Source organism: Mya arenaria, chromosome 13, assembly GCF_026914265.1.
Source record: "Mya arenaria isolate MELC-2E11 chromosome 13, ASM2691426v1".
Taxonomy (NCBI): Eukaryota; Metazoa; Mollusca; class Bivalvia; order Myida; family Myidae; genus Mya; species Mya arenaria.
Window position 1 is genome coordinate 35,313,057 of NC_069134.1, and position 108,164 is coordinate 35,421,220.

The 108,164-nt window shown below is 35.9% G+C and overlaps 6 protein-coding genes across 8 annotated transcripts; 3 read left to right on the forward strand and 3 right to left on the reverse strand.

Moving 5' to 3' along the window:
* The first annotated feature begins 3,744 nt into the window (after positions 1–3,744).
* LOC128215219 (uncharacterized protein DKFZp434B061-like) lies at positions 3,745–24,599 on the forward strand. Its single transcript, XM_052921926.1, has 3 exons — positions 3,745–3,824; positions 22,621–23,563; positions 24,021–24,599. The coding sequence occupies exons 1-3, from the start codon at positions 3,745–3,747 to the stop codon at positions 24,597–24,599; spliced, it is 1,602 nt and encodes a 533-aa protein (XP_052777886.1).
* Positions 24,600–27,147: 2,548 nt separating this feature from the next.
* LOC128212954 (zinc metalloproteinase-disintegrin-like batroxstatin-1) lies at positions 27,148–45,067 on the forward strand. Its single transcript, XM_052918365.1, has 14 exons — positions 27,148–27,267; positions 27,907–28,121; positions 29,154–29,243; positions 29,589–29,721; positions 32,851–32,971; positions 33,467–33,542; positions 34,623–34,706; positions 35,279–35,460; positions 36,167–36,210; positions 37,468–37,579; positions 41,930–42,091; positions 43,096–43,249; positions 43,586–43,729; positions 44,842–45,067. The coding sequence occupies exons 1-14, from the start codon at positions 27,195–27,197 to the stop codon at positions 45,043–45,045; spliced, it is 1,794 nt and encodes a 597-aa protein (XP_052774325.1). The 5' UTR covers positions 27,148–27,194; the 3' UTR covers positions 45,046–45,067.
* A 4,526-nt stretch (positions 45,068–49,593) lies between these two features.
* LOC128214831 (probable dimethyladenosine transferase) lies at positions 49,594–79,153 on the reverse strand. The gene is made up of 12 exons (XM_052921505.1): positions 79,020–79,153; positions 76,566–76,639; positions 76,205–76,291; positions 73,943–74,004; positions 70,425–70,518; positions 68,124–68,173; positions 64,095–64,218; positions 63,419–63,511; positions 60,240–60,304; positions 59,679–59,742; positions 51,838–51,944; positions 49,594–51,074 (listed from the first exon to the last, which is right to left on the reverse strand). The coding sequence occupies exons 1-12, from the start codon at positions 79,075–79,077 to the stop codon at positions 51,032–51,034; spliced, it is 921 nt and encodes a 306-aa protein (XP_052777465.1). The 5' UTR covers positions 79,078–79,153; the 3' UTR covers positions 49,594–51,031.
* A 129-nt stretch (positions 79,154–79,282) lies between these two features.
* LOC128215575 (small integral membrane protein 7-like) lies at positions 79,283–85,600 on the forward strand. 2 transcript variants are annotated; one of them, XM_052922264.1, is made up of 5 exons: positions 79,283–79,434; positions 80,501–80,542; positions 81,151–81,203; positions 81,597–81,687; positions 83,888–84,053. In XM_052922264.1, exons 1-5 carry the CDS (start codon positions 79,409–79,411, stop codon positions 83,901–83,903), a joined length of 228 nt encoding a protein of 75 aa, XP_052778224.1. In that variant the 5' UTR covers positions 79,283–79,408; the 3' UTR covers positions 83,904–84,053. The 2 variants fall into 2 exon arrangements, with proteins under 2 accessions (XP_052778224.1, XP_052778223.1); XM_052922263.1 differs by lacking the exons at positions 79,283–79,434; positions 80,501–80,542; positions 81,151–81,203 and having other exon boundaries at positions 83,888–85,600.
* A 3,905-nt stretch (positions 85,601–89,505) lies between these two features.
* LOC128214162 (zinc finger Ran-binding domain-containing protein 2-like) lies at positions 89,506–104,894 on the reverse strand. Of its 2 annotated transcripts, XM_052920485.1 has the most exons (8): positions 104,810–104,894; positions 104,559–104,611; positions 101,791–101,896; positions 100,878–101,040; positions 100,142–100,306; positions 92,540–92,766; positions 91,714–91,791; positions 89,506–91,231 (listed from the first exon to the last, which is right to left on the reverse strand). In XM_052920485.1, the coding sequence occupies exons 1-8, from the start codon at positions 104,860–104,862 to the stop codon at positions 91,225–91,227; spliced, it is 852 nt and encodes a 283-aa protein (XP_052776445.1). In that variant the 5' UTR covers positions 104,863–104,894; the 3' UTR covers positions 89,506–91,224. The 2 variants fall into 2 exon arrangements, with proteins under 2 accessions (XP_052776445.1, XP_052776444.1); XM_052920484.1 differs by having other exon boundaries at positions 89,506–91,791.
* On the reverse strand, positions 97,470–99,615 carry LOC128214161 (uncharacterized). The gene is made up of 3 exons (XM_052920483.1): positions 99,308–99,615; positions 98,878–99,074; positions 97,470–98,659 (listed from the first exon to the last, which is right to left on the reverse strand). The coding sequence occupies exons 1-3, from the start codon at positions 99,443–99,445 to the stop codon at positions 97,606–97,608; spliced, it is 1,389 nt and encodes a 462-aa protein (XP_052776443.1). The 5' UTR covers positions 99,446–99,615; the 3' UTR covers positions 97,470–97,605.
* Positions 104,895–108,164: the final 3,270 nt, after the last annotated feature.

A 108,164-nucleotide genomic window follows, 5' to 3' on the forward strand; every position in this document is an offset into this window, starting at 1 on the left:
TGATCGGCGACCAGTAAATACAAAAACACAGAGAATAACTTTTTTTAATTTCCTGTTTTAAACATTAGGCTTATTCGTTTTATATGACGTTTTGGAAGTTTTACACGCATCAAAACGGCTATTGACGACAAATTTTAAGTAAAGTTGAATAAGAGTTGATATCATTAACAAATCTTCTTTTTTTTCATAACTAAAATTTATCCGTATACACTTCCCCATTGACAATTGTAAACATGTATCCCTATAGACGCGGTCTTCATGCCGCACCAGATGAAAAAGGTCAACGTGTGGGCAAAGTATCAATCGGATTTATACATCCAAAGTAGCAAAACACAAAACAAAACAAAACAATGGTGTTTTATTCTATATTAGGGTACATCATTTGTTTAACAATCTACATCAATGAGATAGTGAACAGTCCACATTTATATTTAAACATAGTGTATTCAGTCTTTTTTCACTTCAGGTATGTGGCTATCGTGCACCCAATGAGGTCCCGGTATTACTACACGTTCGGAAACATGCGGCGCATTATACCGCTGGTGTGGCTGCTGGCCACTCTGCTGTCTTCTTCGGCTTTCATCATTATGGTGAGTATAATGTAACCTGGGCAATTTAGTTTAGACTTTAACAGTTTAATTTGTTTTATAATAAGGTTAATATCAATTAAGTTTAGATGAAATAAAATCAGTGTAGTTTGTATCATTCTTTTTATTATATATATATAATATATAGTTTAGTTTATTTCAATATATGTTGTTGTTAATCAGTTTAATTTAGTTTAAGATATATATTAATTATTATTAGTTACCGTCGATGGTGTTTAGTTTATTTAGATTATGTTTTGTTTATATCATTGAAGTTTAGTTTATGTGAATTTAGTTTCGTTTATATGAATCAGGTTAAGTATATGTAGTGTATGATTGTGACAAACGCTTCATGCTTTTATTACGCTAGAGAGTGTACTTTGTGGAAAAGTAAAGCCTAAAAACATCCAGAAGGCCTAGACTCGGCTTATTTTATGTCATTCGGTCGAAGGTAAGGGTACAATAGTACATAGCCGGCAACTAATTTAAATTTACCAGGCGTGTCATTTTCGCATTCTACTGAGTGTTATGTAGACACCACTCAAGTACTTGTGCTATGTGAAGCTCAGACACACAATCCCTCGAGTGAGAACCCCATACTCTCTATAGCGGGCTGCGCCCAATCTACGTCTTGCAATTTAAGCGTATAGCATACAGAGCATTGTGTTCAAGATAAACCTAACTATTTTAATGTTTTCAAAGAGAAAAATCATCGAAACATGAATTAATAGAACGACCATTATCAAACGGGTTGTAACAAGAACTTCAGTGGCTAACGTTTACAGACTGATGTAAATATCACTGTGCAACCCTTGTCTATAATACCCTTAATGGAAAGGCCCCGAGGTAAATGTCTGAATTGCTAATCTTTGCAAATAATGAACGCTATTCTTTATGATCAACCTCAAAACAAGATTTAGTTTTGATACAAACACCGCCAACAAACATTTCATGGATTCTTTTTCGTAATACAGTATGAAGGTTTGGAATACTATTCCGGATGAAATACGAAATGCAAAAAAGTTAAACACATTTAAGCATAAATACAAAGGGCACCTCTTGAAATGTGCATATCATTAGTTTCAAAAAGGTATATCATCTTTAATCTTAAAGATTGAAATAACTGTTGTTTTATAAATTGTTGTGTTTGATTGAGTGTCTGTCGGCATGTACATGATGTATATTGAAATAACTTAAATTGTTATGTTAATTAAACATGATTTGTATAGAATAATTATATTCAAAACATCAATAGTTCTTGTATACGAATGTATGAGTGCGATGCAGATGTTTTATGATTTATGATTTTTCTTCATTGATGGCCACAATGTAATTATGATGTTGTTATGGTTGAACCTGTAATTATGTCATAATTTGTCTATACCTTCTCTAAATAAAGATATTATTATTATTATTAGTATTATTATCATTATTATTATTATTATTATTATTATTATACATTACCGAGACCAATCAACGTGTACGTATGTTGTATTATCGTAGTATAAAAATGAAAGTAACTTGGTCCAAGCCACATGATTGACTCAATATTCATGAAAAAGACTTGAACTTTTACTAATGGACACCGTTTGATGTTTAGAAAGTACTCGTTGTTGATACAATTATTGTCATTTGATTCCATTCTGTCGGAAAGTAGCAAATATTAGCCACCAATTACTTCCCCTTTATGAGTTCCGGCGTATGGCCAGAGCGCCCACGCATTACTAGAATGAACAAACAACGGAAATGAAGAAAAAGGTTGTTGTTGTTTTTCCTTTATAAAATGTATAATGAATAAATCAATAAGCGTTGAAGCAAAGTTGTCTTCTATGGTTGTCAACGCATATCGTTTTCAAGATATTTGATAAAACGTACGATTTGTTTTGCCCCCCCCCCCTTAATAACGAAAAATCAACCAAACAATGGGCCGAAATGTTATTAATTATGTTAAAGTAAACAACGTGATTAATGCCATCGTTGTTTACTTTTAAAGAATGTGCTCATAGATTTAAATAACACAAGTACAGCTAAAACACAGTTCAAGATATTAATAGGAACACTGCAGAGCATAAAGGTATCTGTGACACTTCCAGAGCGATAAAAAAATGAAAATTAACGACGGTGACGTGACAAAGGTTGTTTACTTTAAGAAGTGCTTAAAAATCAACTCAATAAAGAAGTGATTCCTAAAAGCATCTTACTTGAAGTTTTAAAGAATGATATACGAAGTGTTTGTTTTATCAATGCACGTCACGACATGTCAAAGTCCACATTTTCGCCCGAAAACTAAAGTGAACAAGTGAAAGGATTCTTCAAAGGCGAGAATTGAAATATAAGATCCAACATCTTTGTGACATATTCTCGGTGCTTTTTCAATTACTCGCCATTCGGCAACGTGAGACTTGCTTTTATCGCAACGTGAGACTTGCTTTTATCGCGGAAACTAATGTGTTTCTAAATGCTCGCAGAAATTATTATTACATTAGAAGGAGTGATTCATTAAAGTTATATTAATGTCAATGTTCGATTTAGTTTTAAGACTTAAGCCGTATGTCAAAGACCAGCGATTTGTAGTTATATAAGACATTATTCACAGTATTATAAAGTAAGAAGCAATGCGGGAAAAACAGTAGGTTACTTCTTTCTTTTTTTATCCACTCAAATTTTTATGTCTTATAAAACAGTGTATTCTGTATTCTAAGTTTTACCGTCAATTGTGCTTAAAACAAGTAAAATGAAATGTTTAATCATAATTCACAAATGAAATATAAGCAACACATTGTATTTACAGTCAAGCAAGGGTTTCTCTTCGTGGCATAATTTTCCTCTAGTCTTAGTTTGAATGGCTCGAATAAATACATATTTTACAAAAAAACAATACAGGGAAATAACTCAAAAAGTCATTAATAAATCATGTCACTGCCTTCTGACTACGGGTTTGAGTCTAGGTACTTTTGACATAGTGAATAAATAATATTCCCAATAATTAGTGTTGTTTTTTATTCTCAGTCAACAGATTTGTCCGTATTCTACAACAATCAATCCAGTGTGGACATGATATTCTGCTCGGACCATGGCGTTGCAGATGCGTACCGGTTGGCCTTTGCGTGCTATCAATTCTTGATCATTGATCATGTTCATGGCACCCACGATCATCATGGCTGTGTGCTACTCTCGCGTCATCCATGTTCTGTGGGTCAGCACTAAACAATTGGTCAGAATCACTCCTCCAGACAGGTGAGTTTGTCATATAAACATATCTCCGCAGTAATCTCCCTGACGAGCAAAGACAATTAATACATTCACTTCAAAAGATATAAGATTTTTATAATTATTTTACGCGTATTAAAGATAAGTTTGCTAACGTGATTTTAATAAAAGATGAAAACATCAATGGAACTTTTTGATTGACGTCACATGCTTTTGAGAATCACCACGAGATTAAAGCTGAGATAACGGCTAAAAAACTTTACTGAAGATTTCCTGTTAGCAAAAGGGCAAATTATCAAATCTAGAATTTGTTGATGATTGTTAAGGCCATCGTGGCAATTCTAAGTTGGAATGTTCGGCCACAAATATGTTTCGATTCCGTTTATTGTAATTGTCTGCTCTTGAAATGTTAATGTTATTTTGTTTTCCCCTTCATGTCAATCACATTAACATACTTCCGTCTAAATAGGAAAATTCGCTTTTTGCAACAACAAAGATTGACATCTTACTTGAAAACTGAGACACACTGGGACCTGACGAAGCACAAATTACAAATTTACATAATTAGCAAAACCAAACTTAATATTTGCTCGTCGGTGTTTATATAAAACTAATTGATAAGACACAATAAACCATTTCAAGACTCTGCAGATATTGCAATAATAGTGTTTATATAAACCAGGGAGATACAAAAATAATATCCTAACTTCTTGCCTGCATCTCGTAATGTTTTCTCAAATCGAATCGAAGGTACAATACTGGTTGTTTAAGATTAAAGTTTAGATCTATTATAAAAGACCAAACCTTAAAAGTTGTTAAAGATTTCGATGAATTTTTCAATGCCTTGTGATCCCATACTGTTTTTGTATCTTTTGAAAGGGTTTTGTATGCAGGAAAGAAAAATGTAAAAAAAATGCTAAAAATAAGTTACCTCAAAGATTGCAAAAAAAAATCATTTTACGTTCAAATTCAGTTGAAATTAAGAGCAAATTTACAATCTGTTATGACTTCATATATAATGAACGTTTGGTAATTATCCCAACGCCACTTGGTTGTGTGGTTATTTCACCTCAACTTGTGTGATAATGTAGCAATTATGTTGTTTGGTTTCGGCGTCTGTGGTGTCACACATCGATGTTAGCTCTTGAACTAAAGCATTTCTAATTGAATCTTTACGAAAAAATTATATGACCGAATTATCAATTTACGCTCTATAAGCAGTTATTTATCCAAACTGATTTCTATATAAATGGTCATAATGTCTCGATTCAATTTGATTTATAGCCAGGTCCAAATATCACAAAACAAATTAAGGTTTTGGTCACGTTCCTTTTCACTTAACAGCAGGGTATTCAAGTTTATTAATGTTTTGCTCTTTGAACGCGAATTATCTAACGTATTATTGTTGATGAACGTATTGCTTGATATTCTAAAAAAATAATACATTCTAGAGTAAACAAAATGCTTGAAAAATAAAACACAAAAATATCAAATTATTAAACATTTTTTTTTTGTTATATTGGGGCCTGACCACTCATAAGTGAATAGAAGCCCTTGAATTTTAAAAAAACAAGTGTCCAGTCAAATTGTATTCTCTCTAACTTGAGCATTTTTATCCTATCATTGGTATGACGGGTTCGGGACATAATATGTTGAAAGAGTAAATAAATAGCTACATTGCACTATCGATTATTGAGGTATGGTCATTGATTTGTACAAATGTGACCAAAGTCACATCGTACGCTCTCTTACTTGAGCTTTCTTCGTCAATCTTTAAAAAACTTGGTAAACAGCCAAACCGCACTATTTGTATAGTGTTTGACCTTTCAATTGTCAGAATAAGACCGACATGATATTTAACAATCTCCAACTGGAATGTTTTTTTTTTCAACTTTCCACTGAAAAAGTGGGTACCCCAAGCTGGCGAAATATTCAATTCTCATACGGCCGAAAAGTTGTGTATTTCGTTTGCCATACAGTTGCTTTAGCTTTTTATTTTTTACTTATACTCACAGGGCGTGTGACGCATTGCTTCTGACAAGGATTGAAACGTGTAGTCTTGGAATGAACAGCCCTGCTGTTCCCCGACTCCTAAAGCGAGCCATCACCAGCCATAAATCTAAAGTTCTAGCTAGCAGACGTCAGGTAGTATTTTTGTTTTAAAGTTTGTAATTGGGATTGATATTTGCAAGTTAAGGCTATGTCTTGAAAACAATCAATACAACATAAGATTAAAGTTTAGATCTATTATAAAAGACCAAACCTTAAAAGTTGTTAAAGATTTCGATGAATTTTTCAATGCCTTGTGATCCCATACTGTTTTTGTATCATTTGAAAGGGTTTTGTATGCAGGAAAGAAAAATGTAAAAAATGCTAAAAATAAGTTACCTCAAAGATTGCAAAAAAAGTCATTTTACGTTCAAATTCAGTTGAAATTAAGAGCAAATTTACAATCTGTTATGACTTCATATATAATGAACGTTTGGTAATTATCCCAACGCCACTTGGTTGTGTGGGCTTTGCAGGAATCACCTTGTCCCATCCGTCCTGGGACATCACTACAAGTCTATTTTTTGCCATAACTCCATATATTTTGGAGGCATTGATTTCGATCTTCATACACATATAAACCGTGATGGGGAGATGTTCTGTGAAAAGAAACATTATATTGTGAATGGTATTTTTTGAGTAATTACCCTTTGATTATTGTGATCCTTATATAAGTGTTTTCTTTCCATAACTCCATCTAGTTTAAGGTATTGACTTGAACTTTCAAACACATATTCACTGGGTTGAGGAGAAGTGCTGTACAAAATAAACATTATTGTGTGTATGGTATTATTCATTTATTGTCATTTGATCATTGTTATCCTAATTATACCCAATCCACTTGATAGTACGGGCTAAATAGGAATCACTTTGTCCCGTTCGTCCGTCGTTCTGTCTGTCCCTCCGTCTATTCTTTAACATTCGGGACATGTCTATTTTCCCAATAACTCTTTAAAACATTAATGTTTTTGAGATATTGACTTCAAACTTCATACACATATTGACTGTGTTAAGGAGGAGTGTTGTGCAAAAGAACCATCATTTTATGTATGGTATTTTAAGAGTTATTTCCCTTTATCTGTTTATACTCATTTATGTTACGTCTTTCCATAACGTTGTTTGTTTTTAAGGTAATGACTTCAACTGAATTAAAAACTGCGGTATAATTTTAAAAACTATCGAAAAGTTCATGCCTTATTTCACAGATATGTTTTTATTTTACTCCTTAATGATAAATAGTAGAACTTAGGAAGATTATTTTAATTGATGCCACCTCACCGACATACTGTTGCTGATTATCGTTGTGGCGTTCTTGCTTAGTTGGGGTCCAAAACTGACGCTAAGAATTATCCAGAAGCTTCAGTTAGAAATACTATTTTCGGAATCTGCTTATGCCATCAAGGTAAATTTATACTTTAGAGGATGCTGGTTGTTTTCAATGTAAGATCGTATTTTATTTCACTAGTGTCATAGAAAAACGAGTGGCAAAGCCATGAGTAAAAAAAATCTATAATCACGAGTGAAATAAATATAGTATTATGATCCTACACTGAAATCATGTATTGTTATGATTACCTTATGCTTCTTTACGGAGATGTATTGGTATTTAATTCATTGTTCTAAATACCCCCTTTTTTAATAACCTTGTGCTAAACAGCTACCCTTCGGACGCCTCTCACGCAAAGTTTTAATCGCCGACTCTTAGCAAATAGTTATCCAAGAATGTTTTTTTTTTATAGTTTTTTTTGTGTTTCAGTACAAACCTATAATAAACATTCATCACTACACGTAATATGTTAATGCATTTATGTTTTTTATAATGACAGTTTATCCACTTAAATTGACCAAATTACAGTGGTCGCCATTTACTGAGGTCGGAAGGGTAAACTAAACAATTGAACTTTCCAAGTTTTAGAGTTTGTTACATGATATTTAATCGGTTCATGCTATAGAGGATATTTGTTTATTTCAGTGTAAGATCGTATTTAATTTCACTCGTGATCATAAGAAAACTACATTTTCACTCGTGGCTTTGCCACTCGTGAAAATATGTTTTTCTATGACACTCAACAAATTTTCTGATTCTTTTATGCTTATTTTCGGAGTTTTATTTGTTTTTTATTTATTTCTGAATTACCCCCTTTTTTTGAAAAGGGTGCGCTTTACGCCGCTACCCGTGGGGCACCCCTCATGCATAATTATAGCTGTCAACTTTTCTACTTTCGGTTTGCTGAGAAATAGTTCTCTGCCATTCATTCTTATAGCTTAATATTCGCTCGTTTTTTATTGCAAAGCTTTATGAACAGTAAACAATTAGTGAACATATGTTCCAAAAATAATGAAAACACTTTTTTTTATTTTAAGATGGGCATGAATACATAACCAAATTACTACGCCGCTATTTAAAGAATGAACATTTGGAAGGTCAAATGTGTTAGCAAAACAAAAACTGTCAGAGACCAGTCTGTTTCGCTTTAAAAGGTTTGTTTTCCAGGTAAATGCCACGCTTGTTTGTTGACACATTTTGAGGTGTGGGTGGGGTAAAAAATATCGGATCTATCTGTAAATTGTTGTGTGAATTCTCCAGGAAGCTCATTTTACGTACTACAACGGTTAACAGTTCAAAATACATTTGAACGATGATATAAAATTTTATTTATGTTCGAACAGTTGTTTTTGTCTGTAATTTGTTTGGTATGAAAGCAAATGTTCTAATATTCAGCTTCAAAGATCAATAAAATGTTTGATAAACGGGATAACCGGTAATAAACGGTAAGTTGTTAATTTCCAATTATATATTTATTTAAATTTATAAAACATTTCTTTATTTTTTTTAACATTTTTTGACATAATTTACTGAAGTCCAGTGTTCTGTTTTGATCAAGGCAAGTACATGTAACAACAAAGGAATTTAAAAGTAGTTCTGAAAGTTGATATTTTCACTCCTTATTTTGCAGTGAAAATATCAAATTGATATTTTCACTGTTGTTATTTCACTGTTAAAACCCCATATTTCATCGTAAAGCATGAAAGAAATACGGATATTAAATCCCACTCTCTCATAATGATCAGTAATATTTGCTTGTAGACAGATCGTTTCCAAGATGAAGATGAAGATGAAGACAGCGCTTCGTCTGTAACATGACGATTGACGTGTGATATAAAAGATATTGAATTCTAAGGATAAAACGATGAGCGAGTATAATCGAAAGTCGATTACTTACGTCCAAAACGGCGATAATCGTTTATTTAAGGAATGAATTGTTGGGTTGTTGTCATTATCGGGGTATGAACGCAATAGGGTTGGTCTTAGTGTGTGGAGTCTGAAATCCACGCGTACTTTGACCAGCCCAATTGCGTTCATATCACCGATAATGACATCAACCCCGCAATTAATTCCTTATATTAACACCAATAGTTCATTATTTTATTCAAGAAACGTTAAAAAAAATACTTCATTTTATTTCGGATTACCTTTCAGTATCCTTTCTTACCCAATCTGTAAATAGGACGACCTGACTGTAACCGGAAACTTTTTTTTCAAATGACGTCACATAACGCGGGAAAAGATCAACCACTTGAAATCACTTTTAAACGTAAAATTGAAACACTTTGGCAACAAAACGTTTAAAATATTATAACTTAGCACTTTCTAAAATGTTGATTTATATTTTACGGGACCTGCTGACACAATACAAACAATTACAAGATCAATAGTTTTCATGTATATTGTTATGCGATGGATTGCGATCCGAAGATGTTGCGTTCATCGATTGATGGACGCAATTGCCGAAAGACATTTCATTTTAGGAATGGAAGTTGAGATGTAAATATATAAATATATATTCTATGGTCGCTACGTACAGCAAAGTGAAGGTAACCGTCGTATCGCGTTTAGACCTGTACTTATATTCTATTAAACGGAAAACGTTACTGACACATTGCCTGGTTTCTGAAAGGAAACATGTTCAGCTTTGGGAATCGACTTAAGTTTTAATTACTAATAACAGAATATTAATATTAATATCGATGCCCTCACTTCCAAATGTCGAAGCTACAAAATCAACCATGTTTTCAGAAGCAACGTTTTTAGCATTTAATCTACCTAACTTGATCACACATTATTCTACAAAATGCCGAAGTTACCATATTGTAGTTACAATTTCTGTCGGTTCGGCATTTCTGCTTCTCTGTGAGATGTCCAATCAATGCTCGACATTTTGATCACATGAGTCAACACCATTTTCTCATTGGACTATTACTCGGCAGTTACATGCGGCTCACTGTTATGATTTTAGTGATGTAAAAATCCCGAAACAAAACAAAATGCAGCTTCGGCAATTTGAAGTGAGGCCATCGATATGTTATACACAAACTAAGCATTCGTAATATTGAAATGATTTTGACTATCTGATAAGTATTGATTTGAAGTTGTAAACAAAAAACCATGTTTAATCCAAATATTGTCTGTTAAAGAGTGTGTTTACTTGCTATGTTAAAATGTCATAGTTTATCTTTGATTTCGATAAAAGTGTTTTCCTGTTAAGAGTCTTGAACTAGATTTTAACAGTACTTTTAATTAAAACAGTGTTGTTGTTTTCTCAGAAGTAAGTGATCACCTTATTGAAGACTTCATGGTTTATCAAATATAATTAACAATACATAACACAAAGGCCAAATAAATCATATCTCTTTAGCATAATGTTAATTCGTTTATGTTCAAATCAGTGTATCCTTGGATACATTATATAATTCATTCATTTGTTTGATGATCGAAAAGGCTCGTCCAATTATTTTCGATTATGACTTTCCTCCTATTTTCAATCCCTATCGAATAAATGCTTTAACATCGATTTATGTTCGAAAATTTGTTTTCGTGACATGTTTTGTACGGAAGCCAATGTTCGAGCATTCAGCTTAATAAAACATATAAAAACAGAGATTTCCTATCCCTTAAAATCGGTAATTTGTGTTTTATTCCAAAACATTCAAACATCTGGAATCTTTTGTTTAGATCATCAATGATTATTTGCTCATAATTTACAGGTTTAAAAGTGGCGTAGTCAGTATTGATCAGCGGGGAGTCATACTACAATTAATTTTAAAATTAGTTCTTAATGGGGCGATTTCAGGGTTTGTAATATGCCCTTTTTACGAGTCTTTTTATTACGAAATAAATTTTGGCAAATCATAAGGAATGTTAAACTAAGATACTGACGACAGGAACCCTTCAACAAATATATGCTCAATTATTGTCTTTGAAGTCTACGATTTGGAAAAGCGTTAATAACACGATTCAGCAATAGGCTGTAGCGTTATTGGTTAATTGACAGTATCACGTGATGTAACCAATGTTTTAAAAATAGGTTAAAATATACGTCAGCCTATGCATAAGTCCTTGTTGGCGAGTGGATATATAATCAGCTTTCTTTTTTCTTTCTTTTTTACTGTACCGGTGTGGGTTCGTTCCAAACTACAACCAGGTGTTTTTAAACTGTATTCTTCCTTCAATTTCGGTATCAAAGCGTAATCTAATTTTAATATATTAAGTGATTTCAGATGCATTACCGGGAAAACTCAATTTTTGGTGCCCAAACAAGGGCGGACGCCTTTTTGGTATTGGTATTTTCGCTGCTGTTTTTTGACTGATAAAACTCACTATTTTACCCAAAAGCATAAAAGTAATACGTTTCATCAATGATTAAAACCATTAACATGTTTAGCATGTTAGTCTTCAGGTATAGAAGTTCCATTTAAATACTCATTTAAAACTGATCCGTGCTTTTCGTCTGCTAAGGTTTTGGTATTTAATTATTTTAGAACATTTCACAGGATAATTATAAATATTCCACATGACCAACGGTTATTTTTATTATAATGTTTAAATATGTACTTTTACTCCCAGATAGGATTGACCACAATTGTTTTAATATTCCAAAAAGGATAAATAAATGTCGAAAAAATTATTCTAATGAAGGATACCGAGTTTAATTTGAAAGAAATGAGCATAAAACACGGTACTTCTACCTTATGAGAATATAGTAGACCGCAATAAATCTTAATGCATTTACCAATCATTTAATATGTTTGTGCTTTCTGCTATAAAGTACACGGTTGCAATCTTGTTATCAGTAATTAATATTTTCCATAAATGCATTATTTAGAAAGTAGTTAAACGTTTATCAGTCTAAATTGATGTTTGTTATACATGTGTATGTATTGGTTTGAATAAGAGTGTCACTTTAATATTTCTTTGTTAGCAAGAAAAACTATAATTTTAGTTTATGTCTTTCTCATATGTGTACAATATTATGCATGCACACATATCTGCACATAATAAAACAAAGTCCACAGCCACAAATTTTTTGGGTCCAAAAATATTGTTCTCTTGCACATACAATACCTGTAAGCCAGGAGTGGTCAACTCTGGATCTCTTTACTAAAGGCGCAGATCGGTTTATGAGCTGAACCTTGTCATATGTATGCTTTTCTTTGTAGTTTATTTAGCCACGAAGCAAGATTATTTTGAATGAACAATTCTACTAAATCATGTACACTTTGTTTAATTGCAGGTATTTGTTGACTGGTTGGCTTATATTCAGGCTTGCATCAATCCAATATTTTACTGCTTTATGTCGAGAAAGTTTCGACGAAGTATTCGAGTAATGTTTGGTCGATCCTCACGCAGGAGTCATCCAGAAAGCGCTAATGGTTACCAGACTGTTACGTCATCATCAAATTCACGCAACCAACAAAACCAAACCTACTTACATCTAGTGTTTCGTGAAGATTCGTGATAAAAGCGTGCACTAGAACAGGATAAATTTGTTTTACAGCAGAGAGCGAAAATGTGAAATGTTTTCTATATTCTGGACGTAATGCTCTATCTGAAAAACAATTCCTTTCCCAAAACACCTAGTAAGCAGTTAGAATAAAAGCGGAGTCAAAGTTTATTGAATTACTTAATTGTTCGACCAAGCCCATTTCATTTAACGAACAATGATTGTAGGAACTGATGTGTGCTCAACTTTCCATATAGTATCTTTAAAACAATATTGTTATTAAACTTCTATATATTGGAACCGACAATTTAAATCGTAAGGTGTTTGAAAAGATACGATATTCATTTTTCGACTGAGACATTCTATAACTATGTTTCATTTGATTATTTTTGGGAGTAGTTTCTTTCAAGAATATGATTTTATGGGTTTTCGTTTTAAAATTACTTATTATATTGAATAATTTAAACAATATCATCCTGATACTTCATCAATATGTTGCGTAGGTCACACTTATACATACAGGCATGGTAACCTGAAATAAACTAGTTGTGTCATTTATCTTTCATCAGTAGTGTTGAGACCAATAAGAAAAGTCGTATACTGATTTATATAATACATTCATTAAGAACTGTTTCAAACGATTTATCATACAGGAAAAGGCATCTGATTTCTTTTGAAATGTTAGAACACGCCATAAAGTGATTTTCATCAGCGTAAATTCACAGAACACAATATCATAATTATAACAGAAAATTGTGTTATGACGCAAGCCTCTCCCACACAAGCTGTTTTGCTATTTAAAGATGCACGCTTACTCCCATATAAGATTTACCACAATAAATGATAGTTTTAATATTCCAAAAAAGAAAATTAAATGTCGAAAACAATGCTTCAAATGAAGGATACCGAGTTTAATTTGAAAGAAATGAGCACAAAACACAGTATTTCTACATTATGAGACTTAGTAGACCACAATAATCTTTTAGCATTCACCAATCATTTAATATGTTTGCGTTTTCTGCTATTTAATACACGGCTACAATCTTGTTATCAGTAATTAATATTTTCCATATATATATTATTTAGTAAGTAGTAAAAGGTTTATACGTCAAAATTGATGTTTGTTATACATGTTTATGTATGGATTTTGAATAAGAGCGTCACTTTAAAGATTGCAGATAGCACGGGCGTAGATTTCTATTGACCGTGTAGGCCGCGGCCTACACATTTTCTAGAAAAATCGAAAATATAAACATGCCAAATCTGCAATAAAAACTGATGGTAAAGGGGGTGAGGGGCTAAAATATGAAATCCCAACAAATGCGCATTCATAAATCGGAAACCGGGTATATCAAATATATCGTTTTCCTTTGCTCTTAAATACATTTTCACACGACATTAGAGTTCCGTACATAATTTATCGAAAGTTGCAAACCTGTAATCTGCGCTTTGACGCCGTTCATTGAACATTTCCAATCGGATTTGTTAAAGTTTGCGGGCCCTTTATTATTTGTAATTGTAAACAGTCTGGTGCCAATTTGGCCGAACATAGTACTACGTATCCTGATTTTGCATGTCTCACTTTGACTTCAATAGATGAAGATACCAAACAACAACTGCTAGAAGGAACTTGACAAGCATGCCACCAGTACCAGTTTCCACCCCGGTTAGAAAATGTGTTCATAAATAAATGAATGATTATTTGAGATACACATTCAAGATTTGTATGACTATTCTAACATGTTAAGGTTGTCTCATCTATATATAATGTAATTTATTAAAATGATGTATCATTTTGTGGAACAACGTTAGATTTATAGCTTCATTGTTCAAGAAAATTTCGAAGCTCAATAAAATTGACTGGGCTAGCGTAATATCCATACATAATAAATATAAACCATTTCTTGAAAACTTTAATGCCTGTGATAATGAGTCTGTCGAGTGGATCAGTGATGGTTTCGCAGGCGGGAGACAGTGGTTCAAATTCCCATTTACAGCCGGAGTGTCGGATATGAAGATCATTTCAAAGTTCATAAAGCGACATGCCAATTAGACGCACCAACTGCGTCTGCTCGTGCCGAGTGCTATAAGCATATCCAGTCCGGAAAAAGTGAGTAGATCATCAAAACGCTCTCTGAAACTGCGAGGACGTCAGTTAACAAAATTCGGCATATCTTGTCCAGAATCATTGAACTCATTGTACTTTGTGAAAAGCAGAACAAACCATTGCATAGGTGTCTGGAAGAAAATAACAAGTGTTTTGCAATATTTCGGGCTTTTGCGCAAAATGATTGTTTGTCTGAACTTTTGCCAAGCGCTCAGTATAATGCTTAATAAACTTCTCCTGAAATCCAGAACGCTCTGATAAATATTTGTGCCAGTCAAATAAGAGAAAAACTGATTGCAGATTGTCGTATAAGTCCCTTCCTCGCCAAAATGGTTGATGAAGCAACCGACCAGTCTACCAAAGAGCAACTGTGTATGTGTGTAAGTTTCGTCGATGGGAGTTGCAACGTGAGAGAATAATTTCTGGGGTTCATTGAGTGCACTTCTATCAAAGGGGCTGCACTATGCGCAAATATAATGGATTTTTTACAGGAAGCCACCCATGATATATTGAAAATCAGATCTCAAGTGTTTCTACGATGCCGCCGTTATGTTTGGAATATATGGTGGGCTCCAGGCTCTCGTGCGTGAACGAACTTCGCCGCATGCAAATTATGTGTATTGCAAGTCGCACTGCTTTAATCTATGGTTGGTCCATAGTTCGAACATTCCGTGTGTCCGAACTATGATGGCAACAGCTCTGGAAATTGGATTAGTGTTCGATTATCCAGCGAAACGTCTAGCAGCGTTCAAAGACGAGCTTTCTAGAGAAGTCGCAACGAAAGAGGAAATGAACCGGTGCACTAAGCATCGCTCGTTATGTGAGACACGGTGGTCCAGTCCTGCGGACGCAATCAAAACGTTCCAAAATGCGTTTCCCGTAGTGGTCCACGCACTTTCCTAATGAAAATTGAGACGAGAAGACAGGCTAGTAATTAGCCGCTGTACTGCGCTTTGAATTCATGATCTCACTTGTAGTCGCGCAACACATATTGGGTACTATCGTGAAGCTGACAAATCTACTTCAGAAGGAAGACAATGTTCTACTACACGTTGTTGAAACAAACACGAAAAAAACGTCACTGTCGATTGGGCAATGACTGGAGGGCTGATCCTGATGTGAGGAATTGACTGTACATGTAAGCAACGGATATAAGATCAGCTTCGACATTCAACCATCAATGCCAAGAGGAGTTGGGCGACAGCAAAACAGAGAGAATTCTGCGGTGCAAACAGTCTGACTACTTATAACCTTGTACAATGGGTTAATTGATTATGTAGTAAAAAATATAGAAAGCCGTATCCTGAGAAATGAAGACAGATACAGTGCACAACATTTGTTGCCTTCAAAACTGGACATTCTGAAGGACGACATGCTGCCATCAATTTATGCCGCTTTTGCCCCTGATCACCGGGAAACATTTGACACATTTACAACTAAAATTGAACGATGGAAGGTCAGATGGAGCATTGCAGGCGCATTTCCATCAAGACTACAAGATACCTCAAGCAGACAAACAAGGACCTGTATCCATGCATATGTACAATATTCGAGGTACTTCTTACCATGCCGCAAACATCAGCTTCTGGTAAAAAGTTGTTTTGTAGAATGAAAAGAATAAAAAAAACTTCCTGCGAACGACAATGAAAGTCGACAGGTTGCCATCCTTTGCCCTTACACACAGCCACAAAATCACGAGCATAGATGTTGACCGCGTCATCATTTTGTATAATAGAAATCTTCATATCCACTTTAATTTGAGAAAATATACAAAATGCAATTACGTTTTTTCTACATTGTTTGTTTATATTTGTTTTACATATCTGTAATCGGCAATGAATAAAGCTTAAGCACAATTGTGTGGCGTCACCAGTCATCACCGTTTAACAAAGCCGCCAATGGCACGATACAAAAACGAGCTTTTTTGTTGCTAGGATAGCTTTATGCTGAATATAACCGCGTATGTTTCTGAACACATCGAAATGTTATAATTTATGGATAGTCTTGTTATAAAAATTCAATATTAACTATGTTGAAAATTAATGATAAAAATAATGAAATTGTGTCTTCTTTTAATATTCATATAAAACAAACTACTGAAACAAGTCTAGTAGTCAAAGCTTTAAACATAAACTCCGTTCAATGGCACAGGGTCAAAGACAAAAAACACAGAACAGTAAAACAACCATCCACAAACAAGAAACACCGAACAACAACACAAACATCCACAAACAAGAAACACAGAACAACAACACAAACATCCACAAACAAGAAACACGGAACAACAACACAAACATCCATAAACAAGAACACAGAACAACAACACAAACATCCACAAACAAGAAACACAGAACAACAATACAAACATCCACAACCAAGAAACACAGAACAACAGCACAAACATCCACAAACAAAAAACACAGAACAACAACACAAACATCCACAAACAAGAAACACAGAACATCAACATCCACAAACAAGAAACACAGAACAGCAACATAAACATTCATAAACAAGAATCACGGAACAAAGCACAACACTCCACAAAGAAAAACACAACATATAGAATACATAAAACAAGGGGTGTTTATCAAGGATTGTTAGGTACCGCCTTGGAACATCAGCAAAATGTAAATTTACTGGGGGGGGGTCAAAGGCAAAAAAAACACAGAACAGTAAAACAACCATCCACAAACAAGAAACACCGAACAACAACACAAACATCCACAAACAAGAAACACAGAACAACAACACAAACATCCACAAACAAGAAACACGGAACAACAACACAAACATCCATAAACAAGAACACAGAACAACAACACAAACATCCACAAACAAGAAACACAGAACAACAATACAAACATCCACAACCAAGAAACACAGAACAACAGCACAAACATCCACAAACAAAAAACACAGAACAACAACACAAACATCCACAAACAAGAAACACAGAACATCAACATCCACAAACAAGAAACACAGAACAGCAACATAAACATTCATAAACAAGAATCACGGAACAAAGCACAACACTCCACAAAGAAAAACACAACATATAGAATACATAAAACAAGGGGTGTTTATCAAGGATTGTTAGGTACCGCCTTGGAACATCAGCAAAATGTAAATTTACTGGGGGGGGGGGGGGGGGTAATGGTTTATGTGCACAACCTCACACTTATCCCAACAATTCCTAATAAATAAAAACGTAAATGGTAAATCTTATCAAAGTGTGCATAAACTTAAGGAAACAAATAAAAATAGGTTGACCCTAAGTACTTGATAAAGGATCCCAACTCTATCTACAGACGAAGGTATACAAACCTTCCATGTAGCCCGGCAGTGACCTGTGTTGTGAATGCGGTGGTTTCATCTTCGTGGCAAAAATAGCGGGGGATTGGGCCTTACCTACGGTCCCTGGTGTGCGGGGGCATTTGGCGAGGATTTCATCAGCAGTTCATCCCCGAAAGACGAGGAGTTTACCCGGGCTTGGCTGGACCGAAAGTCAAAGTCCCCGCTATTCCTTGGACCTAGAGGCCGTGTTTACAATCGACTGGTACAAACATGTTTGAAACGATAAAATTCCCACCCTTCAAAAATAAAAGGTGTGATCATGGAGTTTAATATTAAATCTAAAAACATCAGTGTACTTACTCTGGGGAATAAACAAAACAAATTATTAAAAATAAAATTACAATATATATGTTTGCTAAAATCCTCTTTTAAATGATATAATACACATAAGTCTATTAAAGCAAATATTAGAATATAATGACGTCATACGCTGAAACATTCAAAGTAAACAAAAAAGTCTGCAAACAACGGTTTTAAAGATAACGCAATTCTGCTCATGTTATATATTGAAATCAAAGGACTGAAAACTTACATGCCACCTAGCGGCGTGAAGTTTGCGGCTTGACTTGTAAATGCTGATTGTCGCTATAAAATATTGATTTGTGCATACAAAATACAACGTTAATTTGTCATTGTATTAAAATAAAACGCATCCAACAAATCTTAAAAGAAATCTGAAATAGAAAACGCTTCTAGGCCGCTAGACCCCAAGGCCGCAATTGATGAGCGGACACTGTATTTTTGATATCCAAAACAATGTTTAAATTAGTTGATGTTAATTTCGTTTATTACTTATGTTCAAACATCTCATAGTTGAATAAATTAACCTCTCCTGATCCATTTCACGAAATATACTTTGATAAGTTTCTATAAATCTCCAAAATGGATACTCATAAGAAATAAAATCTCGATTTACCTAAATGAAATGTGAATAATTTCAGTGTCAGATCGTATTTTATTTCACGAGTTTCATAGTATAACTTATTTTCACGAATGGCGAAAGCATGAGTGAAAAAGTAGTTTTTTTTCTATTTTAACGAGTATAGTGAATTTGCTCCCTTTTCTTTTTTGCCTTCGTATTTTCGAACCTTCGCGTCTTCACCTTCGCTTTGGTGCAATTGCACGTTCACTCCTTTCACAATTCGCCATTTGCGCATGCGGTTTACTACGGTGTTCTGTAAAGACCATCGTGTCTTCGCCCTTACGCGAAGGAGCGAAGGGACGACGGCGAAGACATAAAGTACAACAGTACGAAGGCCAGGAGCTAAGGGATTAAGAAGAAGACACCAAGGCGATAACGCAAAATTACGTCACGAAGGAGCGATGGTAGATTCGCTCCTTCGCCTTCGTACTTTTGCACTTTAGCGTATTCGCCTTCTTGTTGATGCAACGGCAACAACTCGGTCTTTAGGTGTACCAATTATGAGTACGATTTATTTTTCCTGTGCTCTCAGATCATATAAAGTCGCACCAATACGCGTTTTATGATTATACACGAATATAACTGTAAACATTTCCTAAATACCGATTCCCATTCGGGAGTGCAGTGACTTGTGTCTCTAAGTGATAGAGCCATTTTAACTGATTACGTAAAGTAGATAAAAAGAAGGTGCAGTGACTTGTGTCTCTAAGTGATAGAGCCATTTTAACTGATTACGTAAAGTAGATAAAAAGAAGGTTGGTTTATATTAAAATAAATTTGCTTAATTGTACACACAGCTGAAAGTTGATATGAATTACATTCGAGTCCGTTTCCTTGGCATGTTTTACAAGTATCAATTAGACGAGTCAACATTGTAACTTGCCATGATAGAATATCGATTAGTCATAAATGATGTGTGTTTTTTCAACAACAACTACATGTCGTCCTCTTAACATGAGAAGACGGGAATGGACAACACGTTGGTTGCACATGGTTAAACGTCTGTTTGACACAGGAACATGTCACTTTATTTTAGGCATTATAACAATACAGTAAGACATAATAACATGTCACTAAGGCAAAACTATATGTAGATTAGACATAATAGCATGCGAGTTACACAAATAACATGTCACTTAGACATAATTACATGTCGGTAAGACATAATATCATGCGAGTTACACAAAATGTAATTTAAACATAATAAAACTTCAGTTTGACAATATAACATGTCACGTAGACAGTATAAACGTCAGTTTTACATTATAACATGTCACTTATACAGTAAAGCATGCTAGTTAGGCAATATAAGTTGTCACTTAGACATAATAACACCACCAATAACAAAAAGAGACAAAATGTAATTAGAATATAATAATAATAATAATAATAATAATAATAATAATAATAATAATAATAACAATAATAATAATAAAAATAATAATAATAATAATAAAAATAATAATATATTTTTTTTTAATGTAAACTGAATTAAACATTGACACTATTTATGATTCTTTTTAAATTAATAACCTAGATTTTACTAGCGCCCTCGGTAATGCCAGTGTGTTGACCTTAGTGTTTTATACATGTATTTAAATCAGAGTTTGATCACCGTTATCAATTGATTTCGAGAGAAAATGTTAATACAAAGGAATTTTACCGATCTCTCTCTAACAACTGTTGTCAATTAACATTTTTTCTATGCATAAATTGTTTGTCTATAATGAAAATCAAAGCTCAGTTGAATGTAAGCCCGGTCGATATAATTGAACAAGCTTTCCCTATCCGAAGACCGCAAATATGTATTAAACTCTTTTCTTTAACAGCCTTATGTGTCGACCTAGAAATGAAGAAATAGAATTTAAAGTTAAAAGTTTCAACTGTATTTCATTAGTCGCAAAAAAACATCTATAGTTACAGTTATAAATGTTAATACTTTATGCAATAAAAATAGGATTTATTAAAATGTCTTAAGTAGAATAAACGTTCAATTTGAACTAAGACGGATGAAAAGTTTAATTCTCCGCATGATTTGCCTTACAAAAGTGATTTTTTTTGCATTCCAGTGCAGTTTTTTTCCACTGTCTGTACATGTTTTTCAAGTCTTTGATCCATATTCCACAAAAATCAGTATGAATTCGCGAGCAGGGGGTACATAGCCTACCGGTCTATATGTTTACGCATTTCAATTTCAGTCAAAGGAAATGGATATGTCCGATAAGAGTTCATTCTCTTCGTTGTAGCTTATGCATGGCGGTGATACCGTTACTAAGAAAGTTCTTTCTTTTAAGGGACTGTACACCAGATTGGCAACAACTTTTTTTCTGTAACGAACACCAGGACAATTATTTAATAGAATGAGTTACGCGTTAATATCATAATTGTAAAAAAGTACCAAAATGTAAAACGTCAGAGACCGGGTTCGAACCCGTGTGGCCAAAATTGCAGTCCAGCGTCGTATCCACTGAGCTACGACGGCTTACTCTAATCGGGTGACATAATTAAATTATACACCTAACTCGGTAATATCATGTGATAACACCGACTAGCCAATCACGCATAAAGAATGAATTCTACAAGACAGACATACCCAGTAATCTTTTTTAATGGAAAAATACGAAATAACTGCTAAACTTAAAATAAATTGTAAACTATGTGGTACTTCAGTTAGTAAGTTTCAATGCATTGTACACATTGATACCAAATTTATGACAGTTTTCGATAATTTTCTTTTTTTCTTGCAAATTGATTATCTGGTGCACAGTTGCTTTAAAACAAAGAATGCCTTGAATACCATTACATTATTTTTCCATTAACCCGAATAAACAAAAATATTGATAATCTATGCAATATGAACAGAACAGTGTCCATTGTTTATCGAAAATTGATAGGATATATCCGTGTGTGTGTGTGTGTGTGTACCACGTGATAAATTGCGTCATAAATGCAACGTCGGAGGGCAACATTTTGCTTCGAATATAGGATTTAAACAAAGATATCTTCACTATTTCAGCATGACACAGTCTGGAAGTTCATGATTTTGCTTATCTTAAAACAAAAACTGGCAAAATAAGGCCCTTTCCTGCATTTATGGACGATATCTACGGTTCAAGCCGCCCCGTATTTCGTCCACAATGAAGTAAATTATTCTATGGTACTGCGTGGTTATTAAACATGTTTGTTGCGTTTGTTTGTAGCTCTCGTTCAGTGTCTGTTAGGCTCTCAACAAGGTATTTCTTCACTTTTTGACTGCCAACTGGCTTTGGCCTGTAGTTTACATTTCCGCAAAAAAGACACCACTCAAAACAAACCTAAAAATGACACAACTCACAACCAACCTAGAAAAGACACCACTCACACCGACCGAACAAGGCAATACTAACAGCCAACCTTGAAATGACACCACTCACAACAAACATAAACAAGAAAACATTAACAACCAACATTACAAGACATTACTCTAAACCAACACAAACAAGACAAAACTCACATCCAAACTTGACAAGACAGCACTTACAACCGACATTAACAAGGTAACACTAACAACCACCAATTGCAAGACACCACTCACAACAACAATTAGAATACAACTCTCACTAGCAACTTAAACAAGGCAATACTCATATCCAAACGAAACAAGACAACAATCACAGCCATCCCAAACAAGACAACACACACAAACAACCCAAACAAGACACCACTCACAGCCAACCCAAACAAGAGAACACTCACAAACACCTCAAACAAGACAACATGCATAACCAATCTTTTCACGACAACACTCACAACCAACCCAAACAAGACACCACTCACAGCCATCCCAAACAAGACACCACTCACAGCCATCCCAAACAAGACACCACTCACAGCCATCCCAAACAAGACAACACTAACAACCAACCCAAACAAGACACCACTCACAGACATCCCAAACAAGACAACACTAACAACCAACCCAAACAAGACAACACTCACAGCCATCCCAAACAAGACACTACTCACAGCCATCCCAAACAAGACACCACTCACAGCCATCCCAAACAAGACACCACTCACAACCAACCCAAACAAGACACCACTCACAGCCATCCCAAACAAGACACCACTCACAACCAACCCAAACAAGACACCACTCACAGCCATCCCAAACAAGACACCACTCACAGCCATCCTAAACAAGACATCACTCACAACCAACCCAACCAAGACACCACTCACAGCAATCCCAAACAAGACACCACTCACAGCCATACCAAACAAGACACTACTCACAACCAACCCAAACAAGACACCACTCACAGCCATCCCAAACAAGACACCACTCACAGCCATCCTAAACAAGACACCACTCACAACCAACCCAAACAAGACACCACTTACAGCAATCCCAAACAAGACACCACTCACAGCCATACCAAACAAGACACTACTCACAACCAACCCAAACAAGACACCACTCACAGCCATCCCAAACAAGACACCACTCACAGCCATCCCAAACAAGACAACACTAACAACCAACCCAAACAAGACACCACTCACAGCCAACCTAAACAAGACACCACTATAACAGTCAACTAAAAAAGGACAACACATACAACAAATCTTTACACGACAACGCTCACAGCCGACCCAAACAAGACACCACTCACAGCCAACACAAGCAGGACAACACTCATAACCAATATTTTCACGACAACACTCACAACCAACCCAATCACTACAACACTTACAGCCAACCCAAACAGGTTGTCCGGTTAGCGCAGTGGTTAGCGCACTCGCTTCTCACCTAGGCGACCCGGGTTCGATTCCCGGCTTGGGCGCATGTGAGTTTGGTTTGTGGTCACCAAGCCGGACAAGTGGGTTTTCTCCGGGTTCTCCGGTTTCCCCCACAACACAAGACCACACTCTCGCGTAGTATCGTGCCAACGAGAGTGATTAATATAATGTTGTAATAACTTGTTTCACAATCGTTGTAAAATAAATATGTTTAAATTAAGACACCACTCACAACCAAGCCAAACAAGGCACCACTTACAGCTAACCCAAACAAGACATCACTCACAAACAAGACACCACTTACAGCTAACCCAAACAAGACAACACTCACAGCCAACCCAAACAAGACACCACTCACAACCAAGCCAAACAAGGCACCACTTACAGCTAACCCAAACAAGACAACACTCACAGCCAAGCCAAACAAGACATCACTCACAACCAAGCCAAACAAGGCACCACTTACAGCTAACCCAAACAAGACAACACTCACAGCCAACCCAAACAAGACACCACTCACAACCAAGCCAAACAAGGCACCACTTACAGCTAACCCAAACAAGACAACACTCACAGCCAAGCCAAACAAGACACCCCTCACAACCAACCCAAACAAGACAATACTCACAACCAATCTTTTCACGACAACACTCACAACCATCCCAGCAGGACACCACTCACAGCCGACCCAAACAAGACAAGACTCACAACCAATCTTTTCACGACAACACTCACAACCATCCCAGCAGGACACCACTCTCAGCCGACCCAAACAAGACAAGACTCACAACCAACCTTAACAGGACAACACTCACAACCAACCTTAACAAGACAACATCCACAACCAACCTTAACCTTAAGACAACACTCACAACCACCCTTTACAAGACAACACCCACAACCAACCTTAACAAGACAACACTTACAACCAACCTTAACAAGACAACACTCACAACCACCCTTTACAAGACAACACTCACAACCACCCTTTACAAGACAACACTCACAACCACCCTTTACAAGACAACACTCACAACCACCCTTTACAAGACAACACTCACAACCAACCTTTACAAGACAACACTCACAATAACCTTTACAAGACAACACTCACAACCACCCTTTACAAGACAACACTCGCAACCAACCTTAACAAGACAACTCTCATAACCAACCTTTACAAGGTAGCATTTACAACCAACCTTAACAACACAATACTTACAACCAACCTAAACAAGACAACACTCACAACAAACCTTAACAACATAACACTCGCAACCACCTTTACAAAACAACACTCAAAACCAAACTTAACAAGACTCCACTAACAACCAACCTAATCCAGACAACGCTTACCTGGCCCGATTTGCTGAGCTTTTTTGTTTGCTTATCTCAATATAGTGGTAATGTTATTACCATGGTGTCGTTTATGGCGTGTTGGCGACAAAAACCAATATAGATATACGAATGAAACTTGGTTCACATGACAGAGACAATAAATTATTGCATAGCATGGCCATAAACACTTGCGGACATAATCTCTGAGTTATGCCCATTATTCGAATGAAAAAACCAGCAACAGACGAACGTCGGCATTCGCTCTCCGACGCTCTTGATGGCCATTTCCGAGGTTTCTATGATAAAGCAACTCGTTTAACCTATGGGTGTATAACGTATATTTAGTAGAACATTTAAGTGTGCCATTCGAAAGCATCCAAGTTCTGACTCCATTCGCGCCGCTTCCCATTCTGAACGTATTTAATTTATAACAGCATAATATTACTAACTCTTGTTAGCACGATGCCATGTAAAAAGTGGGATATTGTACTGTGGGGCAAAACCGGGAACCTCTGGGGGACCCTTTTGTCGGATGAGAAGAAACAAAATCCACAATTTCATTGAAGATGTGTCATTTAATGTTTGAGAAGAATTTATACATAGGAAATAAATTGCTTGAATGGTAACAGTTGTTTAAGACAGCAGTAAAGTTTCTTTGTCGTTAACAATCAGTCGAGATATTGAGAAAAATGATATTCATAAATTACTGAAACATTGAATAAATTATATCCATGGTGACAGGCTGTTTCGAATGACAACAGTTGTTATACATGATTTGAAATAAAAATATATGTATGTAAATGATAAACAGAGATGTGATCGGATTTCATCAGACAATGCTGGTTTGATTTCCCTTTTTGCTGATCACTGATAGCTGATGATAACATTCATTTGTACGCCTGATACGGTCTTTGTTGCTTAAATTCAATACAACAGTTTGCTACGCCAACTGCCCACTAAAATGAAAGAAAAAATGGTTGAGTTTGTTCGTGTTGTAATGTTAACCACAGGCAGCAGTTACGTTGACAGGACCCACCCTATGGCCACCAACCTCTAAAAAAAAATTGGTAAAAAAAAAAAAATATATTAAAAAAAAATGATTGGAACATGATCATTTATCATAAAAACATAATTATCATACATTATGTACTACTTTAATACGATTTTACCAACAAAATAGACATTTTAGCCCAAACTTCTTGAAAGCCCTAGGTAGGCAATTCATAATCACCTAATGAAACTGCATGCAAACTGAAGCAAGATATAAAACAAATGGTTACATCTTACCCACTGGTATAAATAATTCCAGATTCGCAACCAGGTAGGCATCCTGATATCCGTATCCGAATTCAGGACAGTTAAGGTCGAAAACAAATTGTCATAATACTGACCTGTTAGCATTTTGGAATTATTTGTGCATGTGAGTAGGTTGCTACCGTTTGTTTAATTGCCTCCGACCGCTTTCATGCCCTGTCATCTGTTATATTTGGCGAAAAGAGCGATTTTTTGTTGAAAACACAGGTTCAGATGATGATTATAAATGACCTACCTAGGGCTTCTCGAAGTTTGGGCTTTAACTGTCAATTTCGTTGATGGTAATATATTGATGCTGTACATTTTCTAAAACTTTATTATATTCTAAGAAGAATGCAAGTTATTTGGAGAAAATTGGTAAAAAAATAAGTTAGTTGCATGCTTGACAAAAACACCACTGTCAGTTTTAGGGCCTTCACATGTCAACCTTCACTATAATAATAGTAAAATTTTAAAGTAATAATAGTAAAATTTTGAAGAAAAAAAATCATTGAATTTTTGGTTGATATTAAGTTTTTGTGATAAATATTTATGTTTTAATCATTTTTGTAATGAAGATCGATCGACTATAGGATATATTACACGTGTCATGGCATACGGTAAATTTGTTATCAAAAAATCAAAAAAGTAAATCAGGCGAAATTAGCATTTGAATAGATGGAACACGTTTTACCAGCTTGGCGGAGACTATTTAAACACCAGTTATCAAGTTAACGTATACGAGTTTTCAGAAACACTGTAATATGGCATTCATTTGTGTTATTGTTCTAGTAGTTTTAGTGTCGATCCCCGAGGGGTATGCAATGCCGAAGAAGGGTAAGTTTAACCTCTAACATAGTTCATTTTGCATATTAAAATTACTTTAATCATTTTATTTAAGACTTTGTATGTTGTTTCAATATTAAACGAAAATCGAATATTATTTGTTTGTTGCATACAATCTGGGACAAATAATACATACACGTATCTTACTCCCAGATAAAATCAACATAATGTTAATGGCTATATAATAAACCATTGGTAAAAAGAAATAAAAATATAATTTCCTCATAAAGTTTTTCACCGGGAGCGAGAGATGAACGCAAAACATACCTGTTTTCCTACCTTACTAAGAGTTATTCAGAACTATTGATGCAATTCCAATTCTAGAAATGTTGTTAAAAGATAAAACCCGTATGAACTACTCGTCCAGTATCATTTTGTGCGGTTAAATGTAACAATGGTTCGCATGAATGAGATTTTTCATTTGTCATTAGTATGTCATGAAAGGCTTATCAGTCCAACTGTTTTTCGATCGTTGTCTCCTTGCAATTTTAGAAAACGATGATGCGATAAATTTCAAGAACGAAACATCAAATATGTAATGCCTATGTATGTTATCGATGCAAGAATTATCAGAATCGAAATAGCCAGAAGCCGTATACGATCTATGATGTTATTATTGCCTTTGTGTAGGAAGAGGTCAAACGAAAAATTCTCACGTGGAATTCAACGGCCTTGAGCCTCATCTAGAAGGATCAAGTGTTGTTTTTCCTGCTAGTATGGAGTTATCCGTATCGGTGGAAGGACAGCCACCCATCAAAATGTCAGGGAAAAAAGTTGAATCACAGCGATCTGTAAAGGCTTTTACAATTGGCAGTGTCGAGACTTCTAAGACTTATGGACTTGGGGTAACGTTTGCGCTATCTTGCTTTCTCCTTTAGTTTAAACATATTTATTTTACAACGATTGTGAAACAAGTTGTTAAAGCATTATATGAATCACTGTCGTTGGCACGATTTTACGCGAGAGTGTGGTCTTATGTTGTGGGGGAACCCGGAGAAACCGGAGAAAATACACAAGCCGGACAAGTGGGTTTTCTCAGGGTTCTCTGGATTTTTCTGCTTTGTTATGAGCATACATGTTAATTAGAAAAACTCAAGACACAAGTGGTCGAAAGTTTAAACATAAACCCCGTTCAATGGAACATGACCAAAGCCAGATACACAGAATAGCAACACAAACATCCACAAACAAGAAACACGGAACAATCACACGAAACTCTACAAACAACACACAACTTATAGAATATATAAAACTACTGAGTAGGGATGTTTAGTTTAAAAACAGCTGCAGTTGTTCCTAAACGGAATATGCTAATTGTGTAATGAAGTTGTGATATTGTTTCTCCTGAAACACATTTCAACTTCCTTCATAATAGCCAAAACAACAATTCATTTCTCATTTCACAAAAGTAGTGTTCGGTGAGAAAATTTAAAAAGAATGCCTTACGTTTTATTGTTATGGTTTTTTTCTGCCAGTGTCGTCTTTTCGTTTGATCGCAGCTGCTGACACATAATTGCTAAACATATGGCAATTTTTCGAAGGCGTCAGTAAACAAAAATGTTCTTGGATACGTTTTGGGTAACGTGGGTTGGCGATGTAGTATCCATTGGGTTTTTTATTAAATATCATACAATTTACAAGGCAACAGAGCTTTGACATGGCATTGACGTTTTAAATATGTCGTCGTGTAATAAGGATCACGCTACAACGCTAGAATGAACATTTCGACATATTGCCATTCTTGTGCCAAGCGACAGAGCGAAAACACGATAAGTTTAACGAGCGATTTACGGAACATTTTTATCGTCGAATATACGTCTTTGTTTTTTTGTGATGTACAATGTACCATCGATAATTATGTTTTGTCTTCTAACTAGGAGAACAGCGCCGTCTACTTGAATGACAACGGTGACGCCTTCATGGTCTCCTCTAGTATGAATTCAGACGGGAGCGTCAAAAGCAGTGTGGTAAGACTTATAAAAATGTAAACTTTATTTAAAAAAAAAAATGTGCAGCATAGAAATATCGAAACATCCAAGTAAATGAATCGCATTCCATACTATTTGTTAAAATCTCCCATTTGCCCGTAATATAAGTTACGGGGTTGGTAGGTGACCTAATATGAGATCTACGGGGCAAAGTAAACCATATCGGGTGAGAGGACTCGTGCGTTATCATCTTTTAAAAATTGATCAAGATGAGTTAGTGTAACTAGGAGTGAAAACAAAACGTGTCCAAATTATATTGAATAAGGAAACATTTAGAACTTGTTTCGCTTCCATGTAAGTCAAACTCGACGCTTTAATTCACAGATGGGCAAAGCCACGAAGAATGGCAAATCACGCTGGGTGAACGGTGATAAAGCAAGAACTACGTCCTGGGAGCTCGGAGACGAAGAAGGAACCTTTGACGCGCTCCTTAATATCCCTTCAGCCGGAATGAGCGGTATGACATATTTACATCCATTTACATTAGCTTAACAATAATATACCTTCAAAACTAAAAGACGTGATATCGAAGGAATTTTTGACGTATGCAGTGAATACAAATTCCTGCGCGTCATGCATGAGTTACCATCATTGCATGCGCTTTTTTCGGTGAAATGTACAAAAATGCTCTTTTTTATGGAAGGAAAAAACGACCCTCGGACACACTGCATAGCAGGTTACTCGACGAACCTCGTTACCTGGCAACGCAGGTGCCCTCATGTCGGAATTTTCTATCCGGAACGGAAACACATGTCAGATATTATTAGACGCGGCCTGCGTATATTATAGGGATACATGTTTGCAATTGTCAATGGAGAAGTGTATACGGATAAATTTTAGATATGAAAAAAGAAGATTTGTTAATGATATCAACTCTTATTCAACTTTACTTAAAAATTGTCGTCAGTAACCGTTTTGATGCGTGTAAAACTTCCAAAACGTCATATAAAACGAATAAGCCTATTGTTTAAAACAAGAAATTAAAAAAAAGTTATTCTCTGCGTTTTTGTATTGACTGGTCGCCGGTCATACGAGTTCGTTATTTTAGAAATGTACTTTCTGTGAAAACGATTTATATACACGCTGTGGTAGTAAATAAACATGTGAGAATTTACGGGCATATTGTGAATAATAGTTTAAATTATGCATTTGATAACAAATATAAGTGCCTTAACACGATATTAATTAACTTTTTTAAATTTAAGTGATATAAAATGGAAGTACAAAGCTTGATTCACACGGTTTAAAACAAACATTTATGAATAAAAGTAGGCCGAAAAGGATCAGGCCGAAATGATATCTCGGCCGAATCGACCCGACACCAATGATTTTATCGGTGATAATGCAATGTACCAGTCTAAATAATTTACCCATGCCGAAGACGACCGAGTAACTACGATCCAGAAAGTTGATTAAACCGTCATAGTTCGGCTATGTCCGTGTTTTTTCGGAATGTTAACAATTGTATATATATTGTCACATGACTTTATTGAGCCAATTGGGTATCGATATTTTTCACGTGACACAACGATTCAGCATCCTCCTCCATCTTTTTGCGGGGAAAGAAAACGCGAAAACTCACTGTGGTAAGAGATGTTTTAAGACATTTTCACCAAGGGCAAACTTTGTTTTCTACATACATTGGCATGCAATGTACCGCTATGGCTCTGGTTGCATTATTGGCTTTTTTAGTTAGGAACACAACCACATGTCCTCATTAACGGCTGTCGATGTAGACTGTATACTGAATGAGGGAAATGTTTCATGAACATCAATAGATATATACTAATATTCAATAAAACCCATTCAGCCGCGTCTTTGATGCCTGACATCAACATTCGTCTTGTTATTCTTTGAATGTTAGTGATATATATTTCGTTTTATATACTAGATAAAGTTCACGTACGTTTTTATATCAGTGATTTTGACCACACAATTAAAAGTGATGGCGTTTAAATAGAACACCGCTTAAATCAGTTCTAGGCAGTGTTGCATTCATACACACTGTTATTTAACGGTCTAACTAGAATACAGAATACTGTTTTCATTGACTTTGAATGTGTATCATGCTTTAAAAGGATTTCTCGTCCAGAGTACAATCAAAATGTAAATAACTAAAAATACTGAGGCAGAGTCGGTTAGGCCGAATGTGGATGGCCATGATTTGTCACGCTTTTGCTTTGCCAAACATCTTAAACATTTACCTATGCGTTATAGCTGAATTAACCGAAATACACTATACATCTTTGAGTATAGTTTTTAAAGAATTTTATCAAAAATGGTAAAATACTTACAAAGTGTTCATACAAAACCCGATAATTATTGATAATTTCATTTTAGACGTTTTGTTTTGAACGTATTTAATTTATAACAGCAAAATATTACTAACTCTTGTTAGCACGATGCCATGTAAAAAGTGGGATATTGTACTGTGGGGCAAAACCGGGAACCTCTGGGGAACCCTTTTGTCGGATGAGAAGAAACAAAATCCACAATTTCATTGAAGATGTGTCATTTAATGTTTGAGAAGAATTTATACATAGGAAATAAATTGCTTGAATGGTAACAGCTGTTTAAGGCAGCAGTAAAGTTTCTTTGTCGTTAACAATCAGTCGAGATATTGAGAAAAATGATATTCATAAATTACTGAAACATTGAATAAATTATATCCATGGTGACAGGCTGTTTCGAATAACAACAGTTGTTATACATGATTTGAAATAAAAATATATGTATGTAAATGATAAACAGAGATGTGATCGGATTTCATCAGACAATGCTGGTTTAATTTCTGAATGTTAATTGTTTGGTGCGAAATGATAATTTTGCGCCCCTTCCTCGGAACCGAAATTTGAATAGTTTAAAATGTTGACAGAGGGTCTGAAATGGTGCATTTGATCGTATATTATTACGTTTTAGTCCGACATTGAAATTAAAAGTAAACTTTGACGAGTTAAGGGGGAGGGGGGTCTCAGGTGCGCCCCCCCACCCCGGATCCGCTAATTACATATGTCACCGCGTTAAGGAAAATGATTAATATTTTTGTATTAGTTTGTTGTTTAACCGTTTCAACCGTTAAGATTTGGTTATAGTAAAGAAATCAAACGAATTCATCCCAAAGAAGCGGTAACCACAGTTCTTTAATTGGTTATACATGTAATACAACTCGCTGGTGTATATTTCATCGCTTCCAACATGCTATTCAGGGCCAAGCATGTTTTGCACTGTATTTCGTTTTTTTGGCCACGTGACTAAATCGATACAAACAGTGACGTCATATATAATGATGTACACTCACCAGTGTGTCAACGATAAACTATAAGAAAAATACCTGATCAATTCAGTCGCCTCGGCTTCCTGTGACTAAATTCGTTTTTTTTCTTAGACGGCAACCTACATTTTCAGCCAATAAAGAGTCGTCATCAGAAATAAGTAACGAATCTTCACAAATAAGAAACGAAACATTTAAAAAAATTAGCGCTCCTGAATGGCTGACAATGTAGGAAAACACTAAGTGAGAATAAGCAAATGTTGTACTCTGATTGACTGATTAAAAGCGATGAATTGTGACTGTATTTAAACGTAGGTTCTGGAACTGGGACTCGTAAGCGTCGCTCCAACGGTGCTAGTGTTCCGACGTCAGACATCTACAACCTTACAGACGTACTGGAGTTAGCAATTGCCGTCGACGAGACATGGCTAGAATGGTGATAAGTGTTTACGCTTATGTTTCTGTCGACATATCACCACACAGATTCTGATTTTATCATATAGAAAGCCTACGGCCCTGACGGCAAAAACCGCCGAGCGGCTATGGTAGATGCTTTTCTCCCACCTCAGTTAAACAAAATTAAGTAAAAATGTATTTTTTGCTGGAACGCTTTTGTGCTTAGTGAAAATAATTGCGTATGGATATGCGATAATTCGTGGTTGTCATGGATACACGCGCAGTGATTCAGATTATCCCAACCCTCACGCAGGGTGTTTTGCGGAAACTCGGTCAACCTCGTTTCCGCAAAACACCCTACGCTCGGGTCGGAATGAACCTATCTTACACTCTCGGCCATGGAAGATACTTATAATCTTAGGTGGGAGAAAAGTTGTTCTAGTTGCGAGGTCCTCCTTTATGTTTGTACCACATTTTATATTAACAATACATTATTCAAGACAATGTATAATATGTGTTTTTCCAACTATTTCAGGTTTAGAACTATGAACAGCGTAGAGGACGATGCGATTGCGGAAGCTGTCAAATATATCACCCTTTTAATTGTTGAGGCAAGTTTCATATTCTGGTTTCGTAGTGTGTCTTGCTAAAGAAAGTTTTGGTAAACTGTGATTGTATTTGCTTTCGGAGTACCTCGGTCATTTTCAATCGAAAACAGCCTCGGATGAATATCATGCCTTAAACGGTTTACAATGACAAAGTTCTTTACATTAAACTACGTTGCATGTAGATCGCGTAGTAATTTAAATTTAGCATATAGACCAAAGGGCTTTACTCTTAAAAATCGTAATGATTATAAGTATTTTCCATGGTCGAGAGTGTAAGATAGGTTCATTCCGACCCGAGCGTAGGGTGTTTTGCGAAAACGAGGTTTACCGAGCGAGGGACGGGATGAACCTACATTACACGAGCGGCTATGGTAGATGCTTTTTCTCCCACCTCAGTTAAAAATGTTTTTGTTTTGTTTGCTGGAACTCTTTTGTGCTTAGTGAAAATAATTGCGTACGGATATGCGATAATTCGTGGTTGTCATGGTAATTCGCGGAGTGATTCAGAGTATGTAAATGGTCTGATTGGTCTTTAAATAGTTCTAAGAAGAGTAAAGCAGTATTTCTTGAAAGTTGTGTGAAAACTGTTTTATGGTGACATTTGAAGCGAGAAATAATTAACTAGCGTTCTAAATATTGCTAAGACAAGGTTTCCATCATGCGCTACAGACGACAGTCTTCAACAAGGGAGGTAATTACAATGTGGTGACCATAAAAAGAAGTTCCATACGGGCATTTTATCTTCGCCCGTGGGCAAGATAAGAATTTCTAGCATGGTTAAATTAATGGATCTACTTATCTGAAGTGGGAGAAATAGATCTCCTTCACTGGGAATCAATGTGAACTAAGTGATACAAATTACACGTCCGCAAACTAGAATAAATCAAAATCATTATAATTAATTTTACGAATTACTTCTTTTCTTTTGATGCACAGGTATACATTGTTACATCCGAGGTTGTTTTTTGATTAAAAATGGCCGAGGTGCTTCCATTGTCCTAAACCGAGTTAATATGATTAAAATTATTAAAATTAAACCTAGATTGGAGATACTGGTCATCATGTTTATATTGGTGGTTTTAGGTGAATGGAGCTTATCAGACGGTGAAGGAGACAGATCCAGCCTTCGAGATTGCTTTATATATAACAGGCATACTATACACACCGGTAAACCGCAACAATATGCAAATTTGTGAACTTTAAACTAGGGTGCCATTGTTAGAATTGTTTCTATCGTTGACTTGTCTTTTAAGCTTTAATTAACCACTAAGTACTAGTAGTATTTATTGTTTTTTTTTTATGCGACTTTGTTTGATTCGTCTATAATTTGCTGTATATACATGATCTATGTGTGTGTGTGTGTGTGTGTGTGTGTGTGTGTGCGTGCGTGCGTGCGTGCGTGCGTGCGTGCGTGGGTGCGTGCGTTATGCACCAGTCATTTGTAACCACGCCCCCCTCCCCAGGTCCGGTAGATAGCCGTGACTTCGGGTAAAATCCCCGCCCTGCGGGGACGAACTGATGTTAAACCCCGGCCAAATGCCCCCGCACCCCATAGACTCTATATAAGGCTTAATTTGGCGCTATGACAAAACCACCGGTGTCAACCGGCCTCGCGGGGCCACCTGGAAAGTAAAAACAAGGCCCTTTTCCCCGGCTATCCCTGGTATACCCCCGGACCTGGGGGCCGTGGTTACAATTGACTGGTGCATTACACAACAGATGCATTACTGTATTTGCAGCCAGGGATTGACTTGCCTTTCGTAAGCGACCTTTTTAAATCCAACGGTGAACTGATCTATTATGGGACGTGTGGACGGGCAGAGTGCGGTGTCTTAGTAGACTTTTTCTATTGGGTTGAAGCTAACTGGGAATCCCTGGAAAACGCGGGCTTGCCTTTCGACCATATGGCTATGCTCACAGGGTAAGAAGGTTATTCCATTGTACATTTAAATATGTATTATACTGACCGTCAGGCATGTCTGCACAGTAGTCGAAATAAACAGCAGCTTCAGAGTCTTTGACGATTTTTTATTTGGCGACAGATGAATATCCAAACTTTAAACAAAGTTCCCTGAACGCGCATTATTGTGGCTATCTGCACAGGTGACCCCAGTGTTACAAACATACTTCAATTAATACACAGTTGAACGCATTATCTAAAATAGTGTGTACAACGGAAATGGGATATAATGCCATCTGCCTGTATTAAATGTCGATTGTTAGTGTGCACTTGAGAGATATATTTTAGAGTGCGACCTACTGGCATGAAATTGCAGATTATAAGGCAATCATTAAATACTAGGCTTAATCATTAAGAATTTCAAATTTCGCGGGAGTGAAATGTATATACCAGCCTAAAGTTAAGTCTTTATATTTATAATATAGCTTCAACCAGCCACTAATTAAGTATTTCGCCTTCTGCCAGTGACTCATAAACTTATAACTATTACTGTAAAAAAAAGGCTTTGTTCGTTCATTATTAATCCGCAAAAAATAGTTCGTTATTACCAAAAAACACTACAGAAACACATTTTTATATAAAATATTTTACGGGTTTTCTGTTTCAATTAAGCCCATCATTAGCAATTAGCCTCACAATGACTTTTTGTTTTGGTTTTGATTTGCAGATTGGATCTGCGAACTTCAACTGCAGGCAGTAATGGTATAATAGGTTGGTAGCAGTTTGGCCTAATTTAACCGTAATATACTTTTTCCATTCAAATACGTAGGATCAATAATACTAGCAGGCATCTTGTCCCACCAACTACAAACAGACAAGACACGTTAAAAATTTGAACAAAATTACTGCTAATTCAACCGTTAAACTCAAACCGTAAACTTTCAATCGAGTTACTAACGCTTTTCGTAAAAATAGCAAAGACAATTGGCAAAGGATTCTTAATCACGTGGCTATGTACAGTGTGTGTATACCACGTGATAAATTACGTCATATATGCTACGTCGAAAGGCAAAGAATTGCTTTAAATGAAGACTTAAATAAATGATAACTTTTCATTTACAACACCATTTTAAATGAAACAAAGGGCAGTCTTATGTTTTGACAGTGCTCCGTCAGACGGCCGTATTGTGAAAAAGTTTGTCGAAGTGTTTTAAGAAACTAAACTCGCACGATCAATATCTGGTAAAAGACCGAAGGTGGGGCGCCGTAAGCGGCGTAGGCTGCGCAATGTTTCGTTTAAAATGGTGAGGAAATAGTGAAGTTATCTTTGTTCAAAGTCTTTTTTCAAATCACAATATTGCTTATCACGTGGTATGTACACACACTGATGTAAATGATTTAAAACAAAAGTTGTAAGCAAAATCCTTTCATAGCCATGATAGCGTAATTATGTTATGCACCAGTCAACCACGCACCCCCCCCCCCACAGATCCGGGTAATAGCGGGGACTTTGACACTCGGTCCAGCCAACCCCGGCTAAAATCCCCGGGGACGAACAGATGGTAAAATCCCCGCCAAATGCCCCCCCCCCACCCCAGGGACCCTAGGTAAGGCCTATTCCCCGATATATTTAAAGCGAAGACAAAACCACCGCATTCACCCGGCACTGCGGGGCCACCAGAAAGATAAAAACACGGCCCATTTCCTCGGCTATCCCCGGTATACCTCAGGACCTGGGGGGGGGGGGGGGGGGGGGTACAATTGACTGGTGCATTACTTGTTCATGATTGTGACGTTGTACATTGTTCGAGACATCGCATAACCTTTTGGCTTTCTTCTCGATTGTGTCCACATTTGAATAATTTAACAAATATCAGATGACCATTTGCATTGTAATGTTTCTATATTGGACACCCTGGCCTAGATTTATGTTAAGGTTTTGACGTCGTTTTTTGTATTATATATGGTAGTAATTCTTGCTTAAACCAACAAAATTACGTAAATATTACCTTGTATTCGTTTGAACAGGAGTTGCTTTTGTCGAATCGGTATGTACTGCACAGAAGGGGTACCAGATTTCTATTACGGAAGAGTTAAGCCTGGAGGTCCATAAAATTCTTAGCCATGAAATCGGACACGCGTAAGTTTTTAGTAATACAGTAAAAACTACAGGGATTATCAACAAAAACTACAGGGATTATCAACAAAAACTACAGGGTTAATCAATTGGCAAAGTCATTCGGAGCATGAGGGTCAATCTTGACATGCGTAAACATACCTACGGTTCGTTTAAAATAGGGCTCAAAATATTGCAATGATACAGCTGAATAAACGAGTCTGGCTCCTCTGGGTACTACGATACCCCCCCATAGACAACATTCCCGCTTAACATCGTGCTGATGGTAACGTCACAACGTTACGGCTAGCGTTGTCATCATGTTATAGTACGTACGAGAGCCCGTGGGTTTATTGCCGATTTGAGGCCAAATGAAATTGTTTACATTCAAAATATTTACGACAACAATGCAAGACACCCCCCCCCCACCACACACAGACACGTGCTATCAGACATTTATCATTTATTCACAACGATTTTACAACGTTATAATGATTTTTTTCATAACGTTGTGACAACGTTGTAAACCCAACATTGGCGCAACCTAAAAAGTTCAACCCACATAAACATGTTTGTATGAAATGAAATACACGGTTGTTTTGAAATACATTTTTACAGAAACAAAACCAAAAGAAATATAAAGCAATATAATCAAAATTTATGTACTATTAATAATGTACGTGAAGTTAGCGGCCTAGCGGCCTAGCGGCCTAGCGGCGTGAAGTTAGCGGCCTAGCGGCCTAGCGGCCTAGCGGCCTAGCGGCGTGAAGTTAGCGGCCTGGCGGCCTAGCGGCCTAGCGGCGTGAAGTTGGCGGCCTAGCGGCCTAGCGGCCTGGCGGCCTAATTATTTTTTCTATGTCCAAGCAATTGTTAATGCGTTTTTTTTAAAACAATGATAAATCAAGGTTTTTTATTCATATAGTTACATAGCGGCCTTAAATTGTTATCTATTCAGAATATTTTTCTTTACCTTTTATTCTAAAACAATTTAAAATTAACTGTTTTATGCACAAATTATCACTCTGAAGCGTTTTTCAACTTTTTTTCAAAAAAGTCGATATAGCACTTCAGCGGCCTAGCGGCCTAGCGGCCTAGCGGCCTAGCGGCGTGAAGTTGGCGGCCTAGCGGCCTAGCGGCCTAGCGGCCTAAAATGGTATCCTATTTCAAACCATGTATACATGCATTTTCTTCTAAAACAATGACATATTAACTGTTTTATGCACAAATTAACACTTTGAAGCTATTAGCGATTATCAACAGTTTTTTTTCAAAAGTGTCGATTGAGCAGTCAGCTATTTCAAAGCATTAAACATGCCTGTTCTTCTAAAACAATGATATATTTACTGTTTTTATGCACAAATTATCACTCTGAAGCGTTTTTCAATTCTTTTCCAAAAAAGTCGATCGAGCAATTCAGCGGCCTAGCGGCCTAGCGGCCTAGCGGCGTGAAGTTAGCGGCCTGGCGGCCTAGCGGCCTAGCGGCCTAGCGGCCTAAAATGGTTTCCTATTTCAAACCATGTATACATGCATTTTCTTCTAAAACAATGACATATTAACTGTTTTATGCACAAATTAACACTTTGAAGCTATTAGCGATTATCAACAGTTTTTTTTCAAAAGTGTCGATTGAGCAGTCAGCTATTTCAAAGCATTAAACATGCCTGTTCTTCTAAAACAATGATATATTTACTGTTTTTATGCACAAATTATCACTCTGAAGCGTTTTTCAATTCTTTTCCAAAAAAGTCGATCGAGCAATTCAGCGGCCTAGCGGCCTAGCGGCCTAGCGGCGTGAAGTTAGCGGCCTGGCGGCCTAGCGGCCTAGCGGCCTAGCGGCCTAAAATGGTTTCCTATTTCAAAGCATGAATACATGAATTTTCTTCTAAAACAATGACATATTAACTGTTTGAATGCACAAATTAACACTTTGAAGCTATTAGCGATAATCAACATATTTTTTTTTTCAAAAATTCGATTGAGCAGTCAGCTATTTCAAAGCATTAAACATGGCTGATCTTCTAAAACAATAATGTATTTACTGTTTTTATGCACAAATTATCACTCTAAAGCGTTTTTTTATTTTTATTTTCAAAAAAGTTGATCGAGCACTTCAGCGGCCTAGCGGCCTAGCGGCGTGAAGTTAGCGGCCTGGCGGCCTGGCGGCCTAGCGGCCTAAAATTGTTTCCTATTTCAAACCATGTATACATGCATTTTCTTTTAAAACAATGATATATTAACTGTTTTTATGTACAAATTAACACTTTGAAGCTATTAGCAATTATCAACAGTTTTTTTTTCAAAAGTGTCGATAAAGCAGTCAGCTATTTCAAAGCATTAAACATGCCTGTTCTTCTAAAACAATGATGTATTTACTGTTTTTAGGCACATAATATCACTCTGAAGCGTTTTTCAATTTTTTTTCAAAAAATCGATCGAGCACTTCAGCGGCCTAGCGGCCTAGCGGCGTGAAGTTAGCGGCCTAGCGGCCTAGCGGCCTAGCGGCCTAAAATGGTATCCTATTTCAAAGCATGTATACATGCATTGTTTTCTAAAACAATGATATATTATCTGTTTTAAGCAAACACTATCACTCTGAGGCGATTATCAACCTTTTTTTCAAAAAGTCGAACAAGCAGTCAGCTTTTCAAAGCATGTGAACATGCCTATCCTTTTCAAAAATATGTTGATAATCGCCTCAGAGTGATAGTCTGTGCATAAAAACAGTTAACATATCATTTGTTTAGAAGAAAATGCATGTATACATGCTTTGAAATAGGAGAGCATTTTAGGCCGCCAGGCCGCTAGGCCGCTAACTTCACGCCGCTAGGCCGCTAGGCCGCTAGGCCGCTGAAGTGCTCGATCAAATTTTTTTGAAAAAAAAAACAAAACAAAAAACAAAACGCTTTAGAGTGATAATTTGTGCATAAAAACAGCAAATACATCATTGTTTTAGAAGATCAGCCATGTTTAATGCTTTGAAATAGATGACTGCTCAATCGACTTTTTTGAAAGAAAAAAAATATGTTGATTATCGCTAATAGCTTCAAAGTGTTAATTTGTGCATTCAAACAGTTAATATGTCATTGTTTAAGAAGAAAATGCATGTAAACATGCTTTGAAATAGGAAACCATTTTAGGCCGCTAGGCCGCTAGGCCGCTAGGCCGCCAGGCCGCTAACTTCACGCCGCTAGGCCGCTAGGCCGCTAGGCCGCTGAAGTGCTCGATCGACTTTTTTGGAAAAGAATTGAAAAACGCTTAAGAGTGATAATTTGTGCATAAAAACAGTAAATACATCATTGTTTTAGAAGAATAGGCATGTTTAATGCTTTGAAATAGCTGACTGCTTTATCGACACTTTTGAAAAAAAAAAACTGTTGATAATCGCTAATAGCTTCAAAGTGTTAATTTGTGCATAAAAACAGTTAATATGTCATTGTTTTAGAAGAAAATGCATGTATACATGGTTTGAAATAGGAAAAGTTTTCAGGCCGCTAGGCCGCTAGGCCGCCAGGCCGCTAACTTCACGCCGCTAGGCCGCTAGGCCGCTGAAGTGCTCGATCAACTTTTAAAAAAATAAAATAAAAAACGCTTTAGAGTGATAATTTGTGCATAAAAACAGTAAATATATCATTGTTTTAGAAGATCAGGCATGTTTAATGATTTGAAATAGCTGACTGCTTAATTGACGCTTTTAAAAAAAAAATGTTGATAATCGCTAATAGCTTCAAAGTGTTAATTTGTGCATAAAAATAGCTAAGATGTCATTGTTTTAGAAGAAAATGCATGTATTCATGCTTTGAAATAGGATACCATTTTAGGCCGCTAGGCCGCTAGGCCGCTAGGCCGCTAACTTCACGCCGCTAGGCCGCTAGGCCGCTGAAGTGCTCGATCGACTTTTTTGAAAAAAAGTTGAAAAACGCTTCAGAGTGATATTATGTGCATAAAACAGTTAATTTAAAATTGTTTTAGAATAAAAGATAAAGAAAGATATTCTGAATAGATAACAATTTAAGGCCGCTATGTAACTATATGAATAAAAAACCTTGATTTATCATTGTTTTTAAAAAAAAACGCATTAACAATTGCTTGGACATAGAAAAAATAATTAGGCCGCTAGGCCGCTAGGCCGCTAGGCCGCCAACTTCACGCCGCTAGGCCGCTAGGCCGCCAGGCCGCTAACTTCACGCCGCTAGGCCGCTAGGCCGCTTGGCCGCTAACTTCACGCCGTTAGGCCGCTAGGCCGCTAGGCCGCTAACTTCACGTACATCTATTAATACATCTTTATCATAGACAAAACAACATTGAATTTAATATAAAAGTTCAAACACAAACGCAAATGAAATACACATTTTTTTTATAATACTTATGTTTCAGTTTGGGTGCTTATCATGATGGTGATGGCAACACGTGTGATCCAAGTCTTCAGAATATAATGTCGTCTTCCCTTGGAAATTCAAACGAAGCAATTTACTCAACATTCTGGAAGTTTTCCGACTGTAGTGTAGCAGCAATGAAGACACATCTTCAGAATCAAATGTAATCTTGTTTTCGTAACGTGAGTCATGGTTAAAAGCTGCACTTTCAGAGATTGAACGTTTTGATAACTTTTTTATTTTTTGTCTTGGAAAGAGCCATTTTTTTGCGAAAATTCATATAAACCAATTATATAAGAGTGCTGACAAAAAATCAGATCAAGGATTTTTATATTTAAGTACAAAAAATAATGATTTATGCATTTTTCTTAAAATTTTAATAATGGTTTAAGCCATAAAACATTAATTTTCGAACGGAAATATGAAAGTCTACGATCTGATTTTTGTCAGCAATCTTATATCACTGGTTTGCAGATATTAACGCAAACATTTGCTCTTTCCAAGACAAAAAAACAACAAAAAAGTTGTAAAGATGGTCAATCTGTGAGAGTGCAGCTTTAAAGCGGAATAGCTGGACAGAAACATAATTTTAAGAACAAATATTAACCTATTTTTATTCAATCAACATGCCGTATAATAACAAGCTGTTATGTGGAGGTATTAAAGATATACATTATATATTCAAAGCCAAAGAAAGCTGGTTTAACGAGACACACAGAGTATTATCTTAGGTACAGTGAAACAATTTAGATGTAAAATTATATACTAGTATGACCTACCCTCAACACCACAATTAAATTGTTCATTCTTTGGCTGAATCGAATCGTCCGTTTGTTGCATGAAGATGTCCGACATAAAAAATATGATAGCGCTTTGATTGCACTAGTGGCTCCAGGGGGCCGCACCCGGGGTCTCTCCCCCACCCCACCCCATAATCGCCAAACTTTACTTTTTATTTCAATCATTAAAATGTTCTTAGGGGAGTACCCCGAACACCCCTGTCAGCACTTTAATCCAAACTTATTTGGGTTATTAGCACAGGGCTCAAGTCACAAGGTTACGCCTCTAAATTAGATCCGCTAGTGCAATGAATAATTTTCCGATTGGTAATCTTCAAAATGATTATTTCCAACGCAAATTATCAGTAACCCTGTTCTAACTTGACAGCGATGCGGGTAGGGACTGTCTTGGGTCTATAAATCGAGATACGTTCCTCGCCCAGTTCTGTGGAGGCCCACGTGGCGAGGTGTATGACCTTGATCAACAGTGTCAGTATCAGAACAGACTAACATCAGGGTCGAGCACTGCCTGTGATGGTTTTGTATGTATAGTTTCACCTTTATTATTAATGTAATTATTAGTTTTTTCAAATATTATGGATGTTATTACTAGGATGATGACGATGATGACGACGACAATGATGATGATGATGATGATGATGATATGATGATGACGATGATAATCGTTGTTGTTGCTATTGTTGTTGTTGCTACTGCTGTTGGCGTTGCTTTTGTTGTCGTCATTTGTCTCACGGTTTTATCTACGAGGGTGTATGTTGTTATTACAATGTGGATAAAGGTTACATTCTTTATAAGCTTCAATGAATGATGTCATAATTGCCAATCATCACATCTTAACAAACAATATTTTGTAACAGACGATCATAGGCGGAGTTAAAGTTGTTGATGAGATTGCATGCGCACAGACCAGCAATGTCAGCTGCTCTCTAGATGGGGGTTCAACGTGTGAAACCAAGTTATACCATGTGTTCGATGGAACTCCGTGTCTGGACGCAGATCATGTACGTACAATGATGGCTATTTAATAATGTAAATGCATTTCTTATATAATAGCGTTGTTGAATTTCCATGCATGTATTTGATGACGCGAACAAGGTGCCTAGCCCCGCCTGGTCACTTTACGGAGATTGGTCACGTGCTATCATTTATTGTCGTGATATAATCCCTTTTAATGGTCGGGGTGTGTGCAAGCTTATTCATACTCGCACTCGGGCAAGGAACATTCGACGAGTGCTCGACGAGTCTTAGTCATTTAAGGGTTTTGGAGCATACTGCACAGGCAGAATGTAACCCTTGTTAATGCTACTCTGGTTAACGTGCACAAATGCACTGTCAAACAGGGGCCCCATTTAACGTCCCTGTCGGAAGATGATCAGTATTTCCCGTGCGGCGGGAAATCGAACCTTCGATCCCTGGATTGACAGTCAAGTGTGATACCACTAGACCACAGATCTGCCAATACTCCAGTTTCCATTGTGTTATGAAAGATGATGATGATGATGATGATGATGATGATGATGATGATGGATGATGATGATGATGATGATGATGATGATGATGATGATGATGATGATGATGATGATGATGATGATGATGATGATAATGATGATTTATTCGTTTCCATTTCCGTGCTAAGTTAAAAAACGATATTAACTACATAATTTATTCATATCCAGAGTTATGATATTGCCCTTAAATGGGGTTGGTGCTCAGTATTAAATATAAATGCCTAGTCCCAGACACTCAATTTGGCGTGAATACTCCGGTCTTTTCACTGTTGTAATAACTGACTAGCGAATTCAAAATCGCATGAATGCCCCAATTTAATATGCATAATGGATATCATTAAACGTGTCCTAACACATGTGATATACATGATTAGTGTAATTAAAAAAAGTTTAAACAGATGATTTCAAAAGAACATTGTCACATTCTAAGAGGGAGAACATGCCTCGAGGAAATATTTCTCCGTGTCAGTATCTATGTACATCTAAAATAAGAGAGGTCATTAACATTAAATCAACGTATGTCTCTTCATCATATTGTTCAATGCTCCTGTTTGTTTGCTATGCCATTAACTCAAATTAATATTTCTTAATTTTGATTCCACTAGGTTTGTTATAATGGTCAGTGTCTGATGACGACAGTGGTTTGCTCAAGCTACAACGGAACTATCAACTCTCCCCTTGCCTCCACCCTGCCACCTCCCTCTTGCACCTGCCGAAGCAACCGCTGCTGCAGGAGTATTGCTGCTCCCGCGTGCAACTGTGATGGTTGCGTCGTCAACCCCAGAGGAAACAAATGCATATTTGGTTAATGCAAAACCTCAGTAATCTATTCGTTCGGAGTCTAATTTCAAAATGAACTATAAAAAATATCAAATTATTTTGTGAAATTGGATGTAACATTGTGTCGAATATACCATCAACTCGACGTGAATAAATAAAGTATTTAAAGCGATTTGCTACTGGTAATTGTCTTTCGCCTGGGTATGATTTTTTTCCAGGTCTTTGAAATTGAATCCTGCTTCTTTTTCGACTTCAGTTTCATAGGAAGAAAATCAATCCTTGTACATATCTTAAACATGAACCCCGTTCAATAACTTAGGGTCAAAGCAAATATAAACAAAAACAGAAAGCAAGTTTAATTAAAGACTCGAGTAAAGATATCAAATATAAAGCCCAAATATCACAAAACTGCTTAAGTCTAATTTAATGTCATCTACTTTTACCACATAAAAGCAAAGTATAAATCAGTCTTTAAAGCTGCACTCTCACATATTGAACGTTTTGACAACTTTTTTATTTTTCTGTCTTGGAACGAGCAGATTTTGGCGAAAATGCATGGAAACCAGTTATATAAGACTGCTGACAAAAAATAAGATCACAGATTTTTATATTTAAGTTCAAAACTTGATGTTTTATGCATTTTTCTTAAACCGTAAGTAATGGTTTAAGCCATAAAACATCATTTTTTGAATGGAAATATGAAAATCTGTGATTGGATCTTTTGTCAGCAATCTTTTATAATTGGTTTGCAGATATTTACGCAAAAAAATGCTCTTTCCCAGGCAAAAAAAAGAAGAAAAAAAAGATAAAAACAGTAAATCTGTGAGAGTGCAGCTTTAATATTTTTGCTCTATTTTTACAACATAGAATGAGTTGAACAAACCATTTTGTCATTATTTTAAAGAACTAACTTTAGAGTAAAAATACATGTGAGAAGTTGTTAAAAATGAATGAGTTGTACTCAATTACAATATTTGCAGTAGTATAATATGGTCAGCTATTGGACATTTTGTTAATTGTTGGTCCACACCTTTAGCCTGCCTGGCATAACCGCTTTCTGCGCAGCTGCCAAAATATCGGCTGCTGCAGAAACATTGCCGCTCATGGGAACAACAGTGGCTATTTTAAAATCTGGCCAATGGTTTCTGAGGAAAATTTCAAAATTTTCCATATACATGTAGATATATAGTGGTCACTAGCCCCGCCCCTGGCAGCCATGTTTTTTATGATTCAGCATGGGCTTAAGGAATTTGATAGAGGGTCACCTTAGATCAGTCTATGAAATTATTCTTAAATCTGTGTAGCGGAGATTTTCAAAGATTTCCATATAGACATTAATAGTGAAAAGAAGCCTCGCATATGGCGACCATCTTTTTGTACAAATCAACATTGGTTGAAGGCAGATGATATAGGGTCACCTAAGGATCATTTCTTTAAAATTACGTTGGAATGGGGCCAGTGATTTCTGTGGAGAACATTTTCAAAGTGTTTCCTTTTAGTGGTCATGGCAACCAGAATTCTGCATAGATCCATTTTTATCGAAGGAATCGGAAAGAGGACCACCCAAGGAATATTCCTGCATAGTTTAGATGAAATTGTCCGAGTGGTTAAGGAGAAGTTGTTGCATGCGTAAAAAAGCCAATCAGATTTATCAGACTAAAATAGGTGCTATTCAGAGATGGTGTTACATTAGACAATACATATCGAATCATACTTTAAACATAACACAACTGAAAAAGAAATTACCGCCGTACATTCCCTACACGTAGAACCTACATTTACAGCCAATGAAATTGCAGATAGGCAATCATTAAGTATTAGGCTTAATCATAAAGAATTCCAACTTTCGAGGGTGTTTAAAGGTCAGCCCACTGCCACTCATCTGATACACACTCCCTTCAACAGATTTTGCATTGACAATGTGTCAGCCAATGAGGTTGTATTCTAAGTCAGTTAGATGACCTGAATTAAAATGTTAATGATTTAAAGGACTTGTTGGCTTCGCTCACTCCACCCATTCTTAATCATTAAGATTTTAATGAATGTCATCTGTTACAAAGTTTTTTTTAAAGGACTTCTACAGAATCCAAGAGTTTTCGAGGTATAGTGATTTCCCTACTGTGAGGAGATTTCTCACTTAGGTCATAGCATATGCTTACAAAAAATTGTCTCCCACAGAATGTAATGAGAAGAGTTCTCAAAGGACTGTTTTACCTTGATATACGTCACATATCAATGGAAAGGGAGTCCAGGCCCCAATAGTATGAAAATACTTAAGTCAAATCTCAATCTCAACTCATACTACCACATAGCATTAAGTTATTAAAAATCATAATATGTTTCGACACTTATTGAGAGCCCATTCTGTCATAGAAGCATTTGCCTTTGGCCAAGATTACAAGAGAAAAGTATTCTATAGCCAACAAGAGCACCGCGAAACGGAGCATTATACGCCCGAAGAAGATTCGGCTTGAGGTCTTTGATAAACATTTAGGTTATGTTATTATACTGCTTACTTGGTGTGAAGTGTTAACAACAAAGGCTTAAACTTCCAATATTGAAACGGAATTGCTAACGCCCCCCAGTGAAATAAGCCTTTGAGGTACGGACCTGGAAAGCATGCTTGACAAATCCTTTTAATGTCGAGATGATTTGTATAAAGTTATTTGAAAATTGCTTTAGTAGTAACCCAGTTATGGCCTGGGCATGGAATTGCTAACGTCCCCCCCCCATGGTGATTCTAGTGTTTGAGGTATGGACCTGGAAATTGCGCGCGACACATCCTTTTAATGTAATGATGCTTTGTATAAAGTTATTTGAAAATGACTTTATTAGTGACCAAGTTGTGGCCCGGACACGGATTTGCTAACGCACCCCCATGGTGATTCTAGTCTTTGAGGTATGGACCTGGAAATTGAGCGCGACACATCCTTTTAATGTAGTGATGATTTGTATAAAGTTATTTGAAAATCGCTTTATTAGTTACCAAGTTATGGCCCGGACACGGAATTGCTAACGCCCCCAAGTGAAATTAGCCTTTGAGGTATGGACCTGGAAAGCATGCTTGACAAATCCTTATAATGTAGAGATGATTTGTATAAAGTTATTTGAAAATTGCTTTAGTAGTAACCCAGTTATGGCCTGGACATGGAATTGCTAACGTCCCCCCCCCCCATGGTGATTCTAGTGTTTGAGGTATGGACCTGGAAATTGCGCGCGACACATCCTTTTAATGTAATGATGCTTTGTATAAAGTTATTTGAAAATGACTTTATTCGTGACCAAGTTGTGGCCCGGACACGGATTTGCTAACGCACCCCCATGGTGATTCTAGTCTTTGAGGTATGGACCTGGAAATTGAGTGCGACACATCCTTTTAATGTAGTGATGATTTGTATAAAGTTATTTGAAAATCGCTTCATTAGTTACCAAGTTATGGCCCGGACACGGAATTGCTAACGGAAGGACAGACGGACAGACAGACGGACAGACAATGGAGGCCATAACATAATACGACCCTTCGGGTGATAAAAATGTATTGGAGTTCAATTCATTGATTCCTAACGATTACTCAATTTATTTTTTGCTCTAGAATAAGTTTTCTTTTAAATCTTTTTATCAACACATTCTAGTATGGGAACAACCAGTTTTCAAAAAGTATAAAAACATGCAAGATTTGAAATCATACTACGCTTTTATGTAGTAAATTGAGTTGAGATTTGAATATGTTTGTGATATCGCGGCCTGGGGTTGTATTCAGTAAACAACTTACATCAATCTTAAATTAAAGCGTGTTTTGATTGGACTGTAAAATTAATTTACCAGTAGACTGAATGGAATCACTGAGGCATGTCCAATGGTAAGGATAGGAACTATATTGAATACCACGCCAGGATATGAGGGGCCGCACTTGGGAGCCTAACCTCGGACCCTCCCCCCCCCCCCCCCCCAACACACACACAAAGAACCGAGAAATATATAGGCCAGTTCTGTTATTTGAGTATTTACCTTTATGTCTACGGATTTCATATACATTCTTAAGTAAATATAATTTTACTTTATGAAATCTTGGTAGAACGCTGCTCAAATGTAATTCCATCTCATCTTGGCGGCGAATTAGAGGATACAAATATTGAGGACGGCAGGCAAAGGACACAGTGATTGCAATGCATACATGCCATATCCCCCGGCGGGGGGAAAAATCGCCCGGAATTTCGACCTATCCCCTGGTCCCCCGCCGGGGGATCCATATCCCCTGGATTTTTTTATTTTTTTTTTAAAATTGCTTAAGGTTGCCAGTGGAAAGCATCAAAAATATTATGAGTGTGAAATTCCATGAAGGACCATGATGACTTAGTCCAAAAATTATTGTAATTTGAGTGTATTTCTGTATTTATTGTTATATTATAAATGCAGATATTGCGCAAAATTTCGCCGCGTAAAAATCCCCTGGTGTAATATCATAATCCCCTGGAATTCAGACTGAAATCCCCTGGGAAGTCTCTCAGAAATATGGCAATGAGTCTGTGTCATTAAGAAAAGAAAATACGAAATACAACTGAGATTGGTATATTTGATTTATTCATAACATATCAATTTTGAAACATCCAATTTATTTACATTATTATGTACAATCGCCTTAACAATACAGACACATCTGTAATCCAGATAACGGTAATCTATTCATGTGGCAATTAAAATATTATTGACTTAAATTTTGTTTAAAATGACAATCTATCAACACAATTATTACATACATTTACTGAAATAAAATTAAAACAAAACCTTAAGTATTTTTTTTTTTTAAAATGAACACTTCCACAGAATTTATAAGAATGAAAAAATATTAAGTTTCGAAAGGCTGCATCTGACACATATTGCAGTATAAGTCAGAGACGATGAAACACATTACTTGAGATATAAATATAAAAATGGTCTTGCATGGAGTTCTTCTTTTTTTGGTAGATATACTTATATTAAAAAAAACCACTTCAGAATAACTGAAACTGCCACATATGTATTTGACCGGTAAGCCATGTCGAAAGAGGTAAAACGGTAGAGAGAGATTGAGAAAACTCATGCCCTTGAATTCTTATACGACCGCCTTGAAGCCATCCAGGTAAAGCTTTAATATGGCCATTTTGAAGCCATTCAAGTGAAACTTTTATAAGACCCCCTTGAAGCAATCCAGGTAAAATTTAGGACTGCCTTGAAGCAATCCAGGTAAAATTTAGGACCGCCTTGAAGTCATTCAAGTAAAACTTTAATATGCACAACTTGAAACCAGTCAAGCAAACATTTCATATGCAGCCTTAAATCAATTCAAGTAAACTTTAACAACCCCCACCCCTTGAAGTCATTCAAGTAAAATTATAATACAACCCCTTTCAAGCAGTCCAAGAGCCTCCATGAAGCAATCCAAGGGAAACTTTAAAACGACCCCATTGAAGCCATACAAGTTAACTTTAATATACTTTTTAGTAACCACATTCAAACCTTTTAAGTAGAACTACAAAACAATTATGTTTAAACCATTCAAATTAATTTTAATATCACTATCTTCAACCCTTCAGGCAAAACTTTAAAACAACCAGGTTTAAACCATTCAAATTAATTTTAATATCACTATCTTCAACCCTTCAGGTAAAACTTTAAAACAACCAGGTTTAAGCCATTCAAGTAGGATGTCAAAATCACCACCTTTAAGCCATTTAAGAAAAACTACAACTTTCATATGTGGCCTCTTCTTTTCTTTCCATTTATACTAAACAGTGTACAAAGGTAGCGTCAAATACATGCGCAGTTGTTGTGTGCTCCAAGGACTAGCTTAAATACAAGGAGAACAGCACTGGAGACAGAACTGCATAAATAAATAATCTACCAAAGTCTTGCAGTAATTGAGACGAACAAATGCATGAAAATACATCTTTATTATAGTCTCTATAACGTATGGTTGTTTTTTGGTTTCCCTGCAGCTTAGCAACTTCCATTTATACCAGGTTTTGATGTGTTATTTTATGAAAAATGGATCCCTTCTTCATTGAAACAATTCAGTAATCTGAAATAAACAAAATAAATATTAGGACAATGCATCAACATAAAATAAGGATACAGAATGAAGGTGCACATTTGTCCTGGCTTAAAAACACCTATTTTTAAGAATATTTTTAAGAGTTTACCTTTTTTTAAAGTTTACCTTTTCATTGCCATGGCAAACCTGAGACTTCGGCATGTAATTAATTTCTTCATACAGCTTTTAATGGAAACCACCAAAGGAAAATCCCTGTGAAGTTTTATCAAATTTGGCCAAGAGGCTAAGGCAGAGATGTCGTTTATAGAAAATGATGACAGTCTTCCTATATATATCTTTATGTAAAACAGGTGAGCCCCGCGGCATGGTCAGTTTGGACCCTAGGGGCATAATTTGTACAAACTTGGTTCAGGACCACCAGACAATGTAATACACGGTTGCCATGGCATTTAGAGTTCTGCATGGAATTCATTTCTTTTAACAATTTTGAAAAGGCGTGATCTAAGGGACATCTAAGTGAGGTTTCATCTAAATTGGCTTCGAAGGAGAAGATGCCGTTAGAAGAAATTGTTGACACCAGAAGTTGGGCGATGGGAAAAGCTCACCTTGAGCACTACATATTCATGGTAGTGCTCTTGTGAGCTATAAAGGACAAGCTAAGAATGGGACATGAAATAATTGTCGCTGTAAATGACAAGTTATTCATTAAATAATACAGCTTAATGCCAAAGGAAACAATTAGATAAAATGTGATATATCATGCAGACTCTCTGATAAACCACAGACTCACCCAAGAAAGTCATCAATGTCCATTGATCGTGGCCGCTTCAACTCATAACCGTTCTTTTCTAATAAATCTGTGACTTTTGCTTTCACATCAAAATCTGTTGGTATGGCCTGTAAGTGCAAAATGATCGTAACTCATGAAATAATTATTCACAAAATTTGCATCAGCAGACAAAAAAAAGCCATTTCCTACAAGTCTGCGTCTGTTTCTTATATAGTTATAATAATTGGCATTCAGAAATCTATCATAATGGCATATTTGTTTTTCTGAAAATACCAGATTTTGTAAACCCTATTAAAAACCTGATGTAATAAGGGTGTGTTTATGCTTGAATTTAGGTATGAAAAGACTTACTTTGACCTTTATTTGGTTCAAACCACCATGAAAGTAAGTCCATACGCATCTCATGATGATCTGCATGAACTTGTTACTGAATTTTACTATTCCCATTATAGGTCATTCTTAACTGAGATTACTTAGACGAAAAACAATGACCATGACCTTGACCCCACTCACCCACAATGCAACCCCAAGATATGTTTCCACATACCAAGTTTCATCCCTTCACATGATCAACTCATGCTATTGATTGAAACCCTCATTTCTAAGTTCAGTAATAACCAGCTTGACCTAGACTGCACAAACTCCATATGCTACCCCAAGGTATATCTCCACATGAGCTTGCTAAGCCCCATTAAATGTGCTTGAATCCGCCAATCCTATAAGCAATTTCACAGTAAAGCTTTACAGTGGCTTTCTACATACACTACTATACATATATGCCAATTTTAACTTAAGTTATTGAGCAGAAATAGTGTTTCTATTTTTTCTAACAGCAACTCCAAGGTTTAACCTAAATAGTTTAAAACCATTTTTTTTCCTTTTTTGTATTAACACTGACCTTTGACTCCACTGACCCCAAATGCAATCCCAACATTCAAGTCCATATAAGCTTCCTAAATACTAAGTGTCATCACTAAACATAACAAGAGATGTTAGTGAAACATTTATGCCCCCTTGGGAGCCAAATTGTTAGTAGGATTTGGACACTTAAATAAAATATGGACAATCAGAAAACCTTTTTTCAGCTTACAGTCACACTGACCTTGACCTTTGACCCACTGACCTCAAAATCAATAGGGTTCATCTGCTGGTCATGACCAATAAGCCTACCTAGTATGAGGTCCCTGGGTCAAAGCGTTCTCAAGTTATTGATCGGAAACCGTTTTTCATGTTAAGGTCACACTGACCTTGACCTTTGACCCACTGACCTCAAAATCAATAGGGTTCATCTGCTGGTCATGACCAATACACCTACCAAGTATGAGGTTCCTGGGTCAAAGCGTTCTCAAGTTATTGATCGGAAACCGTTTTTTCATGTAAAGGTCACACTGACCTTGACCTTTGACCCACTGACCTCAAAATCAATAGGGTTCATCTGCTGGTGATGACCAATACACATACCAAGTATGAGGTCCCTCGGTCAAAGCGTTCTCAAGTTATTGATCGGAAACCATTTGGTATTCCGACCGACCGACAGACAGACCGACCGACCGACATGTGCAAAACAATATACCCCACTTTTTTCAAAAGGGGGCATAATAAGTTATTGAGCAGAAACAATTTTTAAATAACACTTACATTAACACAACAACCCAATGCAATCACAAGGTACGTTTCTGCCTTCGTTTGCTCTATAGCAAGGCTCATTCCTATATATTAAAGGGGCTTGGTATCAATGTGTACAATGCATTGAAACTAACTAACTATAGTACCACATAGTTTACAATTAATTTATACCTAGTAGAATTCATCCTTATGCGTGATTGGCTAGTCGATGTTATCACATGATATTACCAAAAAGCAAGTTAGGTATATAGCTTAAATTTCCCAAATGTTTAGGGTAAGCCTTCATAGCACAGTGGATACAAAACTGGACTGCAATTTTGGTGACACCACTTCGAACCCTGTCTCCGACCTGATTTTTTTTTTTCATTTTGATATTTTTTTTACAGTTATGATATCAAAGAGTAAAACATTTTATTAAACTAGAGCTGTCACAGGAGTGACGAATACCCCCAAATGCCACCTGGACACAGGAATGGCAAACCATTCCTTTGAAAAGAGGCCATAACTCCAAGGTTACCGCACACTGCATCTTCTTTAATCATGCATGTATTGTTTTATTTAAATCTGTTGAGTAATTTAGAAGTTGCACTGCTGACAAGAAAAACTAGCCTTTCATGAGTTATCGTCCAGAAACCGTTTTTCTATTTTTAGTAACAGTGACCTTGACCCCTCCAGCCCCAATATCGAACTTGACCTGTATCTTCTGATGTTACACCTGTGTACCAAAAATTGTTCAAATCTGTCTAGCCTTTCATGAGTTATCGTCCGGAAACCGTTTTTCTATTTTTAGTAACAGTGACCTTGACTTGGCCCCACCAGCCCCAATATCGAACTTGACCTGTATCTTCTGATGTTACACCTGTGCACCAAAAATTGTACAAATCTGTCAAGCCTTTCATGAGTTATCGTCCAGAAACCGCTTTTCTATTTTTAGTAACAGTGACCTTGGCCCCACCAGCCCCAATATCGAACTTGACCTATATCTTCTGATGTTACACCTGTGTACCAAACTGTATCTTCTGATGTTACACCTGTGTACCAAAAATTGTTCAAATCTGTCTAGCCTTTCATGAGTTATCGTCCGGAAACCGTTTTTCTATTTTTAGTAACAGTGACCTTGGCCCCACCAGCCCCAATATCGAACTTGACCTGTATCTTCTGATGTTTCACCTGTGTACCAAAAAATTTTCAAATCTGTCAAGCCTTTTATGAGTTATCGTCCAGAAACCGTTTTTCTATATTTAGTAACAGTGATCTTGGCCCCACCAGCCCCAATCTCGAACTTGACCTGTATCTTCTGATGTTACACCTGTGTACCAAAAATTGTTCAAATCTGTCAAGCCTTTCATGAGTTATCATCCGGAAACCGTTTTTTTATTTTTAGTAACAATGACCTTGACCTTGGCCCCACCAGCCCCAATATCGAACTTGACCTGTATCTTCTGACGTTACTCCTGTGTAACAAAAATTGTTCAAATCTGTCTAGCCTTTCATGAGTTATCGTCTGGAAACCGTTTTTTCTATTTTTAGTAACAGTGACCTTGACCTTGGCCCCACCAGCCCCAATATCGAACTTGACCTGTATCTTCTGATGTTACACCTGTGTACCAAAAATTGTTCAAATCTGTCAAGCCTTTCATGAGTTATCGTCCGGAAACCGTTTTTCTATTTTTAGTAACAGTGACCTTGACCTTGGCCCCACCAGCCCCAATATCGAACTTGACCTGTATCTTCTGATGTTACACCTGTGTACCAAAAATTGTACAAATCTGTCAATCCTTTCATGAGTTATCGTCCGGAAACCGTTTTTCTATTTTTAGTAACAGTGACCTTGATCTTGGCCCCACCAGCCCCAATATCGAACTTGACCTATATCTTCTGATGTTACACCTGTGTACCAAACTATATCTTCTGATGTTACACCTGTGTACCAAAAATTGTTTAAATCTGTCTAGCCTTTCATGAGTTATCGTCCGGAAACCGTTTTTCTATTTTTAGTAACAGTGACCTTGACCTTGGCCCAACCAGCCCCAATATCGAACTTGGCCTGTATCTTCTGATGTTACACCTGTGTACCAAAAAATTTTCAAATCTGTCTAGCCTTTCATGAGTTATCTTCCGGAAACCGTTTTTCTATATTTAGTAACAGTGACCTTGGCCCCACCAGCCCAATATCGAATTTGACCTGTATCTTCTGATGTTACACCTGTGTACCAACTAGAACTCCGCGAGTCGGATGTGTCGCCTGACGAATTATTTACTGTCGACATTATAGCTGTTAGATTGGCATTTTATTCATTTATAGACAATGATGTTGCCATTTAACTTTCAAGTGTAGGTGGCATTTGAACCCTCAATCAGATATACCTACGGAATAAGTTTCAGGTTGAAACCTCCTATAGTTTACGAGATATGCCACGGACAAAACCTAAGCAAGAAAATTAACTAAGGGCAATAACTCTAAAAATATGGCAGCAAGAGTAACGGTTCTTGTGCACTGCACATGCCCTCAATGAGATCTATCTAGCTATGAAGTTTCAAGTTGATACCTATTATATTCTATATATGCCCCGGACAAAACTTTAAGCATGAAAATTAACAAAGGGCAATAACTTTAAAACTAAGAAAGCAAGAGTTACTGTTATTGTGCACTGCACTTGCCCTCAATGAGATTTATCTAGCTATGAAGTTTCAAGTTGATACCTATTATATTCTTCAACATATGCCCCGGACAACACTTTAAGCATGAAAATTAACAAAGGGCAATAACTTTAAAACTAAGAAAGCAAGAGTTACTGTTATTGTGCACTGCACTTGCCCTTAATGAGATCTAGTTAGCTATGAAGTTTGAAGTTGATACCTCTTATATTCTTCAAGATATGCCCAGGACAAAACTTTAAGCATGAAAATTAACAAAGGGCAATAACTTTAAAACTAATAAAGCAAGAGTTACTGTTATTGTGCACTGCACTTGCCCTTAATGAGATCTAGTTAGCTATGAAGTTTGAAGTTGATACCTCTTATATTCTTCAAGATATGCCCAGGACAAAACTTTAAGCATGAAAATTAACAAAGGGCAATAATTTTAAAACTAAGAAAGCAAGAGTTACTGTTATTGTGCATTGCACTTGCTCTCCATGAGATCTATCTACATATGAAGTTTCAAGTTGATAACTCTTATATTCTACAAGATATGCCCCGGACAAAACATTAAGCATGAAAAATAACAAAGGGCAATAACTCTAAAAATATGGAAGCAAGAGTAACAGTTCTTGTGCACTGCACTTGCCCTCAATTAGATCTATCTACATATGAAGTTTCAAGTTGATACCACTAATAGTTTAGGAGATATACCCCGGACAAGCGAAAATGGGACGCGGACGCCGCCGCCAAATCTGTCAAGCCTTTCATGAGTAATCGTCCGGAAACCGTTTTCCTTTTTTAAGTAACAGTGACCTTGACCTTGGCCCCACCAGCCCCAATATCGAACTTGACCTGTATCTTCTGATGTTACACCTGTGTACCAAAAATTGTTCAAATCTGTCTAGCCTTTCATGAGTTATCGTCCGGAAACCATGAAAACCGACAGACCGACCGACAGACAGACCGACCGACCGACCGACCGACAAGCTCACTCTTATATACCCCCTCAAACTTCGTTTGTGGGGGTATAATAACTGTCCTGAGATTCGTTACAGAAAAAAACGGGACAAAAGGAGATCCTCAGGTTAATAAAATCAGTAGTAAAACTGTGAGCTTAACCATTTAAAAGTGGCAAGCATCTTCTAAAAGATTGACAAGAGCTAATTGTGTCTACTGTATGGTTATCAGTACCCAAAGATTTACTTCAATATATTTTTACTCACATTTATTAAAATAAATCCCAATAAATTGCCTAATTAGTACAAATTCTTAACGGTAAGACCAATTAACTTGGCAACTAATTAAACTGTAAAATGTACCTCACACCTGCCTGGGCATATTACAATAAAATCGCAGACTACTAACTGATTGAATAGTGTTTTCCTGGAAGGAACATGCATGGTTAAAATGTTTGCCTGCAAGTGTTTGTCTGTAAGGTTTTCATTGGGTTATATATTAGTCTCAAGGTCTTTGCATGGCTAAAGTGTTCATCCCAAGGTCCTTGCATGGCTTAAGAGTTAGTCTCAAGGTCTTTGCATGGCTAAAGTGTTCATCCCAAAGTCCTTGCATGGCTTAAGAGTTAGTCTCAAGGTCTTTGCACGACTTAGGTGTTAGTCTCAAAGTCTTTGCATGGCTAAAATGTTGGTCTCAAGGACTTGCATGGCTAATGTATTGCTCTGCAAGGTATTTGCATGGCTCAAGTTTTTGTTCGCAGAGCCTTTGCATGGCTCAAGTTTTTGTCCGCAGAGCCTTTGCATGGCTGAAGTTTTTGTCTGCAGAGCCATTGCATGGCTGAAGTTTTTGTCTGCAGAGCCTCTGCATGTCTGAAGTTTTTGTCTCTAGGGCCTTTGCATAGCTGTTGTTTTTGTCTCCAGGGCCTTTGCATAGCTGTTGTTTTTGTCTCCAGGGCCTTTGCATAGCTGTTGTTTTTGTCTACAGGGTCTTTGCATAGCTGTTGTTCTTGTCTCCAGGGCCTTAGCATAGCTGTTGTTCTTGTCTCTAGGGCCTTTGCATAGCTGTTGTTTTTGTCTCCAGGGCCTTTGCATAGCTGTTGTTTTTGTCTCCAGGGCCTTTGCATAGCTGTTGTTTTTGTCTCCAGGGCCTTTGCATAGCTGTTGTTTTTGTCTCCAGGGCCTTTGCATAGCTGTTGTTTTTGTCTCCAGGGCCTTTGCATAGCTGTTGTTTTTGTCTCCAGGGCCTTTACATAGCTGTTATTTTTGTCTCCAGGGCCTTTGCATAGCTGTTGTTTTTGTCTCCAGAGCCTTTGCATAGCTGTTATTTTTGTCTCCAGGGCCTTTGCATAGCTGTTGTTTTTGTCTCTAGGGCCTTTGCATAGCTGTTGTTTTTGTCTCCAGGGCCTTTGCATAGCTGTTGTTTTTGTCTCCAGGGCCTTTGCATAGCTGTTGTTTTTGTCTCCAGGGCCTTTGCATAGCTGTTGTTTTTGTCTCCAGGGCCTTTACATAGCTGTTATTTTTGTCTCCAGGGCCTTTGCATAGCTGTTGTTTTTGTCTCCAGGGCCTTTGCATAGCTGTTGTTTTTGTCTCCAGGGCCTTTGCATAGCTGAAGTTTTTGTCTGCAGAGCCATTGCATGGCTGAAGTTTTTGTCTGCAGAGCCATTGCATGGCTGAAATTTTTGTCTGCAGAGCCTTTGTATCGCTGAAGGGTTTTTCTACAAGGTCTTTGCATAGCTCAAGTGTTTTGCTGTGAGGTACTTCATGGCTAAGGTGTTTGTTAGCAAGGTATTTGCATGGCTTAAGTGTTCTCTGCAAAGTCTTTGCATAATTTCACTGTTCAACTGCAAGGTCTTTGCATGGTTAAATATTTGTTTGTCTGTAAGGTATTTGCATTGCTTAAGTGATTGTCTCAAAAAGCATTTATATTGCCTAAGTGTCCGTCTGCAAGGTCTTTGTATTGCTGAAGTGTTTGTCTCTAGGGTACTTGAATGGGTTCATTGTTTGTCTGAAAAAGTACCTGCACGGCTTTATTGTTTTCTGCAATGTAATTGCATGGCTACAGTGTTTGTCTGCAATAGTACTTGAATAGCTTAATTGTTTTCTGCAAGGTCTCTGCATGGCTTAATTTTTTATCTGCAAGGAACTTGCATTGTTTAAGCATTTGTCTAAAATACAATTGGATGGCTGCGTGTCTGTAATGTACTTCCATGGCTTAAGTTTTTGTATGCAAGGTACTTGCAATTCAAAACTCCTGAAAATAGGCTGTTTCATGACTGATATGCCATTTTTACAATACATCATCAGTATGTTATACTTAATTTAGTATTTACACTGAAATTATTCACCAATAGATCTATAATATAATATTGCTGATTAATCATATTAGGTTTTTCTGACCTAATGACCTAGATAGATTTGATATTAAAATGCTTTCATCAAGTTTCATGATGTTTGAATAGAAATATTGCCTCTGAGGTTCGTAAGGCAATACAAATTGTGTTTAGAGTAACTAAGAGTTGTTCATCAAAACAACCTAATTATATATTCCATCTTGTACTATTTTTTCTAACCAAACATCTATGCCCACTTTACAATGAGTTGAAAGAAAACTAAACTTACAACATTTTTCATAGAACAATGAACTCTGTAGTTTTTCTCCAACATTTCAAGAACTTTTGTAAACCTGAAATAAGAGAGGGATTGTTTTTAATTATTGTGGTATTGTATTACCACTCATAACAACTCTAATTTTTAACAATACCATTTGTAAATAATGACTGCTGACAAACGAATATTTTTAATTGCAGTCTTTTATTTTTTTAAATGGTATTAAACTCAATCATGAAATTTATATAGTACACATAAAAAAGAAAAATACAACAATTTAAATCAAATTTTAGGCTAAATGACATCTTAAGTATTTTTTAAGTATCTGAAGAATCAAATGACTTCATAAAAAATGAAAATAGTCTACATACGTATTTTATTATTGCAAAAAATGAAGAAATAAAAGAATTTAATACTCCAGAGGGTGTAATTTAATTGATATACTCTTTTAATCACACCTGATCCCATTAATTTGCACATGTTCAAGTATTAGTCATGATATTAAATATCTGTTTTGTTTGTCTAAATGTAAAAATGTGATACTTAATGACTTAACGAAATTAATTTGCCTACTTGAAGGATGCTCCAATGGTCTTGTTTTTTCTGGAAAAACATATCCGCACTAATCCATCCCATTCCTGCAAAAAACAACATTGTTATTCATAGACAAATTAAAGACAAACATGATTTCAATTGTACATATTTGACAAAACATCACTTGTTCAAATTTGATTTGATACCACCTACCCCCATAATCAACAAAAAATCATCCCTGGGATTTCTGACCAAAATCCCCTGGTCAAGGCCCAAATCCTTGGGTTTTCTGTCCAAAATCCCCAGGTCAAGGGTAAATCCCTGAGCTTTCTGACCAAAATCCCCTGGTCAAGGCCTAATCCCTGTTTTTTTCTGACAAAAAAATCCCCTGGTCAAGGACCAAATCACTGGGTTTTCTGACCAAAATCCCCTGGGAAGCCTTCCATAATCATAAGTTTTGCCTTCATTTCTGCTTGTCTGTTGTCTTTTTTTTCCATTTGACCAAAGAGCATAACTTATAATTAAAATATGATAGCCAGAGAGATGGGACTTGTTACACATTTAAATATGTGTATTGTCATTGCAAACATGTGTACTTAAATACAGTTTCTTGGTAATATCTTAAGCCAATTCTGTAATTGATGCATTCAGAGTTCATCAACATCAATGGTAATGACAACAAAAATACCAAGGCTACAGCAATTCCCTTTACTTTAGAGAGAGAGAGAGAGAGAAGAAATGACAGCATAATGGAACACTATATGTGCTATATCCTCCAGCAACAGGTGAAATCTAATGGAAATTTGCTCCATCCCCTCATTTATTTTCAACTTTGTGTCAGTGTGTTTAATTAGGGAAAAATGTGGACTACGATGATTTGTACCATGAATTTTCTTACAACACAAAATTATTATGAACTTAACACAGTGCTTTTCAGTTAAAAGAATACTACATGTAGTTAAAATAAAGTTTTTATAGTAGAACATACAAAAACAAATGTCCGGGCCAGAGCAACTGATGATGATCAATGAAAATCCCTTCGTCAAGGCCTAAATCTCTGGGGGGTTTTACCAAAATCCCCTGGTCAAGGCCCAAATCACTGGGTTTTCTGACCAAACTTCCAAGGGTCCAAACCACTGTGTTGTCTGACCAAAATTCCAAGCTCAAGGCCCAAACCACTGTGTTGTCTGACCAAAATTCCAAGGTCAAGGCCCAAACCACTGTGTTGTCTGACCAAAATTCTAAGGTCAAGGCCCAAACCACTGTGTTGTCTGACCAAAATTCCAAGGTCAAGGCCCAAACCACTGTGTTGTCTGACCAAAATTCCAAGGTCAAGGCCCAAATCACTGGGTTTTCTGACCAAAATCCTCTGGTCAAGGCCCAAATCACTGGGTTTTCTGACCAAAATTCCAAGGTCAAGGCCCAAATCACTGGGTTTTCTGACCAAAATTCCCTGGTCAAGGCCCAAATCACTGGGTTTTCTGACCAAAATCCCCTGGTCAAGGCCTGATTCCCTGGGTTTTCTGACCAAAATCTCCTTGTAAGCCTTCCGAAAATATGGCATGTATGGAACATGAAATTAGTTAGTTCATTTGTATACAATTTTAAATCTAGCTTTAGGTTGCTGATAAAGACTCTACTGTTATCTCATTAGAACATCTTGAAATCAGGTGAAAACAAACTTGAAAATGATTATGTTTTTACAGTGTTAGCATTCATCGAAGTCTGGTGCAAATACATTGACAAAATGTCTTAGTAAAATAATATAGGGGCAAAATTTGTTTTATTTGCAAGATAGAGTGATCACACTTGATTGTGTAATTTTTTCAATGCACTACATCCAGTAATTGCTGAGTTACTGGCTTACATGAATTGTGCTGACATGCTAAACCTTAACCAGAATTTCAAAGTCATATAAAAAGGGGCAAAACTTATGTCAAATGCAAGATAGAGTAATCTTACTTAATTAATTAAGAATGTTGAGTGACTGGTAGCCCATGTATTAAGTTGCAGTGCAATACGTGTTGCCTTTGCTGAGGTATTGACCTAATTGTGTTTTCATGCAAAACCTTAACCAGTAGTTTCATGTCAAATGTGTGCTTACATGCAAAGCATCAATCAGAAAAATAAAGGTCCATAATTTGCATATTTGACCATCCCTCTTCAGAAGTTTGCTTCCAATTCAAATACTAGTTAGCAAAGAATAGATATATAACTCTTCCTATAAAATTTCTTTTTTCTTTCTGTTGTTATTTGGTGTGTTTTTTTTTTTAACGAAATAGCCCTTGGTAATATTCAGGTAGCATTTCATTAATTGCGGAAATTCAAACTAGAAAAAAATAATGAAATTTATAAAAATCATTCTCGTAATATCGCGATATAATAAAAATCATAAATTTAGCCCCACAGCTTCCTTATTTATTTAAAATTTGATTATTTTCTAGGGAAACTTAAATGAAACAATTATAGTAAACACCAAACGTATCTGAGGTATAATTATGAGAGTTGTGTATGCCTTTAATAATTCTGGTATAATTTGAAAAGGTTTTTATGTAAAAAAAATAATCTATACCCTTTTTTTTATGATCACTCTTTTGGCCTTAAGAAAGATTGAAAAAAATAAGCAATTTCACAAATTTTCTGAGAAAATCTGAAACAATTTTGTCTAATGGTATAATGCACTGTCTGTCATTCATTTTTACATGTTCGTAATCAGATATCAATACTATTCAAATTATACCAAACATATTTACACTTTCCATGCATCCAAATTTAGCATTAATGGCAATGGTTCAATTAAAGTGATACTGGTATTTAAAATCAATGCATACACATGTATAACAAACATAGATTTTGAGAGATAAACCTTTAACTACTTACTAAATAATGCATTTATGGAAACAATCAATTACTGATAACAAGATTGTAACCATGTATTTAATAAGTGAAAACACACAAAAAAAATAAATGACTGGTGGGGATTTACAGTGATCAACTATTGTTTCATAAGGTAGAATTACCATGTTTTATGCACCTTTCTTTCAAATTAAACATGATATACTTAATAAGAACCATTTTTTTCGATATGTATTCATCCTATTCAGTAAATTAACACAAATGTATTAATGCTCATGTTATTTGGGTGTTAGAGTGCATTTTTAAATGACAAGGAAATGTGTACATTGAATACCTTAACCAGATATCAATGGTTTACATACCTGAAAGTTTATAGGCGGAGGTGGATTGCGAGGTTCTATCCTTACAACACTGGATTCAACCTTTGGCGGAGGTCTAAAATTGTTCTTGCCAACCTGAAATATAAATCATCCACAGGCTTCCTAAATTTAAACCAAAAAAATAGTTAATAGTCTTTAGCATTTAATTTTCAGAAATCAGAAAGTGCCCATTCTGATCTCCATGCGGGCAGGAGGGTGCTACATCTTTTTAAACTTAGTCTGATCTTTCAGTCAATATATTTAAAAAGTTAAAATTAGACTTCCCCAGACAGTCAGGGTGTCCACAAATGATAGAAAACAAAATTCCCTGATTTTTCCTGACTAACCCAAATCTCCACTGACCAAACTAACAGTGCTTAAAGGAGAATAATTGGTCATCTATAAGCATAATCAATAATGTTTGCATCCATTTTCCCCATCAGCCAACCAATACCACCTCTTCTTCTACAGTGTAATGACTTTTTTTTAAATTTAACTTTTTTCTTTCATTATTATTTCCTTCTTTCTGCTATTTAACAAATTGTTTTCACGGCCCTCAATCTCAAGTTCCAAATTTTCCTGACTCCCTTTCTTTTTCCTTTCCCCTTACCATGGTAACACTGCCAGTATTCTTCATTCCAAAGTCAATGCTCTGTCATTTCTATTCATATTGCTATACCTTCATCAGATGGTCCACCCTAGCCAAAAGCTGTGTGTTGACGGACAGACGACAATACAATTTGTCCCCAGGCTTGGCAACAAGTCTCTGTGCAAACTCCCGCTGGAACATCAGAACTGCGCACCTGCAACGGCAATATTTTAATGTGTACTGAATTGGCACTAGAAACCATAACATTACTCCATCTTTGGAGAAAGAACTTGGCTTTTGGGTGTTGTGTCCTCAAACACCACACGATTTAACATCATCCCCTGACTGACCCGTGGGATGACCACAGAGGGAGTCAAGACCTCCCTGGAGGGCCTCTTGTTCTCTTGTTAAAGGGACTGGGGTCTCATTTCCAGGCGCCTCCTATGGCATCGGCTTCGACATAGACCTCACACCAATAGGCTCGGCTGATGCACTGGAAGGTGAGTGGGTTAAACCAAAGAATGAAAAATAACTTAAGCAAGTATTAAAAGATAAAAGGCATAAGGCTGAGCGATTTTAATCTTTTTTCAAAAGAACGGCTTTGGAGATATCATAAATAGTGTGCATAGGATAGGACAAATATAGGCTCAATGAAATAGTTCATCTGGCCCCAAATTCACAAAAAAAATAAAGTACTATAGTCATTTCTCACAGGGGCCAGAAACAATTTTATTTTTTATTTTAGCCTATATGTATTTACATATAGGAAAAAATACATATAGGAAAATAATTTGTTACTGCCCCCTGTGGTCATTTCTCAATTTCAATCTCATCTCAATTCAACACATACCGGTAACTGCATAGCAGGATTTGTAATTTTGTATGTTGAACTCTTTTTATAAGCTCATTCTCTCAAAGATTATGTTGATAAAATAATAATTGGGCAAAAGTATAAAGAAAAATAATTTTAAAACAAAAATTGTACTTGAGTCAAATTAATGATTTATTTAATTTATTTAACTATTGAGTATAAGCATATGTTTTGCCTTAGAAATAATTTTCCCTAGAACATTGATCAATGATTTTATTTAGAAACACGATAGATAAGAGAATTGGCTATTTAAAACAGTAAAACATTTAAAAGTTTAATTAAATGTTCAATCATGCCATTCTTTTACATAATTTTTCCTAAAATAATTACAAATACCATTAAACTTTATCTAATATGCCTCGTCGAACAAGTAAGGAAAAGAACAAGCTATCATACATCACTGCGAGTCTCGACAATTATTATATGTTACTGGAACAAACAACTATATTGGGAAAGTTCTCATAATGGATATCATTAGATTAATTCTAAAAGCAGCCACTAATTTCATAATATACTGATTATTCATAGGAAAAACGTTATCATATATCAAACAAGAATTTTGTTTCTGGAGATGTAATGCATCTCAATTATCAAAAGCCGTCTTCTATAATTAGTGTTCCTAAACACGAACACACAGCAATACTTTAATTTTTTAGATATCCACCGAGTTTATGCAGCTCTTTTATAACTAGAATTTGAACTTCAGTGCCTGATTTCCAGAGAGTAAAAATTGCTGTGATATTAATCTAATTTAACTGGAAGATTAATTGGTGAATTATATCTCATTCAATTTTTTTATTAATTTTCTCGCAAAACACGAACACTAGATTGCTGCAAATGAAGTTACACAAATTGTTCAGCTTTTTTTGGTGTCTGCGTTGAGCCTAAATGTAATTAATTTCCAACTTTCAAACATTATGTGTCCGTGCAAATGACTTCCAGAAGGAAGTGATTTCCAGCTAGTTTAATTAGCTGCATCATAAAAAGTCGACAGAAACCTTAAAGAATTCAGACACAGGACTTCTCTTATTCACATTTTCTACTAGTTCCGTGCATTTATGAAGAAGTTTCTTTATTTGAGTTTATCAAAGTGTGCCAGAGCCCATTTGCTGCATAATGACTTGACCCTGACTGTGACGCCATCTTGACTTAAATTGTGTTTAAATGCCATAAGTGACTATGTGTTATGAGATAGAAGTAACAGAAATTTTTAGTCAAAAACAGACATTGGAAGACTTTAAGAAACAGAGTGAGATACAAGAGATCCTGGTGTGATACCCTAGCTCTTTTTCTTTAACATGTGCGGTGTAATAGCACTGATACACGGGATACAACTTTCCTGAGTTCAACTAGCACTGAGTACAGCTTTTTTCCAAGCACTACCCTTTTAATGCTGAGCGCTAGGCAAGGGAGCTCCTAGTACAATATTTTACTGTCTTTCAGTTTGACGCAGCCGGGCTTTGAACCCCCCAAACTTTCGCACCCAAATGGGCTCTCTACCATTGTTTGGAGAAGTGCTTTGAGTATGGCTTTAAATGTGATTCCGTAGCTATAGTACAGCTCTCCATAGCAGTTTTAGAAATGTTCATAGCATTTTGCTCATTGCAAGACAAAAAAAAGAAAAAAGTTGTCATAAGATCAATCTGAGAGAGTGCAGCTTTAAAGCAGATTTCACAAAAAAAAAAAAAAATATTGTGATTATCATAAAGAAAGTTTCTTTTACAAGAAAAACACATTTTTTCATCTTCAAAATTGCAAATTTGCAGCCGGATGTACATAAAAAGTAGGGATGGCAACGAGTCGTAAAATTAATACTCGAGTACTCGGACGATCGTTCGATCGAGTACTCGGGTACTCGATTACTCGGAAAAATTGAATATGTGTTCGCAAAGACAAGATTGTGTATACATATATCATTAATGACGTATATTGTGCGTTGGTCGTATTATTGGTCATTTTCACCTTTAAAGTAAACTTTCATTACGTATTTTAACTATTTTAACAACAAATGTTATAAAAAGAAAACAAATGTTGTTTCAGGATTTTAATTTGTCTTATTCGTTTCATTTTATACAAGTATGCACTGCAGAAATGAACAACAATCAGAATTACAATGAACGAACATTAATAGCATACATAACTAGATATTTCACCAACAAACACTTTCATGAAGTTTGGTGGAAATTGGATGACGAATGTTCAAGTTAGAGAGCGGACAACATTGTGGAGCCGCCCGCCCGCCCGCACAATTTTGACAAATTCAGGGGGCCATAACTCTGGAGTGCCTAGAGCGATCTGGCTAGTTATCGAACTTGACCTAGATATTTCACCAACAAACACTTTCATGAAGTTTGGTGGAAATTGGATGAGAAATGTTCAAGTTAGAGAGCGGACAACATTGTGGAGGGCGCCCGCCCGCCCGCCCGCCGCCCGCCCGCCATGGGTGTTCCCATAATACGGCCATCATAAGATGGGCGTATAAAAATAGTGAACGAAATTCAATACAAGGTTCAGTTGTTGAGTTGTAAAAAAAAATTCTTTTAAATGATAGTTTTTCGTACTGTGTAATTGTTGTTTACCTCATTAATATTCATAATTCTTGATTTAAAATATCAACCAATCAATTGTGATAATCATTGCAAAAATAGTTAAAATACGCCCATTAAGAAATCAATTATCGTAACGGTCGATACTCTTTCGCTCGTTAGCGTCCATTTTTTGGTGGAAATTCTCTAATTGGTATACAATAGAATTGTGTACATGTAGGTGAAAGTACCGCTATCAAAACTTCGCTAGTTGACATCAGTGCTAATTTGAAATAGGGGTCCTTTGTTGACAGTTTGCAACTATCACAACAACTGTCAACTAATTGATTGAGGTCAATTGTGTACACAGTGGGGATTAAGGGGCCGTAAATTGTCCTCTTGGCAACTAACCAGGTCTGATATTTTGTCTGTAAATCGTGTATTTGGTGATTTTTATAGATTTTTTTCATTTTTTTCCCGAGTACTCGAGTAGTGATTTGGTACTCGAGTACTCTGACGTTCGATCGAGTACTCGAGTACTCGGGTACTCGTTGCCATCCCTAATAAAAAGCCTTTTGTCTTTGAAAAAAAAAACAAGCTAAAAACTCATCCTTTTTTCTCAAGTAACCTTGTTACAATTCAAGCATAAATCATAGACTGACTTTGTTTTTTATAATGAGGAAAATGTAACATAACACATTATCCTAATTGGTCTGTACATACCGAAAAAAGGGTCTATGAAGGAGTAGCTTGAAGACAAATGGAGACGAAATCTGAAATTAAAATAAGTGGTACAGAAACTGATGCCTATTACTATGGTTTCAAGGCAACTAGAAGGTGTTTTTTTGTCATTTAATGTGTTATGATACAAATTTAACATGAATGTTGTTTTTGTTTTAAATACAAATTTGGGAACAGACATTAAGTGTGCTAACATTTTTGTTTAATAACCTGAATACAAGACAAACAAAACCATTAGGTTAATGCACTATAATGTGGGGTATCAATTTACACCAAAAATACCAAGCATGAATTTTCCTAAAAGATCTTATAGAAGTTCCAATTTTAGACGAAATGATTTTTTAATGATAAGCCATAAGAGACTGTGGAATAATTAAATTCAAAGGCCCTGAGAAAACTCTTAAAGCTGCACTCTCACAGATTAACAATTTTGAGTTATATTTTAGTACTTGTCTCAGAATCAGCTGATTTTGGCATCAATGCCGTCAATTCAGTCATAAAAGATAACTCACTAAAGAACAGATCTCATTTGTTGGAAAACTGCCAAAAAAATCATTTTTCTTAAAGCATTAGTAACGCATTTAGCCATAAACATCATTTTTTGTGAAAATGCATGGTAACCAGTGATATAAGACTGCTGACAAAAAATCAGATCGCAGATTGAAAAATTGGTGTGTTATGCATTTTTATTATAAGTGTTAGTAATGCTTTTAGCCATAAAACATAAACTTTCAAACAAAAATTGATAAACTGCAAACTGATCTTTTGTCAGCAGTCTTATATCACTGGTTTCCAGACATTTAAACAAAAATTGGCTCATTCTAAGAAAAAAAAAATATTGTCAAAACGGTCCATCTGTGAGAATGCAGCTTTGAAACGATATCATACAATTATAATGCTAAAATAAGAATTTAAAACAACCAGAATTTATATACTTCTCTTTTTCATAAGCCATACAAGATTTAAATGATTCTCTCAGTTGGGACAAAAAATTAACAAGAGATGTTTGTCAAACATTATGCCCCCACTGAGCACCATGTTGTCAGGATTATATGGACAATTGAATGAAATATGCATGGACCGAAATGACAGCTGATTTGTCACTGACATTGGATGCCGTTGAGGCAGTTTTAAGATTTTGACCATTCAAAGTGTGAGGATAGAGTGTGTTATGACCATGACCTTTGACTCTATGACCTCAAAATCCAGAGTCATCAGCTGGTCACCAGAAACCTAAATGTCAAGTTCGAGGGCCATGGGTGCAGGCATTGTCAAGTTATCACACAGACAAGCTTTTTCCGCTCAAGGTCACTGTGGGCCCGATGACCACTAAATTCATAAGGGGTCATCTACAGGTCAGACACAACTCCAAGTCAAGTTTGAGGGCCATGGGTGCAGGCATTGTCGAGTTATCACTCGAAATATTTTCGCTGTGAACTTGACCTTTGACCCAATGACTCCTAAAATCAATAAGGGTCATCTCCTGGTCAGGACCAACTTCCATGTCAAGTTTGATGATCATAGGTTCAGGCATTATTGAGATATCACTGGAAGATTTGTTAACTTTTTTGCGTTAAAGGTAACTGTGACCTTGACCTTGGCCCGATGACCCCCAATGTCAGGAGGGGTCATCTACTGGTCAGGCCCAACCTTCATGTCAAGTTTGATGACCATAGGTCCAGGAATTGTTGAGTTTGCTTTCAAGGTCACTGTGAGCTTGACCTTTTACCCCCTAAAATCAATAGGGGTCATCTACTGGTCAGGCCCAACCTCTAAGTCAAGTTTGAGGGCCATGGGTGCAGGCATTGTTGAGTTATCACTCGGACAACTTTTTATCATTCAAGGTCAATGTGACCTTGAGCTTTAGCCTGATGACCCTCAAAAACAATGGGGGTCATCTACTGGTCAGGCCCAACTTCCATATCAAGTTCGATGACCACAGGTGTAGGCATTGTTGAGTTATCACTCGGACAAGCTTTAAAATTATTTAACCATTAAAAAGTCACTGTGACCTTGAACTTTGACCCAATGAGCCCTATATAGGGGTCATCTACTGGTCAGGCCCAACCTTCATGTCAAGTTTGATGACCATACATCCAGGAAATGTTGAGTTATTACTCGGACAAGCTTTGGTCTACCAACGGATCGACCGACCGACCTACCGACCGACATGTGTAAAGCAATATACCCCTCTTCTTCGAAGGGGGGCATAATAATTATCAAGATATTCAAGGGCCCCTTTTGGGCTGATTAGACCACAAGTTCTAACACTACATTACTGACTTGATATGGCATATTGGCGACACACACATCAAAGAAGGGTAACTCTGTCTTGATTACATCGCCAACTATCACGTGGAGTTTAGTCTGATATGGCCTGAAAAGGAAACACTTCAGATATGACTGGCAGCCATAAAGTCAAGTGTAAAAAGTAATGCAATTATATTTTTCCACAAATGTCTCCAAAAGATGGCAGGATAATACCGGTAGGTAGGGAAAAACATTTTTGTTTTAACATTGGTCATCAATTCCAACCTATCCTGGATCATTTCCCAGTGGCCTTGAAATAATGTTTAACATAGTTATTACTGTTGTTTTTTTTCATTCTGCTTATATACAGTCAAACCCCGTTGGGGAAAATACCAAGCAGAAATGTTTAACTTTAGTATAAAGAAATCAGTTCTTTACATCTAGTTCAAGCCAACGAGGAATTCAAGCCAAGCAAGCCAAGGGGAATCAAATGCACTTGAATGTGCATTTTAACAAGGAGCATCAAAAAACTAACTCAAAATGGACATATAACAGTGTTTTTTTTCTGACTGATTTGAGGCAGAAATTTTTTGCCATACTTTTTTCTCAGCTGTGAAAATTCCAATTTCTTGTTTTGAAAAAGAAAAACAGATTATTCTTTAATATACTAGAACTCCGCGAGTCGGATGTGTCGCCTGACAAATTATTTACTGTCGACATTATAGCTGTTAGATTGGCATTTTATTCATTTATAGACAATGACGTTGCCATTTAACTTTCAATTGTAGGTGGCATTTGAACCTTCAATCAGATATACCTACGGAATAAGTTTCAGGTTGAAACCTCCTATAGTTTACGAGATATGCCACGGACAAAACCTAAGCATGAAAATTAACAAAGGGCAATAACTCTAAAAATATGGCAGCATGAGTAACGGTTCTTGTGCACTGCACTTGCCCTCAATGAGATCTATCTAGCTATGAAGTTTCAAGTGGATACCTCTTATATTCTTCAAGATATGCCCCGGACAAAACTTTAAGCATGAAAATTAACAAAGGGCAATAACTTTAAAACTAAGAAAGCAAGAGTTACTGTTATTGTGCACTGCACTTGCCCTCAATAAGATATATCTAGCTATGAAGTTTCATGTTGATACCTCTTATATTCTTCAAGATATGCCCCAGACAAAACTTTAAGCATGAAAAATAACAAAGGGCAATAACTTTAAAACTAAGAAAGCAAGAGTTACTGGTATTGTGCACTGCACTTGCCCTCCATGAGATCTATCTACATATGAAGTTTCAAGTTGATAACTCTTATATTCTACAAGATATGCCCCGGACAAAACTTTAAGCATGAAAAATAACAAAGGGCAATAACTTGAAAAATATGGAAGCAAGAGTAACAGTTCTTGTGCACTGCACTTGCCCTCAATTAGATCTATCTACATATGAAGTTTCAAGTTGATACCACTAATAGTTTAGGAGATATACCCCGGACAAGCGAAAATGGGACGCGGACGCCGCCACCGCCGCCGACACCGCCGCCGAAAGTAACCCCTATATGTCGTCTTTTCAGGCGACACAAAAATGGACCCTCAAACCATTTGTGTATGAAAGTTGGGATGTTACTCTTAAAAAAACAACTAACTTTATCATATTAGTTTATCGTTTCTGTCCATTTTCTAAAGCATTCTCGTTCATTTTCGAGCAAAACTGGAATTCTAAATTTCAGTCAGTGACACATTTTTTTTTCCAATCTGAAAGGCCCAAAGTGGTGAAAAAGAAACATTGTAGAAGAAATTCTTGCACTACAAAAACTCAAGCAGTAAAAATAGTGTTGGTCCATTAGCTAGTAAAAGCTTTTTTGTTAACGCCTTTTTGTACAAAACCTTTAATAATTACCGATGGAAAATGGTTATATTTGTTTAGAAAATTGTCACATGTCTTAGAATTAGTCCTACTTTTAAGTACTGAAAACCTTAAAATCTTTAGTAATTTAGAACAGTGATCTTAACAAAGAATCAAGCTAATTAACTAAAAGGTTTTCTGCACTCTCACAGATTTACTATTTTGACATTCTTTGTCTTGGAATGAGCCAATTTTTACGTTAATATATGCAAACCAGTGATATAAGACTGCTGACAAAAGATCAAATCGCAGATTTCCATACGAAAGTTAATAAAAGCATAACTAACGGTTTTAAAAAAGTGCTTAAAACATCAATTTTGAACTGAAATATGAAAATTATGCAATTATGCAATCTTATATTTGTCAGCAGTCTTATATCACTGGTTTGCAGATATTTACGCAAAAAATGGCTTGCTTCATTTACAAAAAATAAAAAAAGTTGTCAAAACGTTCAATCTGTGGGAGTGCAGCTTTTAAATCTAATCAGCAAAACATCCATTTATACTAAAAATAATATATTTTACTAACTTAAATAATGCACTTAAATGCAATATTGTTGTTTATAACAGTCTGTGTCTCAAGACGGTCATTTTCAGTAATTTAAAGAGGGGTTTTTGACTTTTGTTTCTAATTTTGTATAACCAGACGGTAAGGCATTAATTTCTTCTTTTTTTTCAGACATGATACAAAAGTGAGACAGAAAATATGCATTACCCTTCCCATAAAAGATGCAAATAATCGGCAAAATAGCAGGGAAGATTTTTACCATATTTATCTCTATCATTAAGTATAATGTTTCATTATTATTTGGGCGTTTTGCAACGTTTGAGTACTCGATCATAACTGTCAATAATTAAGTGGGTTGTTTTTTACCCTTTCTTTTTATACATACAAGACAAGCGTATGACTAATTCTTACTATTATGTTCAAATAACTTTGGAAATTTGTCTTCCATTTTCAAAACCTTTTAAAACAAAATCTTTTCCCTTAGTATTGGATGTTTCTAACTCTATTCAATTTGATGAACTCGCAATGAACAATTTAGCTATACTAAAATTAATGTGAGAATCACACACTTGAAATGATTTCAAAGTGTTAGGTGGGTTATGCTGTTACAGGATTGAATTAAAGTTATAAATGGTTTGGGGTCTAATTTTTTTATATAAACATAAAATTGGGATTTTATTTTCACATAAATTTGGAAAAAATATATGTTTGAGCATTGGAAATGGGCACAAATTTTGACCCCAAATTGGTTAAAAAAACAAACACTGGAAGGCACGTAAAAACCTTTATATAACAAAGGCTGACCTCATATTGCATCTAAATATCTTCGTCAATTAATAATGGGATCATTCCCTTGGAGCAGTCAGCACAACAAAAGTTCATCTGTGGCTTAAACAATAGCTTTCTCTGTATCTCACATTTGTCTTTACAGTAGTGCCTTACCAGTAACATTTATCATCCTCCAATCACTTTTAAGTTTTTGAAAATGTTCAATGAATTAAACCACAGAGTATGATACATTAATTTTAAAATAAAAGAAAATTGATTAAATCACTTCTGTTTTATCAAGCAGATTTTCAGTCTAGATAAAGAAACATTAGTTTATTAAATAAGTTTGTAATGCAATATACATACGTTCCAAGAACTCTTTTCTGCAACTCCGCCACAAGTCTAGGGTCAATTTCACATGCGTTTACCTGAAAAATTTTTATCAAGGTGATGTTAAAAATATTCTCAAAATATTAGGCCTTAAAAAATTGTTTCAGATTCCCATTTGTAACAATATGTATCTATGAATATTATACCCATGATTGCAACATATTTTTTATTTTAATTATTAAGGTCAAGAAATTTTTTTTTTTTTTTTTTTATAAAAAATGTTGGCATCAACTTATATTGCGTGCCTTTAAGACAACAACATCTCAAGAGAAATACCCTTGGATGACCTGGCTCTTCTATATATATCCCGGTATACATCGTTTCAACTGTTGGTTAAATCTATTTGTAGATTGTTTGAAAGTCATATAGGGCTATTCCATTTAAACCCCGGGGGGAAGGCACTTTTAAAATATACCACCCCCTACAGAAGCAAATTAACCCGTTTGGGGTCCAAATTAGCAAAAAGACATCCACCCATATACTGTTTAAATAAGTGCCTCCCACCCCCCTGTGGGTCATATGTTTTACTGGAATAGCCCTTAGTTAAGGTAATATTAGGAATGTCCACTTATAAAAAATGTCTGGATAAATCAGCTATGAGGGCCTATGTGTCAGTGATAGGTAAAATACAGCTAGTCTATCAGACTGTACTTAGTTTCTGCAACAACAGGGATTTATCTCTTTAATAAAGACATGCACAGGACAGATACAAACTTAAACATGAATAAAATGTCAATATGGGTGATATGTTTTCCTTCTTCCATAAATGAAATACTATTTGAAAGTAAACCCTGATAAAGAGTCAAGAAGTGCATACGCACTTACAGTCTACTGTTGCCAAAGTGCATTAATATTGCAGTTTTTGCAAAAATTTGTGTCAATAAATTTTGTCCTATATCTATGTAATGGTAAGAAACCCCACAATGCAATGAAACCATATTTTTTATATTTGTGCAAAGAGAGGTTTGGGTAAATTAAATGACGGATGAGAGATCAAGTGGAGAAGGGAAACTCTATAAGGTTTATATGCTTCCCTCAGTTAAAACAAGAGCACTTTTGTGCAAACTCTAGTGTGTGAATGTTTTTTTGGCCAAAGACCCAATATGCAAGTAATTTTGACCAAAGACCTTTAAGTGTGACCTTGACCTTTCATGTAAAGACATGAGTGGTGCTGGCAACACACAGTCTTTCCATGGTGAAAATGCATGCTGTGTCCCAAAATGTTAAGAATTAAACTATATGTAGAACCAAGTAACAGTCTAGACAAGAACAAATTTTTGAGCCATGACCTTTAAGTGTGACCTTGACCTTTAATGTAAAGACATGCTGGCAACACACAGTCTTTCCATGGTGAAAATGCATGCTATGTCCCAAAATGTTAAGAATTAAACTATATGTAGAACCAAGTAACAGTCTAGACAAGAACAAATTTTTGAGCCATGACCTTTAAGTGTGACCTTTACCTCTAACCTAATGACATGAGTGGGGAGCATTTGTGCCAAGTTCCATTTAAATCCTCCAATGCATGGTTAGAACTCGACCAGCTCGAACAAACCAAAATACAAGGAAAATTTATCCTAAAACTAAAATGTGACCGTGGACTTTTCACCTAGTTTTATGGAATCGACACAATGTCTTATCATGGTGAACATTTGTGCAAAATTATTTCAAAATCTTCTACAGCATGGCCGCATCACAGCAAGGACATTATCCAAAATACAAAGATTTTATGACAAAAGAACTTTTAAGACATATGCCTTAAGCGCAACCTTGACCTTTGACCTACAAACATTGGTCTTGCATGTAACATATTTTCTAGTCCTGGTGAATATCTGTGCCATTTTTTTTAAATCCCCACAATGTATGACAAAGTTGCAGCCTGGACAAGCCAAAATATGAAGCATTTTGACCAATGACCTTTATGTGGGACGTTGAATTTTGTCGCACAGACCACAATCTTAAACTCATTGTACTGTATTAATATATAAATGGAAAACCTTTATGCCAAGCTATTCAAAATCTCAAGTTGCAGCCAATGCCCGTCCACCCACTGACATACCATGGCATGACATTTCCATTGGAAAAACTGCCAATTTTGCTATGCAATATGAGATTTTGGTCTGGCAAATGCAGACAGCCTGTTGCCATGCAAGAATTCACCAACTTTAGTGTTAAAAAGGTGTACAGAATGTATTAATTCATACAAATACAAACATTTTATCATTAAACATTATCAACCTTCTTCACTTTCTCCAACAGTTTCACAGTCATGTTTCCCGTTCCAGGACCGATTTCCAGCACAACATCTGTTGGACGGAGGGCAGCCTGTAAAAAAACATTGGTTTTAAAACAGACTGTAGCAAAATAAAGTGCACTTATGCCTCCATCAGTTTCAATTTATACTCTGTTCCAGGATTTTTTAAATATAAGCAAGAAATATAACTGTAATGGCATGTTCAGCACGGTGTTTAAATGTCTTAAATTACATGGGTTAGACTACCAGGGTTACAGTACATGAACATGACTGTTTTCATGTTACGGCCATGATTTATAGCGTTTACAACCATAAATGAACATGACATTGTCTGCGTATCTGTACCTTCTCAATCATACTGTTGACAACCAATGGATTCTTCAGAATGTGCTGCCCAAACTCCTTGTTGAAGTTAATACCTTTAAAACAAAAAAAATAGAAATTAAATATACATAACTGCATGCAAGAACCAAGTTGCAAAGCAAGCGAAATGCACAAAATTATACCACAGACATGCCCGTGATCAATAACTAGTCATGCTCTCGATCATTAACTATGTTGCTTTTGTGTTTTTCCCAGATTGATGAGTAGTTGCTGGCCTTCCATAGCCTAAATTAGTCTAAACAAATGACATTATTTTTCATATTTTATTGAGATATTTAACCACAATTTAACTCTATGTCCAACAGCTTAAGGACAGATACAGTACAATGAGTTAGATCCACTTAGGCCTAAAAAAAATGTTTGGTTAGGGTTACATCCTTTTCAAAAATAGGTAGGGTAGGTAGGCTTTTTTTATTTTTTTTATTTTTTTTTTTTATTAGGCTTTATATAAGAATATCATTTTCATCATTGGAGAATGGTGTTAAAGTTATCTTCTGTATAAGCCTTTAAGATTTAAACTACATATTGAAAAGCAATTGAAAAAAAAAACGAAAAAAAATTATTTTTTTTTTTAGTTTTTCATTTTTTTTTCAAACTGACTATAAAAACGGTAGGGTCGGCACCTATTCCATAGGTATGGTCGGGTAACCCGAACCAAAGGTATTTTTTTTTTTAGGCCTTACTGTTTTCAACTATGGAATTTCATTAACGCGGCCAACACAATGAATTTATCTAGTGCCCGGGTTCTGCAGAGTTTTAGGCTCTCAGAGGGTGATAAGCCAACCTAAGAATTACGAACGCGGTGTTCCTAAGAGGGGTTTACTCCACAAAACAATGTGGACACTTGCTGAAATCTAGGCTAAAATAAGTTTTGTTTGAATAAAAATTACAATCCATTATGATGGCTACTGTATATTGCTGTTATTGTTCATTCTCTGCCCTTTTTATTTATTTTTCAGATCCACTTCTGGGAAGATATTTGATAAACTTTAAAACATTATGAAGTTAATTAGAAAAAAATGCAGTTTTATTTACCCATGATGATGAATTCAGAATGTGACTTTTGCTCTTGTTGACAATATTTGATTATAATATCATGACTGAATAATTGCATTTTGAAGTTAATTAGAAAAAAATGCAGTTTATTTACCCATGAATTCAGAATGTGACTTTTGCTCTTGTTGACAATATTTGATTATAATATCATGACTGAATAATTCCATTTTATTTTGATAAAGCATAAACATTTATACATTTAATACAAAGCAGGCTATGTTACTATTTAATGTTTTGGGAAAATCACATTTGAAAGTGACTGGGGTATAACATGGGTTCAACGTTCACAGCGCATCATGAGGTTAAAGGGTTTTTTGCCTCATTTTCTGTGGAAATTTCCCCAAAAGGACACTAGTTATTTTAACTCACCAATAATAAAGATAATATAATTATATGCCACATTGCAGTGATCAGGGTCTTGAAGTCAGTGGTCATGGTTCAGAATTGGGTAAAAAGTTGGCTGTTTTACGATGAAATACAAACAGGCAATATGTCAACAGGGCTCTTCAGAGGGGGCGATTTGGGCGAAGTGGTTGCATAAAATTTTGTGACTTCGCCAATTTGTAACATAAAAGTGATATTGACTTCCACATCTTTTAGCAAATTATTTATCTGTCAATCAGCGAGCACTACATATAAACATGTAGGCCACTGTTCCAGCAGTCATAACTGTAAGCCATTTAGGCCTAAAAAAAAAAAATACATTTGGTTCGGGTTACCCGACCCTACCTACGGAATAGGCGCCGACCCTACTGTTTTTATAGTCAGTTTGAAAAAAAAATGAAAAACTAAAAAAAAAAAAAAAAAAAAAAAATTTCGCTTTTTTTTTTATTGCTTTTCAATATGTAGTTTAAACCTTAAATGCTTATACAGAAGATAGCTTTAACACCATTCTCCAATGATGAAAATGATATTCTTATATAAAGCCTAATAAAAAAAAAATAAAAAAAAAAAAAGCCTACCTACCCTACCTATTTTTGAAAAGGATGTAACCCTAACCAAACAATTTTTTTTTAGGCCTTATAATCAGTAATCACCAAATCCGATAATTGAGATGTCTATGTGCCATCACCCTCTAAGACATGACGAACAAAGATCATTGTAAAATTTTGCTTAAGTCTGATCAATATTTCTGAAATATTTAAAACACACACGCACAGAACTAAATAAGTAAATTAGTAATGTGAAATACTAAAAAGTTACTGCATTTCACTCGCTTCATTTTGCTTAAGTCTGATCAATATTTCTGAAATATTTAAAACACACACGCACAGAACTAAATAAGTAAATTAGTAATGTGAAATACTAAAAAGTCACTGCATTACACTCGCTTCAAAGGTGTTCTTCTGTTTGGTATACCTTGTTTTTGTATATCGCCATGTTGTCTTGACTTTTTTTGCACCCTTTCTTTCGGCATTTTGGCTGAAATTGTCAAAAAGAAAAAAAGAAATTCGTGACAGTTCTCACATGTGTTTTCACAACAACGTCTGGACGCTTTCACCTGAACTGTTTTAATGAACGTTTACTTTGACCAAGCTTCCATGTGATAAGTTTTCGCACAGACGATTGTATTTTAGCTGGGCTAAAAACAACATGTAAAAGTAAGCGTTCGGGTGATCATGACAACTTCCGGATTGTTTTCCACATCACTAATGCAAAGAAAACAAAATATAAATTTCGTCTTTCCCATAGTATGCCAGCATAAATAAGTGATTGTAGTAGTTTATAATCGCCACAAGACTTCCAAGATGTTTTCCGATTTAATTTTATTCGGGTAAATGCTGATTTCTTTGAAATAAATGTTGATTTTTGTTCCTAAAGACAGTCAACAGTCATATACTGATATAGTGTCTGTCAACATTGTTGACAACACTGACAACAGCCTTGAACCGGTCCTGGTGGCTGGTTCATGTAGAGTGTATGGGTAAGAACCAGCTGTCGGCTAGCTCAGTTAATTAGAGCGCCATGTTACTGTTCTGGCAAATTACAGTGGTTTCGTCGACTCTCCAGTTCATCACACTTGTTCTATATAGTAAATTGCCAAGATGTTTCGTCACACCTATTAGAGGTTTCATCAACTTAATTGTTTAGAACTATTTCACACATTTATGCTAAAACAAGTAGCTTAAACATTTGATTACCCAAACTGTTAATCTATATAAATTTGATAATAATTATGTAACCAATCAAGCAAATCTAATTGGTTAGCGCCTTGTGCTAAAGAGCTAAGCAAACAAATCAAGGTGTGAAATTCTTACCTGAGCCTGCAAAAATGACCGAGCCAAGCAAGCAAAACAAAGTCTGAAATTCTTACTTGGGACCGCAAAAATGACATTAAGACTGGAGAAATATCGACGTCAACCTCATTGGCATGATGTTACGCAAATGTAGTCTTGTACTGTGGGGGAAACCAGCTTGGTGACCACTAACAAAACTCATATATATATGCCAAGGCCTTGAATTGATCCCAAGCAAGAGAGTGCCATAACCACTGCGCTAACTGTACAACCTGGGTTATGAAGCAGAACAGATTACTTTTCCAGCACTCTTTTTTATACTGATCAGCTGGGACCATTATTATATTGATTTTGTTATGGCCTAGTCAGACCAAGAATTAAACCTAGGACCTCCCGCATCTAAAGAAGGCACTAACCATTGAGCTACACAGTCATGTATCTGAGTGGTCTTGACTCAAGAATGCTTGCATCTCTCTTACAACTCCCTCAGAAAACAGGTTTTACCATTTAACAAAGAAATGTTTTATGAATTAAATGCAAAGTACAATGCATCATAATATACATTTGTTTTTCTTGTATTAAATTCTGTTTTAATTTTTTCAGTACTCTGCTTGTGAATGCTGGAGCAATTCTGAACTTTAAATTGTAAGTCGATTTTGCTTATTGAAAGTCTAAAGTAATTTTTTCAATATACATCATGTAGTATTATATTGTTTGTCAGTTAGTTTTATCACTTTTAGCTTGACTATTTGAAGAATAAGGATTCGTGGCAAGATGCAATCTTTAGTCATATCTTATTAACCATTGATTAAATTGACTTGATACTGATACTCATATAGTTGTTAAAAGCCATTAGACAAGTCAGTTATAGACTACCTTATATGATCCTAAGTACCGGTACAAATTATAGCATTTGATTGACTGAAGAATTTTGGTTAATTTAAGTTTTAGAGCAAGTTGGAAAATGTTACTCATATCTCAAATACCATTGGTTCAATTGACTTCAGACTTTGCATAGCTAACAGTACATAAATAACTACACTGTATATTTTTTTCTTATTCAGATGATACTAGTTGGTTTGATTGTAATTATTAATTACTTTCTGAACAAAAAATCCTAAATATATACATGCTTCACCCTTGTGGTAATTGTCTTCAGTAGTTCCCGTCTTTCAAGAGAGTTTTAAAACCTCTTGTATTATTTACACTGTAAAAGTCGCTGTAGCAAGGCTTTATATTAAAACTTCTTTCAGGAAAAAAGGGAGAGAGCAGCAGGGTTTTGATGCCAATGTTGAACCAAGTGTTGGTAAGTCCAGTTTTAATACATGTTGGCTGTAGCTTTTTGAAAAACCAAAGCATAATCATCTTATTGTCAGCAGTGTACTACAAATGTCGGGTGAAATATTTCTTATTAAATTCAATGATGTATAAATTAAAGTGTATACAAGCCTAAGAATACAAATTAGGTTAATCATGTAGGTCAGACCTTATCAATATCAAATGAGGAGCAGTTACAGTTTATTTCAGCCAAGTGCAAGATAAGGCCCAAATTTGGGAGTAAGCAAGTGTTATCAATATAAGCGCAAACAGTCGTAGTGTGTATATACTTTAACAAGATCAATCTAAATCATATCTAGCGGTACTCAAGAACTGCTTTATTTTGTTTGATTATATTGCGTGTTTGTGTGTCTGATTCCAGGAGACAAAGTTCGGGAGTTCTTGCTGAGTCTACGATACTTCAGAATATTCATAGCACTGTGGAATATCTTCATCATGTTTTGTATGCTGGTGTAAGTTGTGTTTTTAGCTTTTCTATTTATTCTAAGCATTGGTGTTGTCTTTGGTGTCATGCAAAAAAACCTCCATGGTCATAGCTCAAAATTCTTTCTTGACCTTTACATGAAACTTGGTACATATCCTTTCGACTCCGGTTCAGTCTTTAAAATTATTGTAACTTTAATAATAAAATGTATACATTTTTATGCCCCCGAAGGTGGGCATATTAAAATCGCACCGTCCGTCCGTCTGTCCGTCCGTCCGTGTGTCCGGCTCAATAACTCGTGTCCGGGCTGTAACTTTCCCTTGTATGGACAGATTTTAAAATAACTTGCCACATGTTTTCCACATACCAAGACGACGTGTCGTGTGCATGACCCGTGCCCCTACCTCAAAGGTCAAGGTCACACTTAGTCTTTATTCACAATGGAGTGCTGCATTTAGGACAAAGAGTATAGGTTGTCGTGTCCGGGCTGTAACTTTCCCTTGTATTGACAGATTTTAAAATAACTTGCCACATGTGTTCCACATACCAAGACGACGTGTCGCGTGCAAGACCCGTGTCCCTACCTCAAAGGTCAAGGTCACACTTAGTCTTTATTCACAATGGAGTGCTGCATATAGGACATAGAGTATAGGTTGTCGTGTCCGAGCTGTAACTTTCCCTTGTATGGACATATTTTAAAATAACTTGCCACATGTGTTCCACATACCAAGACGACGTGTCGCGTGCAAGACCCGTGCCCCTACCTCAAAGGTCAAGGTCACACTTAGTCTTTATTCACAATGGAGTGCTGCATATAGGACATAGAGTATAGGTTGTCGTGTCCGGGCTGTAACTTTCCCTTGTATGGACATATTTTAAAATAACTTGCCACATGTGTTCCACATACCAAGATGACGTGTCGCGTGCAAGACCCGTGTCCCTACCTCTAAGGTCAAGGTCACACTTAGGTGTTTATTCACAACAGAGTGCTGCATATAAGGACATAGGGTATAAGTTGTCGTGTCCGGGCTGTAACTTTCCCTTGTATGGACAGATTTTAAAATAACTTGCCACATGTGTTCCACATACCAAGACGACGTGTCGCATGACAGACCCGTGTCCCTATCTCAAAGGTCAAGGTCACACTTGGGTGTTTATTCACAATGGAATGCTGCATATATAAGGACATAACAGTGTGGGTTGTCAACTATGGGTGGAATTTTTTATGTTTAGAGGCAATTTAAAATAACTTGCCATATGTATTTGACATGTAAAGGCAAGATCAACTTTTCATGTACTGACCTTGTTCATAAGTCAATGTCACAATCGGGGGCATTCGTCACATACTGTGACAGCTCTTGTTCTTTTTTCAAAAGCTGGACAATTGTTGAATTAATTGCCTTCAATGTTATTAAATATGTACAAATTATGTGAACAACATATGAAAAAATATGTGGCAGGAATTGTTTCCTGTCTTATGATTTTGAATAGGAAATGTAAGAAAATGCATTTTACCCAAAAATGGAAACTATATCCACCATGGCTTCTATGCAAAATGATTCCAGGGGGAGCTGAATCTTAAGCATTTTACAACGCACTCTCGGTTAACAGTCATCAAAATTAGACTTTTGGATGAACAAGCCCGAATTCTTATGCTATTGCTTCAGTCTTGGCATCAAAGTTTTGAACAAGCCCTGCTATATAAAATTCAGAATTTAAGCAAGCCCGAAAGACATTTTACCTGTGCAGGGCTTGCGGGCTTGTGCTAATTTCGACCACTGGGTTAAGATCAGCCAGGTTTTGAAAAGAGGAAAAATTCATACAGTTTTCAACTGTGTATGCTTTCTTTTCTAATATTGCCCTCCAATTGAGAAGAAAAACATGGGTTCGTTCCATTATTTTACGGGTGCTTAAAAGAAATTATATTAAAGCTTGCTGTGACAATAGGTTTATGGGTAACAAAGGGGCATAAATATTTATGGAGATGCACCCTTTGATCAACTTAAAAAAATCTTAATGTCGCAACCCATTGTTTTAATTTTATCATGGTCTGGTGTACATGTGTGTAATTATGCATTTAGCTCTGCTCTTAATAAGAACTGTCAATCAGGCGTGTAATACTTTTGTTCCAGCTAACTTTATTTTCTAATTTGATTAACTAACTATTACTTTAGTGTTACTTATTCATGTCCGTTCTGATGATAAATATATATATTTTGTCATTTCAGATTTTTTGGCCATTAGATGGACAATTTGGACAACATTTAATTTTATCACCTTAGTAGCAAACAATCCTACAACATGTCACAGAAGAAAATATATCTAGATTACAATGCAACCACTCCTCTGGAATCGGAGGTCATAACAACCATAACAGAAGCCTTAACCGATGCTTGGGGAAACCCGAGTAGCTCTCACAATACTGGCAAAACAGCTAAGGGGATTATTGACCAGGCGAGGTCAGATGTGGCCTCATTGATCGGCACAAAGTCATCAGATGTTGTTTTTACATCAGGTGGTACTGAGGCTGATAACATGATTATTATGACAGTTGTAAAACATTTTAATAAAGAAAAGATGAAAAACGTGACAGAAAAAAATGTGGATCAAAGTTTGACTGGCTATATAAATACAGAAAGTAGCAAAAAAAGACACCATTTGGGTGAACATGGTTGTAAAATTGGAAGTTGTGATACAGATGAAGAAAAATATGAGCTTCCTCACATCATTTCGTCTCGTATGGAGCATCCAGCAGTAAACGTTTTCTTGGAACATTTAAAAGACACCGCACAAGCAGTGGTTACTTATGCCAGCCTGTCTCCTCTAACAGGAAGATTGGAGGTGGAAAATGTACTGCATGAAATTAAACCGAATACCATCTTAGTCACTGTAATGCTTGCGAATAATGAGACTGGTATAATTCAACCCGTGAAGGAAATTTGTGATGCTGTAAGAAACATTAAAAGAGGGAATGGTGAAACGAAAAAGATATTTGTTCATACTGATGCTGCACAGGCATTGGGTAAAGTTCCAGTGGATGTGGCAACACTAGGGGTTGATTACTTGACAGTTGTAGGGCATAAGTATTATGGACCAAGAATAGGAGCAGTGTATGCAAAGGATTTGGAAAATAGGGAAACCCCGCTGTATCCATTCTTCTTTGGTGGAGGGCAGGAAAGGAACTTTAGACCTGGCACGGAAAATACTGGAATGATAGCGGGTTTGGGTAAAGCTAGTGAAATAGCTTTCAAAAATATTGTGAAGTTTGAAACTGATATGAGTAAGTGTAGGGATTATCTAGAGGAAAAGCTAGTGGAGGCCTTTGGCAAAAGGGTTCATTTTAATGGGAAATTTGCTCAAAGCGAAAGGCTTCCAAACACATGTAATGTTTCTATCCTTGGGAATAACTGCGAAGGTCATAAAGTGTTGGCTAAGTGTAAGGTGTTACAAGCAAGTGTTGGTGCAGCATGTCATGCCCAGAATAAACCATCAGCCATACTTTTAGCTGTAGGAGTTCCAGAAGACATTGCTAGACATGCTCTACGTTTGTCAGTTGGACGATACACAACAATAGAAGACATTGATTTGGTTGTTGAAGATTTGAAACAAGCAGTTCAAATGTTGGCAGATGAAGCTTAGACTTATGTGCATGAATTCCATTTACTTACATTAATATATCAGATTTTACTGTGAAAGTTTCACATAACAATTGCACATTAGATCAGCATGATAGTTAGGCGACTGTGTACATGTATATATTTCAATTTTTATTCTTCTGGGTGATATGTTTGCTATTATAGATCATGTAAATGGTACAAAATGTTTTTGATGGGATTTTGTTATATTATTATGGCATGTTGTTTCATGATAATTTGTTATTAATGTATTTGGTATTGATATACATGTATTTGGCTGTACACAATAAATGTTTAAGATATGTGTACCATGTTGAATGATATATTTTAGCAAATATTCTTTGTAAGATTTGGTTTAAATACGATTTGTCTTATAGAAATATTTAGATTTGTTTTCTCAATCTACATTAGTTTTGCTTAATTATGCCCACTTTGCTTTGCACATGTTGGATGTTGGTAGGTCGGTAGACCAAAGCATGTGCGAGTGATTACACAATGCCAGGACCTATGGTCCTCAAAATGGATTTGGAGGTTAGGTGTGACCAGTAAATGACCCCTATTGATTTTGAGGTCATCGGCTCAAAGGTCAAGGTCACTGTGAGTTTGTCTTGGGTGATAACTTGACAATTGCCTGGACCTATGGTCCTCAAACTTGACTTGGAGGTTGGATGTGCCCAGTAAATAAACCCTACTGGTTTTGATGGCATCAGGTCAAGGTCTAGTGACTGAACCAAAAATCTTCTTTGGGTGACAAGTCGCCAATACCTGGACCTATGATCCTCAAACTTGACATAGAGACTGGGCCTGACAAGTTGATGACCACTATTGATTTTGAAGTCATTTGGTCAATGTCACACTGACTTTAAAGCTGCACTCTCACAGATATAGCATTTTTACAACTTAATTTTATTTTTTGTCTTGGAATGAGCAAATTTTTGCGTAAATATCTGCAAACCAATGATATAAGATTGTTGACAAAAGATCAGATTGCAGACTTTCATATTTCCGTTCGAAAATTAATGTTTTATGGCTTAAACCGTTACTAACGGTTTAAGAAAAATGCATAAAACATCAATTTTTGAACCTAAATAAAAAAAAATCTGCGATCAAATTTTTTGTTAGCAGTCTTATATAACTGGTTTCCATGGATTTTCGCAAAAATTGGCTCGTTCCAAGACAAAAATTTAAAGAGTTGTCAATACGCTCAATCTGTGAGAGTGCAGCTTTAAATGTAAAAAGCTTGTCAGAGTTATGACTTGACAATGGCTGCACCCATGGCCCTCAAACTTTACATGAAGGTTTGGCGTGACCAGTAGATAACCCCTTTTGATTTTGAGGTCATCATGTCAAAGGTCAAGGTGACATTAATTGCAAAAACCTTGGCGGAGTGATAACTCGACATTGCTTGCACACATAACCTTAAAACTTGACATGAAGGTTATGAGTGTGACCAGTACATGACCCCTATTGATGTCGAGATCATTAGGTCAAGGTCATAGCAGCCTTGAATGCGAAAAGCTTGTCTGAGTGACAATGCCTGCACCCATGGACCTTAAATGTGACATGAAGAATGGGCGTGACCAGTAGAGGGGGTATATTACTATATTATATTATACAATTGATCTCGTGTTTCGCTGACTGTTCCCAAGGTGGTAATCCCAACATTTATTGATCAAGCTATTTGATCCTTAAATGTGACATGAAGAATGGGCGTGACCAGTAGAGGGGGTATATTACTATATTATATTATACAATTGATCTCGTGTTTCGCTGACTGTTCCCAAGGTGGTAATCCCAACATTTATTGATCAAGCTATTTGATGCACATTAGGTCTGTTTGCGGTGTTTGTACGATGAAGTCTCTTGGGTCCAAACCTTGTGCCTCTAAAAAGGGTTTATAATTGTATGTTGACTTCTGTCCCTGTAGTTTTCAGTGTATAATTGTATCAATAGTGAAGAATTCACGAACACCCTGCACTTGATGTGAGGCTTGAGAACCGTCACATTTTCGCACCATTCCTGAAGACACCACAACAACAGTTTTTATTGCTACAACTTTTTTATATTATTTTGTGCCCCTGATGGAGAGCATATTAAAATCAAAACTTCCGTCTGGTTTTCCACGTCCAGATTGTGACTTTGTCATGCAGGGAGGGATTTTTAAAATTATTTGGTACATGTGTTCGGTAAATACATATTTGTTGTGTACAGGACCCACATCACTAACTCAAAGGTCAAGATCACACAGGAATAAAATTGAGTGTCAGAATCAAACATAAGTATGATTTTTTTCTGTCAGATCAGCACCAGTTAAGAAAAACATAGGACAAACTAGCCCTTACATTGGATGTGATTAAAAAACCCACAACACGTTGTTGTTATAAAAAGTATGTACCAGTATGTTCCGAGTGAGAAGGCATCACTTCAGTTAATGTTCTCAATACTGCTTTTATACAGATGAAGTCAATACATGTACCTCAAACGCATTTAAGTAGATATAATTAAAAACAACCAAAGGGCAATAACTCTTAAAATACCATACGCGAAGGAATGTTTCTTTTGCACATCACTTCCACTCAATACATACAAAATGTGAATGAAGTTTGAAAATCAATACCTCAAAAACATATGGAGCTATGGAGAGAAGTAAACAAAAAAGCAGACAAAATCAAGGGCAATAAACTAAAAACAGCATATGCAAAATAATGTTTCATAGGTACAGCACTTTGCAATACAGTCAATTAGTGTATGAAGTTTGAAGTCTAAACCTAAAAAATCATGAAATCATGGAGCAAAGTAGATATGTCCCAGTAAACAAGAGTGTCAAGATGGCCCTATATCACTCACCCAGGTAAAACACTAATGGTGCTTTTAGAAAATTCTATAATTAAAGGCCAAGAACTCTTAGGTGATTACAGCCATATGACTAGTTATTGATCTCGTCGAAAGTATTATGCCCATACACATTCTGAAATTTGGAATTGATTGAACAAATGCTCGTAATATGTTCATTCTTTGAACGGGTCTATAAAAATAGGGCCATAGCATATGATATTCAAGTTAGAGCTATAAAACTTTCCACTTAAGAGCATATATATTGCTATTGTAAACTTTTAAGTTGATTTTTTCACGATTGTAAAACAATGATAAAAGGGTCACCAAAGGAACATTTCTGTGAAAACATTTTAAAATCCGGTCAATGGTTTCTGGAAGGATTTAAAGTTTTACATATAGACATATAGTAAAAACTGTGATTGTGTGTTTTTAATGGAAATCAAAATATATAGTGAAAAGAAGCAATGCCCCGAGGCGGCTTGTATTATTTTTTTACGCATTAACATTGGGTGAAGAAGAGTACCATCCAAGGAACATTCCTGTGAAATTTGGTTGAAATTGTCCCAGTGGTTTAGGAAGAGAAGTTGCTTAAAGGAATATGTTAATGACGGACGGAAGATGATGGACAATCACCCTCTCACAATAGCTCAAACTGAGCACTTTGTCTGAGCTAAAATACCATACACAAGTAATGGTTTTTTTGCACATCACTTCTACTCAACACAGTCAATATGTGTATGAAGTTTGAAGTCAATTCCTCAAAAACATGGAGTTATGGAGAGGAGTAAAAGATATTAGTGTAAAAATAATCAAAGGGCAAGAACTCTAAAAATAACATACTCGACATAATTTAGCACAGCACTTTTCCTCAACACAGTTAATATGTGTATGAAGTTTTATTAATATAAAGTAAATACCTCAAAAATGGAGTAAAAAATAAGTATTTAAATAATCAAAGGGCAATTATATTACTATTAAAATACCATAAACAACTATTGTTTCTTATGCACACCACGTCGCCTCAACACAGTCAAATTATGTGTATGAAGTTAAACATCATTACCTCATAAACATATATGGAGTTACAGAGCAGACAAGATTTTTACCAATGAAAAATAAATATAACGATAATCATCAGCAATAGCTCTAGAAATACCATAAACAAAAAAGTGTTTCTTATGCACAGCACTTCTCCTCAACAGTCAATATGTGTATGAAGTTTAACAGCAATACCTAAAAAACTTATAATGGAGAAAAGTAGACTTGTCCCATGTCTTAGAACAGACGGATGGACTAACAGACAGGACAAGATGATTCATATACAGCCTCGACCACATGGTTAGGGTTTAAGGAGTATAACAGAACATAATGGGTACAACATTTCATTCTCATTTTATTTATAGCCTATTTTATGGGCAATGGATTGATAGCAAACATTCTTAATCGAACTGGTTATTTGTTGGAAATAATAAAACCAGGGTGAGGAATCACGGGCCTTAAAGGGGTTATCACATGGGTCACAACCAATGTAAATAAAAAAGTGAGGTTAATTTCCATTTAACTTGTCTAAATTCTAAATAACATCAGTTGTGACCCGTGGTGACTCATGTGTGAACCCCATTAAGTCACGTGATTTCTCACCATGATAACAGTACTTTCTTAAATCTGAGATTTAAAACACATAATTATATGCAATCTGACCACCCTACCAGTAACAAGAGTATAACAAGACTTCATTTACTGAAATTGACGAAAACTTGCCAAAGCTCGTTTGTTTTTCAAATACATATTAAAAAAACTTGATAAATTTAATATGACATCTCATGTAAATATACTCTTTGTATTTAATATTATATTTGCTTATTCAAACTTGAGCTTATCTCTGTAGAAAATAGTTGTGCAAACTCTGAGCCTTTTCCATTTAAATCGTAGTGTTTTACCCTGGTTAGTGTTTGAATTTATATTTTGTCATATAAGATAGCAATTTTGTTTTGAAATTGGCAGTATATTTATTTCAGTTAATCAGCGGCCGGCCTTTTACATCTTTTTGGACCATACAGGATTTTTGACATTTTGGTTGCGAAAAAAAGAAATAAGAATAATATAAAAATATCTTCCAATTAACCACTTACTCCCTTGTTAATTGTGCAAATATCTTGAATTTTCCAAGTAATATATCTAAATACCAGTAGATTATAATTATTTGTAGTATTTGTGAATATACAAATCTAGCAAATAAATATTCTATTTTGTGTAAAACAGCTACTTGTTAAAAGTGGAAAAATATTTATTGTGACCCCTGTAAGACATAGCTTTTGTGTTAAAAGGCAAAGATCATTCCTGTGCCAAAACTACACAACAGCACCGATGCATTTAGTCCAAAGGACATAGTATGCCAAAAAAAAGCTTAATGTGTCGTATAATAAAATATATTGATTTGAAATTTCCAATAACCTAAAGAGATTGATTGACCAGCTGAATACTTACCCAGTACCAGTTATGAAGAAAAAGAGATCGAGATTCTCATGGGGGTCCATTTATCAACAAGCGTACCACAAAACATCGTAAAATCAGAGAATTCAGTTGAATACTATTAAAAGTGAGTGTCCGAAATCAAATTTAAATTTAAACTCATAATTTCAGATCATCCTAGACTTAACATTTCCAATCCTAGACTTAGTTTCAAAATATATCTTGTAACTCGAAAAATAGAATGTATGACACATATGTTGATATTGATGTCCCCCTTGTTTTGTAACATTACGATAAATTAATAAATTAGTATCAAGAACATGTTACGGTTTATATATACCAAGTGGGTTAAACGCAAATATCCTTCATAAGAAAACAAGGCTTAACAATGATCAATCATGAAGAAACTTAACACATGCAATAGCAAATAGTAACATTAATGAGTTCATACATTCACATTAAAATAGCTATATAACATTAAGTACATATTCACCAATAAAGAATACTAGCAATTAGCTAAACTGTGTACATTTGAATTGAATGCAATTTATGATGAAAAGTCAATGAGCACAGATGTGTTTGGTTTTCACTTGGTCTCAAACTTTTCACACTGGCACTGCTGGTTAGGATCTGAAACGAACAAAGTCATCACTTAACTATAGGTTCTCAAGTTTCACGTGATGTTTGAAATACTGACACATATACTTTATAATGTTCCTCGTAGTTTGATAAATTACTGTCAAACGTTTTTTGTCTATTAAGAATAACTGTAAAATGTTTCTTGTCTTTTTAGAATTACTGTAAATGTAGCTACCGGTAGTCTATTTAGTGTTCAAAATTGTAAGGTCAATTAAGCTGAATGATTAAAACTTGTGTTTTACAGAATGGTATTTGAGAAAAAATATACAGGACTGAAATGTCATTCGATGTTAATAAAACATACAAGTAAAACTTTCCAATGGGGTTTTCAATTTTTAAAAAAAATAAAAATATTTATGATCTCACATATCAAATGAGAACATTGAACTTGTTAAGAGAGGTTTAAATATCTTGTCAAAAACACTATTTCTGTTCTGGCTTGTAGGCCTAGCCAGCAGTTTACACATTCAAACCTGGACCGTCGCGACCGTTTTCTGCTGGGGGATCGTGACCTTGACCCAGATGAGGAACTGCTATCACTAGAGCTTGAACTGCAACAGACAAGGGTGTGTTCCTCCTTAAAACATCGATTATAAAATCATAACAGAAAAAAGGGCGTTTTCCTCCTTTAAGCATCATTTATTACAATCATAACAAAAAAAGGGTGTTTTCCTTCTATTACAGTCATAACAGAAGGAGGGCTTTTTCCTTCTTTAAATATCATTTATTACAACCATAACAGAAAAAAAGGTTTTTCCTTATTAAAATATCAGTTATTACAATCATGATTTATTTTTATCACTGTTAATACATTATTAAAATCCACCTTTCTTTTTCAGATCTTTAATTTGAATATTAGACTTAATTCATTTATCATTAGTACTATTTATAACTACGATTGTTACTGGAATAAAAGCCTTGCAGCGATAACACTTGTAAGAAATGCTCGATGCAGTACTTAATGATTAAACAGCCGTGTGCTTTTCCTTATTAATGAAATATCATCCCTTCAGTGTTCAATGAATGACAACCAGCATCACATTTATTGTTTTTTTAAGGCATCTGCTGTAAACCAGTTTCCAATACTATTAAGGTATATAGTTTATACTATCATCAATCAAACAACATTCACAAATCAGTAACAAATAGAAGTTATACTAAATTCAGGAAAAGGAAAGCTTTTTCATTTTTTAAGGCAAATACATGTAAGCGAAAAATATGTGTAAAAGACAACAAAAAAAGTACCAAAATATGATATTGACCTTTGACCTTTTACCAGTGCCCTTCAATACCAGTTACCTTGACCTGGACCTCGATCGTTTGGACTTCTTCCCATCTGTTGACCTTGACCTAGATCTTGACCTGGATTTAGATCTAGATGTCCTTGAACTGCCGCTCGAGCTGCTCGAGGACCTTGAACTTGAACTGGAAGAGCGAGAACGATGACTGTCGGATTTATCTTTATCATCGTCATCGTCACTTGCAGCAAGGTCGTAGGCTCCCAGATCATCCTCATCCTCATCATCCTGAGAATCATTTTCAATACATTAATTTCACAATCAACTGGTGCAAGATTCCAATATATTTCTTAAATATTATGGCTTTTTTTAAAAAGGGACTTGCTAATGTTTCTGTAAAATGCACTGTTTATGACAAAATAAAGTGTGGTCAATCATTAGGAGTGTTTAAACAAAGATATTGATGGCTGGAACCAAAAAGGTCAAAATATCCATCAACGGTTGTAATTTTCCTTGTGGCCTAATGGTTTGGACGTTGGTTTCCTATTTTTTTCACGACTTCACTAGAATGGGGTTAAACTCAAACTTACCATAAACCAAAATATTTTTCTATACTTCAATTGTATTTTTTCTGCAACTTTAGTATCAAAGAGTTAAATATCTATAGTATCAGTGATTTCAGATGCCTTACCATGAAAAATAAATATGGTAAAAAACATGAGCAAGCTCTGAATCCATTTTCCAAACAGCTTAAACTATTACATTACTACAATGCCTTAAAATTGTCCTTTCCGATAACTTGGTTACTTCCCCTGATTTCTAAGGGAGGCTACTCCATTTCCTACTTCCGGGGAATACATTTTGCAAGATGGCCGACGTAGACAATGAGATCACTGGGGCGTGTATGAATAACAATGAGTTGACACCATTTAAGGTCGTCGATTTGAAAAGATACCTTGCGAACCGGAAATTGAATGTATCAGGTCTTAAATGCGAATTGATTGAGAGGATAAATGGCGCATATAGACTTTCTATAACTGACAAACGCGTGCTGGAGGAGAGAGATCGGGAAGAAAGAGAGAGAAGAGCAACCGAACGCTTTATCCTCCCATGTGGCGAGGGTCTTCCACCGCCATCAACACTGAAGGCATGGAAGTCCACTATTGATCTGTTTCCTGCTGTAGAGGAAAAGGATATATACAACTACATTGTACTGAAAAGAGACTCGAAACGTCAATTGAAGGCGAGGACTTATTATGTGGACGGACATGTACAGAAAGTTGAGGTATGTCTAATAGTGAGTTTATAATAAGTCTGAGGCTGTTTTTTCTGCCATGTTTACTTCATCTAGTTATATAATTAGCTCAAGGGGACTATTTTGACTTGGACATAAAAATAATTTGGTGTGAAAAATGTACTCAACATTTTTATGTAGGCGGGGCTAGCCACAATTAAGGGGGGTGTGGTGGATGCAAGCACATGTATGTGTCGAACCACACTGACTATATACTTATCTTAATTTTAAAAAAAATAATGTATTTTGTACAATTTTCATATGTTCTATGATGTATGTTGTTTATTTATTGTCATTTAAATTAAAATATTATTTATAATTTATTCTTCAGGTCCATCTCATAAGCGAAGAGTGCAGCCACTGTTATGTTCAAGCTTCCGTGCTGCCATCATTTCCAACTGCAGACAAAAGAAAGTCACCAGAGTACCAACCCTGGATCCTTCTGTCGAAAGTGACTGGCTGCATACACTCCGCGTTCTGCAACTGTCCAGCTGGGTAAGTTGAATTAATTTGTGATAAATCAAAGTCTCTGATCTGCATTGATGAAAGGTGTCAAACCCACACACGCTTGGCTATTTTGTCAGTATTATCAAATACTTAAACTTGGGGCATTCTTCAAACTATTTCATATCTTCTTATCAAACTTGGTACACTTGTTACAAGAGACAAAAAAGCACATGTTATAACTGTCATAATTTTGGCTTTCATGGTTAGCTGAGTTTTGCTATTTTTTTCTGAATGAAAGAACAGGCGAGCTTATGTATTGATTCAATGAACTCCCTTCACCGTGTTGGTGTTTACTTATGGCACTGTTTGTGTTTTGTATGTTCATGGCCTACCAGGAAATACTAAGTGTAAAATACTGTGTATTCACCTCCATTTTCAAACTTTAATGTTTTGGAATATACATGTAAGTATAACAAGTAAAAAGGCACACATGTAAATGAATTTTTTTATTTTCATCTAGTGAAGGTGAATGCTGCAACCATATTGGTGCCCTGCTGTATGGACTTGAAGACCTGACGCGTAAAAAAACCCTTGCTCCAACATCCAAACCCTGTGCCTGGAACAACTTCAGCATGCTGTCTGCACCACGGAAACGTAAGCTGTCGCCTAGGAAATCTGAAGATCTTATGTTCTCAAAGAAGAAACTGTACAACGTGTCAGTACGTAAAGTTTCTGTAAACAAAAACCATGAACTGAACTCTATCAATGGATGCACTGTTAACATTGACAGATTTAGGCAGAAACTGGTTGGTTCGAAGTTGAATGTAGGCTGGTTAAAAAACTTTGAAATTGAAACAACTGAAAATGAACCAGATCTCCCTGTGTTACATTCTGTGCCATTCAACTACCATGATAGTGTAAACTTGAGGGACAGTTCTAGTAAGACAGTGTTTTTGGATCATTTTGACTCTTTGAAGCAAAGCGCTGAAGAAATTCAATTAACTGAAATCTTAACAAGGGGCCAAAAAAGTGGGAAATGGCAAGAGGCCAGAAAAGAACGCCTAACAGCTTCAAACTTTGGCAGCATCTGTCGTAGGAAAGAATCAACTGAACCTGACGGACTCCTGCGGCAGATGTTGTATTCCAATTTCACAAGCAAGTACACAGAATATGGAATTAAACATGAGAAGGCTGCAAAGAGAATGTATGCGAAAGCAATGCAAACTGACCACAAAGGACTAGCAGTTAAAGACAGTGGTCTAGTTGTATGTGCCGACAGACCCTACCTTGGTGCCAGTCCAGATGGGCTTGTGTTCTGTTCACATTGTACAGAAAGTGTTGGTCTGGTTGAGATTAAGTGTCCTGCCTCTAAGAAATGGAGGATGCAAACGCCTGAGGAATGCTGTGAAGACAATGATTTTTTTTGTCAGTTAGAGAATGGCAAGGTGTTACTCAAGGAAACACACAAATATTACTACCAGGTCCAAGGGCAGATGGGAATCACCGGGAGGAAATGGTGTGATTTTGTAGTTTGGACATGTGTAGGTCTTTCTATACAGAGAATTGCATTTTGTGAATCATTTTGGCTGAAAATGTTGTGTCAACTTGACAGATTTTGCCTTGAATCATACATTCCTGAACTGTACGCACAACGTGTTAAAAGGGGAATGAGTCTGTTCAATTGATTTGTACATCGTCTAGTTATGTGTTGTTTATACATGTACATTTGAATGATCAATAATGGCAATTTATGTGAATATCTTGTTTGCTTTCAGTTATTTTCATAACTATATTCAAAATGAAACTCCAAAATGACTGTATTGTTACTATAATTTGAAACCATGAATAAAAAAGTTGTAAATCTAAATTTTGGGCAGTATTTTGAAAGTATGTGTACTTTTGTCAACATATTGTGATTATGCGATGCTGTAAATCTACTTTAATTATTTCCTTGTTTTATGTTTGACCTTTTCTACTTTTCCTTTCCATTTATCTAGTTTTCAGGGATGTATTTCTGAGCTTAATAAATGGACATATGTTTAACCTTTCAAGTGTGTTATTATTGCATTTTGTGTGCAGGATAGTGATAGCGTTTATATTGCCATTGTTTAAAGAAGTAGCTGAGTTTTACTCTAAAACAATTGAAGATGTTCAATTGAATATTGGTTTGCATGTAGCTACTGCACGGCCCATAACTCAAGACTGTCGAGTTGTTCTCCTTTTCTGACTTGCTAATTAAAAACAACAAATGAGTGTTACTTTCTTATGTTTGCAGGGTGCAAAACTTAAAGGGGCTATACACCGTGTGATGAAATATCGAAAAAAAAAAGAAACTTGTCAAAAACTGACATAAACTTGGTATCAATGTGTACAATGCATTGAAACTAACTAACTGAAGTACCACATACCGTAGTATACAATTAATTTATTTTCGCATTATTTTTTCCATATTTCTCCATTAATTTTTTTTTACTGGGTATGTATACCTAGTAGAATTCATTCTTATGCGTGATTTGCTAGTTGATGATATCATGGGATATAACCAAGTAAGGTATATTAGCTTAAGCATTCATATGGTTTCGGATAAGCCTTCGTAGCAAAGTGGATACAACACTGGACAGCTATTTTGGTGACACTAGTTCAATCCATAGCTCAATTTTCTTTTACATTTTGGTATTTCTTTACCATTATCATATCAGAAGAGTAAAACATTTTATTAAATAATTTGTCCTGAGATTTGTTACAGAAAAAAACTTTATTGGTGCCAATCTGGTGTACAGTCCCTTTAAACATTGGGACATATTTAGCATGGGGCTAGTTTTTTTAATCTAATGTATCTTAAAGTTAACATTTGTCGGGCATTTCAGTTTGATCTATGGCACTCTTGCCTATTCTTATTTCCACTTAGTTCAATTATGAAACTGATATGAAAATGGTTCATACTGAAAAATCCTTTAAGCAATTCAATACTAATGATTTGAAGTACGTGGTAGATCAATTACACATGGCAAATAAAAAAAAACTCATTTCAGAGCCAAACTTAATAAGTGATCTTTGACTTTTATTCTTAGAAATGTTACAAATAATAAAACCACAAAATACAAAGCAGATGTTTCACAAACAAAAAATTATATCAATAAATTGATCAGTTAATGCATACATGTTTCAAATCAAATCTTGAAATCCATTCACATGAGCATATTTCCTTATCCATTTTTGTCAAACCTGAATCAAATGTGTAATCTCATATGTTATCATATAACTTGCTCGAAAAAATGATTTTAAAACAAAATTGTAATTTCATTGTTCTAGTTAGAAGTATACAAGTTTTTATCCCTAAATCTAATGCTTGATATATACAAACGCTTTCATTGACACATGAGTTATTATTGAACAAGTGGTGGCCATAGATTTGTCAAATATGTGCATATTTTGAACACTTTAGAAATTCTCCTTGACTGTGTTATAGGAATATTGCCATGCAATATTCGAAAGTTCTTGATTCTCTCCATTTGCCTTTCAACATGTATTCGTAAACTTGCAATATCTTTTGTAAGGAGAACCTCACGTTTAGAGAATTGTTTTCCTTTCTGTTTAAATGGTGGAATAATGAGATGAATGCCTCTTGGAGTAGTAAGGTCTGTAATAGTGAAACCCTTATCAACCATTATGGCGTCTCCTTCTTCAAGCAAGTCCAAGAGTCCACATTTTTCTGTGAGTTTCTTGTCACTGGTACAGCCCACCCAACAGTCAGAAACAAAAGTTACAACACCATTTGGGCTTATACCCACCAAAATCTTATGAGTCATGTGAGACTTGTAATCACTGTACATTAAACTTTTCAAAGAAAGAGAACTGGATGTTTCACTGTAAATTTCAGTGCAGTCGATAATAATTCTAGTGTTAGAATATTTCTCTTTAAATTGTTCAGGCATGTTATTTTTCACTACCTCACGAGATGGCCATTGAACAAGAAAGGATAATTGTACATGTAAATAGTTGATCCATCTTTCAACAATGTCACTACATTGTGAAGTGGATATGCAAAACCTAGTACCTAGATCTTCAAATAACAGACCTAGACGTAGGCGCATCAGCACCATGAAAAATTCATCCAGAACACTTAGAGTTCTTGGCCGTCCTCCATCTGAATCTTTATAGTTAAGTTTCCGCCTTGATGTCCGCACTTCAGCTTCATCCTTGATTTCATCAAACAAAGCTTCAAACACAACTCGATTAGGGATTCCGGTGTAAAAACTGACCAAATCGTCATTGTATTTTACGTCATCATATGTGAGCATAGGTAGCTGACATTGTACACCAAAGTCTCTAGTAGAATGTTCTGTTTGTGAACTGAAGTCTGCTGTTTTTCCCAGGAAACTTTCTTCAGTTTGTACTTCCATCACTGCACAGTTGTTCTCAGTCTGTGTGTCACAACATCTGAAACATATACAAATTGATCATGTACCCATTTACCACATCTTACATGTACAGTCTGGTAACCCTAACCAAATGTTTGTTTTTTTGGCCTTAAACATTTACAAACACTTAAATTTTCCTATTTTTGTTAAAGAATGAAGAAAAATGATCAGAAGTAATTAACTTATCAGATCGATTTCATAGCACAAGAAGCAATATATATATATATTGAACAATACCTAAAGGACTGATTCTGTGGCTGTAGTACTGGTCCCATGCAGTAATCATGCAGGTGGACAGAGGTATCAATGGCATGCCCGGAAGGGGATACAAATGACAGTTGTGGCTGTATACTATCATCATTTGACAGTTCTAGGTCTAAATCGTCATTGACCGTATCACCATCATCATCATCACCTACGTCTTCATCAAGGAGCTGAAATTGCAAATGAAACTGTATAAGATAAATGTTTTAGTACAAAATCTGCCAGGCTATATGGTACACATTTTTCCAGGCTGTATTTGAAAACAATTCTTTAATCATTTCTTAAATTACAAAATTTACAAATAAGTGCTGTGACATTGTTTTTAAGCACCGTTGATATAACATAATTCATTTTGAGGTGCATGTAAGGAAGAACTTAAACTAATATAAGAAATAAAAAATACCGTTGGCTGGAAGGTTTTGGTAGCACCAGTCTCAGTTGGAAACATAGATGGAAGTGTATGCTGGAATGAAGGTCCTCTGAAGCCAACAAAATGCTCACTACACAATCGTCTGTGTTCATTCCACTGGAACGATCTCATGACCGTTTTACATCGCTGCACCCACACACGTTTTAAACGTTTGTTCTGAGGAAAACGGTGCAATGACACTTTTCTCCCATCAATAACCTTTCCTCTGTAAATTCCTTTACAAATACAACAGTACTTAGGGGTTTTCCTGCCCGTTTTCTTTATTAGTTTTGAATCTTTACTTTCCATTTTCACTTGTTGCTGTTTACTTCCTGGTTTGTGTAGTCCCCGGAAGTAAATTTCCGCTTTTTGCGCATGCCCACTTGAAGAGTATTCAGGGAAAGATAATCGAGTTATCGGAAAGGACAATATAGCAAGCTCTGCATAGTTCATTTCAGATTTTGAACACAGTCTGACATTTAACCACATCAAGTCAATGCTACATATCACTCTCAAATTTTTTGCTTATCTGTAAGTGGTATGAAATTAAACTCTTTCTGGTTGTTTACCCAATGAACAATCTATTATAAATTATATTATGACAAAAATGAAATGACCATAAAACGTTCTTTTTCTCACTGATGGGTAAATTTGTAACCTTCTTATAGACCTTTTATTGTAGACCAATGCATTTTAATACATTGACACATACTTGGGGTGGGGCCCATGGAGGGGCTACGATTAATTTCAAAGACTGCTTATTCAGTGATACGCAACAATATTAAATAATGCCCCTATTGGTGTAGCGTCAGTTAATAAATAGCATACCTCAGAATCCAGCTTGTAGGCTGAAATGTCTCCTCCATCCTCCTCCTCCTCTTCTGCTTCCTCCTCCTGTTCCTGTCGGATGCCAGGGTCCCCTCCTGGCCCCTCCTCCGATCTTTTAGGCTGGTCCGCTGAACTCCTCCGAACTTTTTTCTTCTTACGACCAAACTGTTATAAAGCGTTGAATGATTCTTAAACTTTGCCACAAGAGTGATCAATACAAGAACAAGCTGCTAGTCAAAACATGGCCTGTGCTTGCAAAGAAATCAGGATTTCCTTATATATTTATTACTTAAACTTGTGCCTTTTTATCTTACAATAATATAAACATTTAGTTACATGTAGCATTGTTCAAGAATTTCTTCATTTGAGGAATGCTATGGATTAACCTGCTGTAAGATAACATGAACTTAAGCATTTCAAATCTTCATCATTCTAAATACTGACTAGAATTTCAAGAATCAGATGTGTGGTCATTTTTCTACTTTGGACTTGACCTTTGAACTACTGACACCAAGATGAATAGGGCCATACCAAGTTTGAATACTCTTGTATTGTTCAAAAGTTATTGAGCTGATGATCGAAACAAAAGCTTCTCAAGTTAAAGTGTGAACATTATGGTGAGTGACATCCCACTATAACTGAAGGTGAGTTCAATATAATTTTTTATATGTATAGAAAGGAGAGAAAAAACACTGCAATGAGACATTGTCAAGAAAGATTACTGCTGGTTACTTACTTCATCAAACTCATCGTCAGATTCCTCTCTCTTCACATACTCAACGACCTCCTCACGTTCCATGTAGCCTCCTCCAAACCCCGTTCTCGTCTCCTGTTTGCCATACTTAGGTGTGTTACACATGTTACAAGTCATACGCCTTGCCCAGTTCACATTTCCACATCTGTAATTTTGGTTTTAAACAATTAATTTTTAAAATTTCAAAAAAGACAAGAAAACCATCAGCCATTGCCAAAACCAGACTGACTAATATGGGTATAACTAAACAGTGATTTTTTTGGAATTATTTGTACCTTGCAAATTGGGAAAAAAAAGTTGACTTTGGGAAAAATACAAAATAAGTTCAAAATAGCTAATATAATGGCAATTATACACGTTTTCACTTTTTTATGCATACATTATGCTGTGAAAGAGTTAGTCTTGTCAAGATTTTGTTTATTTTTCAAGAAATTCATTGCTTTTTTAATCATTAACATACTCTGCATTTATCAAATTGGGAAAAAAATATAATTTTGGGGGGAAAAAGGACATTTTTTATCAAGGGGAAACAGCCTTTAGAAGGCAATAAATTGCACACAAAAAAATCACTGCTAAAAAATATTGAAGTTGAGAGTTATTGACCATGCCACACAAGAGTTAGACTGTGGATTGTAACTTGGCATGCAAAAACTTGGCCATATTTCAATGAAACTTAGTATGCATGTTGCAAGTTACAATCCGCAGTCTAACTCTTGTGTGGCATGGTGACTGTTATAGAGTAAAAAAATCTTTCTAAAAATCTTTGATTGGATCTAGTGATCTAATTAAGGAACATTGACTGTTAACAAACCAATAGTTGAATAAAGACTAGGGGCAATCGAACAGTCCTAAAAGTGAGCTTAACAATTTTTTTATACAGTCACTATAGAATTACGTTTTGCATTGCCAGTCATCAGCACTAAACAAGCCTTTACTCTTCTCAGCCAAGTTCTTGCCAATTTCTGTTCCTCCTTTCTTGTAGACAATGCCTTCCTTTCGATCTGGAAGAAAAGAAAGGATTTTCTTGACATAATTCTTTGAAAATATTTTCGGGAAGTCTTATTAAATTTTGTGATCAAGTAATGTTAATCAAACAGTTTGCGAAATTAACCTTTTTACTCTGGTAGCCAATGAGACTTTGAGATATCTGCAGCCCGAGCCAGAATACCATAGATCAGTATTTAAAGAAAAACATGCGACATCATTGTGAGTACTTTGTTATGATTAAAGACAAGGAATGGTATGAATACCGTCGAGTATCTTATTTTTTTTTCAGTTATATATGCCAGTATGGTTGTGGAGGGGGTGGGGTTTTGTCAACCTGTGTTACCAGGGAATGGAGGAGGGCGGTGATGGATCTGGGGGAGGAGGGCTTGTTTATGTCAACCTGTGTTGCCAAAAGATGAGTGGGGGTGTGTTGCTTTTTTAGGGACCGCTGCTGCAAACTGTGCTTATAACACAATTTTACAAAGACTTTTTCACCTTTTCGGTAATTACAAAATCAAAGTTTATTTAAAAGAATAAAAGCATTCAAACTTCAATATATATCTTACTTTATTAAAAAGAGTACTGAAAATCTGAAATATGATTTCCGTCAAATTAAGTATTTTCAAGCAGTACAGACAGTTTTGTTCGTAAATTAAATCAACACATCAGACTATTTCGCACCCATCGGGCTATCATAACGAATTTTATTTCATCGCCTCCGGGGATCGGGTCACCTTCAATTTTGCACACTGATCTAATATTTTTACAGATTGTTTAATTATAAGCCATTTTTTTCACCTCTGTTATAATTAGCTCAAATGACTGCAGACGCAGAGGAGCTGGAGCTCCAATATTTTTGGGAACAGTGAAAAATTAAATTGGCCTGTTTATGAAAAAGTAACTATTATGATGAAAGCCTGTTGCAGTCCTGGATACTATAAAATATTCACCAATAATGGTCATATAACCGGCATATGGTACAGGTCATTTTGGTAACAGAATACTGTACATAGTATCATAGTATGTCATTGATAATATGAAATGTATCGCCTCTGGACACTTTTCAAGTTAATGGCCAGGAGCCTTGGCTTATCAGCCATGAATGTCAATTGAGATCGTGAATGTGTTTATTGCCAAAGATGACACACATACAAGACACATGCAATTAGCAATGTAGAAATTCTAGTGTGCCATCAAAGGCTAAAAAATTTCATCCAAGTCTTGAGATTTATTTTACAAAGTTCATTTTTTGGAATATTTTGATAATTAATTTATTTGTATGATTACACCAAAGAAAACAAACAGTATGCTCTTTTAAATAAATTTAATCCAGGCCATACACATAAACTTTTTAGACAAAACAACAACAGAAACGCAGAATGAGTTAGAATTTGGTAACACCAGTTGCTATAAATCGTTCCCAGAAACGCACCTGATTAGGCCATTTCAAATAGATGTTCTTTTAATGCACCAGTCAATTGTACATACATGCCATATTTTCTGGAGACCATTCAGGGGGATTTGTTCAAAAGGCTGAAAATTCAGGGGGATTTTGGTTGTATTCAGGGGGATTTTTTTAGCAGGTCTAAGTTGGCGAAATTTTAAAGTATTTTTAGACGCAAGTATGAAAAAATATATCCACATATCGTTTGCTGTGAAAACTTCTTAACTTTTTCATTATACAGAATTATTTTATTTCATGATTTATCATATTCTTATGATACACTGTCATGTCATACTGTAATGCACTTGCAGAACAAAATATATCATTGGAAAAATATGTTTTCGAGACAATTAAATTAAATTTACCTTCCTCCAAAGTCTTTTAAAAAATTGTGCTTAATTCTATCAGCGTAATGACTTTCAGACAATAAGAGAATAGAATAGATATTATTAATTTCTTCCTTCCAAAATAGTAATATTTCTTTGCCTTTGATAATTACTACAAATTAATTGATCACTTGTTGTAAAAGTTTCCTTTTGGCATTTCACCCTTGTGGAGTTGTTTCTTTACATTAAGTTTCACTCACATACTGTGGTTTCACTTACTTTGTCATAATTGCCTGAGGTAAAATTTCTAAAAAAAAAAAAAAAAAAAAAAAAAATAATTTTTTTTTTTTTTTTCTAAATTCCGGGGGATTTTTATCTCCCTCCGGGAGACCGGGGGATGGATCGAAATTCCGGGGGATTTTTCCTCCCGCCGGGGGAAATGGCATGTATGATTGTAACCACGGCCCCCCAGGTCCGGAGAATAGCGGGGACTTTGACTTTCGGTCAAGCCCACCCTGGGTAAAATCCCCGCCCTACAGGGACGAACTGATGGTCAAATCCCCGAGCCCCCAGGGAGCCTAGGTAAGGCCCATTCCCCGCTATATCTTGTGCGAAGCCAAAACCACCTCATTCACCCGGCACTGCAGGGCAGCCTGAAAGGTAAAAACAATGCCCATTTCCCTCGCTATCCCCGGTATACCCCCGGACCTGCGGTGGGGGGGCGTGGTTACAATTGACTGGTGCATAAAGGTACCCACCTTCCGCAGCCCCAATACATTTGCGTCCCTACGTGCCTGTGTCGGTGATGTAGGAAAGTCTATATATCTCTGTTTAATGTCAACTCCTCTTCCGAGTGTTACTGAGATAACTTTTAAACTGCACACAACTTACCAGCCATAGACTTACCTTTTCCACATTTGTTACAGTTATTCCGCCTCGCAAAATTTACATTCCCACATCTGAAAGACGGTTAGAAAGAAAGAAAGAAAGTTAGTGCAAAGGAACTTGATTGAAGCATTGATGTTGTAAGCGACATGGTATTTTTTGCAAACGTAAAGGCATTTTAAAACGCGTTTGAAATTAAGCCGAGAAATACATCATCATAAAATATTACATCATGTGTTATAAAATGAAACAATCTTTAACACTGAACATACTTAGCTTCTGCACAAATCCAGTCTCCCTCATTTGGCTTAAATTTGCCAGACATGTTCAATAAGTATTTCCCGATTTTCGTTGATGTCAGCTACTTAATTAGTAATAACGGAAATATCTGAATCGGGAAATGAAATTCTCATTCGAAGCTTGTCTGGTTTCCAGCGTACTGTGCACAACAAGATAATGAAATGGTAAGGGCAGGTAGCCCAGGCTTTTTCGAAGCTCGAATGATAACAATCGGTACTTTGTCTGAATTACTTGCCCCTACCAGTAACCTGAAGAGTCTCAACTTCAACTTGTGCTTGAAATATAACGTTTAACAATCATTTCATAAATGTGTTTTATAAAGTAGACATACATAACTTTAGCTTGTTGAATGTGGCCATGCAGTGTCTGGTAAAAGTAAAAAATGACGTATTCGTTGGAAGAAAACCTGCCATTGTTCAAAGCGCGCCATTGGCTAAAATGCTGAATATGAATGACTGGTTAATTGAAACGGTATTGCTTGCTTATCACTAACTGAGCCGCATCGTGCGATTTTGGGCCTTCGGACATAATTATTACAAATGAAATAATCATTAATAAAAAATACCAAAAATAATGATTTTTTTCTATGTAAATCAATTTCTTCATGACTTCTTTCTTTTTAAGGTTTGTCATTGGTTCATCATATTCTCGATAATTTATGACCATTGGTTTACTCATGTTTCCATAGCAACCATGGATTTCGTCCCGACATATTTTGACTGCATTAATAGTCTGTGTTTAAAACGGCCAAATGTATTAAAAATACAAAAATGATTCATTATTTTTATCTTAATTTATGTTCCTTAAATATTCTGTGATAAGAAAATAATTTAAATTATAAGCTAGTTGTAATATTGATACAATAATTTTGCACGTCATTTGAATAATGCACTTTCATTACGACGTCATTTGAATGACGTCAAAATTAGTATTCAAAATGCGCAATACATGATCTCACTTGTAAACACGTAACTTACGCAATTTAAGTGATATCAACATGAAAATTTCAGAATATCTTTCTGAAAGTACATGACATTCAAATACCTTAAAACATTGTAATAGCAAAAATATGTCCGAAGGCCCAAAATCGCGCGACGCGGCTCAATTAATATACAACAAGATCGAAAGAAAAAAACACTTTATTTTCCAATTTAAATTGGACGTGCCGAATGACACATTTCACGGGTGGAGATCTCTGGAAGAGGTCGGACTGAAGTTACTCTACCTATATATGCTCGTACTACAATCAGGAAAACATTGGATATATAGGATCTGACACGAGTTGTCATTTAGTACCAGATTTTATTAAACGAGTTCATGAAATTTGTTAGTAAGCGAGCCTCTGGCGAGCTTACTAACAACTTTCATGGACGAGTTTAATAAAAATCTTGTATAAAATGACAACGAGTGTCAGATCTTTTTTATCACATGCTTAAAACGGTGTTTTTATTACCAATTTAGTCCTACCTTCCACTTTCTAAACCCATTGTTTGACAGCCAAAGTACACTGAGTGGAATGTCAACGATGCGCCATATAAATAGTTCCAAATGAAAATGACAAAAACAGCTAGCAGTTATCAAGTTTTAATTCTGATAAAGCGCTGAACAAGTCACAAGTATGAAAATGTGTAGTAAAATATCCAACAACATGAATAACGAACAATTTTAACCATTAAACCACAATAAGTATTTGATGACGTCACACTGAGAGTACATGCTTTACGCGGTTTATTTGACCTACATCGGTCTGTCAAGTTTTACTGTGTGCACGGATTTAAAAGTTATTCGCTGTCGCTTTTTACGATGACTTTGAAGCGTTTTCTTAGTGTACATGGATTTTCACAACATGCAGATGATTACGACGAAGCCTTACTCTGCACTGCATGGATGTTGATGTTGAAAAAGTTCCATCAAGAATGTTTCCAGAGAACAAGCTGTTCTTACCGTCTTGGGACATACGTGTGGAGAGAAAACCTGTGCTGCGGAATTCGTATTTGTGTTTTGGTAACCGACAGCTGATTAAACTGGCAAGCAAATTTTATGGCATTGGTCGCATATTGCCTGTTAAGATGGAGATGTTTGAAATGTTCTCGTGTTGTTCGTCACTAATGTGGCTGTAATTGTTGACCGACTGGATATTTCTGTGACTATTAATCTGCATTATCTGGTTGGCGGAACATTGTTATCAGAAAGTTTTCGAACAAGATGCTTTCTGGCACTATGATTCGTTAGCCATTTGTCTCCCGGAAGTCCTACCGCTTCATTATTGAGGTAAGTATTTGTTGCGTTTAAACCATTTTGTTTACAAACAATGCGGAGGGATATCTAGGTCGCGTGTGATTAGTCTAGCCAATAGAAATGTCTGATATGTTATCTTACACATGTGTAAGATAAAAATATTCGTAATGGGTATATTACACGGAAAACAAGAGTAAGCATGTGATAAAAATAGCAAGGGATATTATCAACTACAATTTGAATTATCAATAAACAGGCCAACTCACATGACATATCGCATAATTTTCGTTAGATGTGCTTTTAACCTTCCGGGCTGTGAATGGAATAATAAAATTACCAAATCTGGAACTCAACAGGCAAATCTACACAAACTATCTTATACAATACTTCACGGCAATTGATTAATCGAACATGTATATAAACAAAAAAGAAAACCAAAATATTTGATCTTATAATAAAAAACTCACCAAGCAGCATTTTCCGGACACAAGTTAAACCAAGGAGCTTTGGCCATGAGGCAGTGTATGTCGAATTAAACACTAGCCATGTTTCAACAGCGAAGTCCAAAGGCAAATAACACCATTAAACAAAGCCCCTCGAAAATATCAAATTGATGTACAATGAAGGAACACAATTATTTTTTAAATAACTCTGGGAATCGTTCACAATGAAACTCCACGAATCGATCAAACAGCATATTTCAAGAGATATGCCAAACAAAAGGACCCTAGATATACGTGTATAGCTACCTATATGCGAGTACGCGGCTGAATCCACATGATTCTGACAAAATATTTAAAAAAAATCAGAAAAAATGCAGTATCATCGTACTTGACTACATGGTCCTAAAACTGTTCATTTCCAGTACTAAATAAAGAACCACAGAACGCCCAGAATGCACCAGATTGCAAGATTGTTTTCAAAATGTTCCGAGGGGCATGCCCCGAACCACCTAGCGCAATTATGAATCCACATGAATAGAGGGCTAGCTACGCCCCGGCTTGTCCTTGGGTCATACCTAAAATAAAAATAAAAATTCTAATCAAATATGATCAATTCTACAGCAGAGTGAAAAAGTCAAACAGCCAT

What these genes read in the sequence shown, in the direction of transcription:
- LOC128215219 (XM_052921926.1), top strand. Translation starts at nt 3,745, where the DNA reads ATGGCTGTGTGCTACTCTCGCGTCATCCATGTTCTGTGGGTCAGCACT. An exon ending in AGAATCACTCCTCCAGACAG is followed by an intron (nt 3,825 to 22,620) that starts GTGAGTTTGTCA and finishes AACTCTCACTAG; the next exon opens with CAACTTAAACAAGGCAATAC. An exon ending in CAAACAAGACACCACTCACA is followed by an intron (nt 23,564 to 24,020) that starts GCCAACCTAAAC and finishes GTTTAAATTAAG; the next exon opens with ACACCACTCACAACCAAGCC.
- LOC128212954 (XM_052918365.1), top strand. Translation starts at nt 27,195, where the DNA reads ATGGCATTCATTTGTGTTATTGTTCTAGTAGTTTTAGTGTCGATCCCC. An exon ending in GACGAGACATGGCTAGAATG is followed by an intron (nt 32,972 to 33,466) that starts GTGATAAGTGTT and finishes CAACTATTTCAG; the next exon opens with GTTTAGAACTATGAACAGCG. An exon ending in CAGGCATACTATACACACCG is followed by an intron (nt 34,707 to 35,278) that starts GTAAACCGCAAC and finishes CTGTATTTGCAG; the next exon opens with CCAGGGATTGACTTGCCTTT.
- LOC128214831 (XM_052921505.1), bottom strand. Translation starts at nt 79,077, where the DNA reads ATGCCGAAAGAAAGGGTGCAAAAAAAGTCAAGACAACATGGCGATATA. An exon ending in CTTCATAGACCCTTTTTTCG is followed by an intron (nt 64,219 to 68,123) that starts GTATGTACAGAC and finishes TTGCCGTTGCAG; the next exon opens with GTGCGCAGTTCTGATGTTCC. An exon ending in CTCCGCCTATAAACTTTCAG is followed by an intron (nt 60,305 to 63,418) that starts GTATGTAAACCA and finishes TGTTTTTTGCAG; the next exon opens with GAATGGGATGGATTAGTGCG.
- LOC128215575 (XM_052922263.1), top strand. Translation starts at nt 83,961, where the DNA reads ATGTCACAGAAGAAAATATATCTAGATTACAATGCAACCACTCCTCTG.
- LOC128214161 (XM_052920483.1), bottom strand. Translation starts at nt 99,445, where the DNA reads ATGAGATCGTTCCAGTGGAATGAACACAGACGATTGTGTAGTGAGCAT. An exon ending in CCAAAACCTTCCAGCCAACG is followed by an intron (nt 99,075 to 99,307) that starts GTATTTTTTATT and finishes TTGCAATTTCAG; the next exon opens with CTCCTTGATGAAGACGTAGG. An exon ending in CCACAGAATCAGTCCTTTAG is followed by an intron (nt 98,660 to 98,877) that starts GTATTGTTCAAT and finishes TATATGTTTCAG; the next exon opens with ATGTTGTGACACACAGACTG.
- LOC128214162 (XM_052920484.1), bottom strand. Translation starts at nt 104,862, where the DNA reads ATGTCTGGCAAATTTAAGCCAAATGAGGGAGACTGGATTTGTGCAGAA. An exon ending in CTGACGATGAGTTTGATGAA is followed by an intron (nt 100,307 to 100,877) that starts GTAAGTAACCAG and finishes GCTTTATAACAG; the next exon opens with TTTGGTCGTAAGAAGAAAAA. An exon ending in CCTACAAGCTGGATTCTGAG is followed by an intron (nt 92,767 to 100,141) that starts GTATGCTATTTA and finishes AATGATTCTCAG; the next exon opens with GATGATGAGGATGAGGATGA.